Source organism: Oncorhynchus keta, chromosome 10, assembly GCF_023373465.1.
Source record: "Oncorhynchus keta strain PuntledgeMale-10-30-2019 chromosome 10, Oket_V2, whole genome shotgun sequence".
Classification (NCBI taxonomy): Eukaryota; Metazoa; Chordata; class Actinopteri; order Salmoniformes; family Salmonidae; genus Oncorhynchus; species Oncorhynchus keta.
The window spans coordinates 30044077-30175415 of record NC_068430.1 but is presented as its reverse complement, the minus strand read 5'-3'; the positions used below and the strand labels follow the sequence as shown (position 1 = coordinate 30175415).

The following is a 131339-nucleotide window of genomic DNA, read 5'->3' as shown; positions in this document are numbered from 1 at the left end:
CTTCCAATACTCTGTAGGCTATCAGCAGTAATGCCCAGAGTGAATTAACGGGAAAGGGGGATACCTGTCCCTCTACTTCCAATACTCTGTAGGCTATCAGCCGTAATGCCCAGAGTGAATTAATGGGAAAGGGGGATACCTGTCCCTCTACTTCCAATACTCTGTAGGCTATCAGTAGTAATGGCCAGAGTGAATTAACGGGAAAGGGGGATACCTGTCCCTCTACTTCCAATACTCTGTAGGCTATCAGCCGTAATGCCCAGAGTGAATTAACGGGAAAGGGGGATACCTGTCCCTCTACTTCCAATACTCTGTAGGCTATCAGCCGTAATGCCCAGAGTGAATTAACGGGAAAGGGATACCTGTCCCTCTACTTCCAATACTCTGTAGGCTATCAGCAGTAATGCCCAGAGTGAATTAACGGGAAAGGGGAATACCTGTCCGTCTACTTCCAATACTCTGTAGGCTATCAGCAGTAATGCCCAGAGTGAATTAACGGGAAAGGGGGATACCGGTCCCTCTACTTCCAATAATCTGTAGGCTATCAGCCGTAATGCCCAGAGTGAATTAACGGGAAAGGGATACCTGTCCCTCTACTTCCAATACTCTGTAGGCTATCAGCAGTAATGCCCAGAGTGAATTAACGGGAAAGGGGAATACCTGTCCGTCTACTTCCAATACTCTGTAGGCTATCAGCAGTAATGCCCAGAGTGAATTAACGGGAAAGGGGGATACCTGTCCCTCTACTTCCAATACTCTGTAGGCTATCAGCCGTAATGCCCAGAGTGAATTAACGGGAAAGGGGGATACCTGTCCCTCTACTTCCAATACTCTGTAGGCTATCAGCCGTAATGCCCAGAGTGAATTAACGGGAAAGGGGAATACCTGTCCGTCTACTTCCAATACTCTGTAGGCTATCCGCAGTAATGCCCAGAGTGAATTAACGGGAAAGGGGGATACCTGGCCCTCTACTTCCAATACTCTGTAGGCTATCAGCAGGAATGGCCAGAGTGAATTAACGGGAAAGGGGGATACCTGTCCCTCTACTTCCAATACTCTGTAGGCTATCAGTAGTAATGGCCAGAGTGAATTAACGGGAAAGGGGGATACCTGTCCCTCTACTTCCAATACTTCCAATCCCTCTACCTGTCCCTCTACTTCCAATACTCTGTAGGCTATCAGTAGTAATGGCCAGAGTGAATTAACGGGAAAGGGGGATACCTGTCCCTCTACTTCCAATACTCTGTAGGCTATCAGTAGTAATGGCCAGAGTGAATTAACGGGAAAGGGGGATACCGGTCCATCTACTTCCAATACTCTGTAGGCTATCAGCCGTAATGCCCAGAGTGAATTAACGGGAAAGGGGAATACCTGTCCGTCTACTTCCAATACTCTGTAGGCTATCAGCAGTAATGCCCAGAGTGAATTAACGGGAAAGGGGATACCTGTCCCTCTACTTCCAATACTCTGTAGGCTATCAGTAGTAATGGCCAGAGTGAATTAACGGGAAAGGGGGATACCTGTCCCTCTACTTCCAATACTCTGTAGGCTATCAGCCGTAATGCCCAGAGTGAATTAACGGGAAAGGGGATACCTGTCCCTCTACTTCCAATACTCTGTAGGCTATCAGCAGTAATGCCCAGAGTGAATTAACGAGAAAGGGGAATACCTGTCCGTCTACTTCCAATACTCTGTAGGCTATCAGCAGTAATGCCCAGAGTGAATTAACGGGAAAGGGGGATACCTGTCCCTCTACTTCCAATACTCTGTAGGCTATCAGCCGTAATGCCCAGAGTGAATTAATGGGAAAGGGGGATACCTGTCCCTCTACTTCCAATACTCTGTAGGCTATCAGTAGTAATGGCCAGAGTGAATTAACGGGAAAGGGGGATACCTGTCCCTCTACTTCCAATACTCTGTAGGCTATCAGCAGTAATGCCCAGAGTGAATTAACGGGAAAGGGGGATACCTGTCCCTCTACTTCCAATACTCTGTAGGCTATCAGCCGTAATGCCCAGAGTGAATTAACGGGAAAGGGATACCTGTCCCTCTACTTCCAATACTCTGTAGGCTATCAGCAGTAATGCCCAGAGTGAATTAACGGGAAAGGGGAATACCTGTCCGTCTACTTCCAATACTCTGTAGGCTATCAGCAGTAATGCCCAGAGTGAATTAACGGGAAAGGGGGATACCGGTCCCTCTACTTCCAATAATCTGTAGGCTATCAGCCGTAATGCCCAGAGTGAATTAACGGGAAAGGGATACCTGTCCCTCTACTTCCAATACTCTGTAGGCTATCAGCAGTAATGCCCAGAGTGAATTAACGGGAAAGGGGAATACCTGTCCGTCTACTTCCAATACTCTGTAGGCTATCAGCAGTAATGCCCAGAGTGAATTAACGGGAAAGGGGGATACCTGTCCCTCTACTTCCAATACTCTGTAGGCTATCAGCCGTAATGCCCAGAGTGAATTAACGGGAAAGGGGGATACCTGTCCCTCTACTTCCAATACTCTGTAGGCTATCAGCCGTAATGCCCAGAGTGAATTAACGGGAAAGGGGAATACCTGTCCGTCTACTTCCAATACTCTGTAGGCTATCCGCAGTAATGCCCAGAGTGAATTAACGGGAAAGGGGGATACCTGGCCCTCTACTTCCAATACTCTGTAGGCTATCAGCAGGAATGGCCAGAGTGAATTAACGGGAAAGGGGGATACCTGTCCCTCTACTTCCAATACTCTGTAGGCTATCAGCAGTAATGCCCAGAGTGAATTAACGGGAAAGGGATACCTGTCCCTCTACTTCCAATACTCTGTAGGCTATCAGCAGTAATGCCCAGAGTGAATTAACGGGAAAGGGGAATACCTGTCCGTCTACTTCCAATACTCTGTAGGCTATCAGCAGTAATGCCCAGAGTGAATTAACGGGAAAGGGGGATACCTGTCCCTCTACTTCCAATACTCTGTAGGCTATCAGCCGTAATGCCCAGAGTGAATTAACGGGAAAGGGGGATACCGGTCCATCTACTTCCAATAATCTGTAGGCTATCAGCCGTAATGCCCAGAGTGAATTAACGGGAAAGGGGGATACCGGTCCATCTACTTCCAATAATCTGTAGGCTATCAGCCGTAATGCCCAGAGTGAATTAACGGGAAAGGGATACCTGTCCCTCTACTTCCAATACTCTGTAGGCTATCAGCAGTAATGCCCAGAGTGAATTAACGGGAAAGGGGAATACCTGTCCGTCTACTTCCAATACTCTGTAGGCTATCAGCAGTAATGCCCAGAGTGAATTAACGGGAAAGGGGGATACCTGTCCCTCTACTTCCAATACTCTGTAGGCTATCAGTAGTAATGGCCAGAGTGAATTAACGGGAAAGGGGGATACCTGTCCCTCTACTTCCAATACTCTGTAGGCTATCAGCCGTAATGCCCAGAGTGAATTAACGGGAAAGGGGAATACCTGTCCGTCTACTTCCAATACTCTGTAGGCTATCAGCAGTAATGCCCAGAGTGAATTAACGGGAAAGGGGGATACCTGTCCCTCTACTTCCAATACTCTGTAGGCTATCAGTAGTAATGGCCAGAGTGAATTAACGGGAAAGGGGGATACCTGTCCCTCTACTTCCAATACTCTGTAGGCTATCAGTAGTAATGGCCAGAGTGAATTAACGGGAAAGGGGGATACCTGTCCATCTACTTCCAATACTCTGTAGGCTATCAGCCGTAATGCCCAGAGTGAATTAACGGGAAAGGGGAATACCTGTCCGTCTACTTCCAATACTCTGTAGGCTATCAGCAGTAATGCCCAGAGTGAATTAACGGGAAAGGGGGATACCTGTCCCTCTACTTCCAATACTCTGTAGGCTATCAGTAGTAATGGCCAGAGTGAATTAACGGGAAAGGGGATACCTGTCCCTCTACTTCCAATACTCTGTAGGCTATCAGCCGTAATGCCCAGAGTGAATTAACGGGAAAGGGGAATACCTGTCCGTCTACTTCCAATACTCTGTAGGCTATCAGCAGTAATGCCCAGAGTGAATTAACGGGAAAGGGGGATACCTGTCCCTCTACTTCCAATACTCTGTAGGCTATCAGTAGTAATGGCCAGAGTGAATTAACCCTGTCCCTCTACTTCCAATACTCTGTAGGCTATCAGTAGTAATGGCCAGAGTGAATTAACGGGAAAGGGGATACCGGTCCATCTACTTCCAATACTCTGTAGGCTATCAGCCGTAATGCCCAGAGTGAATTAACGGGAAAGGGAATACCTGTCCGTCTACTTCCAATACTCTGTAGGCTATCAGCAGTAATGCCCAGAGTGAATTAACGGGAAAGGGGATACCTGTCCCTCTACTTCCAATACTCTGTAGGCTATCAGTAGTAATGGCCAGAGTGAATTAACGGGAAAGGGGATACCGGTCCATCTACTTCCAATACTCTGTAGGCTATCAGCCGTAATGCCCAGAGTGAATTAACGGGAAAGGGGAATACCTGTCCGTCTACTTCCAATACTCTGTAGGCTATCAGCAGTAATGCCCAGAGTGAATTAACGGGAAAGGGGATACCTGTCCCTCTACTTCCAATACTCTGTAGGCTATCAGTAGTAATGGCCAGAGTGAATTAACGGGAAAGGGGATACCTGTCCCTCTACTTCCAATACTCTGTAGGCTATCAGCCGTAATGCCCAGAGTGAATTAACGGGAAAGGGATACCTGTCCCTCTACTTCCAATACTCTGTAGGCTATCAGCAGTAATGCCCAGAGTGAATTAACGAGAAAGGGGGAATACCTGTCCGTCTACTTCCAATACTCTGTAGGCTATCAGCAGTAATGCCCAGAGTGAATTAACGGGAAAGGGGATACCGGTCCCTCTACTTCCAATAATCTGTAGGCTATCAGCCGTAATGCCCAGAGTGAATTAACGGGAAAGGGATACCTGTCCCTCTACTTCCAATACTCTGTAGGCTATCAGCAGTAATGCCCAGAGTGAATTAACGGGAAAGGGGAATACCTGTCCGTCTACTTCCAATACTCTGTAGGCTATCAGCAGTAATGCCCAGAGTGAATTAACGGGAAAGGGGGATACCTGTCCCTCTACTTCCAATACTCTGTAGGCTATCAGCCGTAATGCCCAGAGTGAATTAATGGGAAAGGGGGATACCTGTCCCTCTACTTCCAATACTCTGTAGGCTATCAGCCGTAATGCCCAGAGTGAATTAACGGGAAAGGGGGATACCTGTCCCTCTACTTCCAATACTCTGTAGGCTATCAGCCGTAATGCCCAGAGTGAATTAACGGGAAAGGGATACCTGTCCCTCTACTTCCAATACTCTGTAGGCTATCAGCAGTAATGCCCAGAGTGAATTAACGGGAAAGGGAATACCTGTCCGTCTACTTCCAATACTCTGTAGGCTATCAGCAGTAATGCCCAGAGTGAATTAATGGGAAAGGGGATACCTGTCCCTCTACTTCCAATACTCTGTAGGCTATCAGTAGTAATGGCCAGAGTGAATTAACGGGAAAGGGGATACCTGTCCCTCTACTTCCAATACTCTGTAGGCTATCAGCCGTAATGCCCAGAGTGAATTAACGGGAAAGGGGATACCGGTCCATCTACTTCCAATAATCTGTAGGCTATCAGCCGTAATGCCCAGAGTGAATTAACGGGAAAGGGATACCTGTCCCTCTACTTCCAATACTCTGTAGGCTATCAGCAGTAATGCCCAGAGTGAATTAACGGGAAAGGGGAATACCTGTCCGTCTACTTCCAATACTCTGTAGGCTATCAGCAGTAATGCCCAGAGTGAATTAACGGGAAAGGGGATACCTGTCCCTCTACTTCCAATACTCTGTAGGCTATCAGTAGTAATGGCCAGAGTGAATTAACGGGAAAGGGGATACCTGTCCCTCTACTTCCAATACTCTGTAGGCTATCAGCCGTAATGCCCAGAGTGAATTAACGGGAAAGGGGAATACCTGTCCGTCTACTTCCAATACTCTGTAGGCTATCAGCAGTAATGCCCAGAGTGAATTAACGGGAAAGGGGATACCTGTCCCTCTACTTCCAATACTCTGTAGGCTATCAGTAGTAATGGCCAGAGTGAATTAACGGGAAAGGGGGATACCTGTCCCTCTACTTCCAATACTCTGTAGGCTATCAGCCGTAATGCCCAGAGTGAATTAACGGGAAAGGGATACCTGTCCCTCTACTTCCAATATTCTGTAGGCTATCAGCAGTAATGCCCAGAGTGAATTAACGAGAAAGGGGAATACCTGTCCGACTACTTCCAATACTCTGTAGGCTATCAGCAGTAATGCCCAGAGTGAATTAACGGGAAAGGGGGATACCGGTCCCTCTACTTCCAATAATCTGTAGGCTATCAGCCGTAATGCCCAGAGTGAATTAACGGGAAAGGGATACCTGTCCCTCTACTTCCAATACTCTGTAGGCTATCAGCAGTAATGCCCAGAGTGAATTAACGGGAAAGGGGAATACCTGTCCGTCTACTTCCAATACTCTGTAGGCTATCAGCAGTAATGCCCAGAGTGAATTAACGGGAAAGGGGGATACCTGTCCCTCTACTTCCAATACTCTGTAGGCTATCAGCCGTAATGCCCAGAGTGAATTAATGGGAAAGGGGGATACCTGTCCCTCTACTTCCAATACTCTGTAGGCTATCAGCCGTAATGCCCAGAGTGAATTAACGGGAAAGGGGGATACCGGTCCATCTACTTCCAATAATCTGTAGGCTATCAGCCGTAAAGCCCAGAGTGAATTAACGGGAAAGGGATACCTGTCCCTCTACTTCCAATACTCTGTAGGCTATCAGCAGTAATGCCCAGAGTGAATTAACGGGAAAGGGGAATACCTGTCCGTCTACTTCCAATACTCTGTAGGCTATCAGCAGTAATGCCCAGAGTGAATTAATGGGAAAGGGGGATACCTGTCCCTCTACTTCCAATACTCTGTAGGCTATCAGTAGTAATGGCCAGAGTGAATTAACGGGAAAGGGGGATACCTGTCCCTCTACTTCCAATACTCTGTAGGCTATCAGCCGTAATGCCCAGAGTGAATTAACGGGAAAGGGGGATACCGGTCCATCTACTTCCAATAATCTGTAGGCTATCAGCCGTAATGCCCAGAGTGAATTAACGGGAAAGGGATACCTGTCCCTCTACTTCCAATACTCTGTAGGCTATCAGCAGTAATGCCCAGAGTGAATTAACGGGAAAGGGGAATACCTGTCCGTCTACTTCCAATACTCTGTAGGCTATCAGCAGTAATGCCCAGAGTGAATTAACGGGAAAGGGGGATACCTGTCCCTCTACTTCCAATACTCTGTAGGCTATCAGTAGTAATGGCCAGAGTGAATTAACGGGAAAGGGGGATACCTGTCCCTCTACTTCCAATACTCTGTAGGCTATCAGCCGTAATGCCCAGAGTGAATTAACGGGAAAGGGGAATACCTGTCCGTCTACTTCCAATACTCTGTAGGCTATCAGCAGTAATGCCCAGAGTGAATTAACGGGAAAGGGGGATACCTGTCCCTCTACTTCCAATACTCTGTAGGCTATCAGTAGTAATGGCCAGAGTGAATTAACGGGAAAGGGGGATACCTGTCCCTCTACTTCCAATACTCTGTAGGCTATCAGCCGTAATGCCCAGAGTGAATTAACGGGAAAGGGATACCTGTCCCTCTACTTCCAATACTCTGTAGGCTATCAGCAGTAATGCCCAGAGTGAATTAACGGGAAAGGGGAATACCTGTCCGTCTACTTCCAATACTCTGTAGGCTATCAGCAGTAATGCCCAGAGTGAATTAACGGGAAAGGGGGATACCTGTCCCTCTACTTACAATACTCTGTAGGCTATCAGCCGTAATGCCCAGAGTGAATTAATGGGAAAGGGGGATACCTGTCCCTCTACTTCCAATACTCTGTAGGCTATCAGCCGTAATGCCCAGAGTGAATTAACGGGAAAGGGGGATACCGGTCCATCTACTTCCAATAATCTGTAGGCTATCAGCCGTAATGCCCAGAGTGAATTAACGGGAAAGGGGAATACCTGTCCCTTTACTTCCAATACTCTGTAGGCTATCAGCCGTAATGCCCAGAGTGAATTAACGGGAAAGGGGGATACCTGTCCCTCTACTTCCAATACTCTGTAGGCTATCAGCCGTAATGCCCAGAGTGAATTAACGGGAAAGGGGGATACCGGTCCATCTACTTCCAATAATCTGTAGGCTATCAGCCGTAATGCCCAGAGTGAATTAACGGGAAAGGGATACCTGTCCCTCTACTTCCAATACTCTGTAGGCTATCAGCAGTAATGCCCAGAGTGAATTAACGGGAAAGGGGAATACCTGTCCGTCTACTTCCAATACTCTGTAGGCTATCAGCAGTAATGCCCAGAGTGAATTAACGGGAAAGGGGGATACCTGTCCCTCTACTTCCAATACTCTGTAGGCTATCAGTAGTAATGGCCAGAGTGAATTAACGGGAAAGGGGGATACCTGTCCCTCTACTTCCAATACTCTGTAGGCTATCAGCCGTAATGCCCAGAGTGAATTAACGGAAAGGGGGATACCTGTCCCTCTACTTCCAATACTCTGTAGGCTATCAGCAGTAATGCCCAGAGTGAATTAACGGGAAAGGGGATACCTGTCCCTCTACTTCCAATACTCTGTAGGCTATCAGCAGTAATGCCCAGAGTGAATTAACGGGAAAGGGATACCTGTCCCTCTACTTCCAATACTCTGTAGGCTATCAGCAGTAATGCCCAGAGTGAATTAACGGGAAAGGGGAATACCTGTCCGTCTACTTCCAATACTCTGTAGGCTATCCTGCCCAGAGTGAATTAACGGGAAAGGGGGATACCTGTCCCTCTACTTACAATACTCTGTAGGCTATCAGCCGTAATGCCCAGAGTGAATTAATGGGAAAGGGGGATACCTGTCCCTCTACTTCCAATACTCTGTAGGCTATCAGCCGTAATGCCCAGAGTGAATTAACGGGAAAGGGGGATACCGGTCCATCTACTTCCAATAATCTGTAGGCTATCAGCCGTAATGCCCAGAGTGAATTAACGGGAAAGGGGAATACCTGTCCCTTTACTTCCAATACTCTGTAGGCTATCAGCCGTAATGCCCAGAGTGAATTAACGGGAAAGGGGGATACCTGTCCCTCTACTTCCAATACTCTGTAGGCTATCAGCCGTAATGCCCAATGAATTAACCAAAGGGGGATACCGTGTAGGCTATTAATTAACGGGAAAGGGATACCTGTCCCTCTACTTCCAATACTCTGTAGGCTATCAGCAAATGCCCAGAGTGAATTAACGGGAAAGGGATACCTGTCCGTCTACTTCCAATACTCTGTAGGCTATCAGCAGTAATGCCCAGAGTGAATTAACGGGAAAGGGGATACCTGTCCCTCTACTTCCAATACTCTGTAGGCTATCAGCCGTAATGCCCAGAGTGAATTAATGGGGGAAAGGGGATACCTGTCCCTCTACTTCCAATACTCTGTAGGCTATCAGCAGTAATGCCCAGAGTGAATTAACGGGAAAGGGGATACCTGTCCATCTACTTCCAATACTCTGTAGGCTATCAGCAGTAATGCCCAGAGTGAATTAACGGGAAAGGGGATACCTGTCCCTCTACTTCCAATACTCTGTAGGCTATCAGGTAATGCCCAGAGTGAATTAACGGGAATACCTGTCCCTCTACTTCCAATACTCTGTAGGCTATCAGCAGTAATGCCCAGAGTGAATTAACGGGAAAGGGGATACCTGTCCGTCTACTTCCAATAATCTGTAGGCTATCAGCAGTAATGCCCAGAGTGAATTAACGGGAAAGGGGGATACCTGTCCCTCTACTTCCAATACTCTGTAGGCTATCAGTAGTAATGGCCAGAGTGAATTAACGGGAAAGGGGATACCTGTCCCTCTACTTCCAATACTCTGTAGGCTATCAGCCGTAATGCCCAGAGTGAATTAACGGGAAAGGGGATACCTGTCCCTCTACTTCCAATACTCTGTAGGCTATCAGCAGTAATGCCCAGAGTGAATTAACGGGAAAGGGGAATACCTGTCCGTCTACTTCCAATACTCTGTAGGCTATCAGCAGTAATGCCCAGAGTGAATTAACGGGAAAGGGGGATACCTGTCCCTCTACTTCCAATACTCTGTAGGCTATCAGTAGTAATGCCCAGAGTGAATTAATGGGAAAGGGGATACCTGTCCCTCTACTTCCAATACTCTGTAGGCTATCAGCAGTAATGCCCAGAGTGAATTAACGGGAAAGGGGAATACCTGTCCGTCTACTTCCAATACTCTGTAGGCTATCAGCAGTAATGCCCAGAGTGAATTAACGGGAAAGGGGGATACCTGTCCCTCTACTTCCAATAATCTGTAGGCTATCAGCAGTAATGCCCAGAGTGAATTAACGGGAAAGGGGGATACCTGTCCCTCTACTTCCAATACTCTGTAGGCTATCAGCCGTAATGCCCAGAGTGAATTAACGGGAAAGGGGGATACCTGTCACTTGTACAACTGAATGCATCTCTGAATCAGAGAGGTGTGGGTGGCTGCTATAATTAACATCCACTTCAACAGCACCCAGGGAACAGTGGGTTAACTGCCTTGCCCAGAACTACATATTTTTACCTTGTCAGCTCAGGGATTCAATCCAGCAACCTTTCAGTTACCGGCCCAACGCTCTAACCAACAGGCTACAAGCAACAGCTCTTCAAACATTGGCAATAACGCTAAATGTCATGCAACTGAACATTGCATGATGTGAACTGAACCTATTGCATGATGTGAACTGAACCTATTGCATGTCATTATTGCCAACACATTCAAAGAGAAAACAGTTTTTTTTGTGTTCTTTGTTATACTGTTATTTTATTATTGATGCTCTTCCCTAACTTTCTGAAAGCACATGCAGTTGTCCTTGGAAAAAAGGATGTGTGCTCCCCCTAGCGCACATAGGTTGTAATTGCCACATGATATTAGATAAATATTAAAATATTACATTCCATTTAAAGATGTGAAGAATGGAAGAAAAGGACGCAGATGATTCGTCTCCCCGTTTATTTAAATATTTGTCAAATTAAAATATATATGTGAACCCAAAGCCCAGAAGTGACATATTACACTTAGTCAACAGATGTAACGTACACATCTAATACTCATACAGGGTCGTCTTTAATGCCAGGAAATTGTTCATCTAGATCTCATTCTATTTATCAAGTCCTCAAAGGACAGTAGTGTGCAGCCTTAAGCTTCTGAATTCCAGTAAAATAGCTGCAGTACAAAATGAATTTGATTCACAATGATTATGCATATTATAAAAAATAATTATTGATGGTTAAACGTTTTAGGCAGCTTGAATACTTTATTCTGTGTTATTTTGAAGAAAATCTATTATTGTTGGCCATTGGGTCTTCACCTGAGAAAACATTTTGGATAATCATATCACTTAAAATGTCAACATTAGTATTCATTAAAATAGAGAATCATAAACAGCTGGTGCTCTAGACTATGAAAGTAATTACATGTAAATACTTGTTATTATAACATATAGAGAGGTGTGATGTTTTAGTGTAGATACTATCTTTTATATTTACTGCCACTCATTACTGGATGTAATTTTTCATTCATAGCAAAGATTGTAAGATAGGACAAATATGAAAGACATGAAACAACAGATATTACAGTATAATGCCTGTAAATGTACATTTTATGTTGTGTCAACATTGTCAAGATGCAGGCTGAATACTCCTGGGCAGCCTTCGTCAACTAAATCAGTATTTGTGTAGACTGGTGAACTGCCATGGTATGGACCAAGGTCTAAAATCAAAATGAAAACAAATGAGTGTTATAGAAAGTATAATATTGTGGTTGTCAGTCATTGGGACATAGAGGCAGAGATGAGCATACCTCTTTGTGTGAAGTCAAAAAAGTCCTCTTTGAGAGACATCAGTCTTCTGGCAGGTGGCTTGTCAATGTTCCTGAGTTATAAAAACAACATTTTTTTAAACCATAAAATTATATTCCTTACACAGATTGCAACTAATTTACTTCAAATCAAGGAATCATTTGCATGGCATACAAGAATATGCCTGTATTATGTTATGATACCCACCATCGTCCCCCACGGTTCCTTTGCAGGACCACGATAACCACGATGAGAACAAGTATGAGGAGGATGCCTGCCCCCAGCGCACCAAAGAGTGCAGCATAGAAACCTCTTCCCCTGCGGAAGCGCTCACACTGGGGTCCATCATACTGCTCCAGGGAAGACTCATAGCACCTTTGTCATACAGTGAGGGGTTATGATGCATACTGCTTCAGCATTTATGTTTCACCATTTAATTTGGTTACATTTAATTAACTGAAATTACTTTGTAACATTGTGTAACACAACTTAACATGTACCAAAATCCCAGCACTACATACAGTGCCTTGGGAAAGTATTTAGACTCCTTGACTTTTTCCAATTGTATGTTACAGCCTTATTTTAAAATGGATACAAACAAAAAGTCCTCAGCAATCTATATACAATACCCAGTAATGACAAAGCGAAAACAGGTTTTTCGAGAAAAAAACACACAAAAAAACAGAAATACCTTATTTACATAAATTTTCTGAACCTTTGCTATGAGTCTCGAAATTGAGCTTGGGTGCATCCTGTTTCCATTGATCATCCTTGAGATGTTTCTACAACTTGAATGGAGTCCACCTGTGGTAAATTCAAATGATGATAATTTGGAAATACACACACCTGTCTATATAAGATCCCACAGTTGACAGTGCATGTCAGAGCCAAAACCAAGCCATGAGGTTGAAGCAATTGTCCATAGAACTCCGAGACAGGATTATGTCGAGGCACAGATCTGGGGAAGGGTAGTAAAAGATTTCTGCAGCATTGAAGATCCCCAAGAACACAGTGGCCTCCATCATTCTTAAGTGTAAGAAGTTTAGAACCACCAAGACTCTTCCTAGATCAATCAGGGGAGAAGGCCTTGACCAAGAACCCGATGGTCACTCTGACAGAGCTCTAGAGTTACTCTACAGAGATGGGAGAACCTTCTAGAAGGACAACCATCTCTGCAGCACTCCACCAATCAGGCCTTCATGGTAGAGTGGCCAGACAGAAGCCACTCCTCAGTAAAAGGCACATGACAGCCCGCTTGGAGTTTGCCAAAAGTCACCTAAAGACTCTGACCATGAGATTCAAGATTCTCTGGTCTGATGAAACCAAGATTTAAACTCCTGGCCTGAATGCCAAGCGTCACGTCTGGAGGAAACCTGTCACCATCCCTACGGTGAAGCATGGTGGTGGCAGCATCATGCTGTGGGGATGTTTTTCAGCGGAAGGGACTGGGAGACTAGTCAGGATAGAGGGAAAGATGAACATATCAAAGTACAGAGATCCTTGGTAAAAACCTACTCCAGAGTGCTCAGGACCTCAGGCTGGGACGAACGTTCACCTTCCAACAGGACAACGACCCTAAGCACACAGCTAAGACAACGCAGGAGTAGCTTCGGGAAAAGTCTCTGAATGTCCTTTAGTGGCCCACCAGAGCCTGGACTTGAAACCGATCAAACATTTCTGGAGAGACCTGAAATTAGCTGTCTAGCAACGCTCCCCATCCAACCTGACTGAGCTTGAGAAGATCTGCAGAGAGGAATGCAGGTGTGCCAAGCTTGTAGCGTCACACTGTCATTGTAAATAAGAATTTGTTCTTAACTGACTTAATAAAGAAATTTTAAAAAGACCCAAGAAGACTCAAGGCTGTAATCGCTGCCAAAGATGAGTAAAGGGTCTGAATACTTATGTAAATGTGGTATTTCCGTTTTTGCAAACAAAGGTATTGTGTGTAGTTTGATGGGGGGAAAAAACAATGTAATCCATTTTAGAAAAGGTTTGTAACGTAACAAAATGTGGAGAAAGTAAAGGGGTCTCAATACTTTCTGAATGCACTTTATCAGATTGAATCAATTCTGAAAACAAATAGGGTCTTACAGACAAATAGGTCCACTTTGAACATTATTAAAGCATTCTCCGTGTCTATGACAGTAGTCTGGATACTGTTTACAAGGCCCCACACACTTCCAGCTGCCATCAGAGAGCTCTTCTGTGTAGTTGGCAAAACCCAGACGACAGGCCACAAATGACCTCAAATCTGAAATATCTGATTAGAAAACAATTCCCCATCAACATTACTCTCATATCTCTACTAAATTCAATAAAGTTTGATTTGACAATGTTTTCAAACAAAATGAAACTATTTACAATTTACAAATACAAAAAAACATTATGCCTGATACATGTTTTTAATTGCCACACATTACTTACTCCTTATTTCCATTGGTTGGAAGGTAATGTTGGTAATCTGGATTCGCACATTTTCAAATGCTTGACTGATGATCATTAGGTTATCTGTGTTGTTCAAGATATTCCTAAGTATGGGTTCCAGTTCATTGTTGAGGAAATCAATTTGGGATGCATTGTTGGGATAGGTGTATTCCGCTATGCTCTCTGCAACAATACTTCCAGGTCTAGAAGAATAGACATTAATCACATTTCAAGAGTTCAACAGTTGATTAATATAATAGGAATTTGATTTGCAGTATTTAAGTGTATTTTATTCGTGTTTGTTTAATTAAACTTCTTAGATGTTTGAGTTTTGAAAATATAATAACCTACTTTAGATTAATGACTTTTACATCTTTAAAATTGTCTGGATCTGCTCTCCTGCAGAGAGCACTAAGCTGAAAAACAGAAAGAAAAAATATACATTTGATATATTTCACTTTGATCCTGTAAAAAATGGTGTATCGAGTAGCCATTTTAGGCCTATGTGTTATTGTAACTACTTCTTTATTCAATAACAAATGATACCTTATTGCATTAGTATTCAGTTGTTCACATATATTACTGTACCATTACACATTTATGAATAATGCTTTTACAAAATCACACAACATTAAAAAACATATTGCATACCTCCTTAATCAAAGTTTTGATTAATATTTGGGACTTGCTGGAGTTCATATTTTCATACTCAGTCTCAAATTCCCTCATAATCCTCAAAGAGACATTTGCCTTTCTGGTTGGTACTGCCTTATCTGCAAAGAAATGCATGCCTACGTAAGTACAAACATACAGAGAATCCTGTTTTGTTATTAGTACATTGAGGGCAGTGAAGAAGGGCTTGATTCAATCCGTATCGCCAAAGTTCAGCGCTATAGGATGATGAAAGATCATGTTCCTATCCACTTTTTTTTCATGGTAAATGCTTGCCTGACAACTCACCCTGAATTTAATTCTGCTGCTCTATCGACCGCTACACGTATTCAATCTGAAACTGACATACTAGAAATCGTTGGATTTTCTCTAATAAATCTAACTTGTCAGAGTATCAAAGTTGATAACGTCATCGTGGAAAGTTTTTAATGTCATTGTGGATAAGAAACTTCAGTTGGCTGGAGTGATGTGGATGGGTAGCAAGGCAAAGTAAATGTCAATCAGAAATTACCTTTACATTTCCACACGGATTGAATCGAGCCCTAAGTTTAATGGGTCTACCATTGGTGCAAAAGGTCTCGTCCTTCTATGTCAAGTTAAAACCACAAATCTATGGGTTCATGATAGCATCAATCATTCGTGATGAAACATTAGTTAATTAGTTCATGCAGAGGTAACATTCAGCTTTACTTGTTAAACAACATTGACCAATATATTTTTGACTTGTCATGTAGAGGCTAAGGAATTATAATGAAAAGGAAAACTCACCAAAGGAAACTGTGATGACATTACTTCCATAAATACACATATCTCCAAAGGTGGAGTCAGAGCAATGGCACTGACATAAGCCAAGAGTGTCATTGAAAGAACAAGCAGCACCATGACAGTGACAGTCCTCTTCATTACACTGATGAGTTGTAGATATTGTTGTGAATGTCGTAAGGATAACATTTGAGGTTGAACTGTGGGCTGGTGTTGACTGACTGTCTGCCTGTGTATGCACAATTGTGGTCACTGTCTCGCTTTGCGTTGACGGTCTCCTTTCTGTGGTCGAATCTGGAATCATTGTCATAGGTGTGGTAAATCCAGATGAGGAAGTGGTATCTAAAGTGGAGGTGGAAAATGCTGATTCACTTGTCTTTTTCAAGTGTCTAGTTGTGAATGATGTGGAAAGACCATATCCTGTGGTTGCCACAGTGGAAGAAATGTCAACAGTGGTTTGTGACATTCCTGAAGTTAACAATTTGTTGGTGGTTGGACTGGTGTCTTCAGTTGTTGGAGACTCCATTGAGGTAGGGATTGATGTGCTTTGGGTTTGATTTACAGTTCCGTTTTCTGTCGTAATAAGAGGTTGGAAGGTTATGTCTGTAGTGGAGGAGGACGTCACTGATTCCATTGTCTTTGTGGAATTTGTAGTTGTGAATGGTGTAGAAATATGATCTTCTGCAGTTGAGACCACAGCTGTACTATCCATTGAAGGATGGTTTGTGGAACCATGTTCTTTAGTAGACATCTCAATTGAAGACATCTCCGAAGTGGATTGTGACATTCCTGAAGATGAAAATTTGTTGGTGGTTGGACTGGTGTCTTCAGTTGTTGGAGACTCCATTGAGGTAAGGATTGATGTGCTTTGGGTTTGATTTACAGTTACGTCTTGTCCTGTAATAATAGGTGAGGATGTTATATGTGTAGTGGAGGGGGTCGGCAATGATTCAGTTGTTGTCGGAGAGTTTGTAGTTGTGAATGGTGTCGACCCACTACTTTCTGGGGTTGAGACCATATCTGTAATTTCCATTGAAGTTTGCCTTGTACTTGTGGACCCAATGTTTTCACTTGTCATCTCTGTTGAAGATATTTCCAAAGTTGATTGTGACAAACTTGATGTTGACAATCTATTGTTGGTTGGACTCGTATGTTGAGTCCTTTGAGACTCCATTGAGGTGGGGATTGGTGTGTTTTGGGTTTGCGTTGCAGTTCCGTTTTCTGTCGTAATAAGAGGTTGGAAGGTTATGTCTGTAGGGGAGGAGGACGTCACTGATTCCATTGTCTTTGTGGAATTTGTAGTTGTGAATGGTGTGGAAAGATTTTCTTCTGCAGTTGAGACCACAGCTGTACTTTCCATTGACGATTGGCTTGTTCTTGTTGACCTGTGTTCTCCAGTAGCCATTTCAGCTGAAGACATTTCCAAAGTGGATTGTAACATACCCGATGTTGACAATATGTTGGTGGTTGGACTGTTGTACTCAGTTGTTTGCGACTCCATTGGGGTTGTGATGGTTGAGCTTTGGGTTTGATTTACAGTTACGTCTTGTCCTGTAATAACAGGGTAGGATGTTATATGTGTAGTGAAGGGTGACTTCAATGATTCAGTTGTCTTGGGGGAGTTTGTAGTTGTGAATGGTGTAGAAATATGATCTTCTGCAGTTGAGACCACAGCTGTACTATCCATTGAAGGATGGTTTGTGGAACCATGTTCTTTAGTAGACATCTCAATTGAAGACATCTCCGAAGTGGATTGTGACATTCCTGAAGTTGACAATTTGTTGGTGGTTGGACTGTTGTCTTCAGTTGTTTGAGACTCCATTGAGGTAGGGATTGATGTGCTTTGGGTTTGATTTACAGTTACGTCTTGTCCTGTAATAATAGGTGAGGATGTTATATGTGTAGTGGAGGGGGTCGGCAATGATTCAGTTGTTGTCGGAGAGTTTGTAGTTGTGAATGGTGTCGACCCACTACTTTCTGGGGTTGAGACCATATCTGTAATTTCCATTGAAGTTTGCCTTGTACTTGTGGACCCAATGTTTTCACTTGTCATCTCTGTTGAAGATATTTCCAAAGTTGATTGTGACAAACTTGATGTTGACAATCTATTGTTGGTTGGACTCGTATGTTGAGTCCTTTGAGACTCCATTGAGGTGGGGATTGGTGTGTTTTGGGTTTGCGTTGCAGTTCCGTTTTCTGTCGTAATAAGAGGTTGGAAGGTTATGTCTGTAGGGGAGGAGGACGTCACTGATTCCATTGTCTTTGTGGAATTTGTAGTTGTGAATGGTGTGTAAAGATGTTCTTCTACAGTTGAGACCAGAGCTGTACTTTCCATTGACGATTGGCTTGTTCTTGTTGACCTGTGTTCTCCAGTAGCCATTTCAGCTGAAGACATTTCCAAAGTGGATTGTGACATACCCGATGTTGACAATATGTTGGTGGTTGGACTGTTGTACTCAGTTGTTTGCGACTCCATTGGGGTTGTGTTGGTTGAGCTTTGGGTTTGATTTACAGTTACGTCTTGTCCTGTAATAACAGGGTAGGATGTTATATGTGTAGTGGAGGGTGACTTCAATGATTCAGTTGTCTTGGGGAGTTTGTAGTTGTGAATGGTGTAGAAATATGATCTTCTGCAGTTGAGACCACAGCTGTACTATCCATTGAAGGATGGTTTGTGGAACCATGTTCTTTAGTAGACATCTCAATTGAAGACATCTCCGAAGTGGATTGTGACATTCCTGAAGATGAAAATTTGTTGGTGGTTGGACTGGTGTCTTCAGTTGTTGGAGACTCCATTGAGGTAAGGATTGATGTGCTTTGGGTTTGATTTACAGTTACGTCTTGTCCTGTAATAATAGGTGAGGATGTTATATGTGTAGTGGAGGGTCGGCAATGATTCAGTTGTTGTCGGAGAGTTTGTAGTTGTGAATGGTGTCGACCCACTACTTTCTGGGGTTGAGACCATATCTGTAATTTCCATTGAAGTTTGCCTTGTACTTGTGGACCCAATGTTTTCACTTGTCATCTCTGTTGAAGATATTTCCAAAGTTGATTGTGACAAACTTGATGTTGACAATCTATTGTTGGTTGGACTCGTATGTTGAGTCCTTTGAGACTCCATTGAGGTGGGGATTGGTGTGTTTTGGGTTTGCGTTGCAGTTCCGTTTTCTGTCGTAATAAGAGGTTGGAAGGTTATGTCTGTAGGGGAGGAGGACGTCACTGATTCCATTGTCTTTGTGGAATTTGTAGTTGTGAATGGTGTGGAAAGATTTTCTTCTGCAGTTGAGACCACAGCTGTACTTTCCATTGACGATTGGCTTGTTCTTGTTGACCTGTGTTCTCCAGTAGCCATTTCAGCTGAAGACATTTCCAAAGTGGATTGTAACATACCCGATGTTGACAATATGTTGGTGGTTGGACTGTTGTACTCAGTTGTTTGCGACTCCATTGGGGTTGTGATGGTTGAGCTTTGGGTTTGATTTACAGATACGTCTTGTCCTGTAATAACAGGGTAGGATGTTATATGTGTAGTGAAGGGTGACTTCAATGATTCAGTTGTCTTGGGGGAGTTTGTAGTTGTGAATGGTGTAGAAATATGATCTTCTGCAGTTGAGACCACAGCTGTACTATCCATTGAAGGATGGTTTGTGGAACCATGTTCTTTAGTAGACATCTCAATTGAAGACATCTCCGAAGTGGATTGTGACATTCCTGAAGTTGACAATTTGTTGGTGGTTGGACTGTTGTCTTCAGTTGTTTGAGACTCCATTGAGGTAGGGATTGATGTGCTTTTGGTTTGATTTACAGTTACGTCTTCTCCTGTAATAATAGGTGAGGATGTTATATGTGTAGTGGAGGGGGTCGGCAATGATTCAGTTGTTGTCGGAGAGTTTGTAGTCGTGAATGGTGTCGACCCACTACTTTCTGGGGTTGAGACCATATCTGTAATTTCCATTGAAGTTTGCCTTGTACTTGTGGACCCAATGTTTTCACTTGTCATCTCTGTTGAAGATATTTCCAAAGTTGATTGTGACAAACTTGATGTTGACAATCTATTGTTGGTTGGACTCGTATGTTGAGTCCTTTGAGACTCCATTGAGGTGGGGATTGGTGTGTTTTGGGTTTGCGTTGCAGTTCCGTTTTCTGTCGTAATAAGAGGTTGGAAGGTTATGTCTGTAGGGGAGGAGGACGTCACTGATTCCATTGTCTTTGTGGAATTTGTAGTTGTGAATGGTGTGTAAAGATGTTCTTCTACAGTTGAGACCACAGCTGTACTTTCCATTGACGATTGGCTTGTTCTTGTTGACCTGTGTTCTCCAGTAGCCATTTCAGCTGAAGACATTTCCAAAGTGGATTGTGACATACCCGATGTTGACAATATGTTGGTGGTTGGACTGTTGTACTCAGTTGTTTGCGACTCCATTGGGGTTGTGTTGGTTGAGCTTTGGGTTTGATTTACAGTTACGTCTTGTCCTGTAATAACAGGGTAGGATGTTATATGTGTAGTGGAGGGTGACTTCAATGATTCAGTTGTCTTGGGGGAGTTTGTAGTTGTGAATGGTGTAGAAATATGATCTTCTGCAGTTGAGACCACAGCTGTACTATCCATTGAAGGATGGTTTGTGGAACCATGTTCTTTAGTAGACATCTCAATTGAAGACATCTCCGAAGTGGATTGTGACATTCCTGAAGATGAAAATTTGTTGGTGGTTGGACTGGTGTCTTCAGTTGTTGGAGACTCCATTGAGGTAGGGATTGATGTGCTTTGGGTTTGATTTACAGTTACGTCTTGTCCTGTAATAATAGGTGAGGATGTTATATGTGTAGTGGAGGGGGTCGGCAATGATTCAGTTGTTGTCGGAGAGTTTGTAGTTGTGAATGGTGTCGACCCACTACTTTCTGGGGTTGAGACCATATCTGTAATTTCCATTGAAGTTTGCCTTGTACTTGTGGACCCAATGTTTTCACTTGTCATCTCTGTTGAAGATATTTCCAAAGTTGATTGTGACAAACTTGATGTTGACAATCTATTGTTGGTTGGACTCGTATGTTGAGTCCTTTGAGACTCCATTGAGGTGGGGATTGGTGTGTTTTGGGTTTGCGTTGCAGTTCCGTTTTCTGTCGTAATAAGAGGTTGGAAGGTTATGTCTGTAGGGGAGGAGGACGTCACTGATTCCATTGTCTTTGTGGAATTTGTAGTTGTGAATGGTGTGGAAAGATTTTCTTCTGCAGTTGAGACCACAGCTGTACTTTCCATTGACGATTGGCTTGTTCTTGTTGACCTGTGTTCTCCAGTAGCCATTTCAGCTGAAGACATTTCCAAAGTGGATTGTAACATACCCGATGTTGACAATATGTTGGTGGTTGGACTGTTGTACTCAGTTGTTTGCGACTCCATTGGGGTTGTGATGGTTGAGCTTTGGGTTTGATTTACAGTTACGTCTTGTCCTGTAATAACAGGGTAGGATGTTATATGTGTAGTGAGGGTGACTTCAATGATTCAGTTGTCTTGGGGGAGTTTGTAGTTGTGAATGGTGTAGAAATATGATCTTCTGCAGTTGAGACCACAGCTGTACTATCCATTGAAGGATGGTTTGTGGAACCATGTTCTTTAGTAGACATCTCAATTGAAGACATCTCCGAAGTGGATTGTGACATTCCTGAAGTTGACAATTTGTTGGTGGTTGGACTGTTGTCTTCAGTTGTTTGAGACTCCATTGAGGTAGGGATTGATGTGCTTTTGGTTTGATTTACAGTTACGTCTTGTCCTGTAATAATAGGTGAGGATGTTATATGTGTAGTGGAGGGGGTCGGCAATGATTCAGTTGTTGTCGGAGAGTTTGTAGTTGTGAATGGTGTCGACCCACTACTTTCTGGGGTTGAGACCATATCTGTAATTTCCATTGAAGTTTGCCTTGTACTTGTGGACCCAATGTTTTCACTTGTCATCTCTGTTGAAGATATTTCCAAAGTTGATTGTGACAAACTTGATGTTGACAATCTATTGTTGGTTGGACTCGTATGTTGAGTCCTTTGAGACTCCATTGAGGTGGGGATTGGTGTGTTTTGGGTTTGCGTTGCAGTTCCGTTTTCTGTCGTAATAAGAGGTTGGAAGGTTATGTCTGTAGGGGAGGAGGACGTCACTGATTCCATTGTCTTTGTGGAATTTGTAGTTGTGAATGGTGTGGAAAGATTTTCTTCTGCAGTTGAGACCACAGCTGTACTTTCCATTGACGATTGGCTTGTTCTTGTTGACCTGTGTTCTCCAGTAGCCATTTCAGCTGAAGACATTTCCAAAGTGGATTGTAACATACCCGATGTTGACAATATGTTGGTGGTTGGACTGTTGTACTCAGTTGTTTGCGACTCCATTGGGGTTGTGATGGTTGAGCTTTGGGTTTGATTTACAGTTACGTCTTGTCCTGTAATAACAGGGTAGGATGTTATATGTGTAGTGGAGGGTGACTTCAATGATTCAGTTGTCTTGGGGAGTTTGTAGTTGTGAATGGTGTAGAAATATGATCTTCTGCAGTTGAGACCACAGCTGTACTATCCATTGAAGGATGGTTTGTGGAACCATGTTCTTTAGTAGACATCTCAATTGAAGACATCTCCGAAGTGGATTGTGACATTCCTGAAGTTGACAATTTGTTGGTGGTTGGACTGTTGTCTTCAGTTGTTTGAGACTCCATTGAGGTAGGGATTGATGTGCTTTTGGTTTGATTTACAGTTACGTCTTGTCCTGTAATAATAGGTGAGGATGTTATATGTGTAGTGGAGGGGTCGGCAATGATTCAGTTGTTGTCGGAGAGTTTGTAGTCGTGAATGGTGTCGACCCACTACTTTCTGGGGTTGAGACCATATCTGTAATTTCCATTGAAGTTTGCCTTGTACTTGTGGACCCAATGTTTTCACTTGTCATCTCTGTTGAAGATATTTCCAAAGTTGATTGTGACAAACTTGATGTTGACAATCTATTGTTGGTTGGACTCGTATGTTGAGTCCTTTGAGACTCCATTGAGGTGGGGATTGGTGTGTTTTGGGTTTGCGTTGCAGTTCCGTTTTCTGTCGTAATAAGAGGTTGGAAGGTTATGTCTGTAGGGGAGGAGGACGTCACTGATTCCATTGTCTTTGTGGAATTTGTAGTTGTGAATGGTGTGGAAAGATTTTCTTCTGCAGTTGAGACCACAGCTGTACTTTCCATTGACGATTGGCTTGTTCTTGTTGACCTGTGTTCTCCAGTAGCCATTTCAGCTGAAGACATTTCCAAAGTGGATTGTAACATACCCGATGTTGACAATATGTTGGTGGTTGGACTGTTGTACTCAGTTGTTTGCGACTCCATTGGGGTTGTGATGGTTGAGCTTTGGGTTTGATTTACAGTTACGTCTTGTCCTGTAATAACAGGGTAGGATGTTATATGTGTAGTGGAGGGTGACTTCAATGATTCAGTTGTCTTGGGGAGTTTGTAGTTGTGAATGGTGTAGAAATATGATCTTCTGCAGTTGAGACCACAGCTGTACTATCCATTGAAGGATGGTTTGTGGAACCATGTTCTTTAGTAGACATCTCAATTGAAGACATCTCCGAAGTGGATTGTGACATTCCTGAAGTTGACAATTTGTTGGTGGTTGGACTGTTGTCTTCAGTTGTTTGAGACTCCATTGAGGTAGGGATTGATGTGCTTTTGGTTTGATTTACAGTTACGTCTTCTCCTGTAATAATAGGTGAGGATGTTATATGTGTAGTGGAGGGGGTCGGCAATGATTCAGTTGTTGTCGGAGAGTTTGTAGTCGTGAATGGTGTCGACCCACTACTTTCTGGGGTTGAGACCATATCTGTAATTTCCATTGAAGTTTGCCTTGTACTTGTGGACCCAATGTTTTCACTTGTCATCTCTGTTGAAGATATTTCCAAAGTTGATTGTGACAAACTTGATGTTGACAATCTATTGTTGGTTGGACTCGTATGTTGAGTCCTTTGAGACTCCATTGAGGTGGGGATTGGTGTGTTTTGGGTTTGCGTTGCAGTTCCGTTTTCTGTCGTAATAAGAGGTTGGAAGGTTATGTCTGTAGGGGAGGAGGACGTCACTGATTCCATTGTCTTTGTGGAATTTGTAGTTGTGAATGGTGTGGAAAGATTTTCTTCTGCAGTTGAGACCACAGCTGTACTTTCCATTGACGATTGGCTTGTTCTTGTTGACCTGTGTTCTCCAGTAGCCATTTCAGCTGAAGACATTTCCAAAGTGGATTGTAACATACCCGATGTTGACAATATGTTGGTGGTTGGACTGTTGTACTCAGTTGTTTGCGACTCCATTGGGGTTGTGATGGTTGAGCTTTGGGTTTGATTTACAGTTACGTCTTGTCCTGTAATAACAGGGTAGGATGTTATATGTGTAGTGGAGGGTGACTTCAATGATTCAGTTGTCTTGGGGGAGTTTGTAGTTGTGAATGGTGTAGAAATATGATCTTCTGCAGTTGAGACCACAGCTGTACTATCCATTGAAGGATGGTTTGTGGAACCATGTTCTTTAGTAGACATCTCAATTGAAGACATCTCCGAAGTGGATTGTGACATTCCTGAAGTTGACAATTTGTTGGTGGTTGGACTGGTGTCTTCAGTTGTTTGAGACTCCATTGAGGTAGGGATTGATGTGCTTTTGGTTTGATTTACAGTTACGTCTTGTCCTGTAATAATAGGTGAGGATGTTATATGTGTAGTGGAGGGGTCGGCAATGATTCAGTTGTTGTCGGAGAGTTTGTAGTTGTGAATGGTGTCGACCCACTACTTTCTGGGGTTGAGACCATATCTGTAATTTCCATTGAAGTTTGCCTTGTACTTGTGGACCCAATGTTTTCACTTGTCATCTCTGTTGAAGATATTTCCAAAGTTGATTGTGACAAACTTGATGTTGACAATCTATTGTTGGTTGGACTCGTATGTTGAGTCCTTTGAGACTCCATTGAGGTGGGGATTGGTGTGTTTTGGGTTTGCGTTGCAGTTCCGTTTTCTGTCGTAATAAGAGGTTGGAAGGTTATGTCTGTAGGGGAGGAGGACGTCACTGATTCCATTGTCTTTGTGGAATTTGTAGTTGTGAATGGTGTGGAAAGATTTTCTTCTGCAGTTGAGACCACAGCTGTACTTTCCATTGACGATTGGCTTGTTCTTGTTGACCTGTGTTCTCCAGTAGCCATTTCAGCTGAAGACATTTCCAAAGTGGATTGTAACATACCCGATGTTGACAATATGTTGGTGGTTGGACTGTTGTACTCAGTTGTTTGCGACTCCATTGGGGTTGTGATGGTTGAGCTTTGGGTTTGATTTACAGTTACGTCTTGTCCTGTAATAACAGGGTAGGATGTTATATGTGTAGTGGAGGGTGACTTCAATGATTCAGTTGTCTTGGGGAGTTTGTAGTTGTGAATGGTGTAGAAATATGATCTTCTGCAGTTGAGACCACAGCTGTACTATCCATTGAAGGATGGTTTGTGGAACCATGTTCTTTAGTAGACATCTCAATTGAAGACATCTCCGAAGTGGATTGTGACATTCCTGAAGTTGACAATTTGTTGGTGGTTGGACTGTTGTCTTCAGTTGTTTGAGACTCCATTGAGGTAGGGATTGATGTGCTTTTGGTTTGATTTACAGTTACGTCTTGTCCTGTAATAATAGGTGAGGATGTTATATGTGTAGTGGAGGGGGTCGGCAATGATTCAGTTGTTGTCGGAGAGTTTGTAGTCGTGAATGGTGTCGACCCACTACTTTCTGGGGTTGAGACCATATCTGTAATTTCTATTGAAGTTTGCCTTGTACTTGTGGACCCAATGTTTTCACTTGTCATCTCTGTTGAAGATATTTCCAAAGTTGATTGTGACAAACTTGATGTTGACAATCTATTGTTGGTTGGACTCGTATGTTGAGTCCTTTGAGACTCCATTGAGGTGGGGATTGGTGTGTTTTGGGTTTGCGTTGCAGTTCCGTTTTCTGTCGTAATAAGAGGTTGGAAGGTTATGTCTGTAGGGGAGGAGGACGTCACTGATTCCATTGTCTTTGTGGAATTTGTAGTTGTGAATGGTGTGGAAAGATTTTCTTCTGCAGTTGAGACCACAGCTGTACTTTCCATTGACGATTGGCTTGTTCTTGTTGACCTGTGTTCTCCAGTAGCCATTTCAGCTGAAGACATTTCCAAAGTGGATTGTAACATACCCGATGTTGACAATATGTTGGTGGTTGGACTGTTGTACTCAGTTGTTTGCGACTCCATTGGGGTTGTGATGGTTGAGCTTTGGGTTTGATTTACAGTTACGTCTTGTCCTGTAATAACAGGGTAGGATGTTATATGTGTAGTGGAGGGTGACTTCAATGATTCAGTTGTCTTGGGGAGTTTGTAGTTGTGAATGGTGTAGAAATATGATCTTCTGCAGTTGAGACCACAGCTGTACTATCCATTGAAGGATGGTTTGTGGAACCATGTTCTTTAGTAGACATCTCAATTGAAGACATCTCCGAAGTGGATTGTGACATTCCTGAAGTTGACAATTTGTTGGTGGTTGGACTGTTGTCTTCAGTTGTTTGAGACTCCATTGAGGTAGGGATTGATGTGCTTTTGGTTTGATTTACAGTTACGTCTTGTCCTGTAATAATAGGTGAGGATGTTATATGTGTAGTGGAGGGGTCGGCAATGATTCAGTTGTTGTCGGAGAGTTTGTAGTCGTGAATGGTGTCGACCCACTACTTTCTGGGGTTGAGACCATATCTGTAATTTCCATTGAAGTTTGCCTTGTACTTGTGGACCCAATGTTTTCACTTGTCATCTCTGTTGAAGATATTTCCAAAGTTGATTGTGACAAACTTGATGTTGACAATCTATTGTTGGTTGGACTCGTATGTTGAGTCCTTTGAGACTCCATTGAGGTGGGGATTGGTGTGTTTTGGGTTTGCGTTGCAGTTCCGTTTTCTGTCGTAATAAGAGGTTGGAAGGTTATGTCTGTAGGGGAGGAGGACGTCACTGATTCCATTGTCTTTGTGGAATTTGTAGTTGTGAATGGTGTGGAAAGATTTTCTTCTGCAGTTGAGACCACAGCTGTACTTTCCATTGACGATTGGCTTGTTCTTGTTGACCTGTGTTCTCCAGTAGCCATTTCAGCTGAAGACATTTCCAAAGTGGATTGTAACATACCCGATGTTGACAATATGTTGGTGGTTGGACTGTTGTACTCAGTTGTTTGCGACTCCATTGGGGTTGTGATGGTTGAGCTTTGGGTTTGATTTACAGTTACGTCTTGTCCTGTAATAACAGGGTAGGATGTTATATGTGTAGTGGAGGGTGACTTCAATGATTCAGTTGTCTTGGGGGAGTTTGTAGTTGTGAATGGTGTAGAAATATGATCTTCTGCAGTTGAGACCACAGCTGTACTATCCATTGAAGGATGGTTTGTGGAACCATGTTCTTTAGTAGACATCTCAATTGAAGACATCTCCGAAGTGGATTGTGACATTCCTGAAGTTGACAATTTGTTGGTGGTTGGACTGTTGTCTTCAGTTGTTTGAGACTCCATTGAGGTAGGGATTGATGTGCTTTTGGTTTGATTTACAGTTACGTCTTGTCCTGTAATAATAGGTGAGGATGTTATATGTGTAGTGGAGGGGGTCGGCAATGATTCAGTTGTTGTCGGAGAGTTTGTAGTTGTGAATGGTGTCGACCCACTACTTTCTGGGGTTGAGACCATATCTGTAATTTCCATTGAAGTTTGCCTTGTACTTGTGGACCCAATGTTTTCACTTGTCATCTCTGTTGAAGATATTTCCAAAGTTGATTGTGACAAACTTGATGTTGACAATCTATTGTTGGTTGGACTCGTATGTTGAGTCCTTTGAGACTCCATTGAGGTGGGGATTGGTGTGTTTTGGGTTTGCGTTGCAGTTCCGTTTTCTGTCGTAATAAGAGGTTGGAAGGTTATGTCTGTAGGGGAGGAGGACGTCACTGATTCCATTGTCTTTGTGGAATTTGTAGTTGTGAATGGTGTGGAAAGATTTTCTTCTGCAGTTGAGACCACAGCTGTACTTTCCATTGACGATTGGCTTGTTCTTGTTGACCTGTGTTCTCCAGTAGCCATTTCAGCTGAAGACATTTCCAAAGTGGATTGTGACATACCCGATGTTGACAATATGTTGGTGGTTGGACTGTTGTACTCAGTTGTTTGCGACTCCATTGGGGTTGTGATGGTTGAGCTTTGGGTTTGATTTACAGTTACGTCTTGTCCTGTAATAACAGGGTAGGATGTTATATGTGTAGTGGAGGGTGACTTCAATGATTCAGTTGTCTTGGGGAGTTTGTAGTTGTGAATGGTGTAGAAATATGATCTTCTGCAGTTGAGACCACAGCTGTACTATCCATTGAAGGATGGTTTGTGGAACCATGTTCTTTAGTAGACATCTCAATTGAAGACATCTCCGAAGTGGATTGTGACATTCCTGAAGTTGACAATTTGTTGGTGGTTGGACTGGTGTCTTCAGTTGTTTGAGACTCCATTGAGGTAGGGATTGATGTGCTTTTGGTTTGATTTACAGTTACGTCTTGTCCTGTAATAATAGGTGAGGATGTTATATGTGTAGTGGAGGGGGTCGGCAATGATTCAGTTGTTGTCGGAGAGTTTGTAGTTGTGAATGGTGTCGACCCACTACTTTCTGGGGTTGAGACCATATCTGTAATTTCCATTGAAGTTTGCCTTGTACTTGTGGACCCAATGTTTTCACTTGTCATCTCTGTTGAAGATATTTCCAAAGTTGATTGTGACAAACTTGATGTTGACAATCTATTGTTGGTTGGACTCGTATGTTGAGTCCTTTGAGACTCCATTGAGGTGGGGATTGGTGTGTTTTGGGTTTGCGTTGCAGTTCCGTTTTCTGTCGTAATAAGAGGTTGGAAGGTTATGTCTGTAGGGGAGGAGGACGTCACTGATTCCATTGTCTTTGTGGAATTTGTAGTTGTGAATGGTGTGGAAAGATTTTCTTCTGCAGTTGAGACCACAGCTGTACTTTCCATTGACGATTGGCTTGTTCTTGTTGACCTGTGTTCTCCAGTAGCCATTTCAGCTGAAGACATTTCCAAAGTGGATTGTGACATACCCGATGTTGACAATATGTTGGTGGTTGGACTGTTGTACTCAGTTGTTTGCGACTCCATTGGGGTTGTGATGGTTGAGCTTTGGGTTTGATTTACAGTTACGTCTTGTCCTGTAATAACAGGGTAGGATGTTATATGTGTAGTGGAGGGTGACTTCAATGATTCAGTTGTCTTGGGGAGTTTGTAGTTGTGAATGGTGTAGAAATATGATCTTCTGCAGTTGAGACCACAGCTGTACCATCCATTGAAGGATGGCTTGTGGAACCATGTTCTTTAGTAGACATCTCAATTGAAGACATCTCCGAAGTGGATTGTGACATTCCTGAAGATGAAAATTTGTTGGTGGTTGGACTGGTGTCTTCAGTTGTTTGAGACTCCATTGAGGTAGGGATTGATGTGCTTTTGGTTTGATTTACAGTTACGTCTTGTCCTGTAATAATAGGTGAGGATGTTATATGTGTAGTGGAGGGGGTCGGCAATGATTCAGTTGTTGTCGGAGAGTTTGTAGTTGTGAATGGTGTCGACCCACTACTTTCTGGGGTTGAGACCATATCTGTAATTTCCATTGAAGTTTGCCTTGTACTTGTGGACCCAATGTTTTCACTTGTCATCTCTGTTGAAGATATTTCCAAAGTTGATTGTGACAAACTTGATGTTGACAATCTATTGTTGGTTGGACTCGTATGTTGAGTCCTTTGAGACTCCATTGAGGTGGGGATTGGTGTGTTTTGGGTTTGCGTTGCAGTTCCGTTTTCTGTCGTAATAAGAGGTTGGAAGGTTATGTCTGTAGGGAGGAGGACGTCACTGATTCCATTGTCTTTGTGGAATTTGTAGTTGTGAATGGTGTGGAAAGATTTTCTTCTGCAGTTGAGACCACAGCTGTACTTTCCATTGACGATTGGCTTGTTCTTGTTGACCTGTGTTCTCCAGTAGCCATTTCAGCTGAAGACATTTCCAAAGTGGATTGTGACATACCCGATGTTGACAATATGTTGGTGGTTGGACTGTTGTACTCAGTTGTTTGCGACTCCATTGGGGTTGTGATGGTTGAGCTTTGGGTTTGATTTACAGTTACGTCTTGTCCTGTAATAACAGGGTAGGATGTTATATGTGTAGTGGAGGGTGACTTCAATGATTCAGTTGTCTTGGGGGAGTTTGTAGTTGTGAATGGTGTAGAAATATGATCTTCTGCAGTTGAGACCACAGCTGTACCATCCATTGAAGGATGGCTTGTGGAACCATGTTCTTTAGTAGACATCTCAATTGAAGACATCTCCGAAGTGGATTGTGACATTCCTGAAGATGAAAATTTGTTGGTGGTTGGACTGGTGTCTTCAGTTGTTTGAGACTCCATTGAGGTAGGGATTGATGTGCTTTTGGTTTGATTTACAGTTACGTCTTGTCCTGTAATAATAGGTGAGGATGTTATATGTGTAGTGGAGGGGGTCGGCAATGATTCAGTTGTTGTCGGAGAGTTTGTAGTTGTGAATGGTGTCGACCCACTACTTTCTGGGGTTGAGACCATATCTGTAATTTCCATTGAAGTTTGCCTTGTACTTGTGGACCCAATGTTTTCACTTGTCATCTCTGTTGAAGATATTTCCAAAGTTGATTGTGACAAACTTGATGTTGACAATCTATTGTTGGTTGGACTCGTATGTTGAGTCCTTTGAGACTCCATTGAGGTGGGGATTGGTGTGTTTTGGGTTTGCGTTGCAGTTCCGTTTTCTGTCGTAATAAGAGGTTGGAAGGTTATGTCTGTAGGGGAGGAGGACGTCACTGATTCCATTGTCTTTGTGGAATTTGTAGTTGTGAATGGTGTGGAAAGATTTTCTTCTGCAGTTGAGACCACAGCTGTACTTTCCATTGACGATTGGCTTGTTCTTGTTGACCTGTGTTCTCCAGTAGCCATTTCAGCTGAAGACATTTCCAAAGTGGATTGTGACATACCCGATGTTGACAATATGTTGGTGGTTGGACTGTTGTACTCAGTTGTTTGCGACTCCATTGGGGTTGTGATGGTTGAGCTTTGGGTTTGATTTACAGTTACGTCTTGTCCTGTAATAACAGGGTAGGATGTTATATGTGTAGTGGAGGGTGACTTCAATGATTCAGTTGTCTTGGGGGAGTTTGTAGTTGTGAATGGTGTAGAAATATGATCTTCTGCAGTTGAGACCACAGCTGTACTATCCATTGAAGGATGGTTTGTGGAACCATGTTCTTTAGTAGACATCTCAATTGAAGACATCTCCGAAGTGGATTGTGACGTAACTGATGTTGACAATATGTTGTTGGTTGAACTCATGTGTTTAGTTGTTTGAAACTCCATCGAATCAGGGACTGAAGTGCTTTGTGTTGATTTTGCAGTTATGATATCCTGACCAAGTTCAATGTTTTTTGATGTTAAAAATGTTTCTTGGCTGTTCAATGAAACCTTTGATTGTGTCTCGTCGCTTGTGGTTGGCATTGTTGTTGACAAGAGGTCTCCAGTAGATGTGGAGTGTGTGAGTTGGACTCTCCTTTCTGTCATTTCTCCACTTAGATCTTTTGAAGTGTGTTGAAGACTCGTGGTCATTCTAGACATGTTTGATTCATTGGTTAAGGTGGAGGTGATAAGGTTTGTTGTGGAGGTTGAAATTGTAAGTGTTTTTGGTGGCCGCTCCTCTGTTGTGGAAAACTCAGTGTTCTTTGTCTGTCCAGTTGTGGTTTGTGGATTTTTTTCTGTGGAACTCAGCTTTTTATTTGTAACTTCAGGTGGGGATGTTATGTCTATAGGGGAGGGGGGTTTCACTGATTCAGTTGTCTTTGTAGATTTTGTAGCTGTGAATGATGTTGCTAGGGACGCAGTTGTACTTTCCTCTGAAGATTGGCTTGATCTTTTGGAACCATGTTTAGTAGTTGTGTTCTTTGAAGAATTGTCCACCGTGGATTGTCCAGGCTCAATTGAGGTAGGAATTGGTGTGCTTTGGGTTTGTGTTGGAGTTACATCTTGTTGTGTATTTTTTGAAAGGTTTATAGAACGAGATAATTCATTCCCAATGATTGTAAAATTATTTCTAGACTGTTTCATTCCATTTTTTTCCCCAAATGTACCAAGATTCTTCCCTGTGGAATCTGAGTGAGCTTGTCTTTTTGAATATTGATCTGGTAAAAAAATGTAAAGAAAACATGTTTTCATAATTTCTCTGTAGAATTTTTACATTTGTTACATTTCACAATTGCCTCTTTGGCTTATTTCAACATTCCTAAATATTCCAAATGAACATTTAAACTTTATAAATTAAAAATGTCTTAAAAAAATACAAATCTAATACATATTTTCTTTATTTATCTGTTATTTTACCAGGTAAGTTGACTGAGAACACGTTCTCATTTACAGCAACGTCCTGGGGAATAGTTACAGCGGAGATGAATGAGCCAATTGTAAACTGGAGACTATTAGGTGACCATGATGGTTTGAGGGTCAGATTGGGAATTTAGCCAGGACACCAGGGTTAACACCCCTACTCTTACTATAAGTGCCATGGGATCTTTAATGACCTCAGAGAGTCAGGACACCCATTTTAACATCCCATCCGAAAGATGGCACCCTACAGTGTCCCCAATCACTGCCCTGGGGCATTGGGATATTTTTAGACCAGAGGAAAGAGTGCATCCAACACCACTTTCAGCAGCATCTGGTCTCCCATCCAGGGACTGACCAGGACCAACCCTGCTTAGCTTCAGAAGCAAGCCAGCAGTGGTATGCTGCTGGCAAATATATATGAATATGTAAAGACAAAAACAGCTAATATTTTGTTGCAATGTGTACTAACACTGCATTTACTCTATATCTACCAATATAATTCAATTCTCAGCTGAGCGGTGTATTTAGGAGAAAGTAACTTTAATGAAAATTCATTTCTTAATTAAATAATGAGCTCTTTTGATATTTTTCTGCATATTTGTCTATTTTCAGCATACAGGTGATAAATAATTGTATGTGTAGTGTTCACTACTCAGTAAGCATCATATTAACAATCTGTGTCAAATTGATGAGACATTAAGTAATAACATAACTATTAAATTAATGCTTAATGTAAAATCATCAAATAAAACAGGCTTCAATCTGACGAAGGATAAACATTTCACCTCCGTCAGTTACAGGCAGAAGCCATAGAAAATACACATGAATGGCTCAGATACATTATTCCACATTTTCAATATGTATAATATTTCTTATATTTTCAATATTTACATTACTCTACTTTTTATCTCCACATTAGCATTGTCAATGTTAATATTTTGTTTCATAAGGTAAAGCAGTGATTTTTTTCATGTGCGAAATGCATGAACTTACCTATTGTGACAAATATACTTATCATTATGATGGTAAGGATTATAGAGTATGATAAAAGCCTTCTCCCTACTATGTGTCTCAGGATGCCCCACATATTTTCGGTCTTGTAATAGTCTCTCAGTCAAGAGATATTTAGAAAAAGGTCAGCCAAAATCCAGTTAATTGTTTCAAGCCTGAGTAGTTTTGAAGTGCGCCTTTGAAATATTTCCCACAGGGTTTCCCAAACACTTCAATCTCAATGCGCAGTAATACTCTGAACGCAGGCAGTAATGTTTTATCCACTGCAATTGTATTGCAGTTGTGTTTTGACACTGATTTATAAATCAGTTAGAGGTCTATTGTAAGTGTCATAAGCAATAGGCTACCAAGTAGTTGGCTGAGTTAGGTATTAATTCAGTGCACACCCTAGACAAATTTAAATGGTTTAGACTTGGACTTCCTCATCTTGGAGCTCCTTGCCATTTAGTCACACCCTCTACATCTATTTCCGTAAGAAAGGTCAGTATAGGTAGTACAAAGAGTGGGGGCCAGATTCAGATTTGTCAATAAAGAGAGTATGAGACTTAAGAATAATGCCACTGAAGTCAATTCAACGTCTATTAAACGACCTGGAACAACTTTGATTCCACCAGTGTGTGCCCAGTGGGTTAGATAGTTTGAAAGAGGAGAAGAGGGTTCATTAAAGATTCAAAAGGTCTCTTCAAAAAGACAATTCAAACACCATTTCCAAAATAAGATTGTCATGTCGTGTGTGTAGGTGGCAGGTAAGTCAGGCGCAGGAGAATCAAACTTGGTATAATGGAGTAGTTTAATAACGTGAAACAAAAACTCCAAAACCAAAGTACATAATAAAATAAATGTGGGTACAAGAACCCGTACCCAATAAACAATCTCTGACAAGGACATGAGGGGAAACAGAGGGTTAAATACACAACATAATAATGAATGGGATTGGAACCAGGTGTATAGGAAGACAAGACAAAACCAATGGAAAATTAAACATGGATCAATGATGGCTAGAAGACAGGTGACGTTGACCGCCGAGCATCGCCCCAACAGGGAGAGGCATCGACTTCGGGCTAAGTCGTGACAAAGATATTTCTTTGGGATATTGTCCCAGTTGCCTTGCACTTATTTTTATACAAAAGTGTACGCTTTGAGAAATTCCTCAGGCTGTTGCTAAAATCAGTTAATGTGTCGACAACAATCAAGTTGAAAATCTTAGTCCACAAATCCAGATCAATGTAGAAATCTTCATTCATCATGTATACCAAAAGCACAATCTTTGAATACAAAATATCCACCAAATTATCGCACCTGCTGGACTATAAATTACAGACAAAAGTGCCAAGAGTGTGCCTTTGGAGCAAGCTCCAATGTTAAGGAATTAATAAAGCCTTATTGACAGTAGTTCTACACAAAACAATCACTCTGATAGTTGTGCGATAATATGGATGGGATATCGGAATTTATTTGCCTTGTTCCACCTGAAACCTCTTGAAAGTTTTCAAGCCATCTAAAGTCAATATTACCTGTATTACTTACCATTGTTAGGTGGCTAGAGAAGGATATTGTCACTTATCAGTATTTAAATGTTTTATCAAAATAAATATAATCTTTGAATTGACAAGGGCAATGACTATGTAAACACAAAATGTGTATCAAGGTTACGGAAGTTATTGGGACTTTTTAATTCCCTTGAATTTAATATAGCATGCTATTAACTATATGCACTTATAACCATCATTAATTATTATATTCTGAAACTACATGTGGTTAAATTATTTTTCAAATGTATAACCTCTCCTCATGCTAAAATGTCTTCCTGCTTATCAGTTGCATCAATGCATTTACACAAAGGTCAAGTAGACTGCAGTTCAAATGTTGTTCATGTCAAATTTACAGGCCGTTCATCAATCAGAGATGAAGGAGAACAGCGAGTCAGTCACTTGGTGTAACGATATCCCTCGTCATCTGAGGAAGAGTAAGAAGGATCGGACCAATATGCAGCGTGGTAAGTGTTCGTCATAATTTAATTGAATAACTGAACACTACACAAAATAACAACGAAGTGAAAACGAAACAGTTTTGCCAGGTGAACAGACACTAAACAGAAATTAAACACCCACAACCAAAATGGGGAAAACAGGCTACATAAGTATGATTCTCAATCAGAGACAACGAACGACAGCTGCCTCTGATTGAGAACCATACACGTAGAAATATAACATAGAAAAAAGAACATAGACTACCCACCCCAACTCACGCCCTGACCAACCTAACACAAAGACATAAAAAAAGGAACTAAGGTCAGATCGTGACACTTGGGCAATATTTACCATATAGATTATAGATTATTTACCACAGAATAAACCGGCAGTGCCGGTTTCCACACCGGTTTGCTCATGTATAACTCATTTCTGAAAAGATGTATTTTTTGCTGGATTCCCTTTTCTCTTGAAACAGGAAATACACTTACTGGTAATCTGTTATGTACTTTATTATTCACCTTGTGATAAGCAATAGGCTACAGAGGCTAAAACAAGGACAATCAAAGCCCTGAGCAGACATCATTTACCCTCCCTGTTCTCCAGAGAGATGTTCTCATGTTTTTATTTTGGTCTGGGTGTTGTTAGGTGTGCCTTCATTGACATCACAAACCATGTTTCCATCCACAGTTTTTATGTGGGTAAAGTCATACCGTATAAACGACAGCTGTGATAATTTTATAAATGCAGACAAATTGTTTGTTCAACCTGGTGGACACACACTGGGCACTGGGCACACTGGTTGAATCAACGTTGTTTCCAAGCCATTTCAATTAAATGATGTTGAACCAATGTGGAATAGATGTTGAATTGACATCTGTACCCAGTGGGTTTGTCAGTAAAATGAATTATGTGAGAAATGGCAGTGGAAACACCTTTATGTGCAAATATTGCTATAATAAGCATCATATAAAAGTCAATTTTGAGTCAAGATGATATGGTGTGGGGTCCTCCCACTAGGATTCAGAGAAAACATGCAGTTTATTGGCTACAGATGAAATAAAGTGGTGGAAGTGCAAGGTGATCTTGATACTCCTTTCTAATGAATATCGAGGGTTTTATACTGGTGACATGATGACCGATGCCTGACTGCCATTTGACAAGTAAACATATTCTCTTATCCATGATAATCTAATCATGTATAGTAACCTAACCCTAGCCTTCCTGTATCTGTCGTTCTGCCCCTGAACAGGCAGTTAACCCACTAGGCTGTCATTGAAAATAAGAATTTGTTCTTAACTGACTTGCCCGATTAAATAAAAAAATAAAACGCAACAGTTTTTGTGACAAAACTATTAGTAGAGTTGAAAATGTGATGGAAACACATTGAACTTGATTTTTACTCAGTACAGGAAAACATCATTGAAAAAGCACATGTGTGCACTACGCAGTGGCGATTTCAGCATGTAAATCTTGGTGGGGCAAACTCCATTTTTTTTTGTGTAGTGGCTTTACTGGCATGCATAACACAACACTAAACAATTGCTGTGTCTTTGGCATCATTAAAGTGAAGACTTATTTTATCAAATCTATTCTCTGTAATTATTATTACAGATTATATTGATTAAACTAATTATTATTGATTAAACTAATCATGTAAATGCAATTAACTAGGATGTTGGGGCACCAAGGAAAATCTTCAGATTACAAAGTTATAATTTTCCTAATATAACTTTTCAGATATTTTAATATCTGATCAATTAGTCTTCTAATTAATGAATCATTCTTTACCTCATGTTAGTCTCATTCCGAACGTGTCAGTGATTGGGTGCAGAGTGAAAGCGGAGTCAGGTGCAGGACACAGGTATGGAGTAATCCAACTGAGTTTACTCAAAGAATAAAGCAAAATTCCAACATGGAACATACAACAAAACACTAACGACATAAACAATCACGGACAGAACAGAAATGTATGTCAGATGGTTAAATAGGGAATATAAAACAGGTGTGTGTGTAATCAGACAAAACAGAAACATGGATCGGTAGTGACTAGAAAGCCGGTGACGTCGACCGCCGAACACCACCCGAACAAGGAGAAGGGCCGACTTCGGCGGAAGTCGTGACAGAACGTCGTAAATCGTTGGTTATCTGCACGAAACCAGTCTTTACTATAAATCATCCATACATCAATTGTCTTAATCATTTATTTTACTAACTAACTAAACAATCACAGAAATGCATAACAAACAAACAAAGTAGATATGGTTACAAGGAAATGATAGGGGATGTGCCCTAGTGGTCTAAACCGATATGACGGTTTGGTAGACAAAGGGACTGAGAAGGGCGCGAAAGACAAGATACTACAAAGTTGATAATTACAATATATGAAATGCTAATTCTTTGCACATGAACGCTCACTCATTCGGGAATAATTGCAATCAATATATATATTTACGCTCAGTGTGTCGTCATGATCTCTGTTGGTATCGTCTGTCTTTCTGTTGGAATGTTCATCTGAACTTCTCTTTGCGTCCCTGGATACTTTAGAGTTCCATTCAGAAATGTTCTTATAGAATAGATGTTTCGCCGGTTGTCGGTCTTCGCATTCAATGGTGCATAATTCCTAGCTGCAGACTACTAATTAGCATCAAAGATTTCCTCTTATTCTGTCGGTATCGATAGTCTCCGAGTTTAATCACGTGGTATGTGATAGTAAGATTATGATTAAATGACTGAACAAATCATTTTAAATGGAACTGTAACTAAGTAAACTTATACTCTGTTTTATTACATCTGATTAACAATATGAGTTCATAAAATGGGATTGTGTGACACAGACAAGGAGTAATTAAAGTTAATGAACACCATTCCAACTAGGAAGAAGTGGACTGTGTAAACACATAAGGTTGTTAACCTGTGGTTGAACCGACGAAACTGAGCTCTGGGGTGTTTAAGATAAGACAGTGAGTGCATTACTAGATTCTCTGTTAATTAGAACTGTCAGCTAAGTGGTGATCGATAACGTTGAGGGGTCAAACGTGACCTGGGAGTGTGTTAGTTAGTTAGAATGAAGTTTTGACCTCACTTTGTCCCGGTCGAGAGGAGGGGATCCTGTTAAGCAATGAAATGACGTCATATTATTGTATATAAACTGTTGCTCGTGGTAACGTGGGAGCGCGCTCCGAGAATAAATTCTGTTACCTATTATTGAAAAGACTGGTCTCAGTCTATTTTATGCAAACAATAATCTTACAAATTCTCATAAAATAGATTAAGGGTTTTCAATTAATGAAAACACATTGGCATAATTAAATTACAGTAACAGTATGGTTACAAATTCAGCAACCATTACAACTTTAGCTTGTTCTGAGGTTTTTCTGGTCTCTACTCAAACCTTAGCTCCCTCAGCTGACCGAGGTAGGCATGGTCTCTATTCAAACCTCACCCCTCTCGGTAATCGAGGTACGCTTGGTCTTAAGTTGGCTTCTCCAGGTGGGGTTTTTATTCGGAACTGTGGAAAAGCTGTCCCATGACGCCAGATCGATGTCTGTGCTCATGGGGGCGGGCCAATGACTTCGTGAAACTTTAAACAGAAATACAATTCTCTCACATTAAAGGTTTAAAATCACATAACAACATTTCACAAATAGTTTGATCTTTACTCAGTCATTTTATACAATAATTAGATGCAAGCCTCAGAACGGAGGCTCCTGTATAAACAGAGTTATGGTAATGTGGTTGTCTTTCCTCAGGTCACAATCATAAAACAAAATGGACCGGGTCGTAGCTGAATTCTCCACCGACCGTTTATACTTTCTCCAAAACATGGATACTGTTCAGTTCTCAAGTTCTGAGGTAGAAGAAGTTCCTTTGTTCTACTGTGAACCCTCTCTCTATACCGCATGGCCGGGGGGGAAGAGAGTCTCCTCATGGAATTTACGACCTGAGATAACAGAGCCTTGGTAAGTGGGAGAGAGAGGTGGTAAGAGAGAGAGAGGGAGGGTACTCGTTATACCCAAAGAGGGCCACATCATGACACAATACATTAATTGCACTATAACAGTGACAAACAATGCCCACAAACTTAGGGCCTATATAAAGCTGTCCTAACAGCAGAGCTTTCTTTTCAGCAGCATGGAGTGAATCCTTACCACCGCTACTCTGGCAATCAGCGGAGCCTTGTCTGGCAGCGAAGCATTTCATTCAGTCTCATTCACTGCCTTTAAAAAAAAAACATAGCTGATATGGCTGCCTTACTTAGACAAATGAGGTTTCTACTAACAACTGAGTTGTACAAACTATGGCATAAGGGAAAGATGAGTGGATAACAGGCAATCCGTCATTTCTAGTGATGCTCCGAATATGACATTTTTGTCCGATTCCAATATCCAATATTTTCCTTCCCAAAAAACCTGATACAGATAACTGATATTTGACATTTTTGCGGCCTTTTAAGCATTCTAGTAGAGTTAAATAGTTAACACACACACACACACACACACACACATGGATTCAGCGGTCTAAGGCATTGCATCTCAGTGCAAGAGGTGTCACTACAGTCCCTGGTTCGAAATCCAGGCTGTATCACATCCGGCTGTGATTGGGAGTCCCATAGGGCAGCGCACAATTGGCACAGCGACACAACGTCGTCTGGGTTTAGCTTTGCGTAGGCCGTCATTGTTCTTAACTGACTTGGCTAGTTAAATAAAGGTTACACACTAGAGGTCAACCGATTATGATTTTACAATGCTGATACCGATACCGATTATTGGCGGACCAAAAATAGCCAATACCTATTAAATCGACCGATTTTGTCTATCTATTTATGTATTTGTAATAATGACAATTACAACAATGCTGAATTAACACTTATTTTAACTTAATATAATGCATAAATAAAATCAATTTAGTCTCAAATAAATAATGAAACATGTTCCCTTTGGTTTAAATAATGCAAAAACAAAGTGTTGGAGAAGAAAGTAAAAGTACAATATGTGCCATGTAAAAAGCTAACGTTTAAGTTCCTTGTTCAGAACATGAGAACATATGAAATCTGGTGGTTCGTTTTAACATGAGTCTTCAATATTTCCAGTTAAGAAGTTTTAGGTTGTAGTTATTATAGGAATTATAGGACTATTTCTCTCTATACCATTTGTATTTCATATACCTTTGACTATTGGATGTTCTTTTAGGCAACAAAATTTGGGCCAGGCGGCCCAAACTGATGCATATACCCTGACATGAATGTGCTTTTGTTAAATCATCACCCGTTCCTTGGTGTCCACATCACCAACAAACTAACATTATCCAAGCACATCAAGACAGTCGTGAACAGGGCACAACAAAACCTATTCCCCCTCAGGAGACTGAAAAGATTTGGCATGGGTCCTCAGATCCTCAAAAGGTTCTACAGCTGCACCATCGAGAGCATCCTGACCAGTTGCACACTGCCTGGTATAGCAACTGCTCGGCCTCCGACCGCAAGGCACTACAGAGGGTAGTGCGTGCGGCCCAGTACATCACTGGGGCAAAGCTTCCTGCCATCTAGGACCTCTATACCATGCGGTATCAGAGGAAGGCGCTAAAAATTGTCTAAGACTCCAGCCACCCTAGTCATAGACTGTTCTCTCTGCTATAGCACGGCAAGCGGTACCGGAGCGCCAAGTCTAGGTCCAAGAGGCTTCTAAACAGCTTCTACCCCCAAGCCATTAGACTCCTGAACATCGAATAAAATGGCAACCCAGACTATTTGCATTTACCCCCCCCCCCCTATACACTGCTGCTACTCTCTGTTATTATCTATGTATAGTCACCTTAATAACGCTACCTACATGTGCATATTACCTTGACTAACCGTTGCTCCTGCACATTGACTCTGTACCGGTACCCCCTGTATATAGTCTCGCTATTGTTATTTTACTGCTGCTCTTTAATTACTTGTTCCTTTTATTTCTTATTCATATTTTTTCAACTGCATTGTTGGTTAGGGGCTTGTAAGTATTCAACACGTGACAAATACATTTTGATTTGATCCAGTTTAAACAAGCATCTCTTGATCAAGAGCAGTCACATATCCAAACATCTGATTGAGGCTATGAACCTGCCATAGTAAATAAATAAAAACATTTGGTTACGCTGAAATTCTGAATGACTTTGTCTTTTCATGGTCAGGTGACTGTTCAGGTGGGTTCTTAATATTTGCAACATACGGTTTAGTACACCATGAACACACCAGATATCTCTGGAACAATATCAATCATGTGATATCGTTACACACTCCCGGACACTGACACTCCAATACACATACACACACTTCATTTGCTCACACACACAACACACATTCATACCGACTCTACACACACACTCAAATGCAATCATCATATACAGTGCATTCAGAAAGTATTCAGACCCCTTGACATTTTACACATTTTGATAAATTAAAGCCTTATTCTAAAATGGATGAAATAGTTTTTTCCCTCATCAATCTACAAACAATATCCCGTAATGACAAAGCAAAAACAGGTTTAGACATCATTTACTGAAATAGCTCATTTACATAAGTATTCAGACCCTTTACTCAGTACCTTGTTGAAGCACCTTTGGCATCAATTACAGCCTTGAGTCTTCTTGGGTATGACGCTACAAGCTTGGCACACCTTTATTTGGAGAGTGTTTCCAAATCTTCTCTGCAGATCCTCTCAAGCTCTGTCAGGTTGAATGGGAGCGTCACTGCACAGCTATTTTCAGGTCTTTCCAGAGATGTTCAATCGGGTTCAAGGCTGGGCTCTGGCTGGGCCACTCAAGGACATTCAGAGACTTGTCCCAAAGCCACTCCTGCTTTTTCTTGGCTGTGTGCTTAGGGAGCCGATTTTGGAGCAGGTTTTCATCAAGGATTTCTCTGTACTTTGCTCTGTTCATCTTTCCCTCAATCCTGACTAGTCTCCCAGTCCCTGTCGCTGAAAAACATCCCACAGCCTGATGCTGCCACCACCATGCTTCACCGTAGGGATGGTGACAGGTTTCCTACAGAGGTGACGCTTGGCATTCAGGCCAATCTTGGTTTCATCAGACCAGAGAATGTTTTTTCTCAAATATTCTGAGTCCTTTAGTTGCCTTTTGGCAAACTCCAAGCGGGCTGTCATGTGCCTTTTACTGAGTGGCCGCTCTACCAAAAAGGTCTGATTGGTGGAGTGCTGCAGAAATGGTTGTCCTTCTGGAAGGTTCTCCCATCCCCACAGATGAACTCTGGAGCTCTGTTGGTGACCATCGGGTTCTTGGTCACCTCCCTGACCAAGGACTTTCTACCTCGATTACTCAATTTGGCTGAGAGGCCAGCTCTAGGAAGAGTCTTGGTGGTTCTAAACTTCTTACATTTAAGAATGATGGCTACTGTGTTCTTGGGGACCTTCAATGCTGCAAAAATTGTTTGGTACCCTTACCCAGATCTGTGCCTCGACACAATCCTGTCTCAGAGCTCTACAGATAATCCCTTCATCCTCATGGCTTGGTTTTTGATCTGACATGCATTGTCAACTGTGGGACCTTATATAGACAGGTGTGTTCCTTTTCAAATCATGTCCAATCAATTAAATTGACCACAAGTGGACTCCAATCAAGTTGTGGAAACATCTCAAGGATGATCAATGGAAACCGGATGCACCTGAGCTCAATTGCGAGTCTCAAAGCAAAGGGTCTGAATACTTATGTAAATAAGGTATTTCTGTATTTAAATAATTTTACAAACATTTCTAAAAACTTGTTTTGGCTTTGTCATTATGGGTGTTGTGTGTAGATGGATGAGGTAAATGTTTTATTTCATCCATTTTAGAATAAGGCTGTAACGTAGCAAAATTTCTGCTGCTACTGTTTACCATATATCCTGATGCCTAGTCCCCTTACCTCTATACATAGCTAACCTTACCACTCCCTGCACATTGTAATTATGGTATTGTAACTGACCCTGTATATAGCTTGTGTGTGTGTGTGTGTGTGTGTGTTCTGTTTGTCATGTGTTTTTGTTCTACTTGACTTTCTTTTATTGTACTACTGATATTGATTACTGCATTGTTGGGAAAGAGCCAGCAAGAAAGGCTTTTCACTGTACATGTGACAATAAGCACTTGAAACTTGATTCAAATGCTTTAGTTTCCTTGTTGGAACAGCAGTCTCTCGCCAATTGAGAATGTAATGCATTAAAATACTTGTGTTAAAGTATTTGAAGTGTCACCATGAACTGTCCATTAAGATGGTGAAACTAAGAAAGTCCTAGGGATGGTAGGCAATAAATGTGACATTGAACAAAAGAGAGGAAGTTAAATCATTGCCTATCCTGTCAACATACCCACCCACCTATTGTATTACTCTCCTGTGTTAGAGGAACTTAAATATTGCATCAAACAGTTTAATGATTTACCACAGGGGCCTTTTAACATTACACAACTAGCTACATTCATATTTGTTTTACCTTGGAAACATGTCAGTTGTGGAATATCTGTAAACACAGCCAAACCATAAACAAACAAAAAATACTTGCTTTGACCATTAATTGATAAGCGACTGAGCTATTGCAAAATCCCCTACTTTCTAAAAACAGTATTCAAAGCATTCATTGAGCAAAGTGGCATTTAGCAAATGTTACTCCAAAAAAGGTATGATTTGGAAAGACTGAAAGTATGGTAATTTATAACGTGAACCACAAGAAAGTGTTTATTAAACAAATGTATTGCTATAAAGATGTGAATACACTGGTTCCATAAAAAAGGAAAAGCACTGCTTCTGAATATCCATAGTTACACATAGAACAAAGGCTTTCAGTGGAAACAGTCAGCCTTTTGGGAGGGGGGATGGCATATATGGCTGTCCTTCATGCACATTGCCCACATCCTGCTACGCTTGACAGTCCCACACGTTCCAACACTGCAGCTCTCATAGTTCCTGCTGCTTAACTCCCTCCTCCGGAGCTGCTCCTTCTGCTTGTTCTGCCAGGGCCCTGCGACGCTCTGCCTCTGTTACCGTCATGGGATGCAGGGGGAAGAACCCAGCAAGTCCTACAGGAACAGAGATGGGAGGGATGACAATAACTTAGACCACATAGATTCCAAGGTAGCATTGAGACTTTAGTGGAGGTACAGTTAAAAGTTAGTTTATGAACCTGTGATTTAGTGTATTTTGCATGATGTAGGCCTTACATTGGTTGTTTCAATAAACCTGGAAAGTGTGTGTTTTCAGGGTGAGTGTAGACAGAACACACCTAAAAGTTTGGCCACAGGCTTCGTTGGATGTGCACCACAGCCCATCCAGTGCTTGATCCGGTCGGAGTTGAAACTGACCAGTTTCTCATTGTAGATGTTTGGCAGGGGGTCATAAGATCCTAGCTGTTCTATGTATTTACTGTCTCGTGCTCGCTTGTTGTAAGCTGCCACAATGCGGTAGAAAGGTCTGTTAGACTGTTGGTGACCAGCCATTGCCAATCTAATGACAATGTGTCCTCCATGGTATGTCTTCAGTAGGAAGGATGCTGTAAGAACACAACAAAATCTGAATGTATTGTTTGATTTTTTTTTTAAAGGTACAATGCATATGCAATTAAATTGCCAGATTTAAAAAAAAAAATTAGAACAGTATTTGAACTGGGATGTTCTCTAAAAAGAAATCAGTGTGAAAAAGTATGTCATTAGCCGTTTGGTTGGTAAGTCGTTTTCATCACAAGGGTCCGTCTTTGGTCAATTCAGTCAGTTTGTCATGTAAATAGTTTGAACGTTACCAGGTGCTTAGGCGGGTTAATTAGGGATTCATGAAATGTTTATGGCAAACGTCAGGCCGCACAACACATCAGTATCTGCAATATACTCGAAACCTTCACAACATCCACGGTGAAACATGATGGAACTCGGTTTAAACATAATGTGAAAATCATCGACAGTATTTCACTACAATAAATCATTAGCGCGTCATTTATTTATTTTTAATCAAAGTAACCAAGAGAATACTAATTAGCTAGCTATAACCCTATCCCTGGACCGATAGCTACCTACCTAAAGACTTGCATACCATCCCATAACGTAACGTAACTCAATACCTAGCTATGATGTAGCTACGTATCTGTTTTAAATTCCACGAAAGGGACATAAGGCTACTTATTAGAAATATCATCATGTTAGCTATACCAATCACTGAGGCTAGCCTAGCTAACTACACAGTAACGTTACAGCAACATCGTGCTAACGTATAGGCTTACTACTACCACTCCTGCTTATTAGCTAGCCCATGTTGACAGTGTTAGCTAAATAGCAAGCGGACCATACTTACATAGACGGACCATGTTTATGTATACGCTGCAAAAGAGGTCAAACGAATATGTAAAAGCTCAATAACGTCCTCTATATTACGTAAAGCCGTACTTGCACAGCCATTTTTAAACAGGAAGTGATGTTCCTTGAAGCGTTTCCTCTCATTTTTGTTACTGTCCACCAGATGGCGCAAGTGGACTACGCTGCACTGTCCGAGCTCTTGAAGGGCGTTATAAACACGAGAACAAGGATATTTGTGCATGTAAAGTTGTACAGTTTACGCTTATGATAGTTTTAATGGATTTAAGATACAGTCACACACGTCTAATGTATTTTTTTTATAGAAACATCATGGCCCAGGATGTGTATCAAAATCAATAAATATTGATTTAAATATTTATATTGCCTATCTAATGTAATGTTCAGTTATTTTTCAGGCATTAACGATTGAAAATACATACATTTGTTGAATTGTAGTAGGCTATCAGGTCTGGTAAAATGAAACAGAGACTCTAAAAGTATACTGTATTTATTTGAGTAAAGGAAAATTGTGTAATTATTTGTGATGGATTGCAGTTATAAAAGATGTCCAAAAGGTGGTTAATGCCTCTGATATGATTTTCATTTAAAAGTCAGACCAATGCAGTTCTCTCCTCATTCTAGATGTCTTTAGATGATTACACAAGTTATACTCTCGTTCCAGCAACTGCAACAGCCGGATAGAAACATTGATTTCCTGAGAGTGACCCATGAATAGAGGGTTCAGTGCTTTGCATGATGTACACCGGGTGCACAGATATTTGTTCCCTTTGGGAGCCCCACTCCGTCGCTGTTGGAACATGGTGATTTCACACTCCTGTTGTGGAGAGATGCTGTTCCTGTGTGTGTGACAAACACATGGTTTTCTCTGAGGGGTCAGACTCAGATAGCCCTTTGTCTCGGAATGAACACAGTTATATTTGATAACAGATACTACATACAGGTAACTGCCAGAGTAAAGGAAACACCAACAGTCTTAATAGGGCGCTGGGCAACTATGAACCGCCAGAACAGCTTCAATGCCCCTTGGCATAGATTCTGCAAGTGTCTGGAGCTCTTGGACGGATGTGACACCGTTCAACCACGAGAAATTCCATAATTTGGTGTTTTGTTGATGCTGGTGGAAAACTCTGTCTTGGGCGCCGCTCCAGAATCTACCATCAGTGTTCAATCGGGTTGAGATCTGAGGGGTCTCCTACTAAGCAGGTTTGAGGAGTCAGAAAGGCAACTTTGGTCAACTCTGAGTTCAACTCAGGATAACCAGTCATACGAAAGTGGCTCACCTTTTTGCCAGGTAAATTTATATAGCAACGACTCCTTTATATAGCAACTAATCCTAACCTGCTCTGAGGCAGGCTAACTCCACTTACCCTAAATTAAATAACTGAGCCACGAGTTGAGGACCAAGGAAATCAGATTCCATCCCTCTTGCAAAGATTGCATCATCAACCCCTTCATTTGAGAAGGATGACTGATAAAATATTTTATTCATTAAATGTTTTTTTTGTGTGTTAAAAATGTGTAATGTTAAAATATATCACATTATACATTTAGTAAGGACAGAAATCCTTTTTAAACTTAAATAGCAGCAGGGTGTAGGGGTTTTGCAGCACCCCCTGATAAGATTAGTGCACAAGGCCTTTATTACCCCTGAATGAGTGGAGAAAGTACTCCTCAGCACCCACACCCTAAAACATCTTACGGTGGCCATGTGCACAGTAACACTATTGTATGACATACTAAAATAATTGTATCGATAGGAGTGGAAAAAGGGTACATTCATAAGCACACCAAAGGATTTAAGGATCAGTAAAAAATAGACGGCACTTCTAAAAGCCTATTTCGATTTTGTCACAAATTAAAATGTGGCACTGACATGTTTCAGCAACACCGTCCAGCTAGCAACTGAGGTCAGTTTGCAGGTGCCTGGCCCACCACAAGGAGTCATTAGAGTGCAATGGGACAAGGAAATCTCAGCTGGCCAAACCCTCCCCTGGGACAATTGTGCACTGCCTCAGCCTGGGATTGAACCCAGGGCTGTAGTGACACCTCCAGCACTGTGATGCATTGCCTTAGACCACTGTGCCACTCAGGAGGCCACTAGTTACACAAGAATTTAATCCGGATGCATTTCAGTACAAATTTGGGGTGAAAATGTATAAATGTATTTGAAATAAGACACTTTACCAAAAACTAGACATCTTTGTTCTCAGAATTATAGTTGATTTTAGCAGATACATCATTGTTTTGTAACTCAATTTGCTACAGACATCACCTACCACATAAACCCCCTTTAAACCCCCTATAATCCTTTGAGACCCCTCTTTCCAAGTAACTGAGATTTCTTCTACCCATGGTAGTCAAAATAATGGGCAACTGGGCATTTGTATACATCACGCGAAGCATAATTTACTGTTTCCTTCATTTTGGCAGTTACTTGTATGTCCAAAAGACATAGCAGTGACTCCTGTAATGTTATACGTTCCGATATTACTGTGTGGCCTACTCGGTCACAGGAATTTGAAAGAGAACTGTTTTGCTTATGTGAACATGTTTGTCATTTTCTCATCCTTCCTACACTATTGATTAAAAAAAAGAGAATAATATTGGGGATATATTTTTGACGGAGAGATCTACATATCGATCCCACTTGGCAAACACTGGTTGAATCAACGTATTTTCTTCTCACATCATTCCAACAAAAAAATGCAATGTGAAGAGAATGAATCAACCTGGAAACTGATTGAATTCGCAAAAAGTCATCAATGTAAGGGAATGTTGTATTTTATTTCACCCAACTTCACAAATCCAATAACATGGTGAAATGTTTGTTGTTTTCATGTTGAATTCACCTTAGTGAACTCAACCAAATGCAAATCAAAACTAGACATTGAACTGAAGTCTGTGCCCAGTGGGATCATGTCATCATCAGTGGTGGAAAGTACTTAAGTTTTTTTTAAAGTACTACTTAAGTCGTTTTTTGGGGTATCTGTACTTTACTGTTTATATTTTTGACAACTTTTACTTCACTACATTCCTAAAAAAAAAAGATGTACCTTTTACTCAATACATTTTCCCGACACCCAGAAGTATTCGTTACATTTTGAATGTTTAGCAGGACAGGAAAATGGTCAAATTCACGCACTTATCAAGAGAACATCCCTGGTCACCTCTACTGCCTCTGATCTGGCGACTGAACACACATGCTTTTTTTCTGAATTTATGTGTGAGTGTTGGCGTATGCCCCTGGCTATCCTTACATTTAAAATAAAAAACAGTTGTGCCATCTGGTTTGCTTAATATAAGGAATTTGAAATGATTCATACTTTTACTTTTACATTTTCTTTTGATACTTAAGTATATTTAAAACCAAATACTTTTAGACTTTTACTCAAGTAGTATTTTACTGGGTGACTTTCCCTTATACTTGATTGATTTCCTATTAAGGTATCGTTACTTTTACTCAAGTATGACAATTTAGTACTTTTTCCACCACTAATCATCATTACATGGTACAAAACATCAAAATCACCCATTGTCGTCCATTGAATTAGCTTTTGGATAATATATTTTTGTGGAATAGATGATTCTGTATTTAGTTGTAATGTTATTAATGTCTCTTATTTATGTGCATTTCCATCATATTCATATAATTATTTAACACCTAGTGACTGGATAACATGTTATTGTTTGGTTATTATTTAGATATTGTATGAGACACGACCACACATGCATTTTGGTTTGAATATTATTCAACAAATGTGTACTTCTAAAGTACATAACCCAAAATGATGCACGTTAGATCATTTGGTAAACCAGTTAATTTGCAATCCAAGAGGCCCAGTCATGTGCAGTTGTTGACGGCCATAAAAGGACTAGAGATGGTATTCAGGGTAACAACGTCATAATTACGCTGACCACTTTTCTGTGCAATTTTTTAATAATGAATAGGCACTTTTCACAGTTTGACAGCAAGCAAAATGCATCTTACATGGTGAATCTGCAGTGCGTGATTAACTTAACACTGACATTGATTCCATTGGAAGCTGATACTCTCATGAGGACCCCATGCTCTTTGGGACACCAAGACGAGTTGTTCCTGCTGTAATCGTCTGTGACTCTTCAGTTAGAGACGCTCAGATGACCAGATAATGTACCAGGAAGGAGGTAGAAAGGATCACTTTAAGACAAGGCCTTAAATTAAATTCATTGTATATGTCGCGATCATAAAGAAATTATGATCATGTTTGAAAAGCTGATAATGGCTGCAAATAACACAGTGTGTAAATGCAGTTAACTGTAAAATATACCCAAGCTAAAATATAGCTAAGACTTAAAGGTCCCCTCCGGTGGATTGGACCAGACATTGGGCTTGATGAAAAGACATGACTCAATGGTCTCCCAGAAAGAGTGAACAGCCCATGCCGACTCAGAAAACAGATAGGTGGGTGAACTGACTCCGCGTAGGACCAGTAAGCCAGTTTCACACGTTCAATGGGATAATGTTTTAACCAGAATTTCTTTGCCAAATATGCATTTCATCAGGCAGATTATTGAGGAGAGGGGGTGCCAAGGAGGCCAGATGAAGCTCCACACTCTCCCATGACGCCAATTAGATTGTCTGTTCTGCTAACATTTGCGTTTCACATCTTGACAGAAACCACCACATTGTCTTCAGTGTGATTTACAAGACATTTTAGAGTTACATTTTAGTAATTTACCTTCTTATCCAGAGCAACTTACATGAGCAATTTGGGTTTAAGTGCCTTGCTCAAGGGCACATTGACAGAATTTTCACCATCCGGCTTTCGGTTAGTGGCACAAAGCTCTTAACCACTAGGCTACCTACCGCTCGGCAATACTATTCCATTCGATTTTCTCTAAGTTTGTGCGCTACAGGAGCTTGAACTGAATCAGGACATCATCGTCGACAGAAAAGGACAGAAATAGATCTTTATTCTTTTGGAACATAGTCAAATTGAGGTTCCATATTTTCATAACTTTACTGGAGAAGTATTCAGATCCAAATCCACAGGTCTCTCTATATATGGCTGAGACCTGAAGGCTAAGTTAGTCTCATTAGAAAGAATCCCTGTCATAACCAAAACTCCTCAACCTTGTAGAACTTCTATAGTTTTCAGAGTGATAAACATGTTTAATCAATAACTCCCCACATCAATAAATGTCTGACCATCCCATCAGTTCATTTCAAAGTCTTGAGTCTGACTCAGTCCCCTGCTGTTTTAATTGTCTCTGTCCAGCTACAGTGGTGCCATCCACCCTCTACAGACCCATGGGCCCAACAGAGACAGACAGAGGGGAACTTTGGCTCTCACATGTTGAGGATCAAATGATGTATTTTTCCACAGAATGATCTCTCAGATGGATTCAGTGAGACTAATTGTGTCAGCATGGAAAATGGAAGCTGTTACTTTCATCTTCATTAAACAAAGGACTTGCTTTCTTCCGTTGGCTTTTTCAAAGAGGCTTCCTTAACTGATTAAGAGCAAAACACGACTAGTCCATCACATGCTGCTAGGAGTTTGTTGTTGCCTCTGACTGTCGAGCAGATAATGCTAAATGGATGCATCCATCTCTAAAACAGCATCAACATCTTTATTAGACCATTGGTAAATGGACATGGTCACATGGCCTTCTGATGTCTTCTGGCGTACATGCAGCACATCTTCTGTTTTAGAAACATGTACTTAAGCGCAAAGGCATGAAAAGAACAGATAACACTTTCAATCTATAAACCAAAATGATGTGCTCCGTGAACCACATTGTGAATATAGTGTACAGCTCAACAAATAGACGTGTGTGTGTGCGTGTGCATGTCTGTGTGTGTCTGTGTATGTGCATGTGATGTGTGTGTGCAATATGTGAAAGAACCCTATGCTGTGTCACCATGCTCTGACGTGCATGCCAAATCCTCTCGTCCTCTCTCAAAATCAACCAGCCTTGCTCCGCAGCCTACCCTCGTCCAGCAGGTACAGTGGGGCAAAAAAGTATTGTCAGCCACCAATTGTGCAAGTTCTCCCACTTAAAAAGATGAGAGAGGCCTGTAATTTTCACCATAGGTACACTTCAACTATGACAGACAAAATTAGAAAACAAAATCCAGAAAATCACGTTGTAGGATTTTTAATTAATGTATTTGCAAATGATGGTGTAAAATAAGTATTTGGTCAATAACAAAAGTTTATCTCAATACTTTGTTATATACGCTTTGTTGGCAATGACAGAGGTCAAACGTTTTCTGTAAGTCTTGACAAGGTTTTCACACACTGTTGCTGGTATTTTGGCCCATTCCTCCATGCAGATTTCCTCTAGAGCAGTGATGTTTTGGGGCTGTTGCTGGGCAACACAGACTTTCAACTCCCTCCAAAGATTTTCTATGGGGTTGAGATCTGGAGACTGGCTTGGCCACTCCAGGACCTTGAAATGCTTCTTACGAAGCCACTCCTCCGTTGCCCGGGCGGTGTGTTTGGGATCATTGTCATGCTGAAAGACCCAGCCACGTTTCATCTTCAATGCCCTTGCTGATGGAAGGAGGTTTTCACTCAAAAACTCACGATACATGTCCCCATTCATTCTTTCCTTTACACGGATAAGTCGTCCTGGTCCCTTGCAGAAAAACAGCCCCAAAGCATGATGTTTCCACCCCCATGCTTCACAGTAGGTATGGTGTTATTTGGATGCAACTCAGCATTCTTTGTCCTCCAAACACGACAAGTTCAGTTTTTACCAAAAAGTTATATTTGGTTTCATCTGACCATATGACATTCTCCCGATCTTCTTCTGGATCATCCAAATGCTCTCCAGCAATCTTCAGACGGGCCTGGACATGTACTGTTTTAAGCAGGGGGACACGTCTGGCACTGCAGGATTTGAGTCCCTGGCAGCGTAATGTGTTACTGATGGTAGGCTTTGTTACTTTGGTCTCAGCTCTCTGCAAGTCATTCACTAGGTCCCCCCGTGTGGTTCTGGGATTTTTGATCAAGGGAGATTATCAGTGGTCTTGTATGCCTTCCATTTCCTAATAATTGCTCCCACAGTTGATTTCTTCAAACCAAGCTGCTTACCTATTGCAGATTCAGTCTTCCCAGCGTGGTGCAAGTCTACAATTTTGTTTCTGGTGTCCTTTGACAGCTCTTTGGTCTTGGCCATAGTGGAGTTTGGAGTGTGACTGTTTGAGGTTGTGGACAGGTGTCTTTTATACTGATAACAAGTTCAAACAGGTGCCATTAATACAGGTAACGAGTGGAGGATAGGAGAAACCTCTTAAAGAAGAAGTTACAGGTCTGTGAGAGCCAGAAATCTTGCTTGTTTGTAGGTGACCAAATACTTATTTTCCACCATAATTTGCAAATAAATTCATTAAAAATCCTACAATGTGATTTTCTGAATTTCTTTTCTCATTTTGTCTGTCATAGTTGAAGTGTACCTATGATGAAAATTACAAGCCTCTCTCATCTTTTTAAGTGGGAGAACTTGCACAATTGGTGGCTGACTAAATACTTTTTTGCCCCACTGTATCTGTGGACCCTGGGATGGTGAGCAGGTCGTGACTCCTGACCCCTGAGGAGAAGTCACAGTGAGTGGACTGTGTTCCCCAAACATAATCCCTTTAACAAGCTGTGACTATGCAGACCAGCTACTCTCTGCACCACTCCAGACTACAGGCACATCTCAGACTGAAGCAGATTAAACTAAAGGGACCATCATCTCCATCTTACCCTTCACAAACCAATGGAGCTCTCATTCACCTCCTGGATAATGGATGTTTCTGTTTTGCTTCATTGAGCTCCATTGAGTTGTGAAGGGTATGACAAACATTTTGGTTTATAGATTGTTGCTTGTTTATCACTGTTGTCTTAATGGAGCTAACTGATGCCAAAGAGGTATGGACAATGTGGGCAATTAGCTTAGTTGACCACTACAGCAGGTTACAGACTGTGGTGAGAGGGAAGTGGAGTTTGATTAGAGTTTCAAATTATACAACGTATTAATTAGCTAATACAAAAACCACTCAGGATGGACACTGAGTGTACAAAACATTAGGAACACCCTCTTTGCATCCTCTTTTGCCCAAAGAACAGCCTCAATTCATTGGGGCATGGATTCTACAAGGTGTTGAAAGCGTTCCTCAGTGATGCTGGCCCAATGCTTGAGTGTGAAAATCCCAGCATCTTTGCAGTTCTTGACTCAACTCAGTGCGCCTGGAACCTCCTTCCATAACCCATTAAAAGGCACTTAAATATTTGTTCTTGCCCATTCACCCTCTGAATGGCACACAGACACAATCCATGTATCAACTGTCTCAAGACTCAAACATTTTTTAGCCTGTCTCCTCCCCTTCATCTACACTGATTGAAGTGGATTTAACAAGTGACATCAATAAGGGATCATAGCGTTCACCTGCATTCACCTGGTCAGTCTATGTCATGGAAAGGGCATGTGTTCCTAAAGTTCTGTACACTGAGTATACGTCTCTTGTATTAATATGCAAAGGGATTTAGTGGAATTTATCAGACATCAACCAAGAGAAATTAATCAAATAGGTTTTAGATTTCCACTTAAATTAGTCACAGAAATATTGTTTGAAATATTCATGCTCACATGCTCTCGGAATGAAATCTCATGCTTGCTCTGATCTTTACTTTATGTTTTAGCAGTAATATAACTTTAATAAACTAACTCTTACTTGGCAATTATAATGAATTGATGGCCTCTTTAGAGAAGAAATGAAATGGAGATAATAGAATAACACTTTAAATATATACAATATATGGTCTAGGTCAAGATTCCGGGATGTGTTTGCAATCATAAAATGAGAGTGTTTACTCATATACAAACCTGCGTCACTATTAAAATAAGGTAATATCTGCTCAATGTTTGACGCTTCCATAAGTTATCTTCAATTAGGCTTTCAGTGATACAACAAACAAAACACTTAGACTGACATGGTCCTCCTAGGGTCAGGTTTGTGTCGTCTGGGCCTCCTGACAGACAAACCAACCAAGTTGTTATCTCAATGACTCTACAGGCTGTCCTCCTACTCAACACACAGCAGGAACAGCCAGGACTTGTTTTACACCATTTACCTCTTATCTTAATGTTCGTGTGATGGTGTGATGCAAATCATCAAATAATTGTATATATGCAATTAAACAGTTTATGGTTAAATACCTTGCTTTGCAGATCTATGGGGAACATACATTTACATACATTTAAGTCATTTAGCAGACGCTCTTATCCAGAGCGACTTACAAATTGGTGCATTCACCTTATGACATCCAGTGGAACAGCCACTTTACAATAGTGCATCTAAATCTTTTAAGGGGGGTGAGAAGGATTACTTTATCCTATCCTAGGTATTCCTTAAAGAGGTGGGGTTTCAGGTGTCTCCGGAAGGTGGTGATTGACTCCGCTGTCCTGGCGTCGTGAGGGAGTGTGTTCCACCATTGGGGAGCCAGAGCAGCGAACAGTTTTGACTGGGCTGAGCGGGAACTGTACTTCCTCAGTGGTAGGGAGGCGAGCAGGCCAGAGGTGGATGAACGCAGTGCCCTTGTTTGGGTGTAGGGCCTGATCAGAGCCTGGAGGTACTGAGGTGCCGTTCCCCTCACAGCTCCGTAGGCAAGCACCATGGTCTTGTAGCGGATGCGAGCTTCAACTGGAAGCCAGTGGAGAGAGCGGAGGAGCGGGGTGACGTGAGAGAACTTGGGAAGGTTGAACACCAGACGGGCTGCGGCGTTCTGGATGAGTTGTAGGGGTTTAATGGCACAGGCATTCACCTTCGCCAAATTTTCTGAAACAACTTTGGAGGCGGCTTATTGTAGAGAAATTAACACAACATTCTCTGGCAACAGCTCTGGTGGACATGTTGCATTTATATTTTTGTACAGTGTACTTACTGGTGAAGCAATTACTTTCAAAGGAATATTTTGCACCTAGTAGCCTATGTTATTATACGAATAAATATTCAAAAGACAAGTAACAAAAAACAAAATACACCAGATAGAAATGTACATTTAAATCTTTATTGAATGTTTACCTGGTACAAAAAGGGACAAAGAGGATTCAGGCATGATACCTCCACAACACTATACATACAGTGCATTTGGAAAGTATTCAGGCCCCTTGACTTTTTCCACATTTCGTTACGTTACAGCCTTGTTCTAAAATGTATTAAAAAAGATGTCCTCATCAATCTACACACAATACCCCATAATGACAAAGCAAAAACAGGTTTTTAGAATTGTTGGCTAATTTATAAGTACTCTGACCCTTTACTCAGTACTTTGTTTTAGCACCTTTGGATGCAATTACAGTCTTGAGTCTACTTGGCTATGACACTACAAGCTTGGCACTACTATATTTGGGGAGTTTCTTCCATTCTTCTCTGCAGATCCTCTCAAGCTCTGTCAGGTTGGATGGGGAGCATTGCTGCACAGCTTTTTTCAGTTCTCTCCAGAGATGTTAGATCGGATTCAAGTCCGGGCTCTGGCTGGGCAACTCAAGGACATTCAGAGATTTGTCCCGAAGCCACTCCTATGTTGTCTTGGCTGTGTGCTTATGGTCGTTGTCCTGTTGGAAGTTAAACCTTCGCCCCAGTTTGAGTTCCTGACCGCTCTGGAGCAGTTTTTAAAAAAAAATCAAGGATCTCTCTGTACTTTGCTCTGTTCATCTTTGCCTTGACCCTGACTAGTCTCCCAGTCCCTGCCGCTGAAAAACATCGCCACAGCATGATGCTGCCACCACCATGCCTCAAAATAGGGATGGTGACAGGTTTCCTCCAGACGTGACGCTTGGCATTCAGGCCAAGGAGTTCAATCTTGGTTTCATCAGACCAGATCATCTTGTTTCTCATGGTCTGAGAGTCTTTAGGTGGCTTTTGGCAAACTCCAAGCGGGCTGTCATGTGTTATTTACTGAGGAATGGTTTCCATCTGGCCACTCTACCATGAAGGCCTGATTGGTGGAGTGCTGCAGAAATGGTTGTCCTTCTGGAAGGTTCTCCCATCTCCACGGAGGAACTCTAGAGCTCTGTCAGAGTGACCATTGGGGTTCTTGGTTACCTCCCTGTCCAAGGCCCTACTTTCCGAAGGCCCTGTACACTAACAAAGCACACACAGACTCGAACTGGAGGGGCTATTTGAAGTGGAGTTGTAATTGACAGTAGCGATACTAGGGCAGCATTGGACTGTGTTAGTGTTTAACTGAAGAGGACAGGTAGGCTCTGCCACAATGCAATAAGGACCTTTGGCTATGCCAGGATCAGCATGTTTGTGCCTCTGTAGGTTGTTTTGTGAGAATAAAGGACAGCTATTCCTCTCTTTCTCAATGGCAGGACGTTAACATCCCACACCTTACACACACAGATAGGAACACCCAACTATTTTCCAAGTTCAAATGGCCTAAAACAAACTAGTTGGGCAGGCTCTTCATCTCCAATGCTTCTGTCTACTGCCAGTGCCATGTCTACTGTATACCAATCCAGTGAGCTTGTTATGTTATGATACGACAACAGGATTCATGCAATAATGAGCAGTGACAGGATGTCACCCACGCTGCCATGGATCACCCTCCACCCCCTTCATCCCCCACCCACCCATCCAGCTGGGGACACTTGCTGCCTGACTGATGTCACCTCCACTCCCCCGCTCCTCTCTCCCCTCCTCTTGGGGGATAGTGATGGAGTTCACCTGCCCTCCACTCCAATCTGTCATGGTCATGTCTATCTTGTGTGCCTCATCCCCTCCCCCTTATGATGTGCTTTTGATTTTGATTTTGATATTGACATTGTCCAGTGTCTCCCTGGAGCCTGTGTCTGTCTGTCTGTACTAATGAGATGAGCATCTCTGTGTAGCACCCTCTGATTAATGAAAGCACAGTTTAGAAAGCAGCTCTCCTTCCCTCTCACAAGACTGTTTTATATATATGCTCTCTCTCCGCATCCTGATCAAATAATTCCCATAAGGAAGCAATAAAACATTTGGATAATTCCAAGCAGATGTGAACATGCCTCAGCAAGTTAACAAGATTCCCTGGACATGCAGAGCAGAGCAGACAGCGTCACAGTGTCAGAGCTGCAGAACCACGTTACGTTCTCTGGAAGTGGGAGGGCCGTCTCCCGAGCCTGGGTCTCCTGCCAGTGCTCTGCAGCAGTCACACCTGTCTGAACACAGACCAGGCCACAGAGGAGAGATAGAGACCGCTCTATCATTCTATCACCTCTATATGGACATGACATATTTTTTAAGTAACATTGCTGTGTTTTTCTTCAACATGATCGTTTTCAGATACATCAAGTATAGCTCAAAATTAAAGAAACAGTGCATGCAAAGTGGAGCCCACAAGCTGCGTGAGAAGTCAGAGACTCCAGAGAGAAACAAATAGAGCTTTGTAGTATGAAGGAGTCTTTTCTTATAAGAGTGTAAAATAACAAGAAGCTCTATGATTACTGGTTAACAGCATATCTTGTGTTTTTCAAGTTTTGGAGATTGGTCAAGGACCCAAGATTTGCTATTTTTCTTAGTGGGAAATAGTTGAATTGGTTGTCTGTATCCAATTTTTTTTTATGTTGCAAATATATTTTTCTCCTTTGCAGTGGGTAGTGTACACTATACAGTGTACAATTTGTTACAATTCAGTAATGTACACATTTTCACACCAACAAAATGATAAGCATTCCATATTTGTGCTGGAGATAGACGTTTATATGAACGAGAGAACTGCACTGGGAAAATAGTCATATCTTAGGGAAGTGACACTTGGGAATGAATACTAACAGACGGTAACCCCACAAGATTAAGTGAAGCTTTTCATGCAATACTTGACTTTGTTCAGAAAGATAATGGTTAAATAGGCAATGCCTCTCACCAAAGGTTTTCTTTGTGTACTTCCAACATGAATAGCTAAATATTGTACAAGGCACACTATGAGTTGATGAAGGAGGGAGATAGGATGCCTTGCAGAGAAACAGCAGTATTCACCTATGAGCTAAAAAGAAACTTGGGTAATTGCCATGTCACAAATAATGAGGCTATGTAGCAAAGTGTTTGAAGAACAAACCCCTGATCAAGATAAGATTGGAGACAATATGATAAAATGAGAAGTGTTCTCTGGCTTGTGAATTTCAAAAAGAACAAGTGACAGTCCCTTCTTGGAATCAGATGCAGAGAGAGGGGCTGGATGTGAATACCCCTGATGGTAAACATGTTGTATAGCCTGGAGGACCAGTGTCAATCAACTGTCAAAGGTCACAATGAGACATCTTTCTCTGGACAAATACCCAGCATCCCCCTCCTGTGCTATGGCAGGAGGGCAGACAGAAAGGCTCACCAGAAATCATCCTGCATGTAGTAGTTTGCTGTACTTTCATCAGCTATTCTTTCACCTCGTGAATATAAGAGCACATAGAGAGGTGTTGTAAAGTTACGACATCGTCGCCCACTAGCGGACAGAGATCACCTCATTGATCCGTCACGCGCCTAAAAGTATTGAACTCATCATGCAGCTAAAACGAGAACACAACGATTGTGTAAATGATATAGCGCACAATGCTTTATTTTCACTCACCTAAAAAAAAAGTCTCAAGTCTTTTGGTGTCACGAGTTCAGAAAATAATATTTTATGAGAACTCTCAATTTTAGTAATGTGGCTGAATTGTGGTTGTGGATCGCAAATAAATGTATTGAGTGATAATGCATGGCTGGTTATTTCGGTAGTGTAGTCGTTATTTTTACATAGCCCTTATTGGAAACCTAAAAGCAAGTGGAACAGACAAAACACACAATTGTATAAATGATATTGCCTGATAGTGTTGATATTCACATTGTTAAAACTATATTATCTGTAACATTGTTTTAAATAATATGAATCATTGTTATTATCATCATGGTCATCAGCATTTATTTATTTTTGCATATGATTTAGGACCACACTAAAGAAAGCCAGAGTGTAGATGGAACAAAATGTGAATGTTCACGGTTTATTGATTTTATAGTTCAACAATTAAAATGTCCCATATTATTGTACAGGAATTTCAAAAAAGCAAAGACACAAACTTGAAAGGACACTAAGTGAAAAACATACTGAAGATGCCTTACATTATCCAGAGGTTCAAAATACACACTTGAGGGAAGTTGATTTACAGACATCTCTTTATCGAGAGATCGAGAGAGAGAGAGAGAGAGAGAGAGAGAGAGAGAGAGAGAGAGAGAGAGAGAGAGGAGGTACCCAGACCTTGTAGAGGGGCTGCGGAAGTTTCCATCTAAAGAATGTTTTTCTGGAAAACGCTTTTGTTTGGTTTTCAAGTGATTGATGCTTGACTTAATGCTCGGTGAGTCTTCCCAGGAGGGTGAGGCGGGCTCTTTGTGCCTTTTTATCCCATGTGAAGCAAACCAAAGCGGGAGAGTGAGAGTCATAGCTATTCGGCAGGGTACCAGGTCCTCCCCACCGGCGCATCTGCATGTGAAATCGCCATTTCACCCCTCCACACTCCCTAATTGTTGCAAAAATTATTTGTGAAATTGCCTTCCACCAGGAGTGTTTTCCACGGCGATTGTCACACAATTTTCTATGCACGGCAGGCCCACAGAGTTGACACACGCAACTCTTTCTTACTTAAGAATGTAATAGTTTTAACCTATTCATTTTATTACAATTGGCTTTAAGCTATTGCTATTCGAAAGATCCCTCTTGTAAATGTTCTTTATGCCTACCTGTTGTTATACTACCACAATGGGTGGTGGACTATACCAATAAGCTTGCACGTATTACTAAAACGATTTGACATTCTTGACACGCAATTTTAGGCCTAATGAAAGTTAAAATGTTAACATCCAAAATTACATTTCTTAACCTATATTGTGCTATTGAATTCCACAGATGTATGTGGAGCCTAGGCAAGCCACAGGTGTCATCTGAAACAGAGAACGCTGATAACTAGTAGATCATACTGAATTAGCCTTTGCCAAATTTTTAAAAAGGTGTCTTTAAAAATGTAAGCTGTGCGTCAGATCATGATTTTGAATGATACATTCCTGTGAGCTACTTTCAATAGAAATCACCTCTAATAGCCTACATCTGTAAGTTAACTTTTTTTTTAAATACTTTATTTATATTATATTCCATTTGTATTGTTTGAGTGCGTTGTACATACAATTTCACGTCAGACAATTGTTTCAATTCATTAAATTCCAATTACTTAAATATGCAATTGAAAAGTCGTTGAAACAGATATAAACCAGATAGGCCTTTACTAATCCCGATTATTGGTCATTGCATGCTTTGCAACTCACAGTTAGGCCACTTACGTTTTGCTTGTTGGGCCCCTTTCTACGATTTATGAGGGAAAAGTTCCCTTTCAATAAATGAATGCAGCTTATTGGTGTGGTCCGGCGTCATAGCCCGCTGTGCCAGATTTCTTCAAGCTTGCTAAGACACCTCAGTCCCTCAACTTAAAGGTCCAATCCATCCCCATGGTAATGTGGGTAGCGATGCGCGAGGGAATAGAGTTGCTTTTGGAGTAGGCCTGATATTTAGTGAACTTTAACCTTCCTTGCCCTTTAAATGTAGTCTTTTTCCTATAGTGTTACACCTCAAATCAATGTCTGATGTTATAAAAAGTTGACCTGAAGAAATAATTTCAACCTGGAATTTAGGCTACTAACGTATGTCTTCCAGACACACACACACACACACACACACACACACACACACACACACACACACACACACACACACACACACACACACACACACACACACACACACACACACACACACACACACACACACACACACACACACACACACACACACACATAGGTATACACATACATAGGTATACACATACATAAAATGTGCTTTTATGAATATTGATGTAGCCTACAAACACACATGCAGATATGTATTCATAACATTGACACATCTTCTGAATGATTGACTCACGTGTGGACAGAGCAAATTAGTCGTTTTTTTCCCCAGGTACAAGGATTACTATCACATCTGTTTCATTTAGTTTCTTTGTTTTGTAAAGTAAAGGTAGTGATGCAATGAATTCAAAACGAAATGTGTGCTTTACGTCCTATGCCGTTGTGTGATTGGTCGGCAGGTCGGTGGCTATACCCACTCTCCCATCATGAATAAAAGAAAGACCGTCGAGCCTATCGGCGGGCTCTACTGTCTCCTCCTACAACGTGCGCCAAAGTTGGCCACTTACACTTTCAACCAGCAAGCAGACGTTATCAAAACTAGCTGTTGACCACTAAGTATATCAAGGCAAAGAATTAAATAACCTTTGCCCATTTACACATTTGAGTGCAAGGTGTATCCCCTCCCTTTACACACCACAAACCTCCTCACTATTGGGGTCTTCTTTTACCCCGGCATCTCTGCATGACTAACATCAACACTTTTTATGTTGGAGGGGTTTTAGTATTTACGCGTTTCTCTGTCTGGGACTACGATTTATAGTTCGATTTTTTAAATCCTTTTGAGAGAAGACATTTCGTTACATCCTATCCGCAAATACCTACATTTTCTTGTCTGGACTTTGCGCGAGTAAGAATTTGGTACCAGTGCCCACTAGGTGTTTCTCCAGTAGCTAGAATGGCTACTTTACCAGGAACAGTGCCTCGAATGATGCGCCCTGCGCCAGGCCAGAACTACCCCCGCACCGGATTCCCTCTGGAAGGTATGTCATATTTTTTTACTTGGAAAATCTTTGTAGAGAGTTGTAAGAAAAACAAACTCGTCAGCTTGGAGGAAGGTTGTAGCTCATCTTTGTAAAATATTAGGACATATTGGGCAATTGTGTTTTCAATTTTTTGTAGATCATCTTTGTGAAATATTAGCCAATTGTGTTTCGATTTGTCTATTGATTTACGCCTACAAAGACATTGAAATTGTTGTTTTATATATCAGAGTAGACAGTCTAACATTGCTTGACAGGCCTACATGTTGATTTTAGAGGTATAGGACTAATTTTAAAGTATAATTTATAATGTTTACTTTATGCAAATGTTCAATGACAGTATGGATAATAAACATTTGACTTCATTTAATTTTTAATACGTAATAGACTATCTTCTTTATTGAAAAGTTACCAAACCAATGGTGACATTGTTGCTAAGATAATTGCATCAGTTAAATGATAAACTATGCAAGGAAATACAAACAATATCTTAGCATATTCCCCGGAAAAGTACCAATTTGTATTTGCATGTATTTATGGGAATCGTTCCCAGTCACAGCGAGTTCGTTCGTGCTCAAGAGCTTTTAACATAAATACACAAAACCACGTAGCTTGCATGTTACTGACGCTCCAGGATTTGTTGGAGTATCCTGCTGCTACAAATGGAAATAAAATACACAGCAGCACAGAGATGGCTCAAAGGATCACATCAATATTTGTACAGCATGACTAGGAATAATCAAGGTGGAAAGTGTCACACTCTTTAGTGCCTCTTGAATGCGAAATTGGATGCTCGAGTGCTCTATGGCTCTAATTATACATCCTGCAAGACAGGCTGACTGGGAATGAGTTTGTCTGCGTTCTCTAGTGAGAATGGATGAGCTGTGGGATATGTTTGGAAAGTGCCTACATTATGGTATATTATCATAAACGTCACTGCTATTCGGCACGTCCATACAATTATTATTAGGCTAATGTATTATTATCATGGTTGAGACGACGAAAATGATTATTATTAATATTATAATTATTATAATCATCATTATTATAGGTGTATGTGAGTAGCCTATTTGAATTGATTGCATTTGATTGTCAAGAACTATACAGGCCTAGGACTACTAATTTTGATTTTAATTATAGTCTATGTGAAATAACTTTCAGTAAGATATCAATGAATTATATAGCACCAAACCAATTTCACATATTGAATTGTTTATCATAAGCCTATTTTCACGATGCCCTCTTTGTCATTGCATTGTTGTCTAACTTGATCTCTTTCGCATTAAACTTTAACAATATCAATATCATCAGGACAATATGCAGGACCTGAATATGTTTATTGTGGAACAGTATCAACCCCCCTTGGCCAAGGTCGGGTGAACCAGCTCGGTGGAGTGTTCATCAACGGGAGGCCGCTGCCAAATCATATCCGACACAAGATAGTAGAGATGGCACACCACGGCATCCGACCCTGCGTAATCTCGCGACAGCTACGAGTTTCCCATGGTTGCGTCTCCAAAATCCTCTGTCGGTACCAGGAGACCGGTTCGATTCGACCCGGGGCTATAGGAGGCAGCAAGCCCAGGGTGAGTGGAGGACTAGTCTCTACATTATTTCACAATCGACAAACTTCAGATACACATTGACCTGCGATCCGTGTCAATGTATCTGTCTTCTTCTTCGTCTTCTTCGTTTTCTTCAGTTATTATGTCACGTGTATTTTACACACCTGCATGAATGCATGAGGCAACATTTTTAACATAGAAACATTAGTTAGGCCTATAGTCTAGAAGTTATGATTACAGGTATTGCATAGAGTAAAACACATGCATTGTTGTGTGGGTATGATTTGTGAGGTAGCCTATGAAGACATGAACCATAGGCCTACAACTCGATAACAAAAAAGTCACTAGGCTTACAATCAGGAAGTCGTCTATAGGCCTTGGTTTGTAATGTCGAAAGAAGGCATGCGCCTCCATTTCAAACTCCCCCTCAGGGAAACAAGTCTATATATCAGGTTTGTTATGTGTATTTGTATCCATATACATTAGAAGATCATGTTCTTCATGTGACTTAAAAATTGCTTCGACTTTCCCCTCTCTGTGTTCGGCCGTTGTACATTTTCAAACCCACAGCAGGTAGCAACTCCGGACGTGGAGAAGCGGATTGAAGAGTACAAGCGAGAAAACCCCGGGATGTTCAGTTGGGAAATTCGGGACAAGCTGCTGAAGGACGGGGTGTGCGACAGAAGCACTGTTCCTTCAGGTGAGGCTTCATCTGGTAAGCAACTTTTCCTTCTTATGGTGATTACTGTAAGACTTGTCTGGTATGCACACATTTGGAATGCAGTTTTTACTTATTTTACTTATTTTTTTGTGACTTCAGAATTGTTCACCTTGTCTTGAAATGAACCTATACATTTGAAGAAATATATCATTCATGTATACACAAAAGTACTAGGACTTCAATGTAATCCAAGGCTTGTTTTGTTTTCAGTGAGTTCCATCAGCCGAGTTCTGAGGGCGCGATTCGGCAAGAAAGATGACGACGACGATAGCGATAAGAAGGATGAAGACGGGGAAAAGAAAACAAAGCATAGCATCGATGGCATTCTCGGTGATAAAGGTAGGCCAGCAAAGAAAAACGTCAGTTTATTTAGCTTTAAATTGTGACTAAATTGTGTCATTAATTTTTGTGGTATTAAACAATAATACAATGTACGGTAGCCTATAAACACACAATCATTCTCTATTAGGCCCATGATTCATTATTGCAATAGCAACATCATCAACAACCATAATTATTATTGTTGTTGTTATTATTGTTATTATTATTGTTGTTGTTATTATTACTACACTTTAGTAGATCCTGTTCCTATTATACAACGAAGTATTTTTACTCTATTATTTGGATGTTACGTTATTACACCTGTTCATTCAGATGATCTTTTATCGTTTTCAACTAGGTCAACAATTTATTTAAATTCTATATATCTCTTGGGAAATTCTTATACAATTTACGGTACATCTGAAGAGCTTCTCACAGATTGGTGCATTCATTCCTGCTTTTAAGTCCCAGCCAGTCCTTACTCAATTACTCAATTATTTATGTGAGCCTGACGGAAGGTATTTAGCTCCAGAAAATTAATTTGTGTAACAAATTCCTCTCGCGCTCTTTTAACGATCCCCTAAACGACAGCTGACAGTTGACCCATTTGACAATCAATGTCAGTTAGAGGCTCTACATCTTCTGTCAGTTAAACTGAGACGAAGAGGGCAACTTCTCTGCAGCCATATTCCTCTAATACTCATGGCAATTACATTAAGGCATGCACACATTCACTAGTTTGTAACACACATTTTTCATACAAACAAACTCTTATTGTGAATATGTTATTTTTAACATTAGGTAATAGGAATGCATTACATTATTGATTTATTTAGCTACTATTTTAAGATAACTCAGATTTATTGTTAATTTATATTTTTATATAAGCCTATATGAACACTTCATTGAGTTAGTAGGTTCGTGCTTTTTGTGCCACTTGTCAGTGCGCTCTCTGTCATTGAGTAACCTATAGGGAGAGAGAGAAATCACAGTGCTTATACAAACCTTTCCTGAAAGAGACAAAGGTCGCCCTTTAAGATGATCAAACATCCTTGAATAGGGTTTAGATAAGAGTTCACAAAAAGCTTTTCCCCCATAAAAGACACTGCCAAACTTCTTGAAACTTGAAGATGAACTTCAGTCGCACAACCTCTCTCATCCATTGACGCGTTTCGAAAGTGAAGATCCCAAGGTACAACGGTAAATCCTAGAAAGCATGGCAGCAAAAGGGTCAGTTCATTCTCATTCAAAAACCGGCAAAGAGAGAGAGATAAAAAAAAAGTGTGGACAAAGGGCAGGGTAGATATAAAGGGAAATGAATTATTCAGTACACCCCGCTGGTAGATAGTTTTGTAATATTAAGGAATAGTCTGTTGGAGGAGAAAGCGCATTTGATGGTGCAAAACGGTTCTTTCTTTTTTTAATGGCTTGTGTCCATTTATTCATTTAGAGGTCGGACCATTGTGTTTCTTAGCTCTGTATGGTGTGGTTAATCATGGAAAAATGTTGGTCTTTCCGTTTCTAAACAGATATGCTTAAAACCTCAGACAAATTGACCCATTGTAAAATGTCGGTCTCTGATTTCACCTTGCAATCCAAGGTGAACTGTTGCCGAATGTTTAAGTGCATTCTTAATCGTATTGCTATTTTTTCTGATAATTTGAATCATTCTTATTCGATGCTTTATACACGAATAAAAAAACAGGAGTCTGTTTACCACCTTTTACATCGAACAATTTAATCGGCCTGATTTCTGATATATTAATTCTGAGATATGATTTTGCTTGCAACAGTGTCACATCAGAATGTTGGAAATGATCGCGTCAGATCTTTCCTCAATAGGTTAACTCAGAACACCAAATGTGCTTTTTAATTCATAAAAAGATTCGTCTTCTCCCTAATGCAGTTTACCATCCAAATTGCATTGAATAACGTTAAGACTTATTAGAGCAAGTAGGTCTAATGGAAACGGTGTCTGTTGAATAAGCGGCTGTGTTGGAGAGGGGTGTAATAGCTTGCAGGCATGGTAAGAAATGTATTTATCCCCAATCAGCCCCTCACTCTCTGAGTTTGAAGCACAAACGTTGTGTTGAAGGGTTTTAAAGCAGATTAAACGTAGCCTTTTATTTATTTTCACTTTCATCTCTGAGCGGGGCTCACAGTGGCTCACCCTGGGCACACATTCATTACATTTCTGGTTCACTTCAGATATCTTTACATGTTTTACATGTATTTATTTGTGTATTCATTTATTTTAGTTTTACATCACAGATTTTCCCTCTGTAATCTGACGTGATAAAACAAGTAGGCTATTTTATTCTGTAAAATTTCAAGCAAGTTGCAATAGGCTAAGACTAAATAAGGGTATGGAGATAGATCACCATGGTCTGTGGAGATTTTACAAAGTTGAACTGCGCTTCCATGTTTGTAAATGGAACGCAGGCTCATTATCTAATTTTGATAAGAATATTCATCCATATATGCTTTCCACAATTAAAGAGCATCCACCTGCCGTCTTCAAAAACGCAGAGTGATAGTGAGGGGCTGCGATGACGGTGCCAAGTTTCAATAGGCGACCAACGGGGTGAAGGGGTTCCACAAAACGCCAAACGGCATGTTCTCAGTCTTGGATATATTGTTTGTGGATGACTCGTCAGACCGCCAGGGAAAGAATGAACCCGTTCTTTTAAAAGGGACCATCTGCAATTACTAAACCAACAAACGGTCCTCTGTAGCCAGCATGAATTGGCGAGGTGGAGGCAATGGACACTTCAGAAAATCGTCGGATTACCTGAGGTTCTCAATCTAATCAAACAGAGGCCAGACTGGCTTTCTGGGCGTTGGGAAGGGATAATGAGAGAGAGCATCGGAGAGCCACTGTGGTGTCAGGCAATCCGAGGCTCCGGGCTCGCTTTCTCTGTGCATATTCAATTAAATGACCATGGGTGCCGATTAAGAACATGGATGTTATATACAAAGGGACAGAAAAGAATCACATCATCTATGAGATAACATAACATGTGTAGCATTTTTTAAATGACAAACAAACAAAACAAGTTAAAATATGTAAATACCTAAATAAATAAGTATTACAATTCGTGTCTTCAACGCACGCACACACTCACTCACTCACTCACTCACTCACTCACTCACTCACTCACTCACTCACTCACTCACTCACTCACTCACACACACACACACACACACACACACACACACACACACACACACACACACACACACACACACACACACACACACACACACACACACACACACACACACACACACACACACACACACTCTCTCTCTCTCTCTCTCTATGTCTACGGAAATATAATGTAGCTATATTTCGGGGTCTAAAGCCGTGCTGAATGAGAAGGACAGGGAATGAAGCGAGAACCCACTTCAAACAAATCCATCTGGAATAGGCTAGCGTGTGAGAGAGATTTAGTGAAAGTATGGGGAAGTTATTTAGCTATTATTTTTCCTCGGGCATTGAGAGTAACTCCATCTGCACTTTCTTCCAGCTTTTTGGCTGGGTTGAAATAGAGGGATACCCAAATGTTGGGCAGAGATAACATACCCATCATAGCCCAGACCCTGCGATGTGCTTCACTGCATTAAACTCGGATTAACCTCCCCTTTCCCCGCAGCCTGCTCTCGACACATTTCACTGAAATTTACATTGGTGGATTTCTTGCACACAGAGGGGGCAAAAGTTTAAAGCCCTCGCTACAGCTAATCATATAATCGATTATGATATTATTGATAACAAAATATATTATAATAATCATATAATTAATAATTGTCCTAATAATAATAATTTCTGATTCTAACCAATATATTAATTGCAACTTGTAGCCTATAAGAAAGCGCATTATTTAGACACTTTAAAAAAATATTTAAAATCAATTATAGCCTACCAAATGTTGTCAAATAATGTAAATTAATTTAATACTAGCGTATATTATTGTAGCGTGTAATTAGCTATTTTATGGAAATGGACAGTCAAAACCACGTTAAAGACCATGTTTTAATCCTGGAACCAATCAAACACAGGAGGTTGGTGGCACCTTAATTGGGGAGGACCGGCTCATGGTAATGGCTGGAGCAAAATTAGTGGAATGGTATCAAATACATCAAACACATGGAAACCATGTGTTTGATGCCAGTCCATTAACTCCGTTCCAAGCATTATTATGACCCGTCCTCCCATCAAATTACCCAAACCAACCACAGTTTTTAATAATTGGAATTTAAACAGGTTTGTTAGGAAAGCTTTTTCTTGATTTTGACAGGACACTGAATTTTGAGTCTCAATACGCGTAAATCAGTTCAATCACTTGCAGGCTAAGATAGAATCCGCGCTCTCTAAAACGTACACAATCCTTTCTCATTTATGTTAAATCGTTTGCAGCGAAGCCGATTTCTTCGACAGTGAACGAAATTTCGCAGGGGTCATGGTTGACAAGCGCTTATACAATTAACAGTACATGGACGGACCCCTTTAATAATTTAGCCGCCACTATTTTCACTCTTCGTATTTGTATCTGTACACATAGTGATTTATGTCATGGTTTGCTTTTGTCCTTCAGTCGTGAAACTTGAAACAAGCTGAGCAATGGCGGAATGGAATGGCATCTGGAAAGCCCCTGGCATTATTTCCAAACAACCACACGTCAACCGATGGTACAGGTTAAACGGATAGATGGCCATTTATACAGACAACCTTTGAACGATTCGTTCTCTCCTCGGGAGGAGCATTAACGCGCAATTATAACCAATGTTTTTGGCGACCTGTGAATTTGAGGAGGACCCCGAATGTTATGTGCAGTATTTTCGTTTTCCGCAGTCATGTTAAAAAGAGACAAATAAGAAAGAGCAATTGAATATAGAAATTAGCCTAGGCGTGGACAGCTAACTGGAAGAAATGGAGAAGCTTTTGGAATTCAAACATTTTGCTTATCAGAAACATTATTGTGACGGCTCAAACACAATGGTCCCACTGATTGAATCAACGTCATTTCACGTCATTGCAATTAAATTACGTTGAACTAACGTAGAATAGACGTTAAATTGACGTCTGTGCGCAGTGGGGGAGTTCATCATTGCAGACAGCTCTTTCAAGCCTGCCGGTCTATTAATTAAAGCACTGCTTGTCACGTGGGACGCGTCCTATCATGCGTACACTTCTTAGGATAATGGTTTTTCGATCTCTTGTAATGTGGGATTCTCCATAAGGGACAATCTTTCCTCTCCGGCTACTTAGGGGACATTGAGAAGTGTACAGACGAAGACATGGGGATTTTTATCTCATTTATAAAGACGAGTTCATAATCCTTTCCTGCTTAATAACGTACAAAAATATTCAATTTCCCGTCTCATTTAGGGTTATGATCACACATAGTTTATTGGATACAATACTTTCATTTCAAGGTTAACATTTCATGCTTGAAAAATATTTAAATATTGTCCTATACTGTGTTATAGTTAAAACAATTCCGGACGTTTTAATCCATGTATGTTTTCGTCGTCGTTGTTGATAATAATGACGATTATCTGTTTAATCTATTGTAGACGAACTCGTTTCACATTTCCCTAATGTGGTCAATACTTTGAATGCGTCTTGTTAGCACCACGGTATTTAGTGTGCATGGGGGTCACAGAACCGTTACCGGGCCAAGACATACGGTACAAATTATGAAGGAAGTATATCCCTCAAGGCCCCCGCTCATAGCAGTAGTGTGCAGGATGTTCTTATCATTTCTGTCTTATTTAGCCATGTTTTGACTTTAATGTTTGGTGACCCTATCACATGTTCAATGCTGATGATAAGTTGCTGCAGACATATTGAGTCAAGTCCTTTTTTTGTGCAATTCTTTTTCGATACCTTATTGTTCCAACATAATTATGACATAATGGAAAACAGATAGAAAATGTTATTTTTTTTTAGCAAAATGCTACTTTGTTCTATATTGCCTGTAACGCTTCAGTTAGCCTATTGCAACAAGTGGGCTGCATGTATTGTACACACGTAGGCCTATAGAGTATCGATTACCCTCTATCGACAATCTCCTTATAGTACAATAATGAAATAGTAATCCATTTTATAACATTATACGACAAGTAACTCATGAAAAAACTTTCCCAAACTAGTCCCCACAATGCTGCATGTCATATTTCAGTTACATTTTTATTTTTTCGTTTAACTTCAGCATGGCTGGTTTATACACCGCTGTGCAGGTATTTCACTGGTGCAGGGGCCCCTACAAATCCAACTCATTGCGGTTTCCCCTGTAATTCATCTTGGTATCCCAGGGAGAGGGCCTCAGGTACTCAAGGTATCTTAATTCTTTCAGCAAACTTTTCCAATAACTTGTCTCCAACAAAGCCTCCTCTGCAAGAAGGCACTGATTTCAGTTGACCTATCTATCGGCTACAGTGCAAGAAGGCACAGGTTATGTTGAGCTTTTTATAGTTTTTAGCAGTTGTGTGATTATGATGACGGATTACTATAATATATAACAGCTTGTTATAACACGGTTTGATTTCAGCAACGTTACCCATGAAATGTTAAAGGGTGGGGGGAACAAACGAAATATATTTGGTCTAAAGATTTGGTTCGTTTTCTCTTCCTGAGCTAATGTTGAGCAATGCATTGCATAAGCTCACAGTATTATGTTTGATTATTTATGGTTATTATCATTATTAATCTTCTTCTTGTTGTTCTTTTTTTTAATGATTGTTATTATGATTAAAGGTATCCATTGTTAATTAGCAATAATCGTATTTATCGTTGCATGCCTCTGTGACATCCTTAGCTTTCCGTTTATTGGAGACCGAGACTACAGAGCGAGGTTGACAGGGTTTGCTAGGGGTCCCCTGTGAGTCTGACTCGGAAATCATAACTTGACCATCTTTTCCTTTTCTGAAACCAACTCGTTGAACTTGTCACATCTAATCAGGGCGTTTAAACGTGCAAGTGTATCGGTGGGAAACAGTAGGTGGTTGGTCAGGGCCAGCAAATGCGGCGTTCGAGCCTTTTTGAGGAGACGGAGAGGGGAATGAGCATGAGGACGCTTGGAAATGGATTGCTCGAAGGATAGTCTTTTTTTCTCCAGTCTTTTCCCGCTACTGTGTCAATTATATGGCCATCCAGCGGGCTAAACAAGGCAGCCGGCGCATGAACTTTGGCAATGCGTGCTAATTAGCTATTACATTAATTAGAATAGACATCTATTAACGTCTTGACATTTTGCCATTTTTTTTTACAGTTTAAAAGGTGTAACAGTGGGTTAATGGCTGACAGCCAATATGACATTTTATAGCATCCCCATGATGTGTGCTGCCCATCTAACTGATGTCCTAGAGATCCTAAAACCAAAAAACATACGTTTAATCGTTTTTCTAACCTGTGATAGGGTTTTTCTATTTTTAAACAAAAAAATATATAAAGTACCAGTCAAAAGTTTGGACACACCTACTCATTCAAGGGTTTTTCTTTATTATTTTTTTACTGTCTTCTACATTGTAGAATATTAGTGAACACATCTAAACTATGAATTAAAACATATGGAATCATGTTGTAATCAGTAAAGTGTTTAACAAATCAAAATATATTTTATATTTGAGATTATTCAAAGTAGCCACCTTTTGCCTTGATGACAGCTTTGCACACTCTTGGTTCTCTCAACCAACTTCATCTGGAATGCTTTTCCAACAGGAGTTCCCACATATGCTGAGCACTTGTTGGCTGCTTTTCCTTCATTCTGCGGTCCAACTCATCCCAAACCATCTGAATTGGGTTGAGGTTGGATGATTGTGGAGGCCAGTTCATCTGATGCAGCACTCCATCACTCCCCTTCTTGGTAAAATAACCCTTACACAGCCTGGAGGTGTTTTGGGTCATTGTCCTGTTGAAAAACAAATGATTGTCCCACTAAGCGCAAACCAGATGGGATGACGTATCGCTGCAGAATGCTGTGGTAGCATTGCTGGTTAAGTGTGCCTTGAATTCTAAATTAATCACAAACAGTGTCACCTCCACACCGTCACACCTCCTCCTCCATGCTTCATGGTGGGAATCATACATGGGGAGAACATCTATTCACCTACTCTGTGTGTCACAAAGACACATGATTGGAACCAAAAATCTCAAATTTGGACTCATCAATCAAAAGGACAGATTTCCACCAATCTAATGTCCATTGCTTGTGTTTCTTGGCCCAAGCAAGTCTCTTATTATTATTGGTTTCCTTAAGAAGTGGTTTCTTTGCAGCAATTCGACCACGAAGGCCTGATTCACGCAGTCTCCTCTGAACAGTTGATGTTGAGATGTGTCTGTTACTTGAACTCTGTGAAGCATTTATTTGGGCTGCAATTTCTGAGCCCGGTGACTCTAATTAACTTATCCTCTTAAGCAGAGGTAAATCTGGGTATTCCTTTCCTGTGGCTGTCCTCAAGAGAGCCAGTTTCATCAGAGCGCTTGATGGTTTTTGTGACTGCACTTGAAGAAACGTTCAAAGTTCTTGACATTTTCTGTGTTAACTGACCTTCATGTCTTAAAGTGATGATGGACTGTCATTTCTTTTTGCTTTTTTGAGCTGTTCTTGCCATAATATGGACTTGGTCTTTTACCAAGTAGGGCTATCTTCTGTCTACCAACCTTACCTTGTCACAACACAACGTATAAGCTCAAATGCATTAAGAAGAAAATAAATTCCACAAATTAAACTTTTAAGAAGACACACCTGTTCATTGAAATGCATTCCAGGTGACTACCTCATGAAGCTGGTTGAGAGAATGCCAAGAGTGTGCAAAGCTGTCATCAAGGCAAAGGGTGGCTATTTTGAAGAATCTCTAATATAACATATATTTTGATTTGTTTAACACTTTTTTGGTTACTACATGATTCCATATTCCATATTTGTTATTTCATAGTTTTGATGTCTTCACTATTATTCTACAATGTAGAAAATAGTAAAAATAAAGAAAAACTCTGGAATGAGTAGGTGTGTCCAAACTTTTGACTGGTGTTGTATGTGTGAAATTTGTTTTGATTTAGAATGGACCACTATCATGCACCTGTCACAATAGGAGCAGCGTAAAATAAAATAAAGTAATCTATGCACTTAAATTGCGAATCGAGGCCGCTTTTCTCGTGGTTCATTTTCATGACAGCCAGTTAGGCTATATTCCTTTTGTAAAGATAAGCAATTTTCTTAATATTAGGAAAGTTGAGAAATAAATATAGTAGGCCTAGTCTATAGAATACTGATGGGAGCCTCCTCTTTTTAGTAGAGGCCATGACTCTGTTTTCTCATGTAATTGCATAGCCTATAGAAATGTTGCCCAATATGAGCTCATGGGCTCTCATGAAGTGTTTGATTAGATTTTCGATTACATTTCCATTGATGTCAGCGTGATTAGAGCGACAATAGATGGCTGAGTACCAGGCAGGCACTTTTTTGTTTACTACATGATTCCTTATGTGTTATTTCATATGTTTGATGTCTTCACTGTAATATAGAAAATAGTAAAAATAAAGACAAATCCTGCAATGAGTAGATGTGTCCAAACCTTTGACTGGTACTGTAGCTAAAAAAAAACAAAGGTTTTGCTATTCCTAGTGTGTTTATAAAATTGTTATTTAAAAAATCAAGTGTAGGCTATTTCATGACTGATTATGCCCCACGAGACAAATATATTATCTAAGTTTGTGTATGCGTGTTTGTCTTTTGAGGATAGTTTTGTGTTTTTTTCCATTGAAAAATATACTTTGGAGCTTGAATCATCCTCTCTCTGGTTTAGAAGAAGTGGAAATTCAATTGTCTCCATGCCCTTTTTGAAAGAATATTTTCTTTTAATTGAATACCTTTTTTCTTTTATTGGGACTAAACCCCTTCTGATGTCTGACAGCCTAGTCTCTCCATTGTCAGACGAATGGACACTAGAAGGAAGAGAGAAAGAAGAGGGAGGAGAAAAGAACCTTCTGTTATTTTCTATCTTGAGACTCGCTGCATAGGCTATTCAGGCGAGTTGATGAACTCCTCCAAAAAGTTTATTAAGGGGCTGAAAACAATAAGAACTAAAGCCTTTGGGCTCCAGGGCAGACAGTTTATAAACTAGCTGCCATTGTGCCTCAAAGGCAGATGCATGAATACTTTTGAATGGGGCCTTCAAACTGACACGATCAGGCTGGACAGCAACAGTTTAAAAGGAGAGGGTTCTTCTTCTGCAGCTCAGATCTCTCCTTTCCTGCATTAATGTTCATCTGCAGAGAAGAGGCAGGGGGAGAATGATCTGGGCAGGCATTGACTGTCATGGCCAGGGTGATTTTCTCCCTTTACACTTAGATATACATTTTACATGAATAAAAAATTATTCAATTCATTCAACTTAATATGACAAATTGACGATTTCCTTCTTCCAGGAGAAAACACCAGTGCATTTTCCCATTCCTCAGTCAGTTCTGCAAGGAAACTGCAACATAGATGAATGCTAAAACAATCTAATACGCTACATTTTTTTTTCTTATTTCCACTGTAAAAAAATAGATCAGCTATTAGTTTTATCTCAAACAGACGAAGTGGGAAGCAATGTGCTGGTTAGTTGTGTTTTAGCTGTGTTTAAAACATTTATTTTCTGTCTTTGCTCTGGTGGAAAGCAATATTTAATGTATCTTCTGTCTGGAACACTATTAATGTTCTTAAAAAAGTTGATAACAGATTATTGAGGAGCTTTTGATTTACTGTCATATTTGGAGAAATAGCACAACAACCTTGTTGTCTACATCTTGACACATTATTCTCATTTCTTTCATTAGAGAAAGGTGTGTCACTTTCTATCCCTCTCTCTATCTTTCACTCTCTTTCTCTGGCCAGCCCTTCTCTTTAGCCCCGTCAGTCTCTGGCTCTCTGCCTCCCAACATCAGAGGGAGTCCTGTGATTTGTGACCCCAGCGACCCATACTTAATCTGGCTAAAGAGGGGGAGCATCCAGCTCGTAGAGCGCAGGGCCCCAAACAGCCCCGGCCTGATCTGGCAGGTGTCAACATTAGCAACACAATCGCTCCCCAGTCCAATGCCCGTACGCTAGCCACAGCGCCACACTGAACCCAAACTATGTGAGGCCCAGTGAAAGGAGACACATAAAGGGAGTGGGGAGGAGAGGAGAGGGGGAGGACAAGGGAGAGATTAAACTCTCAGACAGCTATTAGCAGGGATGAGGCTTTTCTAAACAAACAAAAAACGAGACAATCAATACTGTGTTAGTTTACCAAGTGGAGTCATGATGGGCTCTGGGGTATTTCTCTCTCTTCTATTGTTTTTCTCAACTTCTCAAACGTCTGTGGTTTGGTTCGTATTGGCAATCCAATTTAGTCTGGAGTCCTTGGAGACCTATTTATTTTGTGGCCAGTGCTTTGTTAATGGTTGGTTTGCTCCAGCCCGTGGCTAGTTCATTCATAGATTTAGAGCTATAATGAATCCTGGTTGGAGGGTATTAACGCTGATAGTGGACAATCACTGGGCTGTCCAGAGGAAAGCAACATTCAGTGATGACAGGACCACTGGCCCTTGGGGACCACAACCCTTCTCTCTCATTAGACAGAGACAGAGGTGTCGCTTTAAACACATGAGAGGGATTGGAAAGGGAATGAGTTGACATTTGGACTGTTGCCGCTCTTGAGTGGGTATCTGTCTTGACAAGAAAAGCAATGTTTTTTAAAGCCCATTTATTTCTCACTCACTGCTGATTCTAGGCCATGCCACCAGAAGAGACACGGGTTCTCCTCAGTGGTGGAGATTAGTTGGAAAGGTTTCAGTAGTAGGAGACCTGTAGTATTTGTTTTTGGAAGAGACAACAATCTCATTTAATTGTTTGGTTTGAGATGTCCCCTTGACACCCTCTTCCAGGTCTCTTGAAAAACAAATACAACATAGAGGGTTGTTATACCTGTGTGGTGTGTGTAGCATGTCCTCCACAACTCCCAGGAGGACCCGGTAGTTGTGGTGTTTGTTGGGTGCCATTCGTTGATCCTGCGGTAATGATAAGTCAACACAAACAACCCCCTGGAGAAAAGCTCTTTGGGAAGTTGCTGCAAACACATCCTTGGCTAAGCCCTCACCATTGGCAGCAATAAACAAGCACACATTAACTCACCCAATGACCACCTGAGACATTGGGGGTTGTTGTCATGAAATACCCATTATAGTGTTAGCTAGCAATAAAATGGTGGTAGGCGTTCAGGGTATTGAGAGATCACAAACCAGCGAGGAGTAGCCCCTGGTGAGGACATATTAGTCCTAGTAGCACTGCCCTATGAAATATGTCTTCTGCATATAATCCAACCCCCCTGAGTCAGAGAGGTGGGGGAGGGGGGGTTAACTGCCTTGATAACTGCCTTGATAACTGCCTAGACAGAACAGCAGTTTTTTCCCACCTTGCCGGCTCGAGGATTCGAACCAGCAACCTTTCCAATGGCCCATGAATCTGTAAACGGTCATTGTAATTTGTCGGTCTCTGTTTTTATAGTGTGTCTATGAAGGCCTTACAGATCATGAGCCGAGCCTAAGCATGCAATGGCCTCTTTGATTTCAGCCATATGATGGCTTCCATCAGATAAAAGACAGTACTATTAAGTATTTATGATCCCATTAGACAAAACACCTGTCTCTGTAACTCTCCCATTGGTTTCTGCTCCATTACCAGTGCTGTGTTACCAGTGTTTTATAGGGTGCATACATTACAGGACTGTGCCAGTAAAACAAGCAGCTTTCCACTTTCCCACTCAATGCCATCCATAGATCTATACTTGTGCTCCACATATGAGCTAGATTTGATGAATACCTAGAAATCTCCTCATATATTACACCTCAGATAATATTTACTGTGTTTATCTAGGTTTGCTATTGTGATTCAGAGTCATGTCATTTGACTCTATATTCACTGCTAGTCCATACATTGTCTCACTCAGTTGAACATATTCAAATATATGTTGTTTTTTATTTTAAAATTCCAATTTTAGGAGTCTTGTTTTTTTTGAGGGATTTAGTTTCTTCTGTGTGGTCTATTATGTAGACTGTTTATGTCGACGGTTTGTGCTGCTGAGGAGAACATGTAGTGTAGACCATCACATGACTCCCATGTCTTTCTTATATAGTCATAACAACATATGAAGACAAACAGTGTAATAACTGAAACTGAAACCACTGGCACAAATACATTTTCCTGGGTGATTAAGCGTTATTATTGAGAGAGTGGCTAGAGTAATGATGAATGCATATGACATATGAATTAATACAGTACAGCAGGCTATCTGGCGTTCTTGGTTGTGTCCTCAGTAAATGATAGATGTTCAGTAGATGTTCAGCTCCTGAGAATTGACTTAAAACACTGTTTCTTCTGATTCGCCTTGGCTGCCAGAATTGTCTGTGTTTGACAGCTGACACAGATCAGGACAGTGCGCTGCATTACACCAATCTGCTGGTTACCACGGAGTGGCATTAGAAAAGACAACAAGCATTTCTGGCTAATTTTATTACAATACAGGAATAGCCTCCATAATGTGCAACAGTAATTACGTTTAGAGCAGTGTGCCCAGCTCTCTTAGTGATGAATGAGAGACATTGACCATGGTCTGCTAGTTTAAAAATCACCATTAGCCTATGCTACTTAGGGCCAGAACATTTCCCATTTTATGCTCCTAATCTGCCTTGCAACTGCAATCTTCATTTGTTTTAATTGTCCATGTGGACATTTTTTGACACGCACAAAGACAATAAACATGTTCCGGTAAGTGTTGCAAATCAGAAATGTGTTTTTTTCCACCCAGTTAAAATGTTATGGAGAGTTGAAACGGTGGGGTGGAGCTGCCGTTCCAGCCTGCAAAATAACAACTTCAAATGGTGCCTGGTCCTCCATTTTCAACTAATGGGCTTATTTCTGCATCCTCTGTCATTCTCTCCTTGGGGAATATGTTCTCTCATTTCAAAAGCTTTGCTTCTCCGTTACATTGTAAAGCCACAATATGGAGTACAGAACTCAGATGTTAATATCAAGCACTGTGACGACTTACTGATGTCCCCATCCAACCCTCCAAACAGGAAATATCAATATATTTTTGGATCCTCAGGAACTATTTGGAGATACACTAGTGTGTGTTCAGTTTGAATTCACTGAATCTGAAAATGAAAGCGTGAATGAAAGAAGACATTTCACTTCTTTAATTCTTGCTTATAATATCATTGGGATGGTCTCTCATTTACCTGTCGGCACAATACATTTTTGTTTTGTTTATTTATTTATTTGTTCACGTGTTTGTCCACATAGGTTATGACCTCAGTAATCTAGTGACAGAATCATGCCCAGCATCATGAACTGTTTATCTGTCCTAATTAGGCCTTGGGGTTGCTGGGTCCCATGTGTGTTGTAATAGAGGCATCATTAGTATAGGGTTAAGGCACCATTAGGTAGTTATGGTCAGATTGATGGTGTGTGGTGTAGTGGTATGTCCCTCAAGCAAGACTGCCAACATGTTTTAAAATGATGGACGTTGTTTATGGATTATGGATATTATGTTTGGTGAATTTGCACTCACATAGACTGTGATCAAAAATACTCTTTCAGCTGTCCCCGGCACCATAAAAACCTCTGCACAATGAAAAATGTTTACGGCCTGGCATTGTCCAGAAAATTAGGAAACTTCCCTGGGGCATGAAAAATGGTTCACTGTGCATTCCTATTCTGTGTAAAGTAATCTCTCCTTGGCTTTGTTGAGAAAATGATTTGTTCCTCCCGGAGACCTCCACTCATAGCCCTGAGTTACTGTGTGATTTCCTGGGTAGGTTCTGGAGCCTTTGTTGGGGGACTGGGGCTCTAGTTCCATTGCCAGTTGGCGGGGACCCTGTGGACTCCATTTGCTCTGCGCTGCTTCTTAATTTCATTACTTTTACTGTGACCTCAATTAGCAGGGACCCTAGCCCAGGAAATGACTTTCCATTGGAAAGTGAAGCTGGGCTCAGTCGGCAGAGAGAGGGATACCGCTTTAGTGGGAGAGTGCATTTTACTCCTGGCACTTAAAGTTTTTAGTCATTAGTCAGTTCCAAGTTAAAGTTATATAATTTAAATCAGACTTGTTTGTGAAAACTTTCCCAGACATCCTTCAGAATTGAAACAATATACATTTTTGCTTTCCCTGTTTTGACAAAGAGTGAAGAAATACTCAAACTACAATAACTTTTCCTGTCAAGTTTGCCTTTGTACAAATATCAACAAGTGAAATCTTACGTTTTATAAAGATGTGAATATACCAGTTTACGCACTTTCTGAGTAACAGTATTTTCTCTTACACAATAAGAAGTTGTTTCTGAAAATAATACAATTATATTGTTAGTAATATCCCACGTCCAACCGGTAGAATGTGTGCATAAAAAAGAAGAATCGCACCCTTCAAGCCCTTCACGGTTTCACACTCAGGCAGAGAGAGCAGAGCAGAGGCCTGGGGAGTCAATATGTCAGCGTTTATGGATGCCCTGCGGAGCTGCACAGGGCTGTCAGGCCTCTATTCATGCTCTAATGGCCCCCTGAGGAGTCTGTCTCTCTGGGCTGAAAGAGCCGGGAGGCCCAGTGGACGCCCTGTTGTTGAAGGTGAGCGAGCGCTCTCATGGACGCACCGCGCCTTCATCCATATGACAAGAACCATAAAAGAGTAGCGCTTTTCTTCGCTGCTTCTCCCTCTCTTCTCTTCGTTCTCCTCCCTTCGACATTTCTTGCCCAACCTCAAATAAAGAAAAGGGTGCTAATTGTTTGTTGTGAGAGCCAAAGATTATAGAGCCTCCCATCTTTCTTCCTCCCCTTGCCCCTTTCTCCTCTTTTGCAGGAATGGGATTCTATCACAGAGCAGAGCAAAGTAAACTATCAGAATTGTCCTTTGGTACGTTGATCAGAGGGAAAGAGAGACTCATTTTGACAGTAGCAATGAGACACAAGAAAACAGTCTAAGGTTGGATTTTGGTTGGATGTGAGGCTCAGGTTTAATTCCAAATGAGGAGGGGGGTCATAGGGAAACGTTACACGCATAGAAATCAAATCAAATTGTATTGGTCACATTGCTTGTGTTTCTAGCTACAGCAGTGCAGTAGTATCTAACAATTCACAACAATACACACATCTAAAAGTAAAATAATGGAATTAAGAAATATTAGGATAAGCAGTGTCGGAGAGGCATTGACTAAAATACAGTAGAATACAGTATATGCATATGAGATGAGTAAAGTAGTATGAAAAACATTATTAAAGTGACTAGTGTTCCATTTTTAAGTGACTAGTGATTCCATGTCTATGTACATAGGGCAGCAGCCTCGAGGGTGCAGGGTTGAGTAACCAACAGGGTGGTAGCTGGCTAGTGATGGCTATTTAACAGTCTGATGGCCTTGAGGTAGAAGCTGTTTTTCAGTCTCTCGAAAAAGGTTCCAAAAGGGTTCTTCTGCTGTCCCCATAGGAGAACCCTATTTTGTTTCCATGTAGAACTCTTTTTGGTTCTAGATAGAACCCTTTTGGGTTCCATGTAGAACAGTCTGTTGTTATACCTGGAACCAAAAAGGGTTCTCCTATGGGGACAGCCAAAGATAACACCTTTTTTTCTAAGAGTGTATGGTCCTCTAGATCATAGTACTGACGTGGTGTGAGATGTACACTGGTGAGGTGGTTCCTACTTACTGTTGAGACTCTCGGGAGACACCTGCTTTTGGTCCTTAGACACCAGTTAATCAGTGGACAGAACTGATTTGTACGTTTGAGAGAGGAGGGGAAGTTCAATGCGATGTCATTTAAGAAAATGTATACAGTCAGGGCTTGTTTGAGAGTCCATTGTTGTGGACTCTCAAACACACTTATAATCTAAATTGTGCAATACTGTGACTCAAATGTTTTCATTTACAGTAGACACATGTTACTTTTGTTTATTGCAAGCAGATAACAGTAACCATACTAGAGGTTGCTCATCTCCAGATTCAATTAGTGATAAATGCCAAGCCAGGCTCTGAGAAGGTCACTGGTACCAGGGGAGATGATGATGATTCAAATAGATTTCAGCATACTAACATTAGGTAGGTACATCCTTGCTATATTGTCATATTCTCCTTGTCTTATTCTCATGTTGAAGAGGTTTTTTGGTTGGCGACCTAGGTAACTAACAGATTCGATTATTTTTGAAGAATTCTGCAAAATTAACCATTGAGGTTTTAATTTCAGTCTCTGGCTCATTGTCTATCTGAGTGTATAGTTCCTCATGTCCCTTGTTTTCATGGATTACTATATGGTTTGTTTTAATGCAGTACTATAAGGTTTGTTTTAATGCAGTACTATAAGGTTTGTTTTAATGGAGTACTATAAGGTTTGTTTTAATGCAGTACTATAAGATATGTTTTAATGCAGTACTGTATGGTTTGTTTTAATGCAGTACTATAAGGTTTGTTTTAATGCAGTACTATAAGATTTGTTTTAATGCAGTACTATATGGTTTGTTTTAATGCAGTACTATATGGTTTGTTTTAATGCAGTATTATATGGTTTGTTTTAATGCAGTACTATAAGATATGTTTTAATGCAGTACTATATGGTTTGTTTTAATGCAGTACTATATGGTTTGTTTTAATGCAGTACTATAACATATGTTTCAATGCAGTACTATAAGATTTGTTTTAATGCAGTACTATATGGTTTGTTTTAATGCAGTACTATATGGTTTGTTTTAATGCAGTACTATATGGTTTGTTTTAATGCAGTACTATAAGGCTTGTTTTAATGGAGTACTATCAGGTTTGTTTTAATGCAGTACTATAAGACATGTTTTAATGCAGTACTATATGGTTTGTTTTAATGCAGTACTATAAGATTTGTTTTAATGCAGTACTATATGGTTTGTTTTAATGCAGTACTGTATGGTTTGTTTTAATGCAGTACTATATGGTTTGTTTTAATGCAGTACTATAAGATATGTTTTAATGCAGTACTATATGGTTTGTTTTAATGCAGTACTATATGGTTTGTTTTAATGCAGTACTATAAGATATGTTTCAATGCAGTACTATAAGATTTGTTTTAATGCAGTACTATATGGTTTGTTTTAATGCAGTACTATATGGTTTGTTTTAATGCAGTACTATAAGGTTTGTTTTAATGCAGTACTATAATAACTGTTTTAATGCAGTACTATATGGTTTGTTTTAATGCAGTACTATAAGAACTGTTTTAATGCAGTACTATAAGATTTGTTTTAATGCAGTACTATATGGTTTGTTTTAATGCAGTACTATATGGTTTGTTTTAATGGTGTACTATAAGGTTTGTTTTACTGCAGTACTATAAGATTTGTTTTAATGCAGTACTATAAGGTTTGTTTTAATGCAGTACTATAAGGTTTGTTTTAATAGAGTACTATAATGTTTCTATGTTAAATCCATCCTTCAGTAACACAACTGAATAATCTCCTATGGCTCTCCTAACTTGGCAAACACTGAGGGACACACAGACAAATGCCGCCTCATTCTCTGAAAAATGCAAATTGGGAAGTTGTCAGCTATTTGATGTTGCTGCATGATCCCCGCCCCCGAAAACATCCCTCTCCAGTACGTGGGGTTGAATCCCATGCAATCCTGGGGACAGGAAGAGATGTTTATATTCAGGCCTGGAGCAGGAGACAGCACAGAGACAGATGGATGTCAGAGATAGCAGATCCCAATCCAGGCGTTTGCTGCTTATCACAGGGCCTGTTTGCATAATTAGGCCTTTTGATATTCCTCCCCTCCGACTGACAAAAAGTATAATTGCAACATCAACTACGACAAAAGGCATGCACAAAATAAACAAGTAAACATAAATAGAAAGAAAAGATGGGCTGTTATTTTTGTCCTGTGGGAATGAAGGGGAAAAAACGACCAATAAACAAAATGTGCTGTCAGTCACAGTCAACTGGTGTGACTGGGTGCTCTGAGGCTGGTCCTGTGAATGCCTGCAGAACACTGAGCGTGAGGCCTGATTGTAATTATGCTGGAACTAATATGCTTTTCAAAATGAGCCATTATGAGCTAATGCTGCACTGCCAGAGCCCTGTCTGTTTTTGTCCCTCTGTCTTGGGTAGTTTGCAAAGGTACAGCTGATATTGAGGCCATTGGTTCCGGTATCAAAAACAGCCTTCATGGGACAGGGTTAGGGATACACACCATAGTGTTGTTGAGCTAATACTGACTCAGAGTTAATCTGAGAGACAAGGAATGATGCTTCCCTTCATCTCATCATGGAGGCTTCTTTATAACTTGTTATCCTTAAATACCTCACAGGTTTTATATACATAGTCCAAGTATCCATTTCTGATCTATATTTTCTATATTTGACCTAAATATTCACTGACACATTGATGTGATTATATTGGTTAATATTTGACCATATTAGACATCTTGGCATTGTTTTGTTTTTTGCTATCATGTGGAAGCGTTGCTAGTAGCCTCCCGTGTTGTAGTGTTGTGGTGATTAGTTGCTAGTAGCCTCCTGTGTTGTAGTGTTGTGGTGATCAGTTGCTAGTAGCCTCCCGTGTTGTAGTGTTGTGGTGATCAGTTGCTAGTAGCCTCCTGTGTTGTAGTGTTGTGGTGATCAGTTGCTAGTAGCCTCCTGTTTTGTAGTGTTGTGGTGATCAGTTGCTAGTAGCCTCCTGTGTTGTAGTGTTGTGGTGATCAGTTGCTAGTAGCCTCCTATCAGTTGCTAGTAGCCTCCCGTGTTGTAGTGTTGTGGTGATCAGTTGCTAGTAGCCTCCTGTGTTGTAGTGTTGTGGTGATCAGTTGCTAGTAGCCTCCTGTGTTGTAGTGTTGTGGTGATCAGTTGCTAGTAGCCTCCTGTGTTGTAGTGTTGTGGTGATCAGTTGCTAGTAGCCTCCTGTTTTGTAGTGTTGTGGTGATCAGTTGCTAGTAGCCTCCTGTGTTGTAGTGTTGTGGTGATCAGTTGCTAGTAGCCTCCCGTGTTGTAGTGTTGTGGTGATCAGTTGCTAGTAGCCTCCTGTGTTGTAGTGTTGTGGTGATCAGTTGCTAGTAGCCTCCTGTGTTGTAGTGTTGTGGTGATCAGTTGCTAGTAGCCTCCCGTGTTGTAGTGTTGTGGTGATCAGTTGCTAGTAGCCTCCTGTGTTGTAGTGTTGTGGTGATCAGTTGCTAGTAGCCTCCTGTGTTGTAGTGTTGTGGTGATCAGTTGCTAGTAGCCTCCTGTGTTGTAGTGTTGTGGTGATCAGTTGCTAGTAGCCTCCCCGTAGTGTTGTGGTGATCAGTTGCTAGTAGCCTCCTGTGTTGTAGTGTTGTGGTGATCAGTTGCTAGTAGCCTCCCGTGTTGTAGTGTTGTGGTGATCAGTTGCTAGTAGCCTCCTGTGTTGTAGTGTTGTGGTGATCAGTTGCTAGTAGCCTCCTGTTTTGTAGTGTTGTGGTGATCAGTTGCTAGTAGCCTCCTGTGTTGTAGTGTTGTGGTGATCAGTTGCTAGTAGCCTCCCGTGTTGTAGTGTTGTGGTGATCAGTTGCTAGTAGCCTCCTGTGTTGTAGTGTTGTGGTGATCAGTTGCTAGTAGCCTCCTGTGTTCTAGTGTTGTGGTGATCAGTTGCTAGTAGGCTCCTGTGTTGTAGTGTTGTGGTGATCAGTTGCTAGTAGGCTCCTGTGTTGTAGTGTTGTGGTGATCAGTTGCTAGTAGGCTCCTGTTTTGTAGTATTGTGGTGATCAGTTGCTAGTAGGCTCCTGTTTTGTAGTATTGTGGTGATCAGTTGCTAGTAGGCTCCTGTTTTGTAGTATTGTGGTGATCAGTTGCTAGTAGGCTCCTGTGTTCTAGTGGTGTGGTGATCCGTTGGAATTGATGGTGTTGGAGTGTAGCCTAGATGCTTTTTTTGTGCGATCATTTTCTGGACTGTGATTGTATGTTGTCTCTGCTATTTTAGGGATTGACATTATTGTAGCAATGTTCTTGTGGATCACTGGACCCCAGCAGTCTTTATTGACTCTACAGCCTTGGACACCAGTCCATCTATGCCATATTACCTAAGCTTCTCTCCTAGGGAGAACAGAGAGAGTAGGGGCTCCTCAGAAGGAGGATGGGAGGAAGAGAAGAAGACAGTCCATGGGGTTGGCGGGCTGGCTGGGGAGGGGTATGGAGGGGTCGGGGTGATGAGTATTCCATCTGCCTGCAGTCTGAGCTCTGAGCAGACCATGGGGTCAGCAGTGAGGAGCATCAGGAGAGAGGGAGGACCATCTTTAAACCTCACACTAAACTCACCGCCAAACTATTAACCAACTGCTAAGCTTCTCAGAGACAAGACCCCTGTTGTTGGTTGTGTTCTGACTTGAGTTGACATTCTGTCTGACTGGAGATTATTAGAAATCGCAGTGCTTTGTGAAAAAGCAATGATTTTGATTCTCATAAGTAACAGAGTGCTTAAACAATCTCTTTGGGAAACATATGGTTCCATTCATTAGTAATGATATTCAATTAAAGTATGTTAGTAAAACAATTTGCTCTTTTGGTGTAATATGTTTACTTGTTTTCCTTTTTGTGTCCATAAAGGTTACTTGAATCGTAAACAAAACATTTCTAATTTAGAAGACATGGTCAATACCTGGTTAATTTCTGTTTAAACAAAGCTGTATTTTTAAATCAGTATTGAGTAGGCCCTCAGAGGGCCCTGATGGAGGATACATGGCTGTCTAATCATGCCCACTGGATGTTTGCTACATAATTAGTCTCTAATTGCTATTATAACTGATGAGGCGAGGCACGAGTGCTTTATCAATATCCCCAGAACCTTCCAATGGAATTACAGCCGAGCATTATACCCAGGTCTAATCAGGATGTACCGTATTGTTTTAAAGCAGCGAGAAGTGTTAGAGAGCTGACCTGGATGCCCACAGGGATTGAGTTTATTCCAAGGTAGTAAGCTAATCATCCACCGTTTTGTCCTTTATCAACATTGACAGATTTGTAAACCAAGAAGAAGACATGTGTTATTCAAATTCAAAAGCTTTGTTGTCTTGGAAACAGATAGTAAGTGTTTATTCTTCCATAATTTAGGCTGAGAGGCACCGCATCCATAAATATCTAACAACCATTTAAATAAAAAGATTTGGATTCTGTGTAATCCATCCAGTGTCATAATATATGTGTATGTAGATAGTGTTGTCTGCTGAAGGGTTTCGTAGGGTGGCCAAAAGTGCAGTTACAGTAAGATGCGTTAACCAGACAGCCATGCAACTCTGAGAGGAACCATATGTTTGACAGAAATTCTGTTTCTGTCACAACCCATTTTGGTACATGTGGGGGCCCCAGTGTTGTTGATGAATCTTGGCATCCCGTTCGGCAGAATGCTCTGGATAGAGATGAGGTTTGCTTCTCACATCCCTGTTTCCCAAACTCATTACTGAAAGGGCTGTTGACCTTCACCCAGAGCGTGCTGCCTGCTGCTTGTAGTTCGTGCACACAAACAGACGTACGTGTTGGCTGTGTGTGCCATGACACATATGTCACTGTAACCAGGGCTCAGTGACAGGTGGCAGTACATACTCATTAGTCTTGTTTGCCATGCAGTTTGTTTGTACATCCTTTGCAAAATGCTTAGATCGGAATATAGGGGGATGATTTTGTATTGGAATTTTGGACATAGCGGCTAGACGATATGCCACACTTGCACTTCTTAACCCTCTCACATAGATAAACAAAGGATGAGAAATATGAGCAAAAGAAAATAACTCAAGCAGAATTCTATGTCGTCGTTGAGCAGCCCTCCCCTCTGTCCCCCTGTTCCCCCTCGCCCCCCTCGTCCCCCTCGTCCCCCCATAGGACACAGAGGTGACTTTGGAAAGTGATCTATGGACCGCTGTGCCAGTCTCAAGTGTTGTCATGGCTAGTTAGCTGCAAATCGCTCTGCACATCCTCATGAAAACCAACAAAGGGATATGCCATATATGTACATATTCAACTTTGTATGTTCAAGGGTATTCTCTGCAATAGTGGTAGCCAGTGTTGGAGAATCAATCTTTCTTAAAAGGGGTAAGACAAAATAATTGATTTTAATGAATGCGGCCTCATGTCCTGCGGCCGCATGTAATCCGCAGAGAATCGTTGAGCGCGAGCTCAGGGCGACAAAAAGACGTTCTCAGAAGACTCATCGAGTGGCCTGTAATGATAGTCTCCATATAATCCCATAATTCCTTGTTTAATTAAACTCCAGAGCCGGCCTTGAGACCCAGACAGATTTGGTTGCTCTTTTATTCTCACAGTTGTTATTTTGAGGCTATTTGACTTCCGTTTGTCCATGTGGTATGTTGAAACATTCTAGAGGGCATTGTTAAACTGAGTTTAGTTGTGCCCATAGCTATTGCAGGGGATTCACCTGGACTAACTTTCAGAAGACCGTTATGGTTGTCATTATATGGGTAGAAAGGGTTTCTGTAAAGGACAATGAGCTCTCAACAAACGCTCTACTTCTATATCTCTCATGTTTTGGTCTCTACCCTTCACTCCTTCTGGACTGTACATGTCTGATGAAATCGAACAAGGCCTGGAGCAACACTGGCTAGTCACACTGGCTTGTCAATGTCTCATTGAGCACATTTGTGAAAATATGAATTTTATAACAGGAAATGAAAAGGGCCATGTAGTTTGAATAGACATGCAGAGGAGGTGAAAATGATGCAATTTCCTCAATTCAGTTATAATGGTAATGCGCTGTGGTAATACATATTCACTGTCAGAAACATTCCTCTTGGCCTGGATTGGATGTCTTTGTGCAGTATCTATATTCCTCAAGCAAAAATGCAGGAGATTAGTTGAATGCCTAAAAGTATTGTAAGATATATTGTAATTCATTTATTGACAGCAGCATCATGGAAACACAGAATATGGGACTGAAGGGTTCTGGCGCGATATTGTTGTTATGTTCTGTATATTCTGGCTGTGCTGTTGTTTGAGCAGCAGTGTGCCCTGGGCCATTGTGAGAGAATAGTGTGGTGAGGAACCGCAAGGTGGCCTGGGTAGATTAACCCTTCCACCCAGCACCCCCTCCTCCCCCCTACCGCCTGCAGCCCTCTGCAGCCCTCTGGGGCCTCTCCCTCTCTCTCTCAGGCAGGATTGGGTATCAGGCCTCTTATATTCTGTATAAATATCCACAGATTAAGATAATATTTGCTCTGTTGTGCTCAGAGAGAGGGAAAGCTGTCATTTGAATCCTCTTTGTAGCCTCTCCCCCTCAATAATATGATTCTAGCAAACGACATAGCCTCTGGAGTGGTTCTGCCCCCAAACTACAGAACGTGGCTTGTATGGACCATTTCAGGCTTTCACCCATACTTTCTACTGCCTTTTCAATGACATTGGTTAATCAACTATGTGACTCATTTCTGTCTGATCAGAGGCGTGTGGGTAACAGACAACCGAAGAGATGAATAACTAATAAAATGGACTTCCTTTTCATTGTTGCTAATTTCCACTGTATTATTCAAGTGTAATCCTAATATTAACTGAGCTGGCCTCTCCCTCCCTCCCCATTGGCCCAGGTAATCGTACAGACGAGGGTTCAGACGTGGAGTCGGAGCCGGACCTTCCCTTGAAGAGGAAGCAGCGTCGCAGCCGCACCACCTTCACAGCCGAGCAGCTTGAGGAGCTGGAGAAGGCCTTTGAGAGGACACACTACCCAGACATCTACACCAGGGAAGAGCTGGCCCAGAGGACCAAGCTCACTGAGGCCCGCGTACAGGTTAGTTAGACACACAAACAATCAACACATACACTGTCATGGCTGCTGAGAATTATCCAGGTGTTTATGACACTGATGTAAAACACTGTTTTCCTGTACTTTGACACATTAGTTATAATATCCTGGTATAGTTTTACATCTAACCAAATCTGAGTTAATGGAGTTTACAGAGTTATTTTAGATACGTTTGGACTTAATGCTTTACAAGTAATGTTTTTCAGGAATTTTTTTCAGGAACAGTTTATCAGTAGGCTATGTTCCCTATTAGCTCATCAAATGTAAGACAAACTACTTGTATCGGGGAAAGTTTATTTGGCATCCTTAATGCAATATGCTTCCAGCTGACTATAATGTGGTTTAGATAGATATGTTCCCCCCCCCCCCAAAAAAAATCCAATTCATCCCACTTCACTGAAATCGAAGCCATCCATTTGCCATGACATCATTTTGGAGTAAAAAATGCTGCCAATGTATTTGCATAAATACATTTGAATGCATCCATGTCATGCCCAATTGGACCTTATTTTATATTCTTATTTTTCCATTTATCCTCTTCTTGGTCTCCTGCTGCCGTTTGTCACACATAGCGATGATATATTTATTCATCCCAGTGCAGTTATTTTTCCCCCATATTTCTACCCCCCACCTCACCTCTGTGAGTTCACTGCTATCTGTGAGTTCTCATCTGTTCTAAGAAGGCCTTGACAGGGGATTCTACATTTTTTTCACACCCAAGACTCTACTCCAGAACCTGCCTGACAGCTTGTGTACCATTTGGTTTTATGTAACACTGAAGGAAAATACAGTAGAGTTATAGCGGCAGCTGTTCTGGAGGGAGAAGAGAAAGAGAGAGGGAGAAGAGGAAGAGAGAGAGAAAGAGAGACAGATATATATATATATATATATATATATATATATATATATAGAGAGAGAGAGAGAGAGAGAGAGAGAGAGAGAGAGAGAGAGAGAGAGAGAGAGAGAGAAGAAATGCATTCCTTATGGATTTCTCATTTCGGCCTTTGGCCAGGATCTCTCTCCTATCACTTTCAAGCATGCCTCTGCTTGTAAACCCCTGTGCATATCACATAGGGTCTCTCATCCTCTCCAGGGACCCCATGCCCTGACAACAACATTAATCAATCAGACGTTAGTAAAAAAGGGCCGGGGCAACCCTCTCCTCTTACCACAGCCCCTCGCTCACTCCCCCTAAACCTCCCAAACTCTGAACCACCCCGCGCGCTAACTGTTCCTCACACTCCAGACATGCGGTTAGGGGTAACTGATTCCACACATGTCTTTGTCTGTCTAGCAAATCCTCCAAACAGAAAGGTGTATGCCAAAATGGTTGATGCAGCACTCAGGATGATGCTGAGAGATTTATTTAATGTGTATTCTCTTGCGATATATTACGTTTTAGAATGTTTCAAATATACTTGAGGCAAACTTGGAAAGGGAAGTGGGAAGGTCTTTCAGTTATTATTTGATGAATCTCTTTTTCTGAAGATTACAGTGTCATGAAATACATCTGGAAAATACATGCATGTCTCATAGATTCTGAGTAATGACAGATGGGTTCAAATGCTTTCTATTTACAATGCTGTCCATTTGGTTCAATTTGTTTAAATGTAGCATCAATATTAGACCTTGTAGAGTGGAGCTGAATTCTTTGTGAAGCTCATTATGATTGTAGAAGAAAAGATCCAGAAAACCTGTCTCTGATTGGTTGAAAAGGCAGAGTGTCATGTGGGCTAGAGAGCACAGTGTCCTCTGTCTTGTCCATGTTCCAGGCACTTCACAGCCCTATTTGTAGGTCAATTACATTTTAATTTCAGAGAGAATCTCTTCAAGCATTTGCCTCTGGAGTATTTATGGAAACTGATGGTAATTTGAAGTCTAAACGCAAAGAAAAAATACATGGTTGAAAACTGAAAGGAAACTCCTGCAAGATAATAGAGCTTAATTATGTCATGTGAAAACCTGAGGTATTTGAGACAAGGATATAATTTTTTAATGCAGTTTTCCTCATAATCTAATTCTAAAACGCTTTTTAAGTCTCCTAAGGTCAACTCAAACTTAATTTTCTGAGAAGGTCACCCCAAGAAACTGACTCTGGAAGTAAATAATGGACATCAGTCTTCAATGTTGCTCAGTGGTTTGGCAAGTGAGTTGGGAGGAGGATTTAGGATGGACTATGGAGCCCATTGTATAATTGTTTCTTTTTCAAGAGTCGTGTGTTTTTTTCATTGGCTTTGCCAAAGTACTGCCCCATTGCATCTGCACGTCAGGGACTTCCCCTGCTCCTCGTCAGCCTGCTGAAGTACTCAGACACGTCCTAATTGGCCACACTGACCACTGCAGACATGATGATATAACAAAAACGGTAAAGCCTCTTCTCTAAAACTGCTCCCAATTGAATCAATACATTGAAAAAGACATGGGGCCAAAGGCTGGATTTCGATGTGTGAACTTGACAGTTTTAGTGTCCATGCGTTTTGAAGATGTCAGCCAGCTGGGGTTTCACATAGGTGCCCAAATGGCCAATCTCTGGGCTGGACAGAAGGACCTTTGGCCCGAGAGCCGACCTGCTCCAGCACAGCTGCAATGACGCATCTTCCAGATGTCAGTGAGTGGGGAGGCTGAGAGGGCAGTAGGGGTGAGTCAGAAACCCAAAGCAGAGGGTCGGTGTTGTAGGATCTTAAAGATCCATCTCTTCTTCAGTAGGATTTCTGGTTGCGGTTACGGCTTACCCTGTTGGTTGTTATTGTAATAATCTGTTAACCCGTGTTTGTGGTTTACACTGCAGGGACACATAGTAAAATTGCTATTGGCTGTGAGGGTATATGGGCCCACTCCAAGATGAGAGTTATTATGTGGAATGGTGCTCAAGAGGCCTCCTGGTTTAACGAGAAGTGACAAGTGTTTGGTTTACTGGTGACTCCACAGCCCAAACTCACTGCCCTATAAACTCAGCTAACCCAAACCCCCTCCTCTCCTCACCCCTGCCTGCCATCTTGAATCACACTATCTCATCCATCTTCATCAGGCCCACCACCCCCTAAAACACAGCTCCCAGCAGCCCCCCCCCTGGAACCGCTACTGTTTTATCACCCCAACTGACAAATTAGGGGATCTGATCCACATCTTACAGCCATTAGTTCCAGGCTACCTGTCCCTATAAAGCTAGCTAGCTGTCTCCTGATCTGAGCACCCCACTCTCTGTGCTGCCCATTCTGCATCTGAAAAAAAAAACACTCATTCCAAACTGGACCAAGAGTCCTTCCACAGACTATTAAGAACAGAAAAGAGCATCACTTGTGTCTATTCTTCAGAGGTATGGGCCAGGTGGATGGGGGTGTTCTGTTGAGCGAGGGAGGGCAGAGGCTGTAAATGCTGTAAATCAGTGTAAATCCTCTCCTCCTCACACTTGAAATGAATTACATTCTCTTCTATTTAGGCTGAGGTTTCCACCTCTGCTGAGGAGGCTCATCTGAGCGGCGCTTAGCAAATCTGACACATAGATCCCCTTTCATTCCCAATAAACATTCTAGATGTAGCTATTATAGTTAGAGGAATCTAATAAGGTAGAAGCGTATCCTTTTATGCAGCGTAGAAATCAATTTGGCAAGACGTTTTCCTCTCTAACTGGAGAGTGTGCTCAGCGTCCGATGCCAACCACAAAACAGAGAGAAGAGGATCCTGCTTTGTTTGTCTCTGTGGTGCCCTCTCTCTGATCTCTGAGGCCTCTGTGGAGACTCTGAAAAAAGGAGAGATCCCAGCGCTTCCTTATAGTCCCACAGGAAATATTATTGACTCTTTATTATATATATATATATAAATGCTATATATACAAAAGTATGTGGACACCCTTTCAAATTTGTGGATTTGGCTATTTCAGCCACACCCATTGCTGACAGGTGTATAAAATCGAGCACACAGTCATGCAATCTCCATAGACAAACATTGGCAGAGCTCAGTGACTTTCAATGTGACAGTGTCATAGGATGCCACATTTCCAACAAGTCAGTTTGTCAAATTTCTGCCCTATTAGAGCTGCCCTGGTCAACTTCTATGAGCAACTTCGGCTCTTCTGTGAAGTGGTAGGCCACGCAAGCTCACAGAATGGGACCGCCGAGTGCTGAAACGCGTAGCGCATAAAAATCGTCTGTGGTCGGTTGCAACACTCACTACCGAGTTCCAAACTGCCTCTGGTAACTTCAGCACAATAACTGTTCATTAGGGGCTTCATGAAATGGGTTTTCATGGCAGAACAGCCACACACAAACCTAAGATCACCATGTGCAATGCCAAGCGTTGGTTGGAGAGGTGTAAAACTCGCCGCCATTGGACTCTGGAGCTGTAGAAACATTCTCTGGAGTCTGATGGACAAATATGGGTTAGGCAGATGCCAGGAGAATGCTATCTGCCCCAATGCATAGTGAAAATAAGGTCCATAGTTTGGTGGGGTCTGGGGCTGTTTTTCATGATTCGGACTAGGCCCCTTAGTTCCAGTGAAGGGACATCACATCTTAATACTACAGCACACAATGACATTCTAGACAATTCTGTGCTTCCAACTTTGTGGCAACAGTTTGGGGAAGACCCTTTCCCGTTTCAGCATGACAGTGCCCCCATGCACAAAGCGAGGTCAATACAGAAATGGTTTGTAGAGATCGGTGTGGAAGAACTTGACTGGCCTGCAGAGGGCCCTGACCTCAACCCCATCAAACACCTTTGCGATGAATTGGAATGCTGACAGTGAGCCAGACCTAATCGCCCAACATTAGTGCCCAATCTCACTACTGCTCTTGTTGCTTAATGAAAGCAAGTCCCCGCAGCAATGTTCCAACATCTAGTGGAAAGTCTTTCCAGAAGAGTGGAGGCTTTTATAGCATTAAAGGAGGGACCAACTCCATATTAATGCCCATGAATTTAGAATGAGATGTTCAACAAGCAGGTGTCCACATACTTTTATATATAAATATATAACTCAGGCAGACAGGCATAGAGGCATTCAGTTACTGTTCAATTGAACATTAGAATGGGCCAAACTGGTGACCTAAGCGACTTTGAGCGTGGTATGATCGTCGGTGCCTGGAGCGCCCGTTCCAGTATCTCAGAAACGTCCGGCCTGCTGGGCTTTTCATGCACAACAATGTCTAGGGTTTACTGAGAATGGCGTGACAAGCAAAAAACATCCAGTCAGCTGCAGTTCTGTGGGCAAAAACAGCTCGTTGATGAGAGGTCGAAGGAGAATGGCAAGAATCGTGCAAGCTAACAGGCGGGCCACAAACAGACAAATAACGGTGCAGTATAACAGTAGTGTGCAGAACGGCATCTCAGAATGCACAACTCATTGGTTTTTGTCACAGATGGGCTATTGCAGCAGATGACCACACCGGGTTCCACTCCTGTCAGCTGAAACCAAGAAGAAGCACTGGACAATTGAGGAGTAGAAAAACATTGCCTAGTCCGACGAATGACGGTTCCTGTTGCGTCATGCTGATGGCAGAGTGAGGATTTGGCGTAAGCAGCAGAGTCCATGGCCCTATCCTGCCTGCAGTTCAGGGAGACGGTGGTGGTGTAATGGTGTGGGGAATGTTTTTCCTGGCACACATTAGGTCCCTTGATACCAATTGATCAACGTTTGAACACCACACCTTGTAGAATCCATGCCCTGAAGAATTCAGGCTGTTCTGGAGGCAAAGGAGGGTCCGACCCGGTATTAGATGACTGTACCTAATACTAACTGGCCACTGAGTGTATATTCCTTTAATTTAGTTTAGGATAAACATAATGACGCTATAGAGATGTGAAATAGAGATTTACTAGGTTGTTGTCCTTCTAGGTGATTACCAATGGCAGGAGAGAACGGCATAGTAGGATTCACTAGTAACAATGGCAGAGCCCACCCAATCCAACAGTCATCCATGTTCCCACCAGTCTGGTTTTATGTCGGTTCCATAAAGGAATAAATAGGGGTTATGTAGATTGTGGAGGAGAAATTGTTGCAATACATCTGTGTGAATGTTCTAACAGTTTCTTATTATTAGAAATGAAATGACTTTCCTTCAGTCCCTCTGTATTCCTGATACTTATCGAGCTAATCCCACTCTCCTCTCAAATTCTCACTCCCAGCTACTCTAATTAGCATAGTGCCAGTCTGGCAGGCAGTGAGGCAGGCAGGCATAGAGAGAAACAGCAAGAGCTTGTGAGGGTGGGTAGTACGTGGTATAAAACCGATGAGGATTTCTATGTTGTTTCGCCTCTTTGCACTACTGTGTTCGTTGTCTGTTTGTGGAGTGCGCCATTGAAAAGACATGAGAAGGATGTTCGTCCTTGTTTTTGTGGCGCATTGTTCACTTTGTAGAAGGTGCACATGTGGCATCGTTGGCTTTAGAAACATATCATTCTGACAATAACTCCCTTTCAAAAACGCTCTTCACGATTGTCTTAAATTAAATGAAGACGATTAGATTCTATTTGAGACAAAGGACATTTTAGGAAGGGTTTGAATGCATTGTAATGTCATGCATTGCAGTGTTGTGTTATCAAGGATCAGTGATTACCGAATCAGATCCTCAGCTCTATAGATTCCATTGTGTTATGTTTATTATTGAGTGAGGCCAAGAGAAACGGTGGAATACAGACCCAGGCAAATGCCACTCTCTCAGATAAGAGATTATATTAAAGGATATGTATATGCCACATCAAAGCTATATCAAAGCAACTGTTGTTAACACCTATCTCTCCCCACCTTCACTTCACTAGACCCGTAGACATGTTTTCAGGACCTTCAACTTGCCTGACATTCGTTCCAACCTTCATGTCCCCCAACCCCCGCTACAGTCCCTGCCACCCCCTCCATGTCTGTGCTCAGCTCAGCTCAGTAGCTCAACCACTTTAAAGCGGGTCTCTTTTTTGTCTCCCAGGCTCCAGTAAGCTCTAGTCCTAGGAGATGTGGTGGTTCCCCAGGTTTTCTACCCTCCCCCACCCTCCAACTTCCTCCAGTATCTTGCAGGGATTCACACATAGAGTCCATGTTAGCCCCAGTATAGAGGAAGCCAGGCAACCAGCAAACCTCTTACACTGACAAAACAAAACAGGACTGACATGGATGCTGTAGATGCAGACTTTGAGGTACATATGGAGGGAGACATGGAGGAGGGATGAAGCTCTCTCTCTCTGTAGTGTAGAGGAATTAAACCGGATTGGGGAGAGCAGAGGAGAATCTGTCATCCAAGGTGACTTTGTGATCGGGTTCCAGAGTACAGCTTCAAATCCTCCTCAGCTGCAGGCTGTGTGTGTGTGTGTGTGTGTGTGTGTGTGTGTGTGTGTGTGTGTGTGTGTGTGTGTGTGTGTGTGTGTGTGTGTGTGTGTGTGTGTGTGTGTGTGTGTGTGTGTGTGTGTGTGTGTGTGTGTGTGTGTGTGTGTGTGTGTGTGTGTGTGTGTGTGTGTGTGTGTGTGTGTTTGTGTGTGTGTGTGCGTCTGACGCACGCCTGCCTAACAGACCTGGATTGAAATACATGTATATTTTGCCATTTGTTTTTTAAATACTTAAGGACAGTTCTAAATTCACTGGGGGGAGGGTGGTCCAAAATAGGGGAGGGTTGTCAAACTTAATATTTTGCTTTGTGGAATTTCATGTGGTTTTTATTGGGCACATGGGAGGGTAGTGCATTTTTCCCCTGGTTTACATCCACTCATCTGCTTGTATTTTCCCTATAAACAATGGCCTGACTTACTTTTGATATTACCTTAATAAAGTTTTTTTTAATTTCTGAAGATTTGTTATGGTGTGGCTATTATTAAGTTTGAACTACTGCAAGGCTATGATATGAAGGCAGTCCGCCCCAGCGCTTCAACTGACTCCCATAATCTAACAATATAATGCTTATCTTTATACAAAATATTTAGATAGAAAATTGCCTAGAAGGCTAGCATTCCGGAGTCGCCTCTTCACTGTTGACATTGAGACTGGTGTTTTGCGGGTACTATTTAATGAAGCTGCCAGTTGAGGACTTGTGAGGTGTCTGTTTCTCAAACTAGACACTCTAATGTACTTGTCCTCTTGCTCAGTTGTGCACCGGGGCCTACCACTCCTCTTTCTATTCTGGTTAGTGCCAGTTTGCGCTGTTCTATGAAGGCAGTAGTAAACAGCGTTGTACGAGATCTTCAGTTTCTTGGCATTTTCTCACATGGAATAGCCTTCATTTCTCAGAACAAATATAGATTGACGAGTTTCAGAAAAAAGGTCTTTGTTTCTGGCCATTTTGAGCCTGTAATCGAATCCACAAATGCTGATGCTCCAGATACTCAACTAGTCTAAAGAAGGTCAGTTTTATTGCTTATTTAATCAGGACAACAGTTTTCAGCTGTGCTAACATAATTGCAAAAGGGTTTTCTAATGATCAATTAGCCATTTAAAATGATACATTTGGATTAGATAACACAACGTGCCATTGGAACACAGGAATGATGGTTGCTGATAATGGGCCACTGTACGCCTATGTAGATGTTCCATAAAAAAATCTGCTGTTTCCAGCTACAATAGTCATTTACAACATTAACAATGTCTACACTGTATTTCTGATCAATTTTGTGTTATTTTAATGGACAAAAAATGTGCTTTTCTTTCAAAAACAAGGACATTTCTAGGTGACCCCAAAGTTTTGAACGGTAGTGTATATTAAAATATTCATATCATACAGTGGACACCTAAGCCTATAGGCCTATGCTTGCAATTCCCTGATACATTTAGTTCCCGGCTCTCCTACAGCTGAACTGTGAGGTGGACAATTATTGTAGCATAAAAAACAAAAAACAAAATTTGCTATAGTTTTGCATATGCTACACACCGACACACAAGGAATAGTGTTTTTGTCATTTGTTATAGCTGTTATTAAGGACATGTAAATGTGTCTCATTTGGCCAACATCCCTCGTTTTTAATGGCGCTGGCTGCCCCAGGTTGGATCTGAATGCATATGGATGTTCCTTAAATTTCTCAAATATACTGGACATTAAAATCTTCCCTGTCATGTTGTCTAGCGCCAAATCCTCCTAAAGGAAACTCTGAAATGGCATATTGTTTACATGATATTCACATGAAAATCTGTCGCCATTTGGATGGAAACCTAACTATAGACACACTATAGACTCTGGCAAGTGCGCTAGTCCAGCGTCACTTTGATTATGCCTGCACACCATGGTTCACCAGCAGCCCCAAACATCTAAAGTATACGCTACCAGGTAAACAAGCTTGTAAGAATTGTACTTAAACTCTCCCCTCATACTCATCTGGAGGTTGAGCATGTTTTCGTATCTGTAATGTGTCTGTATCTATGTAATTGTATTTATGTAAAAATAGGGGCCACAATGGAAATAAGTCCCCGACTTTATTGTACAATCCCGGTCACTTAAAAAAATCTTTGAGTATATATGTATTTTTTAAACTGATAAATAAAGTCAATCAATCCAAACTATGCAGCAGCCAATAGATGAATGGAAAGAGACATCTGTTACAGAACACCAACAAGTTTAATGACATTCAGAGATTGTCAAGCCAAGCCTTTGGTACTGGAGAAGCCTACAAGGTATATATTTTCTGTTTGTGGAGATTGACATAGTCTATTTATTGTGGTGTTGAAAACACAAACCATGATATTGAAGGGCCTGAAGTTGGTATGCTTTGTTTATTGTTTGTGTGGTGCTTTGGCACAGAAACCTGTTGGAGGGGAATTCTTTGCGTATATTTGAAATAATGATCAATATAGCATCAAAATGTTGAGAATCTGATTCCCCCCAGGCTCATCTTTGTCTGCAGCCGGCTCTGATCGTAATGTATTGAAACAGGCAGGGAGAGTGAGCTTGTCTGTTGTGGTCGGCAAACACTCAACCTTCTGGCCGTAGCCATGTGTGGCATCGACTGTGCCACAAAAGCATGCTGAAGTGGCAAAGTCCATATCCACGATTAGAAACACAGGGTCGCTACAGTTATTGTAATTTTTGGTCATAAACATTATTTTGAGTTCATTCTATGGGGGGAGGGTGTATATTTTTCAGTACAAGGGGAGGGTCATGTGAATTTGTATTTAATTTTTTTTATGACACCTACCTCTATTGGAAGTATTTTCAAATAATTTTCTTTAAATAGTCTACTATTTGAGTATTTTCAAATACCTGGGGTAAATGCATGGGAGTATATTTGAGTCAGTGTATTTGAGTATTTTCAAATACATTCCAATATTTAGCGACTTGTCTGTTCAAATGAAAAATATTTAAATGCTTACTTCCAAATGTCTTTGAAAGTAATTAGAAATACCCTAAGTAGAATTTGGACCCAGGTCTTGTGTGTGTGTTTATCTCAGAGTCTTCTGCTGTAAACCCATGGCTGCTGAAGTAAAACATTCCATCTCCTCTGAAGCAGCACTGACGCATGACCCCCTCTCGCCCAACAATACGGTATTGACCTGGGCACATTGGGCCCAATGTTTGCCAGCTTTAACTCGATAGGGCTGCAGCCTTTGGCATTTTAGTTGACTTGAGTAGATCGGCGTCGCGGCGGGCTCGTTCAAAGCCTCAGAGTAAATTCACTTAGACAGATGCTCTTCACAGGCTCCCCTCTCATTAAGGTAGAAGGGTGGCTATGGAGACCACAGGGCAGGGGAGGGAGATGTTGAGACATCTCCATACACTACTCTTAACTACATCCTATTATGTATTTATATACTGACATGAGGATGAGAGGGACATTCTATCAGGAAATTGTGTGAATTATGTATCTGAGGACTTCATAAGACAAGAGTTTGGTAATGTGTTTTGGTGAGAGAGCAAAATGGAAAAAGACAGAACAAAACAGAGTATTAGAAAGAGAAAAGTGAATTGAAGGAACAAGACAAGAGGAAGTAGCAAAGGCATTTCTGTGTGTTTTGTGTATGGCATGATGGAACACCTCCTGCCTGTGGCTAGGCTGACATAAAAATAAGGACGTTTAAAGAAGGGTGGGGTGAGCTTCAGAGGTTGGAGGTGAGGGTGGCACTGCAGGGCCAGGTGATTGGGCGTCTCTGGAAGGAAGGGGTGTATCCCCATGCCCATTCCGGGAAGCAGGCAGCTGTTTGTCTAGCCCCAGCGGGAAATCAGCAGCTCCAGCTCAGAACCAGTACCACGCTCCACTACATCCCAATAGCAGTCATATCAGTGGGGGCAGCAGGGTAGCCCTGAGCCCTCGCAGTGCTTTATTTGGTCTGGAAGAGTTTGTTTGTTGAATGGGAAGTGTGAGTAAATGATCTGCTTCCAGAAGAGGCTCCCTGTTGGTTGGGGTTAGAAGTTGAGAGGCTTGATTCATGCGAGTACTTGTACAGTGGGTTATTTTGACATCTCAGTCACTGTTTTATCACACGAGACGCTCTTGATGAAATTGAAACTAGATGCAGACATGATTAAGGCCGAAGAGATACAGTGCGTTGTATAACACACAATTCAAACCGAGATCTCTCTTTTTGTGATTGAGAGATCTCTGTGTATGTGAGTTTATGTGTAGCATATGTTTGTGTTCAGGAGAAGGAGAGGCCCCAATAGCAGTGAGTGTGTCCCTGTGTTACTCCCTTGAAAGTTAGGCTCTTTAAGAGCTGTTTAAAAGGGACGCCCCCTCTTTGTGCCCAGTGTTCTGCCTGGCGTATGGAAGCCCTTTTGTCCAATCCTTTCATCTGGCTTCACAATAGGCCAGGCCGTTTGAAACACAACAGCAGATGAACTGCGCTGACAGTGTATTAAACTCTGATGAATTGCCAGTGCGAGGCATAGATCAGTGTCCTTCAACCTTTAGCACATACTGGGCCCAGGCCCTGTCTTGGTTAAATGGAACAGGTTGCTGGCTGTATGGCTGCTCTTTTCAAAGGGCCTGATTATATTCATGTTTTGTTGAAGCAGAAGCCTTTTTAAAATGTGTAAATCACTGCAGTTTAAAAGGAGCCTCTTTAGTTTCTCCCATTCAGGGAGTTGACATTGTGAATTCGTGGTTGAAAGTTGATAATGGTGTTGGACATTTTGTGTGCATTTCGGTACAATTCTACATTTGATTTAGATATCTTAAGAAGACTAAGATCTACAGGATGAGCTATTTACATGCTAGACTGTACAAAGGAACATTAATTTATGTTTTGTGTCGATTACAAATAAGCTGCTAAATCCATCCACCTTTTATAACATAATTTAAATAATAATTCTGATTAAAAGAAAGAGATATAAGAGACAGAGATAAATAGAGAGAGAGAGAGAGAGAGAGAGAGAGAGAGAGAGAGAGAGAGAGAGAGAGAGAGAGAGAGAGAGAGAGAGAGAGGGGGGGGGGGAGAGAGAGGGAGTAAGAGTGTGTGTGCACTGTTGTAGTGGCATTCTTTATGGCCTCCCTCCAAATGTCTAATAGGTTCACAAACATACTTGAGATGTCTGATGCTGCTGCTTGTGGCCCCTACCTCTGACCCCTTAATGACTTCTTCCATCTGAAGAGGGCTTAGGGCAGCCTGTTGACACAGATCACAGCTTCAGCCACTTAAGAAGAAAAACAGGGACAGACCACTGAGCCTCCATGCCGGCTCTGGCTCCGGCTCCCACAGGGACTAGCTAGCTTCTCCACCACAACCACCACTACTTCTCACACAGGCAGATGAATCACAGCTGGCAGGACCACACAGTAAATTCATTTGGAGCATTCCGAGAATCATATATTCTAGTATGCACAACCTAGGGGTTGCTGAGAGAGAGTGCTTAGCTCTTACAGATGGTTTATCATAGAGGAGCAAACCTGAGGGGAAGTACCTCTCTCTCTCTCTCTCTCTCTCTTCTCTCTCTCTCTCTCTCTGGCTCTCTTGCTCTGCAGTTTGTCCTCTCCATCGTCCTCATCTGTGTTTTTCCCTCTAGGTGTGGTTCAGCAACAGAAGGGCCAGATGGCGCAAGCAGGCAGGAGCCAATCAGCTGGCTGCCTTCAACCACCTGTTACCTGGAGGCTTCCCGCCCACGGGGATGCCCAGTCTACCTACCTACCAGCTACCTGAGTCCTCGTACCCCGGCACTACACTGTCACAGGGTAAGACACGTACACACACATTCGCACACACTCACACACAAGCCTCCACATCTGCTTATCCCTGAGGCTATGCTTCAGGTTCAAATGTTTGTTTATATGGTTGTGTTTTCATCTGATCTAGGTAGCACTTGAGCCATCATATAGCAGTTATATGTAACGTATAGGATCCATACAGGCAGTCGTTAAGTCTTTGTTACATGATGACAGGGAAACAGCCTAAGGTTTTGTCGGAGTTTGCTACCAATTACAAGAGCAGAATATTTCTAACCGACATAAAGCACATGAAAAAGAGACACAAGCCACTAAAACATGACAATTTCAAAAGGTATTTTTTGAGCAATTTTCTAATGCAACATTTGTGTCACTTTTAGTGGTTAGTTTTGGGGCATAAGTCTCTAAAGGCTGGGATGTGTAAATCATTTTTCAGGGTTGTGAACAAGGCTGAACTTTATGTGTGCAGTGTATTTGGTTGTGGTTCTCTTGTCTCACATCCTCACTCAGTGTTGTTGTTATTGGTTCAGATGGCAGCAGTACGTTGCATCGGCCCCAACCCCTGCCTCCGTCCTCAATGCACCAGGGAGGACTCTCTGACGGCAGCTCCGCCTACGGCCTCTCGTCCAATCGCCACAGCTTCTCCAGCTACTCAGACAGCTTCATGAGCCAATCAGCGGCCAGCAATCACATGAACCCGGTCAGCAACGGCCTCTCCCCACAGGTCAGTTCAAGGCCAAGGGCACGTCTCCATATTTCTTCCGTCTCACCTCTTTTGATGAATGAATGATCGAATGACATTTTCTTTGTCTATAAAATCGCCTGTTGGCAACCCATCTCTTACAGGATTAATTGACACATAAACAAACATTACAATGATTCACAGTGATAATTCACATTGATAATTCTTCCGGTGTTCTGTGCAGTGTGAAAATAATGGGTGAAAGAAATCCATACATTTTAGTAGATAAGGTTATCCAAACAGTAACAATAATTGATGTGTACCATAAGCCATGGCTGTGGGAAGATGTTTTGGGTTGGGGGTGCTGAGCAGTATTTATCTCCGCTAATACAGGACTAATACAGGACCAGTTCACTCATTTTGTGGTATATTGTTATTTAATTATTTTTTTTCACTCATGATTGTATTTCTTTATTTTTATCCGGGAGCATTGCAGCACCCTCAGCACCCTCACTTCCTGAGGCCTTGCCGTAAGCTACATAAAGTAAAATTTTTACAAAAAAAATCTGATATAGACATGGTATTACCATTTGTCCATTTAAATGATTCAATGACCCAAGGTTTAAATGATGTATATAATTGCAATTTGCTGAACCAGAAGCAACTAATAAGTAATACTGTATGTCGATCCATGGTCTTTTCTTCTAGCTTCTAAAGCTCTGGGTTTTCATTGGCTCATGTAAATTGCTATGATGTTAAAACAATTGGATTAACATCAACAAATTAAAATGATTCTTGATAGAAGCACATCTGCTCCAAAACAGCAGTTTCTGCTTTCCTGGGACACCAAAATCTTACTCAGAACATGAGAAACACATGTGAATAAAATAATTAGCTAAAGCTTAGAAATGTAGGCGCTAAATCTTCTACAAGTAATTGTTTGGAGTTGGTAGATCTTAGTACTATGTTATTCCATTCATCTTGTACCACTGTTCTTCAGCTCCCAGCCTGTACTGTGTCTATCTGTAGCTACAGAGCTACTGTAGGCTTGTAGAGGAGGGGCTGTGAATATGTGGGTGGCTGTGTAGGGCTACTCTGCTGCCCTCCATGGCCTCCTAACCCTCCCAGTCATGCTGCTTCTCCTTCTCTCCTCTCCTCTCCTCTCTGCTCGGCCCTCCACACACAGTGAAAATACTGTGGAGCATTAGGCAGAGTAATTAGATGCGCTGCTGTCCTAATTGGGGTTTGAATCAATAGGAGGCATTAGATTCCCCTCTAACCGAGCAATCCTCCTCTGTCATATAAAATGCAATTGCTTTGCCTCTGTGTGTGTGTGTGTGTGTGTGTGTGTGTGTGTGTGTGTGTGTGTGTGTGTGTGTGTGTGTGTGTGTGTGTGTGTGTGTGTGTGTGTGTGCGTGCGTGCGTGCGTGCGTGCGTGCGTGTCTGTGTCTGTGTCTGTGTCTGTGTCTGTGTCTGTGTGTTTGGTTTTACTATCCTTGTGGGGACCAGAAGTCCTCACAAAGATAGTAAAACAAGGAACATTTGTGGGGACATTTCGCCAGTCCCCACATGGAAAAAGGCCATTTCAGGCTTAGGGGTTAGGTTCAGGGTTAGGTTTAGAATTAGGGTAGATGTTAGGGGTTAGGGTTAGGGTTAGGAGTTAGGTTAGCGGTTAGCGATTAAGGTTAGGGTTAGGGTTAGGTTTAGGGTTAGTGGTTAGTAAAAATGATTTTTAATGGGCATCAATTGTTTTGTCCCTAAAAGGATAGTAAAACAAACATGTGTTTGGTGTGTTTCTGAAAAGCTGGTGATTCCATGTTATCCTCTTTGGGCACCTCCACTAATAAGCATTTAAAACACCACTCTATGGAAGGGGTTGAGCCTTATGTAGCACAGAATGGGAAACATTTGTAGTGATGCAAATCGTGTCTGAGAAGTGAGTTATACACAATTACCCATCAATACTGGCCAGTCTTGCCCACCCTCGCCAACAAGATGTGGTTAACAAGCAGAAAACAAGATTGAAATGGTGTGTAAAGAGTTGAAAATGAATTTCAATGCTGCATTTGTCCACAATTACCCCCTCGTTCAGACATGTTTTATTAGGATTTTTTTCTTCTTCAAATATTTCTCAAAGCAGATTGGAAACATTCTTGGTATTACCCCTCTTTCTTCAGAGAATAAATAATTAAGGATTTTGGTGACAAAACAGAGATTTTCTCTCCTGCTGGAGCGTTGGAGGATAACATGGAGGCTCACAGCGTGTTTGATTGTTAATCATGGCACAGGGGCTTTAAGTGCTAATGCTCTCACTGCAGACCTGCAGAAAACACCAGGAACATGGAATGCTTTTTCCATTAATGGCTCTCCAGTACTTAATACGGGCTGACGATACAGCAGCTCTCTCCCTTTCTTCCTAGGCATTCCACTATGTGTTTGGATAATACATGTTTCCTGTTTAGCACTGGGGATTAGGACCTTGGATAATCGTAGAAACAGGATTTTCAATATTCAATTAGTCTATAAAGTGGGTCTGAATTTTTCAAAATATTGAACCAGAAGAAAATATTTTTTTGTAGTTAATTTTAAGCTAAATGTGAGTTATTGTATTGTATTAGTTGTTATATTTGTGGTAAAGTAAATAGTATGTAGCAGTGATGTTTATAACAGGAAAACATGTGGCTTTTCTATCACTCTTTCACTGTGGGGAGATGGATGTTCTCTGACAGAGGAATCAGAGTTCACACTCCCTCAATGTCCTGCTGATGTAGTAAGTGCACACACACACACACACACACACACACACACACACACACACACACACACACACACACACACACACACACACACACACACACACACACACACACACACACACACACACACACACACACACACACACACACACACACACACACACACACACACACACACACACACGCACACACACAAACAAATCTACCACCACACACACATACAAACACACAACTCAGCCTGTCTAACTCTATCTATCTGTAGTTTAACAGATGTTGTGTCCAGTTCATTCAGGCAACTCATCTGGAATGTTAGAGATTTGTTGTTGACATAGATTTAGTTTGACGTAGATTGAGACTGTGATTTTTTATTATGTTGTTTATATACTGTATGTTTTCACTATCCTGTCTTCCTCTCCTCTATGTAATGGAAAAACTATACAAATAGACTCTCCATCGTGATGGAAATGAGAATTTTATATTGTGGTTTTTCAGACAGCATCTGTCCGGAGGTGATATTCCTGTGTGTTGGTATGTGTGAGCTATTTTCTCTAGTGTCTGGTATTGATGGGCTACCCTTTACTGGTAAAGATTGACAAAAATTCAGTGATTCCCAGTAAATGGGCTGCGGTGGCCAACTGCCAAGTTTATAATGGAATCCTGCTGCGTTCAGCATTGCCGACAGGTCCTCACACCCATCCCAATCCCATAACCTTTCCCGACAGCGCACATTTTCCCATTACGGCCGCTGGAAAAGCCATCCGCACCGGCACTGGGGTTGTTGTCGTGTGGGATATAAATTTGGTTGGTTTGCGAGAGAGAGGCGCAAGCTATGTCAGGGGTGGGGAGGTGGGTTAAGCTGTGCTTGGCTGGGCTAGAGGTATGAGCACAGAGATGTTGTATTGGTCCTGTTTCATCTAGTGTCACAGCAGGTGTTGGATAGAGGAAAGGCCAGGAGTATGAGGTGGAGGCAGGGAGCAGAAATATCAGCAGTTGCTGAAAACATTATTATTGCTTTTTTGATGGAGAAATATTTCTGTGTGTCAATCAACTGGCACTCTTTTGGTTTGAAGACCTGATAGGATTTCTTTCACAACAGACATTTCCCAAACAAATTTCTGAAACATTGTATTTTTGAAGTGTAAATGACCCTAAATACCCACAATAGCTAGGTTTCCATCCAATCGGTGAATATTCTTAAATCATTTATATCTAAAAATCAGCATTTTCCCACCCTGAGATGTTTCCCTCAAATGGAATAGTTGCAGATGAGAAACTGTTCGTGATGACAAAGTGCACATATAATAACTATAGCTTTTAAATTCCCATGGATCTAATAAAAAATGCAAGTTAAATGGGTTTCCATCGCATTTTCCACTCACAAAAAATGGTGCGTTATATAGCAAGTGTGTCTACTCTCGTATTGGCACGTGCTCTCTAGCCAACAGCTCTATCTGCACACTGTTGGCTAGAGAGCACCTGATCAGATTATTATTATGGGAAAAGGGCAAGATTATTTTTATTTGTCATCTACATTACTTGCATAAAACAGTTGGATGGAAACTTGGATAGTGACATATAAACAACTAGTTGTTTCAAGATAAATATATAAATCTGTGCTTTTGTCTCCGTAACCAAGTTTTCCATGCTGTGACGAAAGCTTCTGTTGCGATTCCTTTCACAGTGCCGTAATAACAGTAATTGGGCAAATAGTTAAGGCATGCGATTGAAGAACTCATTACCAACAATTTAGCTCGACACATGTCCTTCTCTCTGCTCTCCATTCCTTAAAAAACGAAATTACTTAGACCACAATAAATACAATTGTACATTTGTCCTCATAAAATGTAGCCTTGCGTTTGTTGTAATTGTTCCAAGTTCGAACAGTCGATCTGGTACACATTTTAAGCACAGGTAGTTGCATTGTATTTACAGAGCCTGCTGTACCTGGTTATGGCATGGTGAAACACAGGTAGTTGCATTGTATTTACAGAGCCTGCTGTACCTGGTTATGTCATGGTGAAACACAGGTAGTTGCATTGTATTTACAGAGCCTGCTGTACCTGGTTATGGCATGGTGAAACACAGGTTGTTGCATTGTATTTACAGAGCCTGCTGTACCTGGTTATGTCATGGTGAAACACAGGTAGTTGCATTGTATTTACAGAGCCTGCTGTACCTGGTTATGTCATGGTGAAACACAGGTAGTTGCATTGTATTTACACAGCCTGCTGTACCTGGTTATGGCATGGTGAAACACAGGTAGTTGCATTGTATTTACAGAGCCTGCTGTACCTGGTTATGGCATGGTGAAACACAGGTAGTTGCATTGTATTTACAGAGCCTGCTGTACCTGGTTATGGCATGGTGAAACACAGGTAGTTGCATTGTATTTACAGAGCCTGCTGTACCTGGTTATGTCATGGTGAAACACAGGTAGTTGCATTGTATTTACAGAGCCTGCTGTACCTGGTTATGGCATGGTGAAACACAGGTAGTTGCATTGTATTTACAGAGCCTGCTGTACCTGGTTATGGCATGGTGAAACACAGGTAGTTGCATTGTATTTACAGAGCCTGCTGTACCTGGTTATGGCATGGTGAAACACAGGTAGTTGCATTGTATTTACAGAGCCTGCTGTACCTGGTTATGGCATGGTGAAACACAGGTAGTTGCATTGTATTTACAGAGCCTGCTGTACCTGGTTATGGCATGGTGAAACACAGGTAGTTGCATTGTATTTACAGAGCCTGCTGTACCTGGTTATGTCATGGTGAAACACAGGTAGTTGCATTGTTTACAGAGCCTGCTGTACCTGGTTATGGCATGGTGAAACACAGGTAGTTGCATTGTATTTACAGAGCCTGCTGTACCTGGTTATGGCATGGTGAAACACAGGTAGTTGCATTGTATTTACAGAGCCTGCTGTACCTGGTTATGGCATGGTGAAACACAGGTAGTTGCATTGTATTTACAGAGCCTGCTGTACCTGGTTATGTCATGGTGAAACACAGGTAGTTGCATTGTATTTACAGAGCCTGCTGTACCTGGTTATGGCATGGTGAAACACAGGTAGTTGCATTGTATTTACAGAGCCTGCTGTACCTGGTTATGGCATGGTGAAACACAGGTAGTTGCATTGTATTTACAGAGCCTGCTGTACCTGGTTATGGCATGGTGAAACACAGGTAGTTGCATTGTATTTACAGAGCCTGCTGTACCTGGTTATGTCATGGTGAAACACAGGTAGTTGCATTGTATTTACAGAGCCTGCTGTACCTGGTTATGGCATGGTGAAACACAGGTAGTTGCATTGTATTTACAGAGCCTGCTGTACCTGGTTATGTCATGGTGAAACACAGGTAGTTGCATTGTATTTACAGAGCCTGCTGTACCTGGTTATGTCATGGTGAAACACAGGTAGTTGCATTGTATTTACAGAGCCTGCTGTACCTGGTTATGTCATGGTGAAACACAGGTAGTTGCATTGTATTTACAGAGCCTGCTGTACCTGGTTATGTCATGGTGAAACACAGGTAGTTGCATTGTATTTACAGAGCCTGCTGTACCTGGTTATGTCATGGTGAAACACAGGTAGTTGCATTGTATTTACAGAGCCTGCTGTACCTGGTTATGTCATGGTGAAACACAGGTAGTTGCATTGTATTTACAGAGCCTGCTGTACCTGGTTATGTCATGGTGAAACACAGGTAGTTGCATTGTATTTACACAGCCTGCTGTACCTGGTTATGTCATGGTGAAACACAGGTAGTTGCATTGTATTTACAGAGCCTGCTGTACCTGGTTATGTCATGGTGAAACACAGGTAGTTGCATTGTATTTACAGAGCCTGCTGTACCTGGTTATGGCATGGTGAAACACAGGTAGTTGCATTGTATTTACAGAGCCTGCTGTACCTGGTTATGGCATGGTGAAACACAGGTAGTTGCATTGTATTTACAGAGCCTGCTGTACCTGGTTATGTCATGGTGAAACACAGGTAGTTGCATTGTATTTACAGAGCCTGCTGTACCTGGTTATGGCATGGTGAAACACAGGTAGTTGCATTGTATTTACAGAGCCTGCTGTACCTGGTTATGTCATGGTGAAACACAGGTAGTTGCATTGTATTTACAGAGCCTGCTGTACCTGGTTATGTCATGGTGAAACACAGGTAGTTGCATTGTATTTACAGAGCCTGCTGTACCTGGTTATGTCATGGTGAAACACAGGTAGTTGCATTGTATTTACAGAGCCTGCTGTACCTGGTTATGTCATGGTGAAACACAGGTAGTTGCATTGTATTTACAGAGCCTTGTATTTACAGAGCCTGCTGTACCTGGTTATGTCATGGTGAAACACAGGTAGTTGCATTGTATTTACAGAGCCTGCTGTACCTGGTTATGTCATGGTGAAACACAGGTAGTTGCATTGTATTTACAGAGCCTGCTGTACCTGGTTATGTCATGGTGAAACACAGGTAGTTGCATTGTATTTACAGAGCCTGCTGTACCTGGTTATGTCATGGTGAAACACAGGTAGTTGCATTGTATTTACAGAGCCTGCTGTACCTGGTTATGTCATGGTGAAACACAGGTAGTTGCATTGTATTTACAGAGCCTGCTGTACCTGGTTATGGCATGGTGAAACACAGGTAGTTGCATTGTATTTACAGAGCCTGCTGTACCTGGTTATGTCATGGTGAAACACAGGTAGTTGCATTGTATTTACACAGCCTGCTGTACCTGGTTATGTCATGGTGAAACACAGGTAGTTGCATTGTATTTACAGAGCCTGCTGTACCTGGTTATGGCATGGTGAAACACAGGTAGTTGCATTGTATTTACAGAGCCTGCTGTACCTGGTTATGTCATGGTGAAACACAGGTAGTTGCATTGTATTTACAGAGCCTGCTGTACCTGGTTATGTCATGGTGAAACACAGGTAGTTGCATTGTATTTACAGAGCCTGCTGTACCTGGTTATGTCATGGTGAAACACAGGTAGTTGCATTGTATTTACAGAGCCTGCTGTACCTGGTTATGTCATGGTGAAACACAGGTAGTTGCATTGTATTTACAGAGCCTGCTGTACCTGGTTATGTCATGGTGAAACACAGGTAGTTGCATTGTATTTACAGAGCCTGCTGTACCTGGTTATGTCATGGTGAAACACAGGTAGTTGCATTGTATTTACAGAGCCTGCTGTACCTGGTTATGTCATGGTGAAACACAGGTAGTTGCATTGTATTTACAGAGCCTGCTGTACCTGGTTATGTCATGGTGAAACACAGGTAGTTGCATTGTATTTACAGAGCCTGCTGTACCTGGTTATGTCATGGTGAAACACAGGTAGTTGCATTGTATTTACAGAGCCTGCTGTACCTGGTTATGTCATGGTGAAACACAGGTAGTTGCATTGTATTTACAGAGCCTGCTGTACCTGGTTATGTCATGGTGAAACACAGGTAGTTGCATTGTATTTACAGAGCCTGCTGTACCTGGTTATGTCATGGTGAAACACAGGTAGTTGCATTGTATTTACAGAGCCTGCTGTACCTGGTTATGTCATGGTGAAACACAGGTAGTTGCATTGTATTTACAGAGCCTGCTGTACCTGGTTATGGCATGGTGAAACACAGGTAGTTGCATTGTATTTACAGAGCCTGCTGTACCTGGTTATGTCATGGTGAAACACAGGTAGTTGCATTGTATTTACAGAGCCTGCTGTACCTGGTTATGGCATGGTGAAACACAGGTAGTTGCATTGTATTTACAGAGCCTGCTGTACCTGGTTATGTCATGGTGAAACACAGGTAGTTGCATTGTATTTACAGAGCCTGCTGTACCTGGTTATGTCATGGTGAAACACAGGTAGTTGCATTGTATTTACAGAGCCTGCTGTACCTGGTTATGTCATGGTGAAACACAGGTAGTTGCATTGTATTTACAGAGCCTGCTGTACCTGGTTATGGCATGGTGAAACACAGGTAGTTGCATTGTATTTACAGAGCCTGCTGTACCTGGTTATGTCATGGTGAAACACAGGTAGTTGCATTGTATTTACAGAGCCTGCTGTACCTGGTTATGGCATGGTGAAACACAGGTAGTTGCATTGTATTTACAGAGCCTGCTGTACCTGGTTATGCCATGGTGAAACACAGGTAGTTGCATTGTATTTACAGAGCCTGGTTGGTTATGTCATGGTGAAACACAGGTAGTTGCATTGTATTTACAGAGCCTGCTGTACCTGGTTATGTCATGGTGAAACACAGGTAGTTGCATTGTATTTACAGAGCCTGCTGTACCTGGTTATGTCCTCATGGTGAAACACAGTTATGGCATGGTGAAACACAGGTAGTTGCATTGTATTTACAGAGCCTGCTGTACCTGGTTATGTCATGGTGAAACACAGGTAGTTGCATTGTATTTACACAGCCTGCTGTACCTGGTTATGTCATGGTGAAACACAGGTAGTTGCATTGTATTTACAGAGCCTGCTGTACCTGGTTATGTCATGGTGAAACACAGGTAGTTGCATTGTATTTACAGAGCCTGCTGTACCTGGTTATGTCATGGTGAAACACAGGTAGTTGCATTGTATTTACAGAGCCTGCTGTACCTGGTTATGTCATGGTGAAACACAGGTAGTTGCATTGTATTTACAGAGCCTGCTGTACCTGGTTATGTCATGGTGAAACACAGGTAGTTGCATTGTATTTACAGAGCCTGCTGTACCTGGTTATGTCATGGTGAAACACAGGTAGTTGCATTGTATTTACAGAGCCTGCTGTACCTGGTTATGTCATGGTGAAACACAGGTAGTTGCATTGTATTTACAGAGCCTGCTGTACCTGGTTATGGCATGGTGAAACACAGGTAGTTGCATTGTATTTACAGAGCCTGCTGTACCTGGTTATGTCATGGTGAAACACAGGTAGTTGCATTGTATTTACAGAGCCTGCTGTACCTGGTTATGGCATGGTGAAACACAGGTAGTTGCATTGTATTTACAGAGCCTGCTGTACCTGGTTATGTCATGGTGAAACACAGGTAGTTGCATTGTATTTACAGAGCCTGCTGTACCTGGTTATGTCATGGTGAAACACAGGTAGTTGCATTGTATTTACAGAGCCTGCTGTACCTGGTTATGTCATGGTGAAACACAGGTAGTTGCATTGTATTTACAGAGCCTGCTGTACCTGGTTATGGCATGGTGAAACACAGGTAGTTGCATTGTATTTACAGAGCCTGCTGTACCTGGTTATGTCATGGTGAAACACAGGTAGTTGCATTGTATTTACAGAGCCTGCTGTACCTGGTTATGTCATGGTGAAACACAGGTAGTTGCATTGTATTTACAGAGCCTGCTGTACCTGGTTATGTCATGGTGAAACACAGGTAGTTGCATTGTATTTACAGAGCCTGCTGTACCTGGTTATGTCATGGTGAAACACAGGTAGTTGCATTGTATTTACACAGCCTGCTGTACCTGGTTATGTCATGGTGAAACACAGGTAGTTGCATTGTATTTACAGAGCCTGCTGTACCTGGTTATGTCATGGTGAAACAGCAGCACTGTAAAAGGAAACATATCCAGAGCTGAGGTGGTCTACATCCTCCCCAGAAACAATGTCAGGTCATATACAACTCTATGGCCACTATCTTCAAATAAGACTTTGAAGCCCTAGTTATTCTTGGGAGATGTGTTCTTTGGCAACCGTTTTGGCTGAATTCCTCTTTGTTGCATGACAGGGACACCTGCTGGGAGAGGGGAGAAAACAACTGCTGGGAGAGAAGAGAAAACAACTGCTGCTCATGAGGCTCCAGCAGTACCAACAGCTAGAGTTCGAGTTTGTGTTCAAACCCTACAAGGGAAGAAGCCCTCTGTAATGAAATACAAACATTGCAACTTTTTTAGACAAATCCCAGGGATATTGAAGTTGAGGATAACACACAGAGGGACACGATGCATTGTCTCAGAGTGAAATAACATACATCCATGTAGGGAAAAACTGCTACAAGTCAGTCTATCAACCACACTCAGGTGTACTGGGCTGTTGATCATAGCACATCTTAAAACCACATTTCTGTACCTCCAACAATTATGACTGTGAATAAATGATGAATAGACATATGGGACCTTTTTGATTAAACCTGGAATGGATCAAACAGGTCCACACACAAGAGAACTGGGCAAAATAAAAGGTCAAAATAAAAGGGCAAAATAAAACTATTAAACATTACATACAATTCAAGGCTTCTATGTGTTAGGAAGGAGTCTGAGCAATAGCTTGAAAAAAATAACCTACAGTACCAGTCAAAAGTTTGGACACGCCTACTCATTCCAGGGTTTTTCTTTATTTTCACTATTTTCTACATTGTAGAATAATAGTGAAGACATCAAAACTATGAAATAACACATAAGGAATCATGTAGTAACCAAAAAAGTGTTAAACAAGTTAAACAAATCTAAATATTTTTTATATTTTAGATTATTCAAAGTAGCCACCTTTTGCCTTGATGACAGCTTTGCACACTCTTGGCATTCTCTCAACCAGCTTCACCTGGAATGCTTATCCAACAGTCTTCAAGGAGTTCCCACATATGCTGAGCACTTGTTGGCTGCTTTCCCTTCATTCTGCGGTCCAACTCACCCCAAACCATCTCTATTGGGTTGAGGTTGGGTGAATGTGGGGCCTGGTCATATGATGCAGCACTCCATCGCTCTCCTTTTTGGCCAAATAGCCCTTACACTGCCTGGAGGTGTGTTGGGTCAATGTCCTGTTGAAAAACAAATAATAGTCCCACTAAGCGCAAACCAGATGGGATGGCATATCGTTGCCAAATGCTGTTAAGTCTGCCTTGAATTATAAATAAATCACTGACAGTGTCACCAGCAAAGCACCCCCACACTATCACACCTCCTCCGCCCTGCTTCACGGTGGGAACCACACATGCAGAGATCCTTCGTTCACCTACTCTGCGTTTCACAAAGACACAGCGGTAGGAACCAAATATCCCAAATTTGGACTCAGGTGATGTTGAGATGTGTCTGTTACTTGAACTCTGTAAAGCATTTATTTGGGATGCAATTTCTGAGGCTGGTCACTCTAATGAACTTATCCTCTGCCGCAGAAGTAACTCTGGGCCTTCCTTTCCTGTCGTGGTCCTCATGAGAGCCAGTTTCATCATAGCGCTTGATGATTTTTGCTACTGCGCTTGAAGAAACTTACAAAGTTCTTTACATTTTCCGGAATGACTTACCTTCATGTCTTAAAGTAATGATGGACTGTCATTTCTCTTTGCTTATTTGAGCTATTTTTGCCATAATATGGACTTGGTCTTTTACCAAATAGGGATATCTTCTGTATACAACCCCTACCTTGTCACAACACAACTGATTGGCTCAAACACGTTAAGAAGGAAGGAAATTCCACAAATAAACTTTAAAAAGGCACACCTGTTAATAGAAATGCATTCCAGGCGACTACCTCATGAAGCTGGATGAGAGAATTCCAAGAGTGTGCAAAGCTGTCATCAAGGCAAAGGATGACTACTTTGAAGAATCTCAAATATAAAATATATTTAGATTTGTTTAAACCCTTTTTGGTTATTACATTATAGCATATATGTTATTTCATAGTTTTGATGTCTTCACTATTATTCTACAATGTAGAAAATAGAAAATAAGAAAAACCTTGGAATGAGTAGGTCTGTCCAAACTTTTGACTGGTGCTGGATGTTGGATAATAAATCATGGTAGTAAGTTAACTCTCCATTTTTCTCTGTCCTGGAAGTGATGTGTGTCTTGGAGTGAGAGGGACCATGGATGCCATTTGTGAGGAGAGCCTGTGGTGCTGTGGAAGTGGGCTGGGCCGACACGCACACACACACACACACACACACACACACACACACACACACACACACACACACACACACACACACACACACACACACACACACACACACACACACACAACACACAAACACAAACACAAACACAACACACACAAACACACAAACACAAACACACACACACACACACACACACACACACACACACACACACACACACACACACACACACACACACACACACACACACACACACACACACACACACACACACACACACACACACACACACACACACACACACACAGGGGATCAGAGACAGGCAGAGCTGCTCTCACCCCTGCCTCCCTTTGATCCGTGTCCCCAGGCCTGCCTGGCTACCCGCGCTGCTCTGCACCGCACCACGCACGCTGACACCATGCTATGCTCGCCTCGCTAGCGACTCCCCACAACTGTCTGACATAGATAAGCCAGGGGAGACTCCGAGCTGCCGCTGCCGCTCTTCTCCTCCATTAGTGAGCACACTGACGCTTCTTTAAGAAACGGGATGAATTCCATTTCAGACGACAACACTAGTCGTTGCCAAAAAGAGGGAAAGGGAAAATATAGGAACAATCTAGAGGCTCTGGCTCCATTTCTCCCCCATCTCTGACTTCTAACAACACATCCTGCACCTGAATACCAATGAGAGAGGGAGATTCATGTAGTCCCCCACATTATTAAAAGTTGGGCATTAAGCCTCTCACCGGGCACCATGTCAGCTGGCAAGCTCTTCTGACAACTAATCAAAGGGGATGAACACATAGCCTGCATTCATAGCTCAGCCTCTCGCAGAGCAAGAGTGGGAATACATAGACGTTAATTAGAACTTCCATTAAAACAAATACTGTTTCAATTTGGCAAGTATAAAAAAATATATAAGTGGCTTTCAAAAAAAAAATTACAAAAAATAAGACCTGCTCTTGGCAGCTGCCAAGAAAATCAAGGGAGTGTAAATCATATCCACTGGCTATATGTTTCTGCATAGATTATTAAGGTTTGCTGCCTGTTTAACACTTCTGAACTCAGAGGAAAGGATTGCTGGTGTCACAAACATACACACATTGGCAATATGGGGCTTTTGACTGTATGTATCTAATTTAAATAGCATTTTTATTGTCTGCCAAGATTGAATAGGGTTTTAGGTGCCTTCAGTGTGTGTATGTTAAATGATGCAAGGGCAAAAGTTTTTCCTAAACAGGCTTTTGATTTTTTAACCAGTTAGTGGGCTCTCAGTGGTTGGTTCCATGCCTGTGTTCTCTATCTCTCAACCTCTAACCCCGCTAGAACAGCTAAGTTAAACCAATACGCTCTTTGCCTTCTTGTTTAACATAAATATCTCTGGATGTGGTTTTTATCTATTTTTCACCTACCAACCTGTCTCCTTTTTTTGGCAACTCCTGCTAATAGTAGGTCTCTCTCTCTCTCTCTCTCTCTCTCTCTCTCTCTCTCTCTCTCTCTCTCTCTCTCTCTCTCTCTCTCTCTCTCTCTCTCTCTCTATCTCTCTCACACTCTCTCTCTCACTCTCTCTCTCTCTCTCACTCTCTGGCTGTCTCTCTCTCGCTCTCTCTCTCTCTCTCTCTATCTCTCTCACACTCTCTCTCTCACTCTCTCTCACTCTCTCTCACTCTCTGGCTGTCTCTCTCTCTCGCTCTCTCTCTCACTCTCTGGCTGTCTCTGTCCCTTGCTCTCGCTCTCTCTCGCTCTCTCTCTCGCTCTCTCTCTCGCTCTCTCTCACTCTCTGGCTGTCTCTCTCTCTCGCTCTCTCTCACTCTCTGGCTGTCTCTGTCCCTCGCTCTCTCTTTCTCTCTCTCTCTCGCTCTCTCTCACTCTCTGGCTGTCTCTGTCCCTCGCTCTCTCTTTCTCTCTCTCGCTCGCTCTCTCTCACTCTCTGGCTGTCTCTGTCCCTCGCTCTCTCTTTCTCTTCTCTCTCTCTCTCTCTCTCTCTCTCTCTCTCTCTCTCTCTCTCTCTCTCTCTCTCTCTCTCTCTCTCTCGCTCTCTCTCACTCTCTGGCTGTCTCTGTCCCTCACTCTCTCTCACTCTCTGGCTGTCTCTGTCCCTCGCTCTCTCTCACTCTCTGGCTGTCTCTCTCTCTCGCTCTCTCTCACTCTCTGGCTGTCTCTGTCCCTCGCTCTCTCTTTCTCTCTCTCTCTCTCTCTCTCTCACTCTCTGGCTGTCTCTCTCTCTCGCTCTCTCTCACTCTCTTGCTGTCTCTGTCCCTCGCTCTCTCTTTCTCGCTCTCTCTCGCTCTCTCTCACTCTCTGGCTGTCTCTGTCCCTCGTCCTCTTTTTCTCTTTCTCTCTCTCTCTCTCTCTCTCTCTCTCTCTCTCTCTCTCTCTCTCTCTCTCTCTCTCTCTCTCTCTCTCTCTCTCTCTCTCTCTCTCTCTCTCTCTCTCACTCTCTGGCTGTCTCTGTCCCTCGCTCTCTCTCACTCTCTGGCTGTCTCTCTCTCTCGCTCTCTCTCACTCTCTGGCTGTCTCTCTCTCTCTCTCTCTCGCTCTCTCTCACTCTCTGGCTGTCTCTGTCCCTCGCTCTCTCTCACTCTCTGGCTGTCTCTCTCTCTCGCTCTCTCTCACTCTCTGGCTGTCTTTGTCCCTCGCTCTCTCTTTCTCTCTCTCTCTCTCTCTCTCTCTCTCTCTCTCTCTCTCTCTCTCTCTCTCTCTCTCTCTCTCTCTCTCTCTCTCTCTCTCTCTCTCTCTCTCTCGCTCTCTCTCTCACTCTCTGGCTGTCTCTCTCTCTCGCTCTCTCTCACTCTCTGGCTGTCTCTGTCCCTCGCTCTCTCTTTCTCTCTCTCTCTCGCTCTCTCTCACTCTCTGGCTGTCTCTGTCCCTCGCTCTCTCTCACTCTCTGGGTGTCTCTCTCTCTCGCTCTCTCTCACTCTCTGGCTGTCTCTCTCCCTCGCTCTCTCTTTCTCTCTCTCTCTCGCTCTCTCTCACTCTCTGGCTGTCTCTGTCCCTCGCTCTCTCTTTCTCTCTCTCTCTCGCTCTCTCTCACTCTCTGGCTGTCTCTGTCCCTCGCTCTCTCTTTCTCTCTCTCTCTCGCTCTCTCTCACTCTCTGGCTGTCTCTGTCCCTCGCTCTCTCTTTCTCTCTCTCTCGCTCTCTCTCACTCTCTGGCTGTCTCTCTCTCTCGCTCTCTCTCACTCTCTGGCTGTCTCTGTCCCTCGCTCTCTCTTTCTCTCTCTCTCTCGCTCTCTCTCACTCTCTGGCTGTCTCTGTCCCTCGCTCTCTCTCACTCTCTGGCTGTCTCTCTCTCTCTCGCTCTCTCTCACTCTCTGGCTGTCTCTCTCTCGCTCTCGCTCACTCTCTGGCTGTCTCTCTCTCTCGCTCTCTCTCACTCTCTGGCTGTCTCTCTCTCTCGCTCTCTCTCACTCTCTGGCTGTCTCTGTCCCTCGCTCTCTCTTTCTCTCGCTCTCTCTCACTCTCTGGCTGTCTCTGTCCCTCGCTCTCTCTTTCTCTCTCTCTCTCGCTCTCTCTCACTCTCTGGCTGTCTCTGTCCCTCGCTCTCTCTTTCTCTCTCTCGCTCTCTCTCACTCTCTGGCTGTCTCTGTCCCTCGCTCTCTCTTTCTCTCCGTCACTCTCTCTCTCTCCCCCTGGTGAGGCAGCTCTACTCCCTGCGCCCAGATGAAAGGCTATGGCGACAATAAAAATGCTATTTAAATGCAATGGTGTTTGTGGGTAAAAGATATTTCCTGCAGAAAGTGAGCTGCTGTATCCTGATAAATAGTAAATATAAGGGAATGCGATTTACATTTATCTTGGAGAGGCAGCCAATATACATTTCAGTAAATCCTAGAAGATTTAAGTAGGAAATGACTGAGACTGATTCACATGCTGTGTGTCCCACGCAGACAAAATACCTATAAGATTGAGAATGGTATTGCCTTTATTAAAGTATAGGCACATACATCAATCCTATCTTGAATACCAATTACACACAGGCGTACACTGTGAAACATGCTCAAGACGTTTTTATTCCATAGATTTGTTGCATTATTTTCCATCGCTTAACAATGTTTTTTGCTTCTTCTACTTATTTGGTTCTTCTACTTATTATTATGATTATGATTATTATTATCGGCATCATCATCATCATCAATATTTTGTTTGTTATTATAATTATAATAATTATAATTATTTATTATTAGTATTATGCAGTCTCATACCTTCCATTTGTTGGGGCAGGAAAGGAGGCAGGTGAAGTGTGTGGTGTGTGAGGCATGCTCAGTGTGACCTCTGTGGGAGGGGTCAGGGGGTGGCAGAGTCGCAGCAGGGCAGTGCTGCAGTCAACCTGCCCTGCTAGCTGTCCGTCTGGAGGTGTGGGATGTTGTCTGGCTGCATGTGTTTCCTGTTAGTTCCAGATGCCACTCTGACAGGTGCATGGATGTGATTAATACCTCTTTGGTCATCTCTCTCTCTCTCTCTCTCTCTCCTTCCCTCCCTCCCTCCCTCCCTCTCTCTCTCTCTCTCTCTCTCTCTCTCTCTCTCTCTCCTTCCTTCCTTCCTTCCTTCCTTCCTTCCTTCCTTCCTTCCTTCCTTCCTTCCTTCCTTCCCTCCCTCCCTCCCTCCCTCCCTCCCTCCCTCTCTCTCTCTCTCTCTCTCTCTCTCTCTCTCTATCTCCCTCCCTCCCTCTCTCTCTCTCTCTCTCTCTCTTTCCGAGTCCTTCATTGGCACACTATCCCTGTTGCTCCCCTCCCCCTCCCCCAGTCTAACCCTATGGTGCCCTACACCACCCACATATCTCAGCTTCCCACCAAAGTGAAATGGAGCCCAGTATTGCTCAGTGTTATATTTTACAGCATCTTTAGAACATTATTCTGATCATCTTGGACATCAAAGCATATTTGTTTCAAGCTTAAAACAAAAATATAATTTTGTTACTTAAGATATTTTTGTAAACATCACATATAATGTTTCTCACTCACTCACTCACTCACTCACTCACTCACTCACTCACTCACTCACTCACTCACTCACTCACTCACTCACTCACTCACTCAGTCACTCAGTCACTCACTCACTCTCTCTCTCTCTCTCCCTCACTTTCTCCCTTGCTCTCTCTTCCTCTTTCTCGTGGGCCAGTAAAATGAGAATGTGTGATGTGGTTGGGTCCCCAGCTGGTTGTCTGGAGTTGCAGCCCACTCCTCTCAGTCTCCAGCTGAGAGCTATTTCACTATTTATTTACATGTAATTATGGCTATGAGGTGCAAACATTAACACTGTCAAGAACAATTTGACCTGACATTTTTCACTAGGCCTGGCCCCTGCTGTTTTTAGCAAACAAACCCCCCCAACTCCCCCCGACTTCCCCGCTCCCCGATACGCCTCTCTGTCCTCTCTGAGCTGCACCCTCCCTTATACACACAGCCCTGCCTCACTGAAACCACTCTGCTGGAATCAGAAAATCTGCCGTTTAATTTGGCAGACGGTGATGCGAGGTGAGGAGAGTTGCAGTGCGTGTGTGTGTGTGTGTGTATGTGTGTGTGTGTGTGTGTGTGTGTGTGTGTGTGTGTGTGTGTGTGTGTGTGTGTGTGTGTGTGGGCGTGCGCGCGTGTGTGTGTGTGTGTGTGTGTGTGTGTGTGTGTGTGTGTGTGTGTGTGTGTGTGTGTGTGTGTGTGTGTGTGTGTGTGTGTGTGTGTGTGTGTGTGTGTGTGTGTGTGTGTGTGTGTGCGTGTGTGTGCGTGCGTGCGTGCGCGTGTGTGCGTGCGTGCATGTTTGTGTATTGGAGGGGGTTGCTCTTGTTCCTGGTGGCTGAATCCATCCCACAGTAACTCAAGCATATCACTAGCAGAGAATAGAGGATTGCTCCCCACACGTTCTCCAATTGCAGCCCAATAGACGGCATATTAACCTCTGTTTAGTGAGGGGCCCTGCATGCACTGTTGGATGTTTAGGAGGGAGGGAGACCTTTCTCTGGGTAGTAGCAGGCAGCTGTGCTCCATTGAACACAGGGTTAGAGAAGACGGGTGGGAGCCGGGGAAGAAAATGCATTTTGTCAAAACTATTATTCTCCAATGACATTTTATGAAACATTTTGGAATTAGTATTTATTTAAGATCATGTGGAATTTCATTTGATATTGTGTGTGTTTAGGTCTCGAGTTTAGCTGTTAGATAAAATAGTACAGTTCAGTGTTTGTGGGGAGAAGTGTTAGAGAGCAGAGTTGAGAGACTGGGGGACACTGTGGTAGTATGGCTAACATGTTGTGAGAAGTGACAGCTTGTTCCAATGCCCGCTAATCGTCCTCATCTGTGCCTAGCTTGTCAATGCCCAGATTCTGTCAGTGCCAATCAGGCACTTAATTGAACACAATTAACCCCCCTCCGCCCGTACAACCCACATGCTTCAAAAACCTATTTCTCTCTCTCCAGTTCCCATCCTCCCTCTCACCCTCTCTTCATCCTGTCTCTGTCTCTCCTCGTCCCATAGCATTGGTGGCGGAAGACACTTTTCACTTTTGATTAACGTGCCGCGGCCAATTAATGCACTGACTCACAGGCCAGGGCCCGTCATCTGCTGCCTGCCACCAACACGTCAGTCTGCGGCACGGCCCCACACAGCTCCCCTACCACTGCCATCACCTCCACCGTGACCAAAACGCTCTAATTCAATTTATGCAATCGCTGTTATTTTTAAATAGTCATTATGTCTGCTCAGATGAGGGGCCTTACTGCCCGCTGGGCTGCTCCTCTCATGTGAGAAGGAGGGCTGAGGGGGAGGGGGAGGGGAGGGCTGAGGGGGAGTGTGGGTGGACTTGGGGTTGCACTGGTCCATTGACTCTTTAGAAAAACTCCTTCATCTTTTCTTTTTAATTCTCTTTCCTAGTTGATTTCAAAATGAAGAAATTGATGCTGTTGTTTATTTGATACTGTATCAGTAAAATGTTTCTACTAGATTTAGAGTAATATGTGCATGTGTTTTTTTTAATCAGTTCTCAGAAATAATTTGTAAATAATTCAATATTTTATATGGAATATTGCACCCAATTTTAGCCGTTGCGCAAGTTTGAATTATTTCCAATCAACCAAGAAATACCATTCAGTGTACTCATACTTCTTACCTTATAGGTCAGTAAATTCAACAATACATTTACTCTCTGTAATGACACCCTAGGACTGACATTGAAAAAACATCTACCCAAATTTGGTGTCATCGTCATCCCTGATCTTAAGTCATTCCCAGCTGAGGCGTGTATCAGCCAGGCAGATCTGCCAAGGTGTGCGATGTTATTCTGCGCCCCTCAGATAACTTCCAGACATTTGGAGTGCTTATTTTCTCCTCTCTGCCCCAGTGACCTCTACCGAACTTAAAGGTATGTCTTGGGGGCATTCGATTTGGGCAGAACGGGAGCTATCGGTGACAGGGGAGCTAATCCAGTCTTGCGCAGATTAAGAGAAGTGTTTGTGGAGTGGGGTGTGTTGGCGAGGGCGCTGGCGCCGAGAATGGAACACAGGGCTGTCCTATCAGCTCTCCAGGCAGGCTGGCCCTCAGGCCAACTCAGTCCTACAGGAGTCTTTGTACTTCCCAAAGCCTCTCTCTCACACTCTCACTCTCTCTTTCTCTCTTCTCTCTCCTCTTTCCTCCCCCCTCTCTTTATATCTATATACTCTCTTTATATCTATATACTCTCTTTTTTATTTTCCTTATGCTGTATCACTTTCTTTCAGATGCAAAAACTTTGTCTGTGAAATATTTTTGTGAACATGAAAAAAACGTATCATGAACATTTTCATCCATCACTAGTGAGCAGTGAGCACAGGTGCACTCTGACCTGATGTTGTCATTCAAGGGTTAAGATGAGCATAGCACATTACATGACCGTATATACATCATGTAAGTATTGTTTAGTTATATTGCACTGATTGTGTACTTCATATATCGTGAAAATAAAGGTTAATAAATAACATTGTGGCATAAGGCATCTCTTTGAAGCTGTGGCTTGAATATGTCACTGTAGGGAATTTAGTGAGTATTGTATGTAAGAAATGATGCCATTTTTTCAATTTTTGAAAATATTGCCTTCCGCTTTCTCATTCAGTCAACTTCCTCACAGTAAGTCAAGTTATTTTATTCAGGAAGCACATCCAACAAAGAGCAAAGGCTCGTCAAACATTTAAGTAGACAAAAAAAGATAATTTCACTGTTAAGGAAATTAGCAGGGTATAAAAGAATGTATTTTTGTGTCGCAAATGCTCAATTTATTTTTCTGAAAGGATTCACATTGTATCAACTTCCAGTTCCCTGTTCACTCTGCCGCAGGGCTGGAGGGCTCAGAAGTTGAGAGAATTAATGAGTTTTTTATTATTATTTATAAAGTAATCTATCTGTATAGAGAGAGGCAGGGAACGCCCTGGAGCAGTGTCCTTTAAACTGGTCCTGGCTCACATTATCTCCTCCAACAGCCCTAGCACAAAGTCAAACAACAAACGAACACTGAGGACGCTGTACGGAGAGCGAGAGAGAGAGGGAGGAAGGGGTGTAGTGGAGGACTATTCTGAAAGGGAGTGAGGGTGTTAAGTGTGTATTGAGTGGTGTTGTTCTGGAGCAGAGCAGGTCTAAAGGCCTGTTGAGGGTGTGTTTTACACCCTGCAGCTGATACTCAGCATCAGCCATATCTCCACCCACATCAGATCATAGTGGGAAGTGGTGAAATGGCATTGATTTTTATTTAGCTGTGTGAAAGCAGTAGGACATTACAGATAGCGAATATGAACCCAGGCTCAATCGAGGAGCTTACCTTTCCCCCCTCCAGCATCAGTTAACCAAAACCTTCTGAACAATTTTAGGAAGGGCATCTCAAGGATACAACCGTCCAGACAATACTGTCTTTTTACAAACTTTTTTGCAATCTTGTGGAAAAAAAATAATTGTCCATGAAAAGTGGCCATCTCTGTTGAGGAACTGGTGAAATCTATGAATAGTAATTAGGCTCAATTTAGCACAGCCACTGATTGTTGGCCATTTTATTATTTAATGTTTAAATAAGGAAGCAATGTAATCAAGCTTCAATTAACTGATGACTATATCTGGCACCACCCCCTCCAGCTGTCTCCCTGGACCCCCAACTAGCACTTCCTCACACCCAGTCACATGACCAGCACAGTACACCACAACACAGCCCAGCACAGCACAGTACAGCAGGGTATAGGAGGTTCCACACTGAGAAGGAGTCTGTTTTCCAGCTCCAGTCAATTTATGAGAGAGCGTCCCATGTGTCCTGCATGCAGAGAGCCATAAATCTCCCTCTTATGGATACATGTCACATGTTCTGTCTGAATAAGTTGTGGGGCCGGTGGATGGTGGGGGGTTTCCATCCTGATAGAATTAACATGAGGAAATCACTAAACAGCCTTTATGTCTGATGTGCCTCAAGTGCTTCATATTTCCTCAGAGACAGTTTTTGCAGAATAGGATTAATTTGTGGAATAAGATACATTTTCCCTATCCGGTGTGTGTGTCTGGCTATGTATTGCTGAGCAGTAGGGCTGCGTATGAATGAGGTGAAGAGGTTCTACAGTATAATGGTTGCTTGGATGTCCACTCTGGAGATTGACTGGGTGCCCTGTCCTTCTGTAGGATATTTTGCACCACAGCATCAGCTCTGTGAACTGTGTTTAAACCTAAAACTGTGTGTGTGTGTGTGTGTGTGTGTGTGTGTGTGTGTGTGTGTGTGTGTGTGTGTGTGTGTGTGTGTGTGTGTGTGTGTGTGTGTGTGTGTGTGTGTGTGTGTGTGTGTGTGTGTGTGTGTGTGTGTGTGTGTTTAACCACCTCCATGATGGGCTAATTGGTTTAGCAGCCAAAGCGCCAAAGGCCAGCCCAGCGTAACGAGACAACGTGAACCTGATGTTGGGGAGGATGCTTCCATGCAATATAAGGGAAGCATGTGTGGGACCATTTCCCCCATTCACAATCTCCCCGGCCCTTTCTAGTTTTATAAAAAGGGACATTATAGTCCAATTCTAACGTTTCAATTTAGGCCAGAAGCTCAGTAGAAACCTCCATCTGCATTGCATTATGGCGATGGTCTGTGCCTCTTGTCTCATGGAGATAATCATATTCATACCACAAGTGTATTATTTGTTAACTCATCATTGTATATTAGATGAGATTACAGAGTATTGAAATAAATGCACTCATGCTGTATAAATAACACCCCTAATACTTACCCTAGCCATAACCCTAACTCACACTAGCAGTAGGCCCTTCAGTGAGGCTAGTGGAGACTATTTCTGTGGGGATGTGATCTAAGAGGATCGTTTACTGCTTCCAACTTCATTACTATTCATGAGATGGCTAGGCTAGGGGCTGGGGATTAGGGAGTCCCTCAGTGCTTGTTGTGATGTAGGCCTCAGGCCTCCTCCAACCTCCAGGCTCTGGGACATAGTGGTTCTGTCTGTCAGTGGCTCTATTATCACTCTAAGACCCTTCTGTCCCCACACTGTCCCCACACTGTCTCTGCGTTTAACACTGAACTCACTGGCACCACTAATAAAACAGTATTTTTGTTTCTTCCCCTCTCTCATCCCATCTCTCTCTCTCATCCCATCTCTCTCTCTCATCCCATCTCCCTCTCTCACCTCATCTCCCTCCCTCACCCCATCTCCCTCTCTCACCCCATCTCCCTCTCTCATCCCATCTCTCTCTCTCATCCCATCTCTCTCTCTCATCCCATCTCCCTCTCTCACCTCATCTCCCTCTCTCACCTCATCTCCCTCTCTCACCCCATCTCCCTCTCTCACCTCATCTCCCTCTCTCACCCCATCTCCCTCTCTCACCCCATCTCCCTCTCTCAACTCATCTCCCTCTCTCACCCCATCTCCCTCTCTCACCTCATCTCCCTCTCTCACCCCATCTCCCTCTCTCACCCCATCTCCCTCCCTCACCCCATCTCCCTCTCTCACCCCATCTCCCTCCCTCACCCCATCTCCCTCTCTCACCCCATCTCCCTCTCTCATCCCATCTCTCTCTCTCTCACCCCATCTCCCTCTCTCACCTCATCTCCCTTCCTCACCCCATCTCCCTCTCTCACCTCATCTCCCTCTCTCACCCCATCTCCCTCTCTCACCCCATCTCCCTACATCCCTGCATCTACATCCCCATCCCTCACCCCATCTCCCTCTCTCACCCCACCTCCCTCTCTCACCCCATCTCCCTACATCTCCCTACATCTCCCTACATCCCTACATCTCCCTACATCTACATCCCCATCCCTCACCCCATCTCCCTCATCTCCCTACATCTCCCTACATCCCTACATCTCCCTACATCTACATCCCCATCCCTCACCCCATCTCCCTCTCTCACCTCATCTCCCTACATCTCCCTACATCCCTACATCTCCCTACATCTACATCCCCATCCCTCACCCCATCTCCCTCTCTCACCCCATCTCCCTACATCACTACATCTCCCTACATCTCCCTACATCCCTACATCTCCCTACATCTCCCTACATCCCTACATCTCCCTACATCTACATCCCCATCCCTCACCCCATCTCCCTCTCTCACCCCATCTCCCTACATCCCTACATCTCCCTACATCTACATCCCCATCCCTCACCCCATCTCCCTACATCCCTACATCTACATCCCCATCCCTCACCCCATCTCCCGCCATCTCCCTACATCCCTACATCTACATCTACATCCCCATCCCTCACCCCATCTCCCTCATCTCCCTACATCCCTACATCTACATCCCCATCCCTCACCCCATCTCCTGGATAAGAGCGTCTGCTAAATGACTTAAATGTTAAATGTAATGTAAATCTCCCTCATCTCCCTACATCTCCCTACATCTACATCCCCATCCCTCACCCCATCTCCCTCATCTCCCTACATCTCCCTACATCTACATCCCCATCCCTCACCCCATCTCCCTCATCTCCCTACATCTCCCTACATCTACATCTCCCTCTCTCACCTCATCTCCCTACATCTCCCTACATCCCTACATCTACATCCCCATCCCTCACCCCATCTCCCTCTCTCACCTCATCTCCCTACATCTCCCTACATCTCCCTACATCTACATCCCCATCCCTCACCCCATCTCCCTCATCTCCCTACATCTCCCTACATCCCTACATCTCCCTACATCTACATCCCCATCCCTCACCCCATCTCCCTCATCTCCCTACATCTCCCTACATCCCTACATCTCCCTACATCTACATCCCCATCCCTCACCCCATCTCCCTCTCTCACCTCATCTCCCTACATCTCCCTACATCCCTACATCTCCCTACATCTACATCCCCATCCCTCGCACCTTTCCTTTTCCCCCCTTTTTATGTTGGTCCATGTTTCAAGGTTAAAAGACAGTTTTTTAAGATGCCTCTGTACAACTCAGTAGTGCAGTCACTCAATCTCATCCATATTATTTAGTACCCTAGCCTTTCTAACTCCCCCTCTGTCTCCTCTCTGCCCTCCCTCCCCAGGTGATGAGCATCCTGAGTAACCCCAACGCGGTGCCCTCTCAGTCCCAGCATGATTTCTCCATCTCCCCCCTCCATGGCAGCCTGGAGTCCTCCAACCCCATCTCAGCCAGCTGCAGCCAGCGCTCTGACTCCATCAAGGGGGTGGACAGCCTGGCTTCCTCCCAGTCCTACTGCCCCCCCACCTACAGCGCCACCAGCTACAGTGTGGACCCTGTCACTGCTGGATACCAGTACAGCCAGTATGGACAGAGTAAGTACTGCATCTGTGTTTATGTGTGAATGTGAGAAAGTGTGTGTGTGTTTGTATATGAGTGGATGTCTTTTGCCTTTCCCATCTGACCTCCTTCCAAGTCTCCTGCATGTCTTCCATCTCATATTACATGGGACCAGTGGTAGTTAGAGGAAATGGTGCCACCACCACCACCTCCCAGGCCGGGCTGCCCCCTGACCTTTGACTCCTGGTCTGTCAGAGCAGACACGTGCTCCTGATAAAGGCCTCTGATTCCCATTCGGTGCTGTCTAGCTTAGTCACACTATGCTCTGCTCTGCTTGGCTGGGAATGAGGACAGGGCCACTTCAAAGGCATTAATAGACCCTGAGGGGCCACACTGTCCTCTTAGCCACCCCTTTCTCTTTCTTTCTATCTCACACACACACAAACAAACACACACACACACACACCTCGGGGCAGGAAACAGGCTGATCTATTAGATTAGCATAATTATTGACTGATGCTGTCACAACCCTTCATAAGGGGTAAACTGTAGCACACTTCCCCAGCCAGCCTCCTTTGGTCCCATGTGTATACCTGTGCGTGTTTGTTTAGGTGTGTGTGTGTGTGCGTGTGTGTCTGTGTGCGTGAGTTTGTGTGACAGTAGTGTTATCTGCAGCCAGCTTGCAGAGCAGAGAGACTGATGGCCGTGTGGATGTGATCTGATCTGTGGTTAATTAAGACAGTGATTGAGCACAGTGGCTGGCTAATGAATGGAGGAGAAAAGAGAGAGCTGCTGTCTACTGATGAAAATGATCGGGGAAGGGAAGTGTGGAGGGCATGAAATCAGAGATGCCAAGTGTAATGAAGACTGGCACACACAATACACTCTGGGACCATGCTGAGTGACAGCATGGAGACACTATGAGGTGGCACATGCCCGTGCCAAGTCTATGCCAACCTCAAACAGGGCATGGGAAAGAGATTGTTTTGTTTTCAAATTATTTCTCATTTTACTCCACTGGTTCTGTCAGAACTGATTTAGAACAGAGTCAGACAGAGAGATGAAATGAACAACAGTGACCAACAAGGACATAAGGGTTGGCCGTGTGTTGTGTGTGAGTGTGTGTGTGAGTGTGTGTGTGTGTGTGTGTGTGTGTGTGTGTGTGTGTGTGTGTGTGTGTGTGTGTGTGTGTGTGTGTGTGTGTGTGTGTGTGTGTGTGTGTGTGTGTGTGTGTGTGTGTGTGTGTGTGTGTGTGTGTGTGTATCCCTCACATGCAAATGTGTGAATCTTTGTGTGTCTGTTCTCTCCAGCTGCAGTTGACTACCTGGCTAAGAACGTGAGTCTGTCCACCCAGAGGAGGATGAAGCTGGGAGACCACTCTGCTGTCCTGGGACTGCTGCAGGTGGAGACGGGACAGGCCTACTGAAACACCCAGCCTCTGCCTGACTCCACCCAGTCTAAACTCAACACCCCCCTACAGTACATACACCACGCTACTGCTGCCGCCCACCCTGCAGCCCATCCACTGCACCAGCACACATTCTCTCTCTCCTCACCCAGCAGGCAGTCAGGCTGTCAGGCTGTGTAAACCTTGGCTCTGCCCCTCCCCTGTACCATCCTCACCCCTGATTGGCTCTGTCCAGACATCCCAGAGACATTGGCTCCAGCCAGCATGGAGAACAGGCCCCTGGCTGCATTCCAGTCCACACTCAGAGCCATTTCCAAATGTACATTGACCTTGTTGTTTATAGTAGTTCACTAAGCCAATGTCATTCAAATGATAATCCCTCTTGTTTTATATCAATATTGTTTATATTATTATTGCTGTTATGATTATGATTCATGTGATTTTGTTTTTTATTCTCTTCATGGCTCTTTTTTCTGTCAGTGTGATGCTAGCAGATGACTGAGGTGATACAGTGTAGTGTGGTGCAGAGTGTGTCTGTGTGTGTGTGGATGTGTGCGTACGTTCATGCGTGTGGCAGCCCAGTCAGAGAGAGATGCTCCCACATGAGAAAATACGTCAGTTTACTATAGAATAATACAGTGCTTACTATCAAATTCTATAGTAAATTGTAGTATACTGTAGAATACTATACTACACCCTGTAGTATCCCTCGACCATGTATAGTACTTACTATTGAATGTTGTAGTATACTGTAGAACCCCCCAGACACACACACAAATCGTAATTTGTGCCACCCATAAATGGAAACCTACATGCCAAGTATAGAAAATATGTTTTGTCCCCTACAGGTTATAGAAGGGAACAGACTCTCTGAACTACGGCTCAGACCCCAGATCTACGTACCTACCTACATACAAGGAGAAAGCTTCCACTTCTAAACTATACAGTATTCTACAGTTCCCAAAACCACAACATTTATTCATGTAGTATATACTTTTTTTCTTACTAAAGTACTATAGTTATCTGTAATATCTACAGTATACTTCAGTAAATATTACAGTAGATGCTACAGTAAAGTCCACAAAAACCCTACAGTGAATACTATAGTATTTTTACCATAGTGTACAATACCTGATTGTTTCCCAGACTGCTGTTCCTCTGCCTGTTCCCTTGAGCTCTCATCTTAGTAAGCGTTTTGACCTTCT

The 131339-nt window shown here is 42.2% G+C and overlaps 3 protein-coding genes across 10 annotated transcripts; 1 reads left to right on the top strand and 2 right to left on the bottom strand.

Moving 5' to 3' along the window:
- Positions 1–11912: 11912 nt before the first annotated feature.
- Positions 11913–18286, bottom strand: LOC118388163 (mucin-5AC). Its single transcript, XM_052526049.1, has 8 exons — positions 18161–18286; positions 15807–17185; positions 15018–15139; positions 14718–14782; positions 14367–14569; positions 14121–14202; positions 12150–12317; positions 11913–12015 (listed from the first exon to the last, which is right to left on the bottom strand). Exons 1-8 carry the CDS (start codon positions 18274–18276, stop codon positions 11913–11915), a joined length of 2238 nt encoding a protein of 745 aa, XP_052382009.1. The 5' UTR covers positions 18277–18286.
- A 25646-nt stretch (positions 18287–43932) lies between these two features.
- Positions 43933–45733, bottom strand: mrps16 (mitochondrial ribosomal protein S16). Its single transcript, XM_035777652.2, has 3 exons — positions 45565–45733; positions 44507–44773; positions 43933–44303 (listed from the first exon to the last, which is right to left on the bottom strand). Exons 1-3 carry the CDS (start codon positions 45575–45577, stop codon positions 44182–44184), a joined length of 402 nt encoding a protein of 133 aa, XP_035633545.1. The 5' UTR covers positions 45578–45733; the 3' UTR covers positions 43933–44181.
- Positions 45734–61769: 16036 nt separating this feature from the next.
- Positions 61770–130891, top strand: pax7a (paired box 7a). Of its 8 annotated transcripts, none has more exons than XM_052526839.1 (9): positions 61770–62288; positions 63600–63874; positions 64424–64553; positions 64785–64913; positions 89479–89666; positions 102581–102746; positions 103268–103461; positions 128512–128761; positions 130037–130891. In XM_052526839.1, exons 1-9 carry the CDS (start codon positions 62204–62206, stop codon positions 130150–130152), a joined length of 1533 nt encoding a protein of 510 aa, XP_052382799.1. In that variant the 5' UTR covers positions 61770–62203; the 3' UTR covers positions 130153–130891. The 8 variants fall into 8 exon arrangements, with proteins under 8 accessions (XP_052382799.1, XP_052382798.1, XP_052382803.1 ...); XM_052526838.1 differs by having other exon boundaries at positions 89467–89666; XM_052526843.1 differs by having other exon boundaries at positions 61771–62288; positions 63639–63874.
- The last annotated feature ends 448 nt before the right edge of the window (positions 130892–131339 follow it).

Excerpts from the sequence above, each read along its gene's own strand:
- LOC118388163 (XM_052526049.1), bottom strand. The coding sequence starts at position 18,276 with ATGGAGTCGCAAACAACTGAGTACAACAGTCCAACCACCAACATATTG. Across the intron at positions 12,318-14,120 it reads CTCTCTGATGGCAGCTGGAA|GTGCTATGAGTCTTCCCTGG; the intron begins GTGTGTGGGGCC and ends TGTATGACAAAG. Across the intron at positions 12,016-12,149 it reads AGGAACCGTGGGGGACGATG|GAACATTGACAAGCCACCTG; the intron begins GTGGGTATCATA and ends TTTATAACTCAG.
- mrps16 (XM_035777652.2), bottom strand. Across the intron at positions 44,304-44,506 it reads GCCTGTGGCCAAACTTTTAG|GACTTGCTGGGTTCTTCCCC; the intron begins GTGTGTTCTGTC and ends CTGTTCCTGTAG.
- pax7a (XM_052526836.1), top strand. The coding sequence starts at position 62,204 with ATGGCTACTTTACCAGGAACAGTGCCTCGAATGATGCGCCCTGCGCCA. Across the intron at positions 62,289-63,599 it reads CACCGGATTCCCTCTGGAAG|GACAATATGCAGGACCTGAA; the intron begins GTATGTCATATT and ends CAATATCATCAG. Across the intron at positions 63,875-64,423 it reads TAGGAGGCAGCAAGCCCAGG|CAGGTAGCAACTCCGGACGT; the intron begins GTGAGTGGAGGA and ends TCAAACCCACAG.